The following is a 111,302-nucleotide window of genomic DNA, read 5'->3' on the forward strand; positions in this document are numbered from 1 at the left end:
GATTTGTTCTGCTTCAGAGTTAATATTTAAGTTTGTTTAAACTTTCAGGGCCCCAGGATACAAAAATGTGTCAATATACAATTTTTTTCCCGTCATGTTTTTAGGGTAAAGTTATGTCACTATATAAAGTTCTTCACTTAGGAGCGGCATGGCTCAGTGGGTAGAGTGGTTGCTGGTTTGATCCTGGCCCAGTCGAGCTCATGTTGAGGTGTCCCTGAGTAAGACACCGAACCCCTGATGGGTCGTGGTTGAGCGCTTCCACCATCAGTGTGTGAATGTGAAGTTTGGATAAAAGCGCTATTTAAGTAACTTAGACTTCAGATTATGCTACATTTATGGTACCTCAGAAGTTCGTACTTCCTAAATTTAGCTAGTTGCTAAAAACATTTGATCCATTCATTAGTTGTTATTGTTTACTTTACTGAAGAAATAACGGAGCCGGTGTTTTATGACCAGATGCAGAAATCTCTTGTAATTGATGTTTTCATTTTTCATGTATTTGTAAGATGAAATCTCGATTTACAACTTGTACCTGAATGCATCATTAGTAACGCTGCAGTAGCAATCATTTAAAAAAAAACTATCGGTTAAATATTAGTCATACAAGCAACGTTTTTCCACGTCAGCAGCTAAAACGTAAATAAATGGAGCAGTGGGAATGTCCGGAGTTTATAGGGCCGATATGTGAAGTTTGGAATTATGACGTGAGTTTTCAGGGGTGTTATTAATCGTCCAGCAGCCGTTAGGTCTGGTTTGGTATAGACTGCAAATACCGGAAGTAGACCGGCCACCATTTTTGTGGTGGCACTTGTGTGTCTGTCATTAGAAATTGTGAAGAGAATCGGGCCATTTTCTGCTTGATATTGCTTATTGTTTAACATTTGAAGGAAATCTGGGAGGACATGCGCAGTTCTTGTTTGTTTTAACAGCCGTGGAAAACTTAAGTTGTGGAAAAAGCTGAAGAACACGGACCTTTAACGTCTATTATGACTTTACCATGTGCAGTAAGACATGAAAAATTGCAGCCTGAAAGTTTATTAAATATAAAATATCCAAGTTAAAGAGTCGATTCTACAAGTTAAAGAGCATCGAGCACTACTATCTACACATAGAGGTGGAAACAAAATAAATTTATTTTCTTAATAAACATGCGAAAAAAAGCCAAACGAAAGACAATTCAGACCACAAGCACAGGAGGAGAAGAGTGTGCGGGGTTAGGGCATACAGAAATTATGTCACCTGGTAAGTTTAAAATCTCAGTTCTTCAGATCTTCAGGCAACCACAGAAAATAAAAATGAAATCTGGAAAGACAATAAAATCTATCAGGTGTAGTTTGTTCTCTCACCACCAGATGGAGCATGGAGAAAACGTTTGTCCTCTAACTCATCAGTCTATCCTCGCTCTCTCCTCCTCCTCCTCATGGGCCTCATAAGCAGAAAACTAAGAGGGATAATGAGTCTCAAGGGAGCGACGGAGACGGAGGCTCCGTTGGACTAATTAAGCCTATCAGGGTGCGATTAAATGGCTGTTAAACACACAGTCTGTGGTGGATCAGCGCCAAGTCCTGAATCCAGTCAATGACGGCGGGAAGGCCAGAGACCGAGACACCAACAAAAACACTCATCTGGGCAAGAAACTAAAAATAATCTGCTCATATGCAGAAAGAAAAACTGTTTTTTATTTTTCCAAAGATGAAAATTCATCATCAGAATGATGGACATCTTTACCAAAGATGAAGCCGTTTTTCTTTAGAAAACCAATAAAAAGCATTGAAAAGGATTTAGATAATTAAATACTTTAATAAAAAATATATAAACTCACCATCTACTTTATTCGAATAAGCTGGCATTTCCACACACAACCATCTCTAGGGTTTACAAAGAATGGTCCAAAGAAAGGGAATAAATATCCTGTTGCAGAGGCCAGAGAAGAATGGGCAGACTGGTTGGAGACGATAGAAATCAGCACTGGTTCCAGTCAAGGTCTGCAGAACAGCGTCTGTGAACACACAATACGTCCAGGCTTGAAGCAGATGGGCTACAGCAGCAGAAGACCACACCGGGTGCCTCCTGTCAGCTAAGAACAGGAAACTGAGGCTACAATTCACACACACTCACCAACACTGGACAACACTGAACAACTGTGTTTTTGGTGATGGTGGGGGGAGATTTTCTTGGCCCACTTTGAACCCCTTAGCACCCTTTTGTGAGGTAAGAGGGGTCCTGGTAATTTGGTGGTTTGCATTTCAGATCAGGCTAAAAGCACTTGTTGGTACTGTGGTTGGACCCTCTTGGACTGACCACTTCTTTAATCTCATTCAGTTTCTTTTACTTGTGTACTTGTGTCCTACATTCAGTTCTGGAGGCTTGTCGGCATTTCTTCTGGACACTCTGTTGCTCCAGCTGCCAGCTGAGGTCAAGCTGAATCTTGTACTCAGCAGAAGGCTCAAAAGAACCCAGACCAGTTTTTAAACCATGTAAGCTTGTAAAATAAACACATCTGCAGCTGCAGCTTAAGAAGAGCTGTGGAAGTATGTTCCACCAATCAGAGACGTTCAGCACACTGCCTCAAGAATGTCTGGGAACCTGAAAAGTCCTACCCCTCTACTAAAAGCTTTTTTCAGGGAAAGTTTTGGAGCGAGGGTAAGTTTTTTTTTTTTTTTAATCTGGGTCAGTGTTTCCCCTGCCATTATATTAGAGGGGCTCCCCAACCCCTCAACGGCAACACCCACCCTCCCAAGAAGGTCAAGTTCATTTTATCCTCCCCTCTCTATATTCTATCAGAATCTGGTCTGTTTTTAATGGTTGCCATGGTACTGCTCAACCCACGATTTTTTTCCCATCCGATACCAAGTAAAATTCAAGCCAGTATCTGCGATACTGATCTGATACCGATACTTTTTACAAGAACCTAATGTGTTTGGAAAATCGCTTTAAAGCAGGCTACACTGGGGACAAGAAGTCATAGTTTACATTTTTATATAGTATTTTGTGACTGACTGAAATTACCAGTAAAATACACAGATAAATATACAACATTGTAAATAGTACCTGGATAGTACCTAATAGTACCTAATACTACCTGATAGTACCTGACACTACCTGATAGTACCTAATAGTACTTAACAGTACCTGCCTGCAGCATCAAAGGACTTCAAGAGTGATGTCTGTCTCACCGTACTTCTCCTCTTCTTCTTCCTCATTATAATTTAATTGTATTCTGTGTTCTGATTGAATCTCAGATGTTTAAGGGGATTTGTGGTGTTGCTATGGAAACCCATATGTCGTCCCACAGACAACATACAGCACCGCTGCTGTTCAGCTCCACGACCGCTATGGATTGAGTGATCGGCACTCTGCTGCAACGCTACGCTTTGCCTCATTTTACATGAAACTATGACAGTAGAAGAAAAAGTAGCTACTTCCAACCAACCAGGTATCATTTAGATGAGAGCTCGACATTGTAGTTACTTTCCACTATATTTCAGTTAGTGATAAACTTATATTTTAACATGAAGATTGATGCTAGAACATAAATAACTGGTATTGGAGGTATCAATATTTCAGTATCGCTCCGTACATCACCAGTTTACGGTCTTCTACAAAGTCTTGAACCCTTTGACTTAAAAAAAATCTGACTTTATCCAAGATTCTGTCCATAGACGGATCCGGGCAAACACCGGCAGTCCTTGGATGACCCTCCATCACTGCTGTGGTGGCATTTCTGTGCATGTCAGAGCAAAAAAAAAAAAGATTTGAGGAAATCTGGAAGGACTTGCATTTCTTGGCTGTTTGAAGAGGAGTAGAAAACTTTAACTGAGGGGAAAAAGTTAAATCTGCTTCCTTAGAAAAACTGAAAAGGGTTTCAGTTTGGCTTCCTGAGAGTCATGTGACAAATTAAAGCGCTGTGATTGGTTCCTGTGCTTTTCCCTCCTTTGTAAAGTATTTAGGAAATATATAAAACGGATGTGTTCCCTGAAGGCAACACGATGCATTAGAGGGTTAAACACATCATAGCCTAATTAATCTAAATTTGTTAGTTTTAAAAGCAGCTTTAAATTTTCTCCTCGAAGACAAACCGGATGGATGCACTTGTTTTGTTTACTGTGTTTGCATTCAGAGCTGATCTGATGCTGTATGAGCTGATTTCTGATAAACATCCATGACTTACGTCACAGCTGTTTGTGTCAGGACTGATGGGCTCCGTGGGGCCGCCTCTCCTCCTCTCCGGCCACGCCCACATTCTAGAACACTGGTGGTGGGCCATTGTTAGCGCAGTTGCCTGGCAACACGGCACACCGTTGTCAGGGACAACCAGCCTCTCCGTCTTTCTCCGTCTGATAGCAACACCATTACAGAGATGACAAGCCCACGCACACGCTCAGACACACACAGCTTCCATCTTGTGGCAGGAAAATTTAACACCAACAGGAAAACATATTGTTCATTTTCATGCCGGCTCCCTCCTCCCGTCCTCTCGCATCATTACTCACCGCGCTGCATGATGCAATCACCTGACATCCTCCACCCGCTCGCTGCTCATCTTTGAAATGCTTTATTATAATTCAGCACATGAAGAGGTCACAGAGACAGATTACATGAGGAGGAGGACAGACACACAACACAAACGTCCCCTTCCTCCATCTCCTCCTCATCTCCTCACCCAGCCTGAGAGGAAGAGGATGTTTGGGTTCGGCTCTCACAAAGAAGCAGGAGAACATTTTCCTCATGATACTCAGAAAATAAACCGAAAGTAAAACTGAGAAATATTTCCAACATGTCTGCAGGCGCAGAAACTGAAAATAAAAACAGTATTAGGGATTATTTTAGGAGTAATTATCAACATATTTTCCTCTGAACGCTGGTTAGGTGAAACCAGGGGGATCTTACATGAATACAGATTCTTTGTGATTGACCTAAAATGCCTGTTTTTGCTGCAGCTTTTGTGTGTTTGGTTGTTTCGTCTTGCAAAAGCACCTGAAATGTATTTAAAGTAAATCTTCTATTAAATCTTCTGATATTCCAGCATTATTAACTGTAATAATTCCACTGGGAGATCATTTCACCATTCAGCAGCGTGCTTTTGAAGCTGAAAAAGAGAATAAATTTGGAGCGTTTCCATCAGATCTTGATGTTAAAGACTCATCATGGTTATTTTTCTCGTGTGTTTGCACATTTCTGACATTCTCTGGTGATATTTTGCTCTAAAAAAGTGTTTTTTCTGTTGATAACTTTCATTTGTCTTCCACAACTATGAGCCCATTTACATGCACATGAAATATTTGATCAATATCTGATTTCTGTTATCAGCTTATATAAGTGATCATGTAGACACATTAATCTGATTATGCATTATCAGATAATGGCAATTATATGATTACAAGAAATCGGATTAACACACCAGGATTTCTCCCTAAAGCGCTGATGTGTTCATGCATGTGGACCCGTATATCAGATTTATTATTTTTACATCTGCACGTGTTCAAAAAATCGCGTTTTTCTATCTTTTGAACGACTTTAATTAGAAACACGGAAACAATCCTGTCTCAACGTGAGGGGAACACAGCAGAAAAACATGATGACGTGAAACCACAGCAGGAAGTCGGTGTGTAGATGACGAAATCATTCATGTGCAGTCTGTTTTGTATCTTATTCTATATTAGATACTAACACTAAGTCCATGTTTGAATGGATGTTTGAACATATGGATACTCTGAAATAAATCTAATAATGGACTGGGAAATGTAGATCTGATCATAAGTGATCTGATTACTCCCAGTTACCAGATGTTGACATGTAAACGGGCTCAGCGGTATTCCTCTGCTTTCATGCAGAACTCTGGCAAAGTGTCATGCACAGTCCTTAGATGTGTTTTTGGCAGCAGATGCGACACATTTCTCTCGCTCATGTCTGCATGTTTATAATCAGAAACATGGAAGTGGATGATGTATGTATCCTGGGTAATGTGGAAGAGCACTATGATTTGTCAAAGTTGCATTAAAGTTGCTGTGATTGAACAAAATTGTAAGGATGTACCAAATTAGCGTTGATAGTTACGACATAGCAAACTCCTGAAACAACTGTCGTAAAGAATGTGTGAATAGTTGTCTTTAAAAACATCAAACCTTAGTTAGGTTTTGTACTATTTTTTGCTGGCTATGTGAACAGGGCATGAAATGACCCTTTCCTGACACTAGAGGGAGTAATGCAAAGTTTAATTCACAAAAGAATTAGCAGCTCAGTTACTGCAGAATAAAGTTGCTTTTTTACGTTTCTAGAAACCACAGAAACTGTTGGTCTTCTAGCAAGAATAGCCTCATCATTTCCATTGTGTCATACATACCTTTTTACATGAAAAGTGGTATTTTTTCAGTAAATTAGCAGATTAAACTCTTCCTTTTTGCCAATAGTAACATGTTAATATCAATGTTTTGAAGGCTAAGACGTTATTTTTCACTGAACCGTCAGCCCAAAGAGCAGAACTGACATTGAGCTTCCAGCTGACTCTGCAATCAGTTAAAATTGTTCGGTTTGTTTAGTCTATCTGAGATGCTATGAATGGTAAGCCTGCTTGGTGTTTCTGTTTAGAGAGAAATTGTATTCAGCTGGGTCTTTCCACTGATGCCATGCCAAGTCAGACCACATGAACACCCATAGAGTCATGTGATGATGGAGTTCAGTTTAAACAGCTCCTCTTTGTGCTTGAAGGTTTACCAGTTCACACCATATCATTTTTTTTTTCTTATTTTTCCAAACCCTACTGGGTCATTTTTGTGTTGATGTCTAACAAAACAAGTAAGAACAAAAAGAAATGAGCCTAGAATGAATCAGATGTAAAAATGTTTGAGTTTGGTTCTAAGTTTCAGCCTTTTTTCAGATAACGGTATTATCTTGAGATATTTGTTTCTCATTTATAAAATTCATATTTGCATAAAAACTGAAAAACTTGGGCCAATAAGCACCATGTGGGCACCAAGCATTAACAGGCTAGCGCCAACACAAAGTTTCCATTGCTACAGCCACAGCTACACAGGTATGATGGCTTAGTTACATACCATTATTAACCCCCCCCCCCCCTTATTTATAGAAAAAAATATGCTTGCAACAGAGTAAAAACAATGAATTTACAATTCTGTCTGATGTAGAAGAAGAAACGTCTTGTTCGAGATAAACAGCTTGAAAGTCAAGTCTTTCCACCACCACCCCTCCAACCTCCAAATATATATGTGCTTGTTGATAAAGACAAACATGTTTTTATTCTTAATGTGGGAGCATTTGCTAAAAAAAAAGACAATTAAATTAATATTCTTGGTTTCTAGAAACATAAAAAGGCAATGCTTTACTGCATCTTGTGTCAAAATAAAGCTTAAAGCTAGACTTGTGAAGGACCTTCAAACTGAGGAAAGTTGTGTCATCTGTCAGCAAACTGCTGCTGTCAGTCTTTTTTTCTAGAGACAAAACTTTAATCTCCGGAGTATCTGACCATGTTGACCCACAGACGTGTTGGAAATGACATGGTTGTTGTCAGGAATGTTCTAGTCAGTTCGTTTTTAATGTCAGAGTTTGGCTCAGAAGATCCGAAAGGTTCCTCATGAATTTCCATCTGCATTTAAATTGCAGCTGGACGATCGTGTCCTCACCACATGGTACAATATGCACTGATACAATAACACAAACTGGTTCTGAACTCTCTGCGAGGTCCTGACCAGGGTCTCACGAGTACAGACTACAGAAATCTGAATGTTTGGAACAGAAGGAGTGAACATTTTAGAAGAGAAAGAAGAGGAAGAAGACAGAAGTTACAAACCTCCCGCTGCCATCTTTTGTGCAAATACAAGAAGTCTGCTTATAAAAGCAACTGTAAGTGTGACTGCGCCCTGAGAACTTTCCAACTCCAGATAAATAAAATAAATCTCACCACACTGTTAGGAAACAGAGCCCAGCAGTAAATAAAATAAATAAATAAAAGATGAAACACCAGATTCCTCATGAACTGGATCCGCTATGGACCATAGAGAGTTAAGAAGCAGCTCGTGCTGTTCCAGTATGAACGCCGGCCAGTGAAAGTCAGTCAAGGTGCCTTTAAAGTTCTGAGGAGGAGGTAGACAGAAGAGACAGATAACAGTGACGTGGTAGTTGTAGTCCTACGGCAGGTAAGCTGTAGTCCATAGTAACAGTCTGGGATCACTTCCCGCTGAGGTCGGTTTGAACTCCCTCTTTGAGCTTGTCGGTCGGTTTTGGTCAAACTGAAACCGTCTCTCTGGTTTAGTCCTGAATCTTCCTGGTTTGGCTACAATGGGGTTTGACAAGAGGAAGAAGAGGAAGAGGAGAAAGGCAGTTTCATCACAGAAGAGAGGAGTGTTGATCAGAACTCTTTAATGAGAAGCATCAGTTTGACCTCATCGAGCTTCCAGTCGTAATGACTTGCATATTGACGTGAGCGTCACTTACAGGTCAGAAACAATAAATACTAGAGGTTGTGCCTGGAATGAGCCCAGGAAAGATTTGCTATGGGATAACACATCTGGACAGCTTTCCAATCAAGTATCCAATGCTGGGACAATCGTTGCACCAGTAATCTATAACACTCAGGACAGAGGGTCCCGGTCTGAGAGTATATGATCATTTTAACTGGCATTGCAGGGGTAATGAGTTAGATTAATGAGATATCACATTTTTAGAATCTAAGATACTGAGATATGTCGTAAAGCTTTGCTATGCTTCCTGCTGAACGATGTGGAAATGCAGCTCCAAATAACTTAAAATGTACAATTAAGCCCAATTTCAACCAAGGGATCCAGTTCAGGACAGGAACGGTCAGTACGCATATTTTTGCATTTAGCAGGCAGCACTTGGGAAGGATGCCAGACTATCAGACTTGTCCTACTTTTCTGGAGCGTAACTCAGCTGCCTGGACTTGATGGTCCAGCACAGAGCAAACTATTACATTTACCACATTTACAGATCTGAGTATCTGAGCTCACACTCTGATTTTCCTCCTCCTCTTTCCTGAGATCAAGCTGCTCCTTTTCCTCTCTTCAGCGGGCTTCCCGGTCCAGCTGAGATTGGATTTGTGGGCTATAACTTGTTCTCCACTCAGGATTTAAATCCTGCTGTAAAGCCTCTGGCTCAGTTCCTGAAGCTGTGGTCCGTGATCTGTCTTGGTGGCTTCCTGCTCGGCCTCCAGCTCTGCTGGTGGAGGGAGGGCTAGAAGAACCAACGAAATGCTTCGCCTGTTGGGACGGAGGGCGGCCGCTGAGAAGGAGACAGAAAAAAGTGTTGTTGGTTTTTTACAGCTTATGATGTTAGAATTACAAGTCATCTGGTTAAAAGAAAAACAAACAGCCCAAAAGCATTATGTACCTTACAATGAGCCCTTGGAACAGCTCTATGATCACTCTACCTCTGATAAAACAAAGCAAACTCTGGTCTTACTTCTCTACTGTTTATTCAGGGGAGGAAAATCTGGAAGTTTGCTCAAACTAAAGCACATCTGAGGTGGAGACAAACAGACGTAAGATCACCAATGCATGGAATTATCGTCTTATAGAAAAGAGTCTTTTGGTTTAAATGATTATAAATTGGAAATTTAACCATTAATACATCAGGTCTTTTGATCACTTTAATCTGATCTTTTGTTTTAGAATTGATGATGTTGTACATGGTCCAGTTATTGATAAGGGATCTGGAAATCTGAAGTCAGGCATCAGTGCATTTATAAAACTTATCAAAAGTTGGTAAAAAAAAAAAAAAAAAGCTTCAAACTTGGTGGTTAATTTTCTATTGACCAAATAACATAATGTCATCTGTCATAATGTCATAATGTCTTTAGACTGCAGGACACTGTGTACATGATCCGTTTGTGTTACTGAATTATTTTATTTTCTAGAAACACAAATTTTCCCTTATAAGAGCAAATAATGTTATATTTCACAATATCTCCCAAATCAGTCATGACCTCTCAGGTACACCACAGCCCCTTGTCTCTTAGTCCGTCATCATTAACTAGGGTAACACATGCTGCACGTTGCGACACGTTAGGCTGGACGGCAACACGGAAACGTTGAATTTGTGTCAGACAGACGACTGTTCACTAAAATCTTCTGTGTTGCTTTTGTTGGGTATAAAATTCTGTGTTTCCACCAGCGGACAAAGAACGTCAACCACCACAAGGAGCATCACATTTACTCGTTCTACTCTAAGTTTTCTACTAGTTTCAAGAGCCAAGAACTGTGGAAGTCTTTCCAGATTTCATTGACATTGTTAAGAAATCTTTTATTTTCTGCTGACATGCACAGAAATGCCACTGCAGCAACGATGGAGGGTCTACTTCTGCTACTTTCCTGAATTTATCTATACAACAGGAGTTTGGATAGTTTTTACCACAAAGTGATGCAATAGGTCACTTTAGGGAAACTTTATGCATCTGATCCATGCGGCGCTAACGGGTTAAAGTTTAAAGCAGATGTTAGACTCAGAAATTTTTGGTGGAATATCCCTTAAAGCCAGAGGAATCAGCTCCAAGTGATTCCTGTTTGAAGTTATCAGTCAGTTTGTTCTGGACTCTGTGGGACGAATATCCTGTCAGAACACACGAGAACGAAGAAGTACCCAGACTGCTTTAATGTTGATTACACAAAGTAAACTTTACGCCTTGCTCAGAGTCTGTCAGGTCGACTTCAAAGGCAGCAGAAAAGGGATGAGGCAAGAGTGTGAAACCACCTGCTAGCGCGCGCACACACACACACACACACACACACACACACACACACACACACACACACACACACACTGCTGTCACTTGCCGTTAGCCTCCACAGGTCCAATTAGCGTGTAATTGAAGAAGATTATGGCTGGTAATTCACTGTCTTTCTAACACACACACACTCCGTGTTGTGGTGTGTGTCCACAGAGTACATGTGTGAAGATGAGGGAATAATTAGTGTTAGTTTGTAAAGATTCCCACAGGAAGTGTGTGTGTTAGAGAGACGTATGGAGTCATCAGTGAGGTCGAAAACCGGAGTCGATGAATTATTGATCCTCACTAATTCTTATGGCACTCACACACACATAAACACACACACACACACACACACACACACACAAAAGTAGATAACATAAATATTCTCCTTCCCCTCTCTCCACCGGCTCAATTTATCGCCATGAATCAGCGGAGAGTCGGAGTGTGTGTTTGTGTGTGTGTGTGTGTGTGTGTGTGCTGGCTGGCAGCCAGACCTCGGCAGGCAGCGAGCTCTCGCTTTTCACCACCCACCATCTGCACAGCACTCACACACACACACTCAGCGGGGTGAGCGATGCCTTCCAGCTCACGCCTCACTGCCACTGATCTGGGTTAACTGAGCCAGGACACACACCAACATGCCTGCACACACACCAACACGCCTGCACACACATACACACAGGCCTGCAGGCACACCAACACGCCTGCACACACACCAACACGTCTGCACGCACACCAACACACCTGCACACACATACACACAGGTTTGCACACACACCAACACACCTGCACACACACCTACCTGCCTGCACACACATAGACACATGCCTGCACACACACCAACACGCCCGCACACATCTACCTGCCTGCACACACATAGACACATGCCTGCACACACACCAACACGTCTGCACACACACTAACACGCCTACACACACACCAACATGCCTGCACACACACCAACACGCCTGCACACACACCAACATGCCTGCACACACATGAAAAAGAGAAAGTGAAAACCATTCATAATTAATCTCAGTATTTAACAAGACCAACGTTGTCGTGCACGCTCACCTCCAGCACCCCCCCTCCTCCCCCCGGCTTCTTCTTCAGCTCCTCACACTTCCTGAACTTGCAGATCTGGTGACCCGTCTTCCTGTTGCGGCATGACGAGCACACGCCGCAGTTGATCAGCCGCCTGCACGGCCCGCACACGCCACACCGCTTCCTCTTTCTCTTGGCCACCGTCCCTGACGAGGAGGACGAAGACGAGGACAGGGAAACGCCCCCCGCCGTTACACCCGAAGATGAGGGCGAGGATGAGGAGGGGCAGGGGGAGGAGGTGGCGTGCTGCTGGCAGTCCGTTAGCGCCCGCTGACCGCCAGTCATCTGAAAGGCGCTGCTGGCATCTGAGATCCCGCCCCCTGCCGACCCCATTGCCATGACAATGACCCCAGGGGGTAATCCCAGTCCCCCCAGGAAGCTACCACTCATCACCCCACCCCCGTTGCAGCTGCTGCCCTCTGATAGGCCCATCATGTCCGCGTGGGTGTGTCCCTGCTTGTTCATGACACCACAATCTGCCCCGCTGCTGTAACTAGGGAGGAAGTTCCCGTTGCTAGGCGCCATGGGGTGATGGTGCGCTGTGCCCTGTGAAACAGGAAGTGACGCAGTGTGTCCATGTTTTTCAGCTCCTCCCCCCTCACCACTGCCTCCTCCTGTGCCCCCGCTTCCCTGGTGCATGCTGGTACCGTGGGGGTGCGAGGATGCCATGTGACCCGGCGTTGCTGAGGGGTGGTGGTGGGGGTGATGTGTCGGCGCAGTTGCCACAGGTTTGGGTCGGCCCCAGAACATGGCCGCCGGGTGGTTCATGTTCATGTTCATGTTGTCATGGCAACCCCAGGGCCCCGTCGCCATGGCACCCAGCCTGGCGGCAGTAGGAGGGAAGATTGGAGCGGCGGCCGCCAAACGGGCTGCCAGTTTGGCAGACTGAGGGAAGTTCGTAACGTTCATGTTCATGTTGACGTTGGTCTTGTAGAAGTTGGCTATGGAGGAACGGTAGCGGTCCATCTCTGTGGTGTAATCCAGCATCGGTGCCAAGCCAGAAACCTGCAACACAAACCATCATCACCAGTTCATCCACAACCCCAGTTTCAAAAACGCTGGGAATAAAAACAGAATTCAATGATTTCCAAACCTCATCCAGACATGTTTTATCCCCAGTAAAACATAAACAACATACCAGATGTTGACACTGAGACATTTTACCATCTGGACTGCAGGCAGGCCAGTTCAGCAGCCGGACTCTTCTCCTGTGAAGCCATGCTGCTGTAATGGATGCAGGATGTGGTTCAGCATCGTCTTGCTGAAATCTGCAAGGTCTTCCCTGAAAGAGACGTTGTCTGGATGGGAGCAGATGTTGCTCTAAAACCTCCATGTACTTTTCAGCATTGATGGAGCTTCACAGATGTGGAAGCTGCCCACGCCATAGGCACTAATGCAGCCCCATCCCATCAGAGATGCAGCTTTTCACCTGTCCACTGATAACAAGCTGGATGCTCCCTCTCCTCTTTAGTCTGCAGGACACGCCGTCCATGCTTTCCACAAACTAGTTCACATCTTCATCCAGGTTTCCACTTTACCTCAGACCATTTTAAATGAGCTTTGGTCCAGAGAATATGGAAGAAGCTGGTTCTGGATCCTGTTCACATCTGGCTTCTTCTCTGCATGATGGAGCTTTAACCTGCATTTGTGGATTTCAGGGTGAACTGTGTTCACAGACAGTGGTTTCTGGAAGTCTTCCTGAGGCCATGCAGTGGTTTCCAGTAGAGAATCATTGCTGCTTTTAGGCAGAAGATCACCAGCATCCAGCCATGTCCCATGCACACAGAGATTCCTCCTGATTCTCTGAATCTTCTGATGATATTCTACACTGTAGATGGTGGATCTTCCAAGTCTGAGGAACATTTTTCTGAAATTACTCCACAGTTTTAGAGCCAGTTAGTCTCAGATTGGTGAAGCTCTGTCCATCTTTCCATCTTAGAGACTCTGCCTCTCTGAAATGCTCCTTTTATACCCAGTCATGTTACTGACCTGTTGCCAGGTAACCTGATTAGTTGTCAAATGCTCCTCCAGGTGTTTCTGGTTTTTGTACCAGGTACTTTTCCAGCCTTTGTTGCTCCTGTTCTGACTTTTTTCCACACATGTTGCTGCATCAGATTCACTATCAGCTCATATTTTCTGTCACATGGTAAAATGTCTCAGTTTCATCATCTGATTGACCAACGACAAAATAAATAACTTAAAGCTTTTAATTGTGTATAGAGAGCAGCACATGAATTGTTCTGTATTAAAGGGCCAGTTAATTCTATGACAGCAGAGACTTCTGGAGATTTCCTTTGATGTTCCAGGTGATGGGGGGAGGTGTGAAGAAGGTCGGATGGGTTTTAGCAGCCTAAAGTGACCTTAAGCTGTGAGACTGTAGCTAAACAGTAAAGTTGAAGCCAGATAAGCTGAAACTGAGATGAAGATCCATAAAGCTGAGGCCAGTTTGACCAGGTAAGTCTTCTAACTGGTCTACACCGGTAGTGTGTTTACTTCGGGAAACATTAAAGTCCAGATGAAGGAGCAGCTTTGGATCTGGTTCAGGTTCCTCTGACTGCTGGTTGGAACCAAAAGCTGAACAAAAGTGGAGGTGCGACTCACCTGTCCCTGTCCGCCATAGCCATGGTGATTTGGGTGATGGTGAGAGGGGGCGGAGCTTCTCTGTAGCATCGAGGAGAGGTCACTCTCCACGCACACACTGCTCGTCATGCCCGACATGACCTCACACACACACAAACGTACACACGTGCACGTACGCTCAGCAGGCAGTTAGCTCTGCGAGGTCGCCACGATTTCGTTCTGTCAAAAAGAAAAACAAGAATCAGTCACCTTCAAACTAAAGCATGTTGGTGATCAATAACATAGATCTATGTTTTCCTCCAGGTTAAACCAAGTTCGGCACACCAGAGCCAGCACACCTTTCTGTCCAAACCAGGAAAGCGTATGGAGCTACGATAGTGTCACAAGTTTTCCATCTTGTATCTTCATATTTTAAATGGTAACAAGGGCAATAATCACATGTACGAGTGCGGATCAATTCTACAAGTCAGAAAATACAAGTAAATTTTACATGTCTAAAAAGAATACAAGTCAGTTTTACAAGTAGGTTGGACAAATGTCTAATACTTGTAAAACTGATGTGTATTTTATGACCTCTAAAAACGTACTTTTATTTTCAGACTGACATTTACTTGTATTTTCTGACATTCAGAATTAATCAGAACTTGTAGATTTGATTTGTACCTGTAGGCTTCTTGTTGTTACACTTACAAGTAGAAACAAGTTACAAAACCTAAATTTTAAAACTTATGTCCCTGTCCTAGCTCCAACCCCCCCCCCCAAAAAAAGTACCGTCCTACTACTGTTTCTTTAAACACTCCATGCTGAAGTACCTCAGAGCAACACTTAGTTGGGACCCCAAAATGATCAAGTACCCTGTTGAGATGCAGGAACTGGTCACCGTGACAACCACAGAGCAGACAACACAAGGATGCTCTAAGTTTTCCATCAGCATTGTTAAAAAATTCAGATTGTGTGGCAGCGTCACAGATCAGAAGTTTATCTTTGATTTTTAGTGTTTAAACCGCTGACCTTTGACCTTCCAGCATGCACACACACACACACACACACACACACACACACAGTAAAAGGTTCAGTCAGCCGTGAACCTACACGGTGAGCAAACGGAAACCAGATGTGTGAATCTGTCTGAAATGTGTGTTTTTGTTAAAGGAAAAACAGAGGATGAGAGCACGAGTGTGAAAATGTGTGTGTGTGTGTGTGTGTGTGTGTCTTCTCGCCACCCTCCTCTTCCTATCTCCCCCCCACCACCACACTCCCCCGAGGCGTAACTAATTACCCTGTCTGGTCAACCGGGCCGGCGCGAGCTCCGACAGAAGGTCACGGTGGCCACCGGCCGCGAGGGGAAACGGCTCTCCCACGCGACACATTAACACCTCCCTCCCACCTTATCCCCCTCTCTCAGGAGCAGAAAGGGAAGGAGGAGGGAGGTGTGGAGGGAGGGAGGTGTGGAGGAGAGGGGGGTGGGAGGTCAATCAGAAAAAAAAAAAAAAGAAAAAAAAAAGAGCCGATAAGAACCGATAAATACCGTGAACGCAGCATGCAGTCCGACAGCAAGAGGAGGAGTAAGGGAGAAGATGGACGGCGCGTGCTGCTGCTACTTACCAGCCCCGCGAGGAGGAGGAGGTGGAGGAAGAGGAGAAGAAGAGGAGGAAGGAAGAGAAGAGGAAGAAGACCGTCTGGGAATTAGCCCGCCACGGATCATGGCTGGCGGGGAAGGAGACAGAGAAAGAGAGGAGAGGAGGGGTGGAGGGGAGGAGGTGGGGGGAGAAAGGAGCACCGGGAGGGATTTGTCGGTCTGTTGGTACCAAGGAGAGGAGGAGGAGGGGGAGGGGAGGAGGAGGGGGTAACGGATAACGGGGGGCGGATGGATAATCACCTGGGCTTGGCACAAGCGAGCGCGAGGCGGGGAGAGTGAGGGGGGAGAGGCGTTAAATTAGCCCGGTCGAGAGGAGGAAGCGGCTCTGTGGAGACCCTGCAGGGGCGGGAAAAGACGAGCTCGAAAGAAAGAAAGAAAAAAAAATAATAATGGGTAGAGGGGAGGGGGTGAATAATGGCGGAGGTTATGAACGGATACGTGCGTCGCTCTCGCGGCAAAGTAGGGGAGAAGGGAAGGCGGCAGGGGGTACACGCGACGCTGATGTTCGGTAACAGAGAGGGGAGGGCGCGCATGTGTGTGTGTGTGTGTGTTTAAGTGTTGGCTCGTGCCCTCCGCCGTGTCTCCTGCTGTTGGCGGCGCCCGTGGCGGTGTGCCGTGCCGTGCGCGCGGTGTGAACAGTCTGATTGGCGCTGAGACGAGGTGAAGAGGAAACAGGAGGCGCGAGAGCCGGCAGATGATTGGCTGCCTGCCAACAGAGAGAGAGAGAGAGAGAGAGAGAGAGAGAGACACTAGGAAAGAGAGGGATGAAAGGACGGAATGAAGAAGTCGTTTTTTTGACAGTTTAATTTATTTAAACTTTTTTATCATTTATTTTTCATGTTTAGCATTTTTTAAAAGTTGATTTTTAAATTTATCTCATTGTAATTTTTCGCCTGCAAGAGTATTTTTAGCACCTCATTGTATTTTATTGCTTCTGGTAATTGTTCAGCACTTTGGTCAACTTTTTTTAATGTGCTATTCAGAAAATTTTCTTTCATTCATTCATTCATTCATTCATTCATTCATTCTCTGTACCGCTTTGTCCATTACGAGTAAACTGGAGCCTATCCCAGCGTTTTTAGCAGGTGAGAGGCAGGTACACCTGGACAGGTCACCAGTCCATCACAGGGCCACGAAATCTTATCTCATCTAAATTTCACACAAAGAGTGAGGAAATTTGTATTTGGCCTATTATTTATTTTTGTAAGAAAGCTTCTTGATAATAAATCTTCTACTGTTGGAAAGTCTGTTTATTATCTGAGTAAATGAAGGAACGTTTGGAAGGAAAATGCATTTGTGGGATGAGCAGCAGAGTTATATGGGTTGTTCGTAGAAAATCTGCCACATTTCGGTCATCCTAAAGCAGCTTCTTTTGTCGTTGACTCTTGTTTGGTGTAGTTTATTGGACTGGATGATTAAAGTATGAAGTAACAAGACATTTTGGTAATTTATTTCTTCATTTCACAAAGAGGGGCCTCGATATCACATGGAACAGCCACAACTGCCTGGTACCTCCTCCTCACACTGATCCACAAGTGTTCAGTGGGGTTGAGGTCAGGCCTGCAGGCAGATCGTCCATCATCTGGAGGTGGTCTCTAATAAACCTGCTCTGTGGGGGCCAGCATTGTCATCTTAGAGGATAGAGTTCGGTCCCAGACTGTGGAGATATGAGATTACAGATTCTCATTTCCACATCTCCCTGCATTCAGATTTCATCCAACGATGACAAGCATCTCACAATTATTTATTTATTTATTTTTTTTTTTTTTTTGCAGCCTGGAGCATCATGTGCGTTTCACTTGAAAGCTCCACGTCTCACGCTAGCAACTGGATATCAACACTCTGGCCGTAATGAACATGACCCATGGCTGATTCATCTGAGAAATGCAGTAGGAGAGGAGAAGAAAGAGAGAAAGTGACAGTAAAAGTCATGCAGGTTTCTAGCCTGGAATCATTTGCAACCACTGACCCTGACTTCCAGAATGAAACCAGACAGTTAAATGAGTATTTAAATAAAATAACCAGTAAAAAGCATACAGTAAGATCAGTGTTTACAATCAAATGTAAGATGTCAAGTATAAAGGCGAGGAAAGAAAGTGAAGGATAAAGCAGAACTGAGGTTTGAGGTGTGTGTGTGTGCAGGTCTATGCGTGTGTACAGGTATGTCTACATGCATTTTTTTTAGTGTGATTTAGTTTTATTGCATTCAAGGTCCACAAACCTGTTATCCTACCTCCCAGAAGGAAATCTTTTAACAATCTTTTGACGGTTTGTCATCATCCTGCAGGATATATTGGACCACAGCTTATAATAATCATGACCTTAGTAATTAATTACTAATTATTTAATTAGTGTGTACACAAAGCTATTTGTGTTCCCACCAATGCTGATTGGAGCCAGAGACAATAAATTTCACAACTACTGTAGAGTTATCTGATGAGGGACTAAAACTGATTAAACATGTTCTCTCTGCACTTAAAAACCAGATATTTGCATGTTTTGACCCATGGGAAAGAGTGTTTTTTTTTAACATATTTTTAGCCCAGTCCTGGTACCTGACCATTTTCAGAAGAATTTGCTTCTGCGTTAAGCCATTTAACTCTGACCTAAGAGCCATTCAAGCATAAAACAAAGGCTGAACCAGTGTTGTGTCAACACATAACAGATGATAAAATCTTTTTCACTCTTTTTAACTAGCAACCTGTTGCAAAGACATGTATGTTCCCATTTTCCTATAGACAAAAAACAATCAGCAAAAATCAGATAGTTTGGCAGTCAGAAAATTTTAGCAGAAACAAGGCAAGTTCCAAAGAGAACTTATATCTCAGCATGGTAAGAAGGACAAAAGAAGGATGGAAGAGCAACAGGGAGTAAAGGCTGAAGTATGCCACATGATACAGAACTGGACTGAAAACCAGTAGCAACAGGTCTGATGGAGGGATGGATCCACCCAAGTTTTCTAACTCTTGTTCTGTAACTTGTATCTGTGAGCCCAGCAGGCTGGTCTGCAGCACAAGGGCCCCACAGGGAACAGTTCTGGCTCCCTTCCTCTTCACCCTCTACACTGCAGACTTTACACACCATTCAGCAAACAGCCACCTACAAAAGTTCTCAGATGACCCTGCAGTCATCGGCCTCATCGCAGACGGAGACGACAGAAAGTACAGAGAACTGGTCCAGGGTTTTGTGGGCTGGTACCAGCAGAACCACCTCCAGATCAATGCAGGGAAAACCAAAGAGCTGGTGGTGGATTTCCACAGGCGTGAACACTCTCCTCCGGCACCGGTGAACATCCAGGGAATGGACATCAAGAGGTACCTGGGTGTTCACCTGAACAACCAACTGGACTGGATAGACACCCCTAACACCCTGTACAAGAAAGGACAGAGTAGGCTGTATGTCCTAGGAAGAAGCAGGTCTTTTGGAGTGCAGGGGACACTGCTGAGATCTCGTTTTTGTGGTGGCATCAGCCATCTATTATGTTGTGGTCTTCTGAGGCAGCAGCATCTCGACTGCTGACAGAAAGAGACTGAACAGGCTGGTTAAGGAGGCCAGCTCTGTCCCGGGATGCCCCCTCCATCCGGTGGAGGTGGTGACGGAGAGGAGAAGGATGGCTAAGTTTTCGTTTCTGATGGAGAAAACGTCCCACCCCATGCAGAACTTTTTAACAACACTGAGCAGCTCCTTCAGTGACAGGCTGCTTCACCCGTGGTGTGAAGGAGAGATACCGCAGGTCCTTCCTTCCTGCTGCTGTCAGACCACAATCTGCACTGCTCCCAGTAGCCACACAGCCACAACGGGAACTAATAACACACACAGACGTGGAATATCAACACTTTAATACTGTAAATTCATTCTGTATATATGCATTTTTTATTTATAGATTTCTATATAGATTTTTATATAGTACAGTTTGTCATTCTTATCTCTGTAATGCTGTTTTTTTACACTGGTTTTGCTCTATCACCTTTGCTACTGTAGCACTGAAATTTTCCCACTGTGTGACAAATAAAGGATCATCTATTCTTATCTTATCTTATCTTATCTTATCTTATCTTATCCTCTTATCCTTATCTCCCGACTTGAAAGTGTCACAAGTCTAAAAATACAAGTCAGAAAAAACAAGTACATTTTACAAGCTGACATTTATTTTCAGACGTTTAGAACACAAATCTCTACTTGTAGGGTTGATCTGAAGTAAAAAATGTATGTCCTTGTTATGGCTCCATACCGGACCTGAGCTTTATATAAGCAGTGTGGGGTCATCTTGATGGAAATGTGATGGGAAACACTAAAAGACAGAAGGACTTTTCCATGTCTAGACACCCCTAACCCTTTTATGACAGTGTTTGCCTTCTCAGGCTTTTAGAAAAACGAGACAAAACTCTACACTTTTCCAGGAGAGTCTCCATCACAACATTTTGGAGTATTGTTTCCGTTTAAAAAGTGATGAAAGCTCCTCATCTAGTGGAGGGAAGTGGGATGTGCAGGTGTGATGGTGTGATCCTCATGAAGCTGCTGCAGTGTTTCTCTCATGCTGCCTCTCGGTGCTGCTGACCAGGCTTTATCACCGAGCTGATCCCGCTAACAAGCCTCGGCTGCAGGTACGTCAGCCCCGCGGCTAGCTGTTAGCTTCCTCAGCAGATCCAAATCACGAGCTGCAGCTAACTGCTAACGAAACAGAGGCTAGCCTTCGAGTCAGGAGGACCGCTAACTGGAGCGGAAAGGCTCGAGTCGTTGTCTGGATGTTGTTATAAAAGATTAAGGCAGTTAATTAAAGTCAGGTGGTTAAACACGCAAAATAAAAAGAAGCTAGCTCGTTAATAGCCCAATAACAAGACGCTTTTACGGTATATGTTTTCAGCTAATGTTAGATGTCAGTGGTGGTTATCCTTCATCCATCCATTTAATAAACTAAGTCAACATCACCAAACTAGAACCACCAACCAGGCTTATCTCAAACTAACTCTATATATTCAGCTGCGGTGAGACGGTGGTTTTTAATAAGAAAATGATCCACAGTTACATCCGTTTAAGTATGATCTACATAAAAACACAGTAAAACATGAATCAACCCATGTTTCCCACCACGATGTGTCTGGTCAGGGTCTCATATCTTGTGAGCGTTGGTGGTATAGTGGTTAGCATAGCTGCCTTCCAAGCAGTTGACCCGGGTTCGATTCCCGGCCAACGCAATACGTTTTTGAGTAGGAAAATCGACTTTTAACATCGTTACACATCCCTCCGGGCCATTTCTATTTCTATTTTAATCCTTAAAATGACTAAGATGGCAGTTTTACACGGCCATGGAGGTACAATATACTCCGGCTCTTTAAAAGAGTCAATACTGTAACTGAAGAAATAATTTTATGATTATACAAATTATTTCACTGGAAAAATGACTCATTCAAAGTGCCCCCAACATAGAATAGAATAGAACTTTATTGTCATTGCAACAAAAAGTGCAACAAACTTACAAACTTACTTAAAACAAATCCTTACTTTCAATAGTGTTTTTCATTTTCTCAACACAAAACATTTTGTTATTTTTCTTTTGGCAAATACTTTTGTATTAAACATGACGTCCTTTTCAGTACTTATGACCCTCTTCATCACTTTCAACACCACAGAGATGATCCTCTAGTAAGGCCAGTTCACTAGCAGCCAAAACCTGCGTATCTTTAGTTTATGGTACTACCTCATTGATAAAATAAGTTTAGCCTTTTTTTAGGGAAAGTCATATATATATATATATACTACCGTTCAAAAGTCTGGGGTCACTTCCCTATTGAATCCCATGGCAAAGTGACCCCAAACTTTTGAACGGTAGTGTGTATATATATATATAAGAATTTTTTTAAAAATCATAATAGAAATAATTAGATTACAAATTATTTGAAAAAAATATATTTCTTCAATTAAAAGAGCATATGCTTAAAAATCTGCATTGAATCAGTAATGTAATAAAACACACCATCATTATCCTGATATCTGATTGGCTTCCATATTCATGTGACACAGAAGGAATACACCAGGGATGGGTTTTGCATATAATTTTATTGCCTAAAACTCTCAGAAGTGAAAATAAAATGCATGTTTGGTATTAGCACAGTGGTATTGGTATATTTGTAAAAGGATCTGATATTCTGGCTGGCAAGTATCAAAGTATTGATTCCAGGGTATTGACACCCCCATGTCTACAGTGCACTGTCTTGCATTTTCAATAAGCTCTGAATTACCAGCATTATGCTTCTTTTGCCTTTGCTCCATTTCTCCAGATTTTTTGATATTTGGTTTTGTAACTGCAATTCCCCAAAAAGTTGGGACACTATCTAAAATGTGAATCACCATAGAAGGCATTGATTTACAAATCTCATCAAGCCAATAAACAACATATCTGATGATGAAACAGACATTTTACCATTTGATGAACAATATGAGCTGATTGAGAATCTGATGGCAGCAACACGTCTGTTAAAAGTTGGAACTGCAGCAACAAAAGGCTGGAAAAGTAACTGGTGGAAATCAGAAACACCTGGAGGAGCATTTGACAACTAACCAGGTTACCTGGCAACAGATCAGTAACATGACTGGGTATGAAAGGAGCATTTCAGAGAGGTGGAGTCTCTCAGATGGAAAGATGGACGGAGGTTCACCAATCTGCATGGGGTTGGGAACCATTTAATAATTCATATAGTTTTTCTGTTTTATTAAAAATCAAATCCAGATGATCAAATCTTTGTATTCTGTTTTTATTTACAGGATCTCTAAAGCAGATTCTTTTTCCCACATCACTCATTGGCTGAATTAAACGAAGAGAATGTTTCTTTTTCTTTTTTTCTGTAGCTTCCGAATGAGTCGGCCGTGAGCGTTGTTCATGTTAACAGACATGGGGAGGTATTTCCACAGCGAGATCGACATCAAGAGTCCGTGGCATCAGGTGCTAGCTGCCTTCTGGCAGCGGTATCCAAACCCCTACAGGTATCCAGCTGCTATTTCATTTATTAAATCTACACTTGTAGAAAAACATGTTTTTCATGTAGCAGATGACACAGGTGACACTGAGATAAAGTCACTTGAGTTTACCTGTTACTCAGGTTTTAATGGTTAATAAAGTACATAAAGAAATGTTTGATGGAGCACATCTCTACGAAACGACTGATCCTCTTGTTTTTGTGTGTCAGCGCCCACGTCCTCACCGAGGATGTCTTATACCGCGAGGTCACCCCCAGCAACCGCTTGTTGTCACGGCGATTGCTGACTAAAACAAACCGGCTACCGGGCTGGGCAGAACGCATCTTCCCCACCCACAAGGCCCGGGCGGTCTATGTCCTGGAGGACTCCATCGTGGACCCAAATACAAACACACTCATCACCAAGACGTGGAACCTCAACCACAACACCCTGATGGTGAGGAGCTCCTTTTTTTTTTTTTATTCAGACTCCTGGGGCTTTCAAGATTCTGGTTAGTTTGACAAGTTTAAATAGTCATTTTAACTTGAAGTAAATGGTAAAGTTTTCACTGTCTCTGCCTTTCAGACAGTGGTGGAACGGTGTCTATTTCAGGAGGACCACAGTCGGCCATCTTGGACCAAACTGAGGCGGGAAGCCTGGATATCCTCAACCGTCTACGGCCTCGCCCGGCCCATACAGGTAAAACATGGGCGCAAATATTGGCCTTTTACCAACGACCTGACCTTTTGAGATTCCCGTGTCCTCACTTTTACAGCGGAAGTCCTCTAAACAACAGTAAAACCAGCGTAGATAAACACAGCATGAGGTTCACACTGGAGAGGTTGAAAATGTGGACCATCATGCTGTTCCTACCACCACTTCTTTTCCTGCCCTCAGTACCAGCTAGCTAACAAGACTGCTAACCATTACACACATATATATATTTTGTGTTCATAATGCTTTGTGTGTATATATGCATGTTTGTGCGTGCAACTGTATAAAAGACTTTGAGTGTTTTTTGTTTTTTTTAGTCTCTTTTGATGTGTGCAAAGGCTTGTTTTGTTTTTAATATGCATAAATCCATTTTTACATGTAAAGCACTTTGTGTTGCCCCAGCATGAAAAGTGATTCATAAATAAAGTTTGATTTGATTTGATAATGTGATAAAAATAAATAAATAAATAAAGTTGTATGAAGTTTTTTCTGATGTTGCAGAAGTCTAACCCCATCTGCTCCTCCACCAGGAGTTTGGCCTGGCCAGGTTTAAAAGTAACCAAGCTAAAGCCATGCGGGGTCTGGAGTTCGCTCTGTCCAGGATACAGAGTGAGGCAAACACCTCTGAACTTCACACTGCACCAGACACCATGTTTATCATGATTCCACATTTAGTCCATTTCAGCCCAGTATTAACCTGATTCTTCTCCATTAACCCACACAGGTGAAGCTGCTCACCATCATCCTGGTGACCAAGGAGAACCATCCGAAAAGCACAAGCCCCGCCCATCACAAGGCACGCCCAAGTCCTCACAGAAACCCAATCAGTTCGTCTGATGGAGTGAGGGGGCGGGGCATGAAGTGACCGTCAGCTGTGATTGGTTGCTTCTCTAAGGTGGAGTTTCTCAGCATCGAATCATTCTCAGGAAATGGACTGATTTAGGATTTATTGTCATTTTGCGTTTGTAATTTGAGTAGTTTGGTCATCACTAACTATTGTTAGACAAAATCTGATCTAAGTTTGTCGTTCATATTTTACATTCTATTTATATTTGTTCATTTTAAAAAATATTTCATAGTTTTTTTAAATTATTTCATTTTCTGTAATTATGCAGTTTCTTCCTTGAATTACGATGAGATCCCTTCATTCTGTTGAGATTATATGTAGTAATTTAGAATATTATGGAACATGGTTACTGGAGTTTGAGCAGAGCTGACGCATGTTTCTCTTAAACACCTCTCAGAGGTTTAAGAGCTGTTGTCCTTTGTTGGACACATATTAAACATTAACATTACATCCTAACCCTTTTCAGACTAATAATACCCCTGGTTTCTATGGTAACAGCTTTGTTTACCTCCATTTATCACATGCATGAATACATTAATTCAGTTTGTTTCTGTACACCTGATGATGAATATTCTAAATGTAAGGCTTGAAAACTATCAGAATCTCCATAAATAAAGAGCATATAGTGTTTTTTTTGTAGATTTGGTTCACCACTGTCACAAAGACCCTACATGCCCGGAATTAGCGTTTCTCACAGAGATAAAGCCAAATTTGTATTTTTAAAACAGCATCAGTAAAAACTTCCCATCCCTGTGTGAGATTTTCTGCTTCTACTTTTCTGCTACTATTGTAGATGCATATAGTAGCTGTTGAAGGTTTTTGGCAGTAACCATACTTTCGACCACACTACCCTGCACTACCTCATGTGTGAGTGCTCGTGACTTGTGAAGGCCCTGGTGTAATGTGAACTGAAGCAAGCTCCTCTTTGAATGCTGCCCATACAGCACAATGGCTGCAAATAATGACCCTGCTGACTGCTGTTTTGATTGTGTGGTTGCACCACTAGTTTAACTGCTAGTAGAGCTAAACAGCTAGTAGTGGGTAAACTGCTAGTAATGCTAAACCACTAGTAACGGGTAAACTGCTAGTTGAGCTAAATCGCTGGTAGCAGGTAAAGCGCTAGTAGAGCTAAACCATTTTATACGGTAGTTATACAGAAAGCATAATCACTTCTGTGGTTTTCTTTAAAAGATTAAACAGATTTGTTGTGTTGCTGGTTTTTTTAGGGCACAAATCGCTGACATACCTTGCATATCTGTTTAAATTCTCCATGTCTCCATGTTGGAGATAATCAAACCACTGGCATGTTGTGACCTCATCTTCGGAGTATAACTCTGTCATGTCTGGCATCTATTTTGCTGCCCTCAGTTCCACTTTTGGTCATTCTGCTTGTCTAGCTTCAACTTCTCCAGCATGGAAGTGGAGGTTGAAAAGGTTTACTCTCATTAGCTGTTGTCGCGCATATTTCCACCATGTTTGATCAGCTGATCACGAGATCAACCAGAAATTTATCACGGTCATTAGATCACCCAGCCCTAATCACAAATTAATACCAGAGTCACATTCACAGTTTTTATTTATATTTTAGATTAGTCGAGAACCAACCATGTTCTTCGAAAATTATTCACATGCTTTAGACAGTTGTTCCAGTCATACTTGAGAGAACTTAATCCTTGTGGGTCACTTATATTTTTTTACCCTTTTAGGTCATTGGTCCTCACCCAAAGATTTCTATAAAAAATAACATTATTATTATTATTTTTAATTAATATTGTTTATTGTATTTGTTGTTTACGTTCTTTAACATAACAATGATTTATTAATGCAGTAAGATCCGACTAAAACAAAATATTCATGACTCAAACACAAACTGACATTTTTTCCAATTTTTGGCTCAAAACTTTCTATCGATTTCAGAAATTATTTGTTCAATGACCCAAAACGTTAGTAAATTATAAAAAATAACAATAAATCTTGTTATGTTTTACATGTGTTTTACTTATTTTTACTCTATTTAAGACTGATCTTTAAATAAAATCCCCAGCCACCCCAAATCTATTATAATAAAAATAAAATTATGTGTATTATTTGTCTTCAAAACAATAATACAATGTGATCTAAAAAGGTAAAATAATTTGAATAATTACATATTTGTTCATTCTGATAAGGACTTCAGTTGATTTAACAATTTGATTAAAAATGAGAAAAATGATTAATCGGTAGTTATTTAACAGCAGTTATTTGGCAGAGGCCTGTTTTGTCCACCAATGACCTGAAAGGGTTGTAAATTTGTCCCGCTGACCTTAAAGAAAAATAAAATTGGAATTTCAAAGGTTTTAACTTTACTTAAGAAAAATGTTTCCATATGGTGAAACGCCGGTAGAATGGTGGTCAAAAGTTGAGGGGAAACTACCTGTAAGGACAAAAATGTCCTACAAGGATTAATGAGGAAAATAAAAATAGAGACAAACGTGAATATCTTTATGCCAACAAACAAAACTTCATATTCTGAAGGGAAGAAATGACACTTAACTTTTATGACACATGATCTCAGTGTTAGTTCAACGTAACAATGAATTAGTAATGCAATAAGATCAGACTAAAACAAGATATTCATGCTCAAACTCGACATTTCATAAAACAATTTCATTACAAATAATGAGCACAAAGTCTCAACAGAAAGGACAAAAATTCACCAAAAGTAAACCAGCATTATGATTTTATCTTCAGTTCCTTCAGAAAGTAGTGTAACTCCAGGACTTGATTCATTGAGCTGCGTTATAACGTCGCACAATTTTAAGTTACTCCATTGTTCATTACCACAGAACGAGCAAAAACAACATCGGTCATCCTCCTTCTGTATGTCTGGGCCAAAAGGAACACAACAAACTCTTACATTTTTACAAATTATATTAAAACTTTTACATTTTTCACAGGCCTCATAATTTGGAAAAAAAGGTAGAGGACATTCAGTTGGCTGCACTGTAGAACTTCACCACTAGGTGTCACTATACCCAGCAAACTGTGCCTTTAAATAAACAGCCTTTAGTTCGTTCTCAATAATCCAAAGTGACAGTAAACAAAAAGCCACTGACAGCTTTCATCTGTCTTTAATTATTTTGTAAAACCTGACTGGAGTCCAGCTGGTCCACAAAGTCCAGTAAGTCCAGTAACTCTCAGGTAGCAACAGAGATCAGGATGAAGGCTGATTATTGTCTGAAGTAACGGAGGACATTAATATTACACAAAACCTACTCTTCATTTATCTTTAGTTGGTCTACATAAGAGTTTGAGAAAACATGTATAATAATTAAAAACAGAAAACACTTGGTCACAAAGCTCAGTGTTTTCTGACCTTTGCTTCGGTGATCGGGTCTGTAATACTAAATATGACACTTCTATAGCTCTAACTTGGTAAATACTGAGAGGTTTTCTGTAGTTCAGTTTGTAAAATAAACATTAAGGAGCCAAAATACCAAGAGCCTGGAATAATCACCACTGATTCTGTGATACAATCTTGCCAAATCCATCTGGCTAAACTGTACAGTGGCTTTACAGAGTTGTTGATAATTAGAGAAATTGGGCAACATACCAGTTCACACTAAAAAGTTGTTGTGAATTAGTCTTAACAACGTTAGGGTGCAGTGGGGAACTGTTTTAGGGGGGACCTTTTTCACTGCTGCACCACTAAACCTGCAGCAGAGCAGCTGTGTTATTGGAGATGTTGAGAGGTGAAAATGGACGGAGAAAGTTACCAAGTGAAGCTTGAACATGACATGCTGCACCACCTTAGCTGCTAACATGCTTTGGAGAACAAAGAATGTCTGAAACTAAGATCAGCACCTCCACATCCTCATGTAAAACTAAATACGATGGAATATATTCCTGTAGATTGGTTATAAATAGGCTAACGGTAGCCACAGTGGAAAATGTGGTTAAAACCCAGTCATAGATGGAAAAAGTACTACCAAATACCATTACATTTGTATGATTCTTTAAAAATATCTCAATATATCATTTTGTAAATACTGTCCAGCAACATCAGTAACTATGACCCAGATAATATGTAAATAATAGAATTAACAACTGTAAATAGCAAAAAACAGTTGAAGGAAAAAGTGGAAACATGGAAATAGTTTCTGTTGTGTGTTTGTTTCAATGCCAATATTTTTTCTCCTGAAAGCCAAGACTTGAGAGAACAATGAGATGAGAAAAGGCCTCTGCCTCTGTTGATCTGTGTGTTATTTCTACAAAGTTCTGTTAGTAATAAATTCTGTTTTCTTCTTGTGGTCGGCCTTTATGCTGCTATATCTATTCATACATTCATTTTACATAATTTTAGCCTCATTATCTGACAGCTGAAGCTGTCCTGGAAAAAATACTGTCTGAATGTTGACTGGGATTAAAAGGGTTGAGCTTCTACCTGTATTTTTACAATAAAAAGCCAAACCAACAGGCAGACCAAAAACAGCCATAAATGGTTTGGAATTTTAAGGGTTAAAGTTTGAACATCTGGTCAAACATCTGATTCAAACCCATAAACTGTCCAGACAAGCTTCCATACCTTAGTTGTAGTGCACCCTGTGATCCAGCAGAGGGTGCTCTACTACCAGCTTGACCTGGTGCCTGTCTCAGTAAAACAGGCTTGTGTTATGTTTGCTACTTTCCTATTAAAGTAAAAAATAAACACAAAGCCCAGTTATCTGAAGTTTCGGATTTGTCATCATAAATCATAGTACTGAATAAAGATAAGACTATTTGTCAGCTTACCAATTAAATCCCCTCACCAGCCATGTTTGATCTCATGATTGATTATTGCCACAGCTCCAAAAGTTAGGCCTCGCCACCATCGACTTTTAAAGCATCACATTCCTGTAAATCCTACCCCGCGAGTCCGCATTGGGTGTTTAACATAGACTAACTGCTTCAGCAGTCAGTTATGGCAGGTTCCTCATCAGAGGCTCCTAAAACTCCTGTCACTGACTAGATTTACAAGCTAAGATATGTGTGTTTATCTAAACATAAACTACATTTTTTAGGAAAAGTGACAGCCTTAGAAATTATGTGGACAGGTTGAAGTTTGATGGTTGAGGCTCCTGGTTTGTTCCGACGGCAGCTAAAATTTTAAAAAGGCAAAACTCTTATATTTAATACCCATAATTGGCAAACCACTTGGCTCTGGCAAATACATCGTTGGCAAAGTCATCTGTTGGTGTTTCCATGTCCAGCTTCTCAAGGGCCTCATCAACGTTGGCAATGGTAGCAACGCCGGCTCTAACTTTATCTATGCCTGAGATGTAGGCGATCAGAGCTCCTGGAAAAGACAAGGTGAAGCAAAAAGTGCATTTTACAAAAGCAATAATCTGTGAGCTGATTTGTAAACTCAATAAGTAAAGAGGTAGTTTGCACCTTTGAGATGCTGTACAGGGCTCCAGTTCCTCGACTCCTCTGATTGCTTTAGGGTCTTGATGAGATGGACCAAGTGTTTGGTTCCGTCTTCTATGTGCTCCAGGCTGTACGGACTGCCTGACGTTGCGTAAAAGGCTTTATTGATCTGCACCAACAGGATAAACAGTCAGCTTGAAACCATCCACTGTGGATTAGAGGATGCACAAACAGCCGACAGTCAGCACACGGACCTGCATGAGTCCGTAGCAGTTGTTGTCAAACGTTCCGTAGCCGTTAAGTTGTAGGATAGTTCCAGCTCGAGATTGTTTAGAGATTATGGCGGCGATCAGGGAGGGATAGATGTGATGCCTGCAGCGGAGAACAGTTGGATATAACTGAGCAATTAATGATCTGATAGCATTTTGGTAAGAAGCAAATGCTATGGAAAATGTTTGTGTGATTTGCTTGAAGTGGAAAAATTAGAGTCTTTGAAGTGGACAGTGCTGTTCTCGTGGTTTGGTTACATTCCCATCTAACTGCTTGAGCTTTGAACTGTGTTTGTTTTGGATGCCAATGCTTAGTGTTTCTCTCCATCGTTTTGCTACGCTACATGTTAGGATTGCTGCTTCCTTGTGCCTGCAAACAAATTGTGTGCTGTAGGATATCAGGTAGCCTCCTGTACAGGGGCTCTCATGAAGAAAAGCTTAATTACTGATGTCATGTGGTGATAATGTGCTTCAAGATTTGATGAGTACTACCGATGTGAAAAGAGGCAGAAAATGAGGGAAAGAGGAATGAAACGGTGTGTTACGAAAAGAGCTATAAATTCATGGTGGATAAGGAGCTGTTGACCGTCTCTGGGTGGCATTTAAGTGAAATCATTTAACAGAAATCCTATGAAGACCTTAGCAAACTGACCCAACTTGTGAAAAAAGTGTTTGTGGTAATTTGTGGAACGCACTTTTTTCCCACTTGGATTATTATTCCTTTGTATCTGGACATCGCTTTCAAGTCTTGTTCTGCAAGAATGTTGGATGCTTCAACTCCAGTCACCATTGTACCTGAAGAATAAAGACACAGACAACAAGAATAATAATTACAGAAAAGAACAACAGGCTCTCTCATCTGAACACACACAATAGGCTGATTTCCATTAATGTCTTTGAGTTAATATTGGAAACTTGTGGTAGTAGTAAATTAAAAATCAGACAAACCTTCACTAATACATGCATCTGCTTTTGCTTGGTTTTGAAGAATTTTATGAATTGTGTATGACTTGTCAAAGATTAAAATGACGTGACTCAACAACTGGCTGACAAGCTTATGACTGATTAATGTCTCCCCGGGTATTATATTAAAAAAAGGGCTCCAAACTAACTTTCTGCATGGGTGCATCTAATTTTTTAATTAGGCTGAACCAGCAAAAAATTTAAAGTGACTATAAAACACGCAGAAAGACCAATGATCAGCCTGTTTACCAGCTGTTTTCTTTTAGGTTTTATCATGCATGATTCTTCTCTAAACTTGTTTAAGGAGGGAATAAACACTGAATATGCAAACTGACATTCAGGGAAATATAAGTTTGACATTTAGACCTGAGAAATGTTCAATGCACCATTTCATGCTTATCCCAGATATTCCCAGAAAATTTCAGTAATTCCTGAAGGAGAGTTGTGTTGTTGTTTTTTCTCTTGAAGTAAAATGATCCAGTCTAATCACAGCCTAACGTTTCCATTTAAAAAGCTGTTATTTTTGTTTTAATCAGTTCCCATCACAGCAGAGAGGAAGATGAAGGGTTGTCTTCACCCTCCTCTCAAGATGGCCGACTCCTGTTAACTGACCGTTACGTTGTTGGAGATTGTTTATAACTGCTGATGTTTCAGAAGCTCCACTTGTCGTTATATTATTGAGATCTCCGAGCTCTGAAACACAGAGAGGACACACAGAGGACACACCGTCAAACACAAATGAATAAATGTAAGAAATAAAAAGTGGAATAAGTGAATGTGTTGTTTTCTGCTCTGAGAGCCTGGTTGTGTTTAGGGTCATATAGTTGATAGTTAACTGCTTACCGGTGAAATTCACGTCACCTGCAGAAGACAGAAACCAGCAGTTTAGACAAAATCAGGCCAATAAAACATCAGATTAAAAAAAAGACAGATCACACTGTGCGATTATTTACTGAATGAAAACTAATAAAACTAATAAGAATAAAAGAACGACATGGGCAGTGTGTGTCTGTAGTTCAACACAGGGCACTCTGGCTGGGGTCTTCTTCTGGGTGGATGCGTGGTCGTCCATGCGGGGGGCTGGCTGGGACACATGCTCTGAAGTGGCTGCTGGTCTCCCAGGTCTTGGGGGCCTCCTGGTTTGCCTCTGATCTTTGCAGGAGCCTGGACGTATTTGTTAACTTGCTGACACAGTCCCTGTGTTGTCCTTTGGCTTTAATTATCAATAACTACAGTTAAGTTCATGTTTTTCTTTTTTTTTTTCAGCTTATCTGTCTTTTTATAGGTGCTCCCGATGATTGTCTGCCTTGTTTTTCTTGCAGATGTTGCAGGTGTTTGTCTGGATTTTTTCTGTTTAGATTGAACAACTGACGCTGTTACTTTCCGTCTGGTGTGTCCTTGTTTCCTTTTTGTTCTCTTCACTCTGTTTTTCCTCTCTCCTTTCTTGTAGCTCCACCCCTCTTGTCAGATCCAGTTTTGTTATGTAAATTCAGCAACAGACTAATTTAAAAATAAAGAATACTTAAGTATCAAGAGGGGCCTTATATCTACAAAGCTCTTTCTGGCAAAGCATTATTATTTTGTCAGGCACAACACAGCAGCCAAGAATGAATGAATGGACAATAAGAAGTTTTATGAGAAGATATTGGTAAATGAAGCCCAATGTTCTTTGGACAGACCAGACCAAAGTGGAGATGTTTGAAAAAAAACTAAACTCAGCACATCAGTGCAAGTCGGAGCCGTACCAAGCAGTTGTTCTGTAATAAGAGAAAAACAGAAATGTGTCACTTCTACATCTATACCTGCACCACTGACGACATGTACTGTTCTAACATTTATTTAGAGCTACTTAAATAAAAATTATTTTCATTTTACTTTATTTTTCAGATTTCCAAATGAAAGTGAAGCCACTCACCTCCCTCTTCTCCAGCCCTCCAGGCAGCGATCTTCCTGATGCAGAAATCTACAATTAAACAGATACAGCTCAGTCCAGGCTCAGCTTTAAGTCTTCACATTCAGCTGATGGAAAAATGCAGGAAATCCCCACCTGCCATTACAAATCGCAGCTCCTCAATTATCCATAGCGGAACAAAAACCACAATGATGATGCAAACCAACGCCACGATAACAAACAACAAGGTGTGACACTGAAAACCTGCATCTTCTGAGGGAATAAAGTCATCTGCAAAAACAAACAAGAAGCTGCTGCTCAGGGTGAAGATGAAGAGAAAATATTAAGTTTGTACATTTCTAAGATGGTTAACAGTGGATTTTTGGTCTGAGCTGCTTTATTCTGAACCCACTGAGACAAACTTTCTATCATTTCTTCAGCTTATAACAGCTGGTTCTGAAGATCAAAGCTCAGCAGACTGTTCAGTCAGTAGTTACTCCAGTGGTGCCAACTAAACTAGATCCTGTTAGTCCTCAACATGATCTTCAGAAATAGTTCTCCAGGATCTTGGAAGGACTTTCCAGGAATAGTTCTCCAAGATCCTTGAAGGACTTTCCAAGGTTCTTCTTTGGATGTTTCTGCCATTTGTTCTGTTCTCTGTCCAGATGATCCCACACTGCTTCAGTAATGTTGAGGTCCAGGTTCTGGGGAGACTCCATCCCCTCATCAGACCTGTTTCCACTGATCTTCAGTCCAGTTCTTGTGTCATGTGACCTACCTCAGCCTTTTCTGGGTTCTTGACAGACACGTTTCCATGGAGACCGTTTCTGATGAGGCTTCAGCCAACAGTAGATGGATCAACTGAGGGTCCTGATGCATCGCTCAGGTCTTGGTTCAGTTCTTTGCTGGATTTCAGATCATCTGCTGTAGATGGTTTTTAGTCCTGACTCTTCTTCTTGTCCTCCACGTGTCCAGTTTCTGCCTCCAGGCTGAGATAAACCACGTTTCCAGCTAACAGCTGTTTGGGAATCACCTTGTTGCTGCTAAAATCCTGTTTTCTGTCAGACTGTCGGATCTTTGCTGGTTTTTACACATGAAACTAAAGAAATGGGAACAAATGATGTGTGCTGACACAACACTGGTTCGTCCTTTAAGCTAGAAGACTTTTTAATCCTTAACAGAAAATGATCATGTACAAGTGCTGGGCTGGAAATGAACAAATAAAATCAGAAACAAAGACTTTAGAAGACCTTCAGAAAGTCTAAAGAACTATTGATGAAGTGTGGAAGTAACATATAGAGCATGAGGGCTGTACTGTATTTGTATATATTTTACCAGTGACACAGATGTTTTTCTCTTCCACCAGTTTGGCTTTTGGTATCTCCAGTCTGCAGATGATGGTCCCGTTTCCTTTCAGGTTTCCTGTCAAACACATTATGGGGCAAATTATTAATATTCCCATCATTGTGTTGGAACATGTAATGGTCTATTCTACATGACACGGAAACATAAACATCCTCTTTATTAGAGTAACTGGTTTATTTAAGCACATTCCTGTATCTGTATGTTTTATGATAGACTCACCACCTTTAATAAAAAATCTTGCTTAAAAAGCTGCTGAGGACCTAAAACTTAAGGGCTTGGATATACTTTCTATGTACGCAAACGTGTATGTCAACGTTCTGCAGGGTCGGTGTATATGCTTGCTGCAGCAGGATGCAGCTGAAAAGCCATACTGGAGGTCACCACTAGGGGCAGTAGAGAGTCAGACTGTATTTCTGGTGCATTTAGTAAACAACAGTTTACCCGTCCGTTGCCAACATCGTCTCATTTTCTTATTCAATACAACAAAAACAGGAAGTCCATCTAAACAGAATTCATGAACTACAACAGGCTGAAATAAACCAGAATTATCCTCTTGTGTCAAAAACTCACATGTAAAACTTCTAAAAGCATCTTTTAATTTAGTCTTGTTAAGTGTAAATTCAGGGAAACATTTACATTTTCTTCTTTAAATTCAACTCTACAAAACAAAAACAATGTAAATACTGTTAAATCAATACAGCCTCATACCTTCTGCTGCATCCACCTTCACGCCAACTTTGACCAAGTGAAGGTTCCTCTGTCCGACCGTTCTCTCGGTCCCCACGGCAACGACCTTCCCATCAGCGTCCAGCAGTGAGATGTTGGGCTGCAGATTCCAGACGCTGCTCTCACACATCACAAAAAGCTTATTGGCTGAAGAGCGGTAGACGCTGATGTTGAACTCAAACACCTCCACTGCACGAAGGCACACCAGTCACCAACATGTGGTTCTATAGTTCAAGATCTCAAATACATGTTGAACTGAAGGCATTTAAATTTGCCTGAGCTGGACGCTTTATTAGTTGAGCTAAAAGCTCTTCTTACCAACAATTAGAGAGATTTTTGTTTCCACAGGTGATCCCTCCAGGACACATCTGGATCAGAACAAACCAAAAGAAAGATTCATTTTATTTCCTTTATGGATTCCAACAGGAAGAAAACGTGAAACACTGCAGAGAAGGAGATTTATACAGTTTGAATGACATTTTAAGGCTTATCATATACTTACTTTTCAGCTATAATACTTTTGTACTACACCCGTTACCAGATGATTTCACTGGGGGCTCATGAGCAAGGCTCCTACATTTAGCATCAGAAGGCCAAAATGAAGAGAACTGCACACCCAGTGGTGGTTACTTTTTTGTCACAGAAGGATGAATCTGTTACGAAGCCAGCCACTGATCAAAGTTAAAGGCCCATTTATGCTGGACGCAGAAGACGGATACGCAGACGGAAGGACAGTTTCGTCCGTCTTCCGCTTCGGTTACGCCCGTAATTTGTTCCGTTTTCGAGCAGCTTAGCTATCCGTCGCGTGATGCAGAAGATGGAGCAATACCACCCGAAATCGCAGGGACAGTGCTGAGCAGAATAGCTGATATGCAACCAGTGAAAGAAACAAACCAGAGAAGAAGAAGAGGATCAGGAAGAGAACAACTGTAGACATTGTGCGAGCTTTTGAATAATGACTGTATACAAGTGTTTAAGGTGTGTTGGCCGGTGGGAAATGCATTACTGCTGCCAAACCGTGTCTGAAACTGATGTCAGCTTGCAGGATTGAACTCTAATCTTAGCAATGCCCACTAGTGGAGGAATTGACTTAACAACCATGGCAACAGAAAAAAACGTGTGGAAGTAAGAGGAAGACGACGTATGATAACGTTTGAAACGGACGCAGCTATATATGCAAATAAAGGAGCTTAAATAGGCCTTTAGCCTGCATCCACAGCAGAGTGGTGCAGGCTTAACGCCAGCAACTCCTTGCTAGCAAATAGCAGAGAAGGTATCCAATCTAGTGGGTGACCAGCCAGGAGAAGCTAGTCATTAAACTCTCCAAGGCTAACAGGGTGCAAGCAAGGAGATGCAAACACTAACATCTCCATGCTAATGGATAGCAGGCGGCGTATCCAATCTAGTGGGTCACCAGCTGAGAGAAACTACTTGTTAGCCTCTCCACTGCTAACAAGGTGCTAGCAAGGAGATGCTAAAACCAGCAACTCCTTGCTAATGGATAGCAAAGGCATTATATAATCTAGTGGATCACAAGTCTAAAGAAGCTAGTTTTTATCTTCTCCACCAGCCAACAAAAACCTGTAATTAGCCTTTTCAATATAGCTGCACATCCAGGATAATAGACAATCCAGTAAGTCGCTGCGCTCAAGGGGGAATTAACCACCCAGGTAGAATAAATAGTCGCCCCAGTTACAGGTGCTGCTTTATCATTGATCAGCCCAGTAGCTAGCTTCTGCCTGGATATATATATATATATATATATATATGTATGTATGTATATATCTCCACCCCTGGGTGCACACTTTTACTGAACCATTCTGAGTGAAGGATGTTGGATATCTGGTCACATTTGTCCCAAACAGGTTGTTGACATTAAGCACTCAATCAGAAGCTCTAACGTCTAAGGGAAAGTGACAAACAAATGTGAAATTGAAAGCCAATTAATTTTCTGTCTATTGGTTGAAGCTCACATAAAGCGGCTGGTGTCGTTTGGTTTGATGTTGTACAGCTTCAGAGATCCTTCCTCCATTACAGTAGTCCTCCCCCTGTACTCCATCGCCTTCTCCTTCTCCAGCTCTTTGCCATCTCGCATGACGTGAACCGTCCGTTTGAAAAGAGTGTCCACTCGTAGCCACTCCAACGAGACGACATGTGACAGCTGGATGGGTCTGGTGGACCTGCATGGGAGAACAGCATCTGTGTGGACAGCTGCAAACACCGGCTCTGAGTCGCTTTGTAGAGGCAAATCTGCAGATTCAACACACAAAAAGACAAAGCAGGTGTTTTTATGATTCTTAGATCTTTGTCTAAAACACAAAAAGAAAAATGGCTGATCAGGTTGACATAATATTTAAATATTTCTCATATAAACACCTCAGTCAGACCAGATTGATCAGATTTGGGTCAATAAGATTACATTTTTAATCAGATTTGAGAGCAGTCATATAAACATTTTGACTGTGATCAACAAAAAAAACCTGATTTCACTCTCGATTCAATAAATTCTTTATGCACATGCTTGTATTATCTGCTGCCGCAGCGAAATGTCCTAAAAAAAAAAATCCACCGTTTGATAACAATTCCCCTGTGTTGGAAGGAGAAAGGAAGCAGACGCATTTTTTAAATTCCTTCTCATGTTACATCACATCATCCACCACCATAACAGACAATGTCGGACATAACAGGATGAAAGCCAAAAGACTTTCAAGATTAAAGATATTTATTGTCATTATGCAAGCAAATTTTGAATAGTCTCTCAGATTAAGCACACATAAATAAGAAACTAAAATATAACAGGCACAGATAAATAAGTAAAAAAATTAAAGTAAATTAAAAGTAAATAAGTAAAGATGTAAAGTAAAAGATATAAGTTGTTGGGCTTCTTCACTAGGTGTGAAGTGTTCACAGTCCAGGAGGTCAGAGGATATGTGGATGTCCAGGAACTTAAAGCTGACCACGCGCTCCACTGCCTCTCTGTGGATACAGAAAGGAGCTCAGTCTTCCTGGACCTCCTGGTATCTACAAGGACTTCCCTTGTCTTGTTGAAGTTTAGAACCAGACTGTTCTTGGAACATCATTTTGTGAGACTCTGGACCTCTTTTCTGTAGTGGGTCTCATCATTGTTGGATATGAGACCCACCACGGTGGTATCATTGGCAAACTTGACAACCATGTTGGTGTGGTGCATGGCAGAGCAGACCTGTGTGAGGAGGGTGAAGAGGGCGGGGTTGAGCACACAACCCTGCGGCATTAAGGATCAGGGGTGAAGATGTTGACTTCTCTATCCTCACCACCTGAAGCTTCTTGGTGAGGAAGTCACTGATCCAGGTGCAGAGGGATGCTGACAGACCCAGGTTGTGGAGCTTCAGGGCCACATGTCTGGGAGAATGGTGTTAAAGGCTGAGCTGAAGTCCACCAACAGCATCCCAACACCTGTGTTAGCAGGTGAGTCAGGGCCGTGTGAAGTGCTATGGAGACAGAATCCTCCCCTATGGAAAAGTTCTCCCTTGTAGGCAAACTGCAGGCTGTCCAGGCCGGCAAGGATGGCGTCCTTGATGTGCTTTAGAATTATCCCGCTCGAAATACTTCATCATGATTGGGGTGAGAGAGACATTGCGGTACTCATGGAGGCAGGTAATGGTTTTTTTGGGCACAGGTACAATGATGGAGGACTTCAGGCAGACAGAAACGTGGAAAGCTGCAGGGACAGGTTGAAGATGTCCAGAAAAACTTCTGCCAGTTGGTCTGACAGCTGTTCAAGGTGTCAGGCAAACTGGGGTCGTGGCTGAGCTGCTGGTCTCTGCACTTGTACTCTGTGATGGTCTTGATGCCACATGTGTTGTTGTCATTAAAGTGCTCTTCAGTGCACTGCTTGTACCTGAGTTCTGCTAGCTGGAGGCCCTTTTTCAGTTCCTTGCAGGCCTGCTATAAGCCAGTTTGTCTCCTGCACTGTAGGCTGCATCCCTTCTTTTAGCTTTTTCTTTTAGAACTGTGCTGTCCACCCATGGTTTCTGATTGGGGAAAACTGGGATTGTCTTCGTGGGTAGGACAGCATCAGTGCAGAAGTGAACATAGGACAGCACAGACAACGTGTATTCCTCCAGATCAGCGTCCTCTTTGAACACTCCCCAGTCTGTGTGCTCAAAGCAGTCCTGTAAGGCTGAGGAAGCCTCCTCAGTCCAAACCTGGTTCTGGAGGTGGGTTTGGTCCTGCAGGTCAGAGGTCTGTAGGCAGGGATCAAATCCACAAAAATATGATCTGACTTCCCCAAGTGAGGAGCTGCTGCAGCCTTGTAGGACGGTGTCAACAGTGGCGGAACTAGACTTTTATACATAGGTGGCCAGCGGGTGGGCAAGACTGGAGGTAGACTGGATCCTGATGTGGTAGTAAGGGGATCGGTTCTGGTCTACTGTCTGGTGGTGGCGATAGATTGGATCCTGGTGTGGCTAGCTCCACAGGCGGCCTGCTGATACTGGGTCTGGGGTCTCTCTCCACCTAATCTGTGTCCTTCCTATTTAGTAAAAAGTAAGAAATAGCTCCCGTTCTCTTCATTCTTATATATTCCTTTACAAAATCAGACTGGTTATAGGATATACTTATCTAAAATTTCATGCTGCAACTACTTTAAAACCAACTACCAGCCTTGCTAGCCTCTTGTTTAAATGAAACTGGATCATGTAGCACTAGCTTAGTCAATGCTAAGTAACATGGATACAGAGGTTCTCTTTTAGCATTGTTGTAGCTTATTGTCAGCTCCAATGTACAAATCTTGATGAGCTGAGTTGGTGTAGTCCTTTACACTCACTTAAAACTAAATATGAAATGTTTTCCCCACATTACCTTAAAACTAATCAAGTACTAGCATAAAACAAGGTCAGCTTTGTAGTGTCATGCTAACAGGTTAATAACCTTACATGACATTAGTAGTTGTACCTGCACAGTAAATCTTTTCTTGAAATGTACAGCCATATCTCAGTATGTTTAAAGGATGACTATTTAGGAAACTACTTTTAAATTTACTTAAAACTGGTGTGGTGATACTGCTAATCTGTGTCCCCTCTAGCTTCAGCCCTGCTATCTGATGGGGAATTTTCCAGCCATTGGGGTGCTTCCTCTGTTATAACGGACAACAGTTTGGATGAAAATATCTGCCTAAATTTACTGTGAAGGAGGAAGGTGTGTTTAAGGACAAAAATAAAGCTAAAACATTTAAATCCTGTTAGTCAATAAATCAACATTTTCTCTTCTAACAATAAATATAAATGTTCAATAGTTGACATGTCAGCGACAAGGTTATCACGTCTTCTAAAAAATAACAAATTAAATTTAATCGAGTTTTGGGCCTTAGCATGTTCCGTAGATGCTCTGCTGTATGAACGAAAGACATCGGGAACGAGTTTTCAGCGAACTTCCGTTTTGCCGTCCTACTCTTCACCAAACTCCACTGGCAAACCGAGTAATTTAAAGTTAACTCACTATTCAGAGAAGTGACATTCAAGAATAAAAGATTACTTTAAACCTCATGGGCCTCTTTCTAATTCGGCATTAATAATCTCTTTATTAACTATTAATTTTCAGTGTAACATGAATAATACTTCATCACACCGTAGAAAACGTCTGTTATCTCAGCGGAAGTAACGGTTCTACAAAGTGTAGCGTGCACCTCAGGGACTCGTGCGCACTGCTGATAGACTTGTATCTGTCCTCCACTTTTACACTTTTCCAGTTTTACAAAGATAATTTTTCATTCCTTTTCATTTACAAGTGTTACTTTTTTATATATGTGTGTTGTTTATATAACACACATTTACTTATGTTGTTATTATTGTCAATGTCGTTCTCTCTCATGTATTTTGTATCGTGTCCCATGTATTGTTGGTATAATGCTTTAATAATAAACCGGTGCGCACAACTGCTTGCAGTCCTAAACAGTCTGCTTCTGTTACAAAATGCTAAATCATAGCAGTACCCTGACGTTTCAGCAACAACCCTGCCATAACATATTTAGCTTGATTATTATTGTTGTTATTGTTTAACTAGCTTACCTTCCTCCTGAGGAGTGATGCCGCTGAAAACGGCCCAAAGACAACCACAAAGGAGGAAGACCTCCGCGAGCTTCATCTGCACCGTTAAACAACACGTCCAGTCAGTGCCGTTCAGATAACTTTGCAAGTTTGAGTAGGAAAGGCGTGTTGCATTCACGTGAACTGGAAATTCGGATTCACTCTTCATGCCATGAAAAATTGTCAAACAAAACGCCGCCAGTAGTATTTTGTTCCTCGTCGATAATACATCAGGAACAAAACTATCCTCTTAAAATGGCTTCTTTGTTCTTTAAAGGTTCGATGGTTTTACCTCTCTGTGCATGGGAAAACCAATCTGGTACTCCGCATTTTTTTTCTATCCTGTGCAAGAAGGGAAGGATGTCCGAGCTGCCATGAATGCAACATAAAGCTGACTTGACAAATTCCCCCCATTCCCCCTTTACTTTCACATTTATATTTATGCTCATACTAAACTGACAAGGGAACTTTAATACGCTTAGTTAATAATAATAATAATAATAATAATAATAATAGCAAAGTTACCTATTTAGTTTTTCTCATTGTTTTAGTCCAAAGATTTAAGTAAGATGTTAATATTTAATGAACTCTCCTCTTAGAAAACAAATTATGAACAGTCTGATTTTTTTTTAAATAGACAGTGCAGTTTTAACAATATTTATTTAAGTTACACATTTAAATATTTCATTTTTACTATTTTAATTTTTATTGCATGTATTTTATAGATTGCTTTGCAAAAAAAAAAAAAAAAAAAAAATCACCACCAGCAAAAGGTCACACACTCCAATATTTTGTTGGACCTCCTTTTGCTTTGATTCCAGCAGCATTTGCTATCATTTTTTTAGATACATTTCCGAAATGTAACAAGATTTATTTACATCCAGAGCTGCATTGATTTTTCGCCAGCATCTTATATCGATTATGGGAAAGTCCAACTACTGCAGAAAGCCTTCTCCAGCATATCCCAAAGATTCTCAACGGGGTTCAGGTCTGGATTCTGTGGTGGCTAATCCATGTGTAGAAATTATGTCTCCTGTTTCCTGAACCACTCTTTCACAATCTGAGCCCCATGAATCCTGGTGTTGTTATCTTGGAATATGGCTGTGCCATCAGGGAAGATGGAATAACCTGCTCATTCAATTTATTCAGGTAAAAGCTGACCTCATTCTTTGGACATATATGGTTTCTGAACCTAGACCTGACCCTAGATCTGACCAAATGCAGCACCCCAGATCATAGACTGCCCCCACAGGCTAGTACAGTAGGTCTAGGCATGATGGCTGCATCACTTCATCTGAGTCCGACCGGGCCCCATGGACAAAGGCCCGGCCACCAGGCGCTCGCTTCCATGCTCCACCCCAGGGCCTGGCTCCAGAGGGGGCCCTGGCAACCCACGTCCAGGCAAGGGAAACCTGGATCCACTGTTTTTATTCATCATAGGGGCCTGTTGAGCCGTGCATTGTCTGGTTCCTCCCCCAGAGAGCTGCTTTGCCATGGGTGACCCTACTAGGGAAATAAAGACCCAACAACAAGCTCCCAGGATCTTTGGAACTCACAAACTCTTTTACCACAGTAATGTGGCAGCTCAGGGAGGAGCTATATAGTTCAAAGAGTCACAATTAGACATAAAACGACATGCAAGCAGTTTGATGATGATGATAATTGAATTATTCCAGCACATTTATTATTAGATGCATTAAACAGTATTGTAAGCCAGCTAATTGGCCCAAAAGAAACCCTGAGCAGTTAAAAAATGAGTCCCAAATCAGTAAAACAAATCAAAACTAAGCTCACACCAAAAACAGTTGATAGTCTAAAACAAAACCCCAAATAGACGAAACAAGCATGAAATCTAACACAAAATCCATAAAACCTTATAAAACCCCAGATGATCTCAGTCTGAGGTTGTGCTGATTAATGTTTACAGTCAGCTCTGAAACATTTATTTTTGACTGGACAGTATAGATTTATGTACATATAATAATTCAGTTAATCAGATTTAAACCTGAATTGTAATCAGTGAGGCAAGACTGTTTACTTTTACTAAATTTATTTTCTGGTAGTCACTATTAGCATTTGACCAAGACAAGATACGTTTTGTAGTATTTTATATAGTATTTTATTGATTTTATTATTATTATTTTTTTTTTTATTATTATTATTATTATTATTATTTGCAGTTACGTTTAAAATATAAATTCAACTAGAGGTTTCTGTGCTGAAAACAAAGATTATTTCAGTTTTAATCTGTTTTTGAGTGTCATTGTTTGTTCAGTGAAAATTAAATTTGCTAAATATTTCTGATTCAGACTTTTAGCCTCACAGCAAGAAGGTCGCTGGTTCGAATCTCGGCTGGGGGGAGGTTCGAACCTTGAGGGTGGTGGCCTTTCTGTGTGGAGTTTGCATGTTCTCCCCGTGTATGCGTGGGTTCTCTCCGGGTTCTCCGGCTTCCTCCCACCGTCCAAAGATATGCATGTTAGGTTAACTGGACACTCTAAATTCTCCCTAGGAGTGTGTGTGTGAATGGTTGTTTGTCTCTATCTGTGTTGGCCCTGCGACAGACTGGTGACCTGTCCAGGGTGTACCCTGCCTCTCACCTGTTAAAATGCTGGGATAGGCTCCAGCTCACCCGCGACCCGAAATGGAATAAGCGGTCAAGATAATGGATGGAGAAATACTTTTAGACTACTTCTTGAAGAAAGTTATATGGTAAAACTTAAGATTTCTGAAATTTCGAGCATATTTTTCAGAAATGAGTAAGTTCTCTCTTGTTGCTAGGAGCGGCAGCTTCTCTCAGCGTGCGCTGTGATTGGTCCACAGCCCGCCACCTCTGACCAATCAAAGGCCAGTGCGTCCGTCATGAGAATCCATGATCCTCGTTTTGTCTGCTCGGCCTGAATACTATGATTTATTACCACTACCACAGTACTACTAACGTGTGGACTGAGCGAACATTGTTTGGAGTATTTTTCCTCCCTGAAGGTGTGAGCGTGTTTTTATTGGTGAGATTTAATGACTTCGAAAATAACAACAGGTTTCAGAGCAGCGGCTTCATGTTGCTTTGCTCTCAGACAGACTGATGGTCTGTACTGCAGGCTGCTGCTGGCTGTCATGGCGGAGCTGGAGAGCGCGCACAAACAAACACACGTACATCTTCCGGTTTTGGGTTAGAACATGTAATCTTTACAAAATAAAAGTCGTCAGAGTAAAATATCACATATTGCATTAAACCTATGCAAAACAACTAAATACATCTACTTTAGAGGTTGGATTAAGTTTTTGAAATATTTTATTATTTATGACACACCTATCTTCATTTTGAAAGAGGATGTAATCAAAATTTTTCAAAATGGGACTTTATTGCCAAGTACATTTGCACATACGAGGAATTTGTCTTGCGGTGGTGGTGAAAACCAAGAAAAGTGTACAAATGTGTGACTATGATTGTTTAGAATCATTATTTACTTATATAAAAAAGTCTAACATACTCATATAGGCTATATGACTGTAAGGTTTACATGGTTTCCCGGACAGTTTAACAGATTAAATCAAGGAGGCATCCAGGAGGCATCCTGACCGATGCCCGAGCCACCTCATCTGGCTCCTCTCAGAGAAGAAACGACTCTATTGTGATCCCCTCCCGAATCACAGAGCTTCTTACCCTATCTCTAAGGGAGAGCCTGGCCACCCTGCAGAGAAAACTCATTTCGGCTGCTTGTATTCGCAATCTTGTTCTTTTGGTCACTACCCACTACTCGTGACCACAGAGGTTAGAAACATAGGTCAACCAGTAAATCAAGAGCTTTGCCTTTTGGCTCAGCTCCCTCTTCACCACGACAGACTTATGCAGAGTCTGCATCACGCCACCCTGATCCACCTGTTGATCTCCCGCTCAATTCTTCCCTCACTCGTGAACAAGACCCCGAGATACTTGAACTCTTTCTCTTTGGGGCAGGACCTCATTCAGTCGTGTATTGGAAGATGCAATGCTCCTTCCTGGGCCCCCACCTTACTACGGTGGAAAAGTTTGCGAGTCCTGAAGATCCTAGGAGCTATGATGTAGGGGGCTTTATGCCCCTGGTAGGGTCACCTATGGCAAACAGGTCTCATCTTCATTTATTTAATATAGATATGGGAATTTAATGAGTTGTACAGTAGAAAGTAGAAAATAAAGGCTCATCAAGGGTGAGTCCAGGTGCAGGATCAGGGAGGTGGCCTCGGAGACCATGTGCCGCCCTTAAAATTTGAATAGAATCAACAATAATCTAACAGATATACATATTAAACTGTTCTATTTCTGAGTACACGTGAATGCAGCATGAAACATTACCATTTTCCTACTGTAGCATTCATGCAGCATCATCTCAGTAACTGCCTACACTGATTATAATATTTGTCTTTTCAAACTGTTTCCATCTCATGAAGAGAGAAGTACTATGAGTCCTTAATGTGCTGTAGTTTCAGGTTCTGGTTCTGGATCTCTATATGTGCTATTAACATTCGATGTGCTTTAATTTTGAAAGCCTCGAAGCCGATGAGGCGGAAGTGAAGGGTCTCGTGCGTCGCGGGCTTGACGTGCCGCTGGCGCTGATGGCAGCGGGGCTGGCGGAGGGTCGCACCGATGAGGGAGAGTGAGGAGGCGGGGGACAGAAGAGACAGAGAGAGGAGGCCCCGGCGGTACCGAGCACCGACACCCCGCGAGACCAGCAGTAACTACACCGACACCCGCAGCAGCGAGACCCGCTGACCGACTCCGAGGAGGCGGGACGGACGGCTGGAGCGGTACGGTTGTTTTTGTGTTTTAGCTTGGGGGGATTTCACCATTAACGACATCTGGAGGGTCCGTCTGCGGACTTGCTGGCTGTGAATAGAAACATTGTCATATACGTGCTTAGATCTGGTGCGCGAGCTGCTGTATGTTAAAATAACCCGCGTGGGTTTGCATGTTAACGGACGCGGTGTTGTGTAAACATATTCTGTCTTCATTTATGGCCTCTGTGTATATGCGTGTTGCGTTCACTGACCATCAGCAGTCATGTTTACCAGGCTGCGCTGGCTGTTAACCGTGTGTGTTTGTGTGCGCGCGTATATGTGTGTGCGCGCGCAGCAATGCAGCATGCAGCCTGAACTTGGCCAGATTAGAAACTTTACAAACCACCAACGTCCCTGGTGATCCTGCTGAACTCTGCAGTAGTGTGTGAGTGTGTGTGTTTACCTGTTAATATGCAGTATGAGGACCGGTCAGGGAGTGAGGACAGTTGTGTAAAGTAAGGACATTTTGGTCTCAGTGGGTTTCATCTAGCAGGACATTTAAATGTCTGTCTGAGAGCTGCGTGTTTTAATATTTACATATCCAGAAATCAGTTACTATAACGCCAATAAAAGTTAATCAGGTAAAGACTTAGAAGTGTATTGATCAAATTTCTTCATCATGCCTTTACGCAGGATATCTTACAGTATATAAAAAGCCGCTAATCTAATTAGTGATAATTTCTCAACTGTGGTTTATTTATGGGCATTAAGACTGTTGACGGATTTAAGTTTGTTTTTCATTTTAATTGTTTAAGTGATTGTTAGCATTATTGGCAAAACATACAAAAAGTTAAAGGTAGTTCTTGCTGATATGGAAAATTTATTTTGAATTATTTTTTCCCTTTCTTTAATAAAAAAAAACATCCTATAAATGAGAGAAATGACTCAAGAAAGGTTTGCTGTCATTGTGACCATCCCTTCTCAGAGTTAAATCTAAAGTGAATCTAAACACATGCTTGAAAGGACTAAAATCTGTATAATTACTAGCGACAAATAATGTGTCAATAACCAGGGAGCTAATTTCTCTGTTTTGAGGCGATATGCTTCATATGACACTCTGTGACTTACTTACAAATAATAGATTAATAAAAAAAAGTGAGTCCTCATTGAAAGAAAAAAGTTTCTCTTTTTGAGTATTTTAAGAAAATACTGTAGAAAACTTAAATTTAACTTTGCATGCCATTACAACTGTCGTTGTTTAACAGTGGAACTGGCGTAGTGCAGTCAGAGCTTTTCTTATAATTTGCATGTTTTTACATGTAAATGTGTGGAAAAATTAAAAAAGATTATGTAAATAATACAAAAACGTGTGGAAAATGTGAATGAACCAAGGTTTTTTCTGTGATCGCTTTCGCCTCGGCCCCTTTTGTACGTCTGTTTCAAACGTCAGTGCCCACAGTTCATCCACCAGAAGTCAGAGTTCACTTCTGAGTCCTGGAGTCAGTGTCAGACAATAACAAACATGGCGACGGCGGAGGACGTCATGATAATGATCCAGAAAGAGACGCAAAAAGACGTAGCTTGGTAGGTGGGAGAGAAGTTTGGCGGACAGATGTGGGAGGACTTGGTGAACGTTCTGATAGAAAAAGATCGACATTACTGTGTACTACTGCCTTTAATAGAAACGGCCTTCAAACTCATTTCCAGCATGTTGTTTCTGAGTTTGAACCATGAACTATGGAAGCCCTCTCTGGCCAAGAAAGAGCTGGTGCTGCAAATTAACACTTTAAACAATTCTTACTATTTTTGCTCTGCCCTTATGTAAAAGCTGAAGCAGCATGCAGACATGATGCTTCTCAGCTGTCAGATTGGGAGGTAAAATGATGTAAAATGAATGTATGAATAGATATAGCAGCATAAAGGTCGACCAGAAGAAGAAAACAGAATTTATTACTAACAGAACTTTATAGAAATAACACACAGACCAACAGTGACCAAACCTTTTCTCATCTCATCGTTCTCTCAAGTCTTCCAGGAGAAAAAATATTGTTATTGAAACAAACACACAACAGAAACTATTTCCATGTTTCCACTTTTTCCTCATTTCCAGTTATTCCTGCTACTATTTACCTGCTATCCTCACTAAACCAACTCCAGCTCATCCAACATCTTCTTGGCTTTATTCCAACCACAGAGGACCATTATGGTAGTTGGTGTTACGTTTACATTTTATCTAATAATGATTTGCTATAATCTTGGAACATGTTAAAACTTTCATTTTTTCAGTGGAACCAGATCTGCATCATTTTTTAAAACTCCTCTGGGCGTATAGCCATCTGTAGCCTATCTCAGCTAACGGCATTTCATCTTAATCACATTGTTTGCTGCGTTAACAACGTTATATGCTCACCTAGGGTGCGGGATGTTCAATATTTATAACGCTCCGTTCATTAGGCTAACATTACCTTTTCTGAGCTACAACCATTTTTAGGCAGGTATGTTAGAGCCCAGCGTATCATGTCGAGCTTTGGTTAACTCCAGATGTCGCCGGCCGTCCTCTTTGTACCAAATATCCGCGGGCCAATCAGCTGTCAGTGTGAGTGCATCTACCAGTGAGGCGCGGGTTGATCCAAGTCACCAATAGAGCTAATAAAGATGTTTGTTAAAATATTCAGATTTTCTGCTTAAAACAGCATCAGGGAGGGGCGGGGTGAATGTGTGGCGCCACACATCGGTCCGTGTGTGGGAAACCCTGGTGGTGCTCGGCGGTGTGACTAGAATTATAGATCATTATATTTCAGATTTATAGTTTTATATAAATATAATTATTTTTTAAAGTCTGCCCCTGGCTGTTAACTTAATTTTTTTACAGAGAAGAACGGTAGATTGCCTAAAAAATAGACCTGGGGGGGCCAGCGTCGGTCCTCGAGAGCCACAATCCTGCAGGTTTTCCATGCATCCCTGCACCAGCACACCTGGCTTAAACTAATGAGTCATTGTTCAGATCCTTATAGGTTGCTGGATCCATTTAATTTGAGTCAGGTGTGTTGGTGCAGGGATGCATGGAAAACCTGCAGGATTGTGGCTCTTGAGGACCGATGTTGGCCACCCCTGAAACAGACCTTCCTTTCTCCTCCGAACCGAACAGAACCAGGTCTCTGCCTGTATGGACTGAGATTGTGTTGTTTTTTTTTCCAGTCACCAATCAAGTGACATCTGTCTCTGAGGTCCTCCATCGTCTTCAGTTTTACCTGAGGATGTGGAGGATGCTGATCTGAGTTTCAGACATCTGTTTGCAGATAAGGAAACATTCTGCAGCAGCTTTAGCTCGGCATCATCTCCAGGATCGAGTTGTTTGTCCGTGTTAACATGTTTATTTACTATTTACAGAGCAGACGGGTTTTTGTTAGTTTAAATTGTTTGTTACATTGTGTAATGATGGCATTTAAAGATAGAAATAAATAAAATATAAAGAGCTATAAATTGTGTTCATGTGATTTTACGAGTGTTGTGAAACTAACTGAAGTCAAATAATCGTGATTATTTATACGATGTGACATTCGTAGTACTATCCTCAGTGTGACTGGCATACTCAGTGTAATACATAAAAGGCTGCATAAATAACTGTTATTCTAGTATTGTAAGATAATTATTGAGCTTGAACTTTTATGTTAGTAGAAAATGATGAGATAAAGACAAATTGAAGCACGTCTATTTTATAATCAGTCTAGATGAAGCGTCTTCGTGGCTCGTCGTTGTGTGCGTGTCAGCGATGGATGATGGCATCCTCTTTTAGAGTCTCATCAGACCCTTTTTGTGATTTTCAGAAGAAAAAGGACAAATGAACAACACAAGGCACTTAATGATGAATACGGTAACAAACGGCTGACGCTCATTCACCCTGTCCTCACTCATCCTCCCACTCGCTGCCATCAGGAGGAGGTTTGGACCTGCATTAGCAGAGGAAAGCGTGGGCAGCTTCATTGTGGCTGCAACTTCAACAAGGGAGACGAACAACTTTAAAAGGGATTATTCTGATTGTCGCCTGTTAAATAAAAAAATAAAATATGATGCATATTTTCTTTGAAATTTAGAGATTGGAGGGTGATTTTATTTGAGTGCAGCAGCTTCCGTCGACCTTTTGAAAAGCTGGAAATTTGCCACAGATTGTTGTTGCTGTCGCATCGTCTGTAGAGAAGCTCGTAGTTTCTTCTTCCCAGTTTCTGCGTCGGCGTTTGTGTTGTGCAGCTGCAATGCACAGCGCTAACAGAGAGGCCTGTGTTTGCATAAATACTGAACTGGTCATTACAACTAAAGTAGTCATTTAATGTCATTTTATGAAAAAAAAGTGAAGAAAAACTTTAAAAAATGAAACAGCCAGTAATGTGTTTTATCAGCAGGTGTTTACTTTGGGTGAAGCTGCTGCAGGACTTTTATCTCACTTCAATGATAAAAGCTGATTTTATCCAGATCATCAGTTTTATCAGAGTTTCTTCACTAATGTCGGCTGTTTAACTTCAGTCGTCACATCTGCTGGTTTTATGACAGAAATGATCACCATGGAGACGGTTGGTGAGGTGGAAACGGTTCTGTTCTCTCTTCTGTTAAAAAAACGTACTTTAAAGAATTAAAATTGATCTGAGTCATTCTAAAAGCTTCTTGTTGCTGTAAACTGTCTCAGCGGGTGACTGAAGAACAGCAGAGCAGCATACAGGTGTATATCTAACATGGCAGCTCCGAAAGGGCTGCACACACTTTACATACACCCTGATGACCGACTCCACCGACCACCTCAACACCACGACACTCCACTGGTGCTCCAGTGCCAGGACAGCACCACCACCAATATATCCAATCCAACTTTATTTATAAAGCACTTTAAAAACAGCCACAGAGGATCAAAGTGCTGTGCAGATGACTGAAAGCAAAAAGAATTAAATCAGTCAAACCGATAACATCCAGTAAATAAGACAAGGTAAAATAAATAAACAGAAGCAAAATGTCAAAATCTCAAGAGTGTAAAGAGACAAAGGAAAATAGTGAGTTTAAAGAAGAGACTTAAAATCAGGCAAGAAGGAGGCTGATATGAAGAGGCCGATCGTTCCACGATCCGGGGCCATAAACAGCAAAAGCCCCATATATATTATATATATATATATATCAGCTATTCGTGTGTGTGTGTGTGTGTGTGTGTGTGTGTGTGTGTGTGGTGGGGAAAGAGTGGCAGCATTGTATCTCTTGAGGTTTGAGTCGGAGCAGTGATGAATATCAATCAGGCCTGTAGTAGAGGCTCTGTGTGTGTGTGACTGTCTTGCTGTTTATCAATAAACTATTGTTTGTTTGTTTGTTTTCTGTCTCTCCAGTTCAGGACCTCCTCTTGGCCGTCGTCTCAGTCCATCATCTGCTCCGCTCCTACTGCTGCAGCTCTCAGTATTTAGCTGTAGAAGCAGCTCTGCGTCTCATACAGGGAGTAGTTTGTTGACCTGCAGGAGGCGCTGCCTTCCAGCCTTGTTTGGTGCTAACAGATCTGATGTTTAGTGGCTTGTTTAAAAGAAAGGAAATGTCACTGCCAGGCTAACAGCAGCTTCACTGTGATCTTTACAAACACAGCAGGTGTTTAACCAGAAAATGTAGTTAAGGTTAATGTCTTTTTAACAGTTCAGCTAACAGTTAGCTAAAAAAAAAAAAAAAGAAACTTCACTTTTCTGACCCGAAATTCAACCAGAAGACAAATTACTTTAAAATGTAGTTACTCTGTGATTTGGGATTTAGCATTTAGCAGCTAACAGCTTGTTAGCAGCTCAAGGAGAGCAGGTAGCGGTGGCTCGGGGTTAAGTCTGGGCGTAGCAGGGGTGCGATGGAGTACCACTCAGGTGGCAGCCTGCCCCTGCTGGGGAGACCGCGGTACTGCCCCGGGGCCAGCGCAAATGGAGGATACCTGTGTGAGACGGGACACTGCTGTGGAGAGACCGGCTGCTGCACGTACTACTACGAGCTCTGGTGTAAGTTTTTACTTTAAATAAACTCAACAAACGCTAATTCATTCCTCCCTAGAAAATGTTTTGTGGGCAGATTAGCCAAAACGTAGCTAATGCTGATTCATTCCTCCACAGAAAATGTATAGAGCTCTGATTAGCATATGGAACCTATGGTTTTACAAACACTAAAAGGGTTGGTATGAAGGAATGTTTTTTTTTTTAAACTGGGATTCTGTAACCCAGTGATGTCAAACCCTAGTCCTCGAGGGATTCAGGTTTTGTAGTGTCCCTGCTCCAACAAACCTGACTAAAATCAAATGGCTCCAACAGCTTGTTTTTCTGTACCACGAACCACTAGTTTCATTCAGGTGTGTTGAAACAGCTTAAACCTGCAGGACAATGGACTTTAAGAGCCAGCGTTTGTCCCGTAACTCAACTTTACCAGGCCAGATGACATTTTAATTTCAGTATAAGAATAAAGTTAAAACCCTGTTGTGTGTCTTTAATGGTGTGTTCAGGGTTCTGGCTGCTGTGGACCGTCCTCATCTTGTTCAGCTGCTGTTGTGCGTACCGACACCGCCGAGCCAAACTCAGAGTCCAGCAGCAGCAGAGGCAGAGAGAGATCAGCCTGCTGGCCTACCATGGAGCCAACTCTTTCCCCTCCTCCATGCTAGACCTCAGTAAGTGTCTGCCTTCACTGGAGGGTTGTTGTGTCACATGTTCTGAAATTACTGGACAACAGCTGAGCATCATTTCAGCACAACAGTACTGGAAAATGTTTCCAGGTTTTCCAGGATGAATGGGAACTCATCTCTCAGCTCAAAATGAAGCCGCTCTTCTTTTGTCCTTTTGTTTGCAACTGACGCTCAGCTGTCAAGTGTTGGACTGCTTTTCTAATCTGTTGCCATGACGACAGAGTGGAAATTTTGAGAAGTAAAACTCCTGATATGTCCTGCAGTACCTGATCTCCTCTTCACTCATTTTTGAGGATTTTTGGGGCATTTTTAGGTTTTCGTTTTATTCAGTTTGTTATCATTTGGTTTAAGGATTTCACCAGAATATAACAAAATCCAGTTTCACGGTTCAGTCTGTGAACGAAGACTCTCTGTGAATGATGCCCAGAAATCATCTCAAGTGCTGAGGTTTGATCATTTTGGATCTGGATTTGGATTCCCAAAAGAAAAGGACCATGTAATAGGGCCGAGGAGAGGGACTAGAGGGACGAGCTACCAAATTTTTCACAAAATGAGGTTCCTGCTTTAATGACCAATACAGGTTGTAAAACAATAGATGGATGACTTAATAAATATCAATATTGGTCAACCAGAGTATGGCAGTTAAATCTAGATACAGATTTCTTACGAACCTGTGTGTTGTTTCGACTTCCTGGGAGGAAGTCAAGTACAGTCTCTCTGCAGCAGGCAAGACTCTTGATATCTTCACCTTGGTTAGCAGCAAAGTGCCAGCATGGAGGATGCAAATGATCTGGGTATCAGATCATTTGCATGTCTAATCAATACCCTGAATTCATGCAGAAAGAAGAGTCTAACAGCTGTTTGCACAAACCTTCCTCTCCTCCTGTATGTTTAGGTTTTCTGGCATCGCTGAAGCTGCCGTCCTATGAGGAGGTGGCAGCTCAACCCTCCACCCCTCCTCCTCCTTACAGCTCAGTTTTCACCACTCCGCGTTACCCGCAGCCACCACGTGCAGCTGACCCCCATCTGCTGACGCAACACGGCCCGCTGCTGCACCGGCCGCTTAGCGACGGTCCGTCCTCCCTCAGCTCTGACAACAGGTAACAGGCTGATAATACCAGAGCAAAGCCTCTCAGATGGAAAGACGGCCAGTGGTTTACCAGTCTGAGACAAACTGTTCTAAAAATTGTGGAACAATTTCAGAAAAAACTTCCTCTAAATAAATTTGTGAAGATCCCACTATCTAAAGTGTATTATTTTAATATAAAATATTCAAAGAATCAGGAGGAATCTCTGTACGCATGGGACCTGGATAAATCTCTTCAACTTATATTTTATTTCTGGAAGTCGTCCTGAGCAAATGCAGTGATTTCCTGTAGAGAATCATGTCTGGTTTTAATGCAGAATATCACCAGTATCCATGCACACAGAGATTCCTTCGGTTTATCTGAATCTTTTGCTATACACACTGTAGTTGGTGGATTCTTAAAAGTCTTTACAATTTTACACGAGGGACATTTTCTAAAATTGTTTCATAATTTTTAGAACTAATTTCAGATTAATGAACCTCTGTTCATATGAGAGACTCTCTGAAATGCTCATTGTATCATGTTACTGACCTGTTGACAATTAATCTAATTAGTGCTCAAATGCTCCCACAGATATTTCTGATTTGCATTAGTTTTCCAGTGTTTTGTTGCTCCTGTTCCAACATTTTACAGACGTGCCATCAGATTCACAATGAGCTCATATTTTCCATGAAATGGTGAAATGTCTCAGTTTCATTATGTGATATGTTGTTTATGTTCTATTAGGAATAAAATATGGCTCAACTAAATGAAATATTTTATCTTTCCTGCAGCTCCAGTTGTTCCTGTGACTCCTGCTGCCCGTCCTCTCCATGCAGCTCCTCTCTATCTGCACCCGTCACCTATGAGACTGACACAAGCCACGCCTCTACACCAAGCGAGGCCACGCCCCTTACGCTTGATGTGACCATGGAGACTATTGCTGCTGCTGCAAGCTGTCTGGAGGCACACGAGGCCCAGTGCGTCTCTGAAAGGATGGGTGCTGCAGTGGCTGTTGACATCAAAGATCCAGAAGGTGGCCGGGCTCAAGAACCAGTTGCCAAGGACTCATCGGTTCCCAGCCAGACTGTTACTGTGGCGGTTGTTACCAGGGCGGCCTCCCCTCAGTCTCTGCCTTCACCTGGTCCTCAGCTAAACCTTCCTCTTGGAACTACATCTCCCACAAAGCAGCATCTTGACATAGCACCGTGTTCCCCGTTCATCAGCACCGGCAGCTCAAGCCACCTCCCCAGTCCAAGTGTTGTTGACCCAGTGCTCCCATCTATTAAAATCATGAGCACTGAGAGCACATCGGGACCACCTACCCCAACAGCTTACTCTTTTGACAGCTGTAGGGCTGCCAACGCCCTAGAAACCCTCAGTGTGACCAGAACTTTGGATCCAGCTAGTGTTCCTTGTAGCCCAACCTCAGTATCACCTTCAGATGCTGGAAGAACTTTTACTCTCATAACAACGTCTGCCAGCTTTCCAACCCCAGACCACAATACTAGCCTTATGCTGATTCCAGCACCTACAACCCTCTCCCAGACTCCAGTACCTACAACCCTCACCCAAGATCAAGAACCACTCCTTTCTGATCGTAGTGGATCTCCAAATTCAGTTCATTCAGAGCTTATTCTAATCCCTAACCCGCCTCCTAAAACCCCCGTAGTACCAGATTCAACCATTAACACCATTCTAACTCCAAATCTTACCCGAGGTACCGATGCAGCATCCATTTCATTCTCATTTACTCAAAGCCAGAACTCAGAACTGTCACCTGGATCATGTTTCCAGATTCCTCCCAGCCCAGGGTCAAGCCCTTCCCAACACTCAGGCTCTGTCGTTGCAGCTGTATCTTGCCTTGATTTGTCGACAGCGCCGGTCCGTTCGGAACCTCTTCTGGTCCCGAATGAGTCGTCCGAGTCAGATCTTACTCCAACATTGCCTTCAGATGTCCAGGTTGGTTTTAGATCTGATTCTGGATCAGAATCAAGTCCTCTGTCCGACTCAGCTCTCACCTGTCCAGCATCCTCCTGCCCATCCATCACTGTCGAGTCTGAAATTTCTTTGACTGCTTCTCACGCGGCCCTTACGGTTATCTCTCCATCTTCACCCCGATCCCCTCCCTCCTTCCCGGCTCCGGCTTTACTTTTGGACCCCCTCACTGCTTTGCACCAGTCCGACAAAGGTGGGTCTTCCTCTGGCCACGCCTCCTCCCTCTCCCCCTCACCCCGCGCTACTCAATCCCCTCCAAAACAGACCGTCTTCTCTCCCTGCGTGGACATCTTCGAACCTGGACCTCCCTGCTGGGAGGACGAGCAGGAAGAGAAGGACAACGACGAGGACGAAGATGAGGACATGGGAGCTGACGAGAGCCAGTACAGACACCGGCGGCTTACTGGTGACTCTGGGATTGAAGTGTGTAGGTGTCGAGTGGAGGAGGAGGACGAAGAGGAAGAAGAGGAAGAGGATGGGGAAAGGAAAGAGGATAGGAGAGGAGGCGTTGGGAACACTGATGTCCACGACAGCGTTGACTGTCCTGCGAGAGATCACAAAAGCACAGGGGACGGACTTGCACTGTGCACCCCCACCGCCGCCACCACCCCATCAACGTCTGATGACAGCGGCAAAGTTGTCATCGTCATGGAGACGGTGTCATGAGCAGAAATGGACAAATTAAACCGTCCATCATCTTTCAATAACCACAGAGGTTGATGATTGTCACATTTACAGACCTGACCGGGAAGTTGGGTAGATGATGGCGAATCTGGGTGGAAACAGTTGTCGTGGTAACATCTTCGCAAATTTCACATGAAAGATTAAATTAAACGTGTTGTTCCAAATTTCTGCTCAGATTAGCTAAAGGTTGATGAACCTCTGCACTTCAGGCCTTCATCACTTTACATTGGAGAGTTGTCTATGTCTGAAGGATTTCTAATTATACACACAAATACAGCACAAATCACACATTAACAGCATCAACCGAGCTAGCGTAATCAAATACTAACACAATATGACTGTTTTAAAGCCGTAACAAACCAGTGAGATAAACTATTGCTACCTTCGGTCCCGTGTGACGTAAATGCAGCATGAAACCTGCGAGCATGGTTGGCAGAGATTGCACCAAGCCCCTCACGATAGTGACATTCTCCTTCCTAAAAGAAACTAATAACTTTAAATAGCCGAGCGTTTAGCCAGAGATACCTTGCATGCCGCCTCAGTTGATGACGGAGGTCTGGAAACGTGCCGAGAACAAGTCGCCTGCTTTGGATGGGAAGAGAGGCTGATGTAGGTGGATGATTCATGCTGACTGACAGAGGGAAGACTGATTCATCCAGTAAGGGGACGTTTTGATGGGCAAGTCTGTCAGCAGAGCCGAATTGGGCGGCTGGTTTGCAGCTTTCGCTCCATGACTTTGGTTTGGAAGCTTTCGATGTGGATGAATCCACCGGCTTCCTTGCAGAGAAAAGCTCTTACAATGGCCGCTTTTAGACGGAAACAAAGCACCAAACAGACAGCACACGTCATCTTCCCGTCTTTGTCTCGCTCTGAGTTTGAGGTCAGATAAAACAATACATCGTATACACCACAGTCTCCATCTAAACAAAACACTTTTGCTTTACACGTCATGCATTTCTCCATTCATAGACTTCTCTCCTTTATAAATTCAATCATAATAATTTTTTCAAGGCTGTAAAAGTGGCAGCGATTCCCGTTAAAAGAACTGGTACATATTTTAGGCTGTTATTGATGTTTCGTACGCCATGGGCTTGATGGGCGAGTCAATAATTGATATTTTGTGCCAGAAAGACGTAGGAGTATATTTTGTCAACGAAGCAGAGTTGGTACCTTTTGTTTTGTACAAAATGGTGTGTTTTAGCTCACCTTAGACTCTGAAATTAGAAGTGAAGAGCAATATTTTTCGTCAGCAACAGTCTGTGTGTAAATAACTAGAAAAAATGACGGAAACCAGCTGCAGAAAGAGTTGAAATAAAGCGTTGCTTAGGTTTGGACTGACCTGTGAATATATCTTGGGAGATTTTTGCAGCAGTGTGTTGATTGTACTGTCAAAGCAATGATTCATTTCCAGCAGGTTTGGTGGAAGTATCCCATCATACATTTGTGACACTTAATGAAGCGTAATTTCCACCAACGGGTCCAGGATGGCGTCGGTTTGCAATTCTTTTGTGTTTCCACAGGCAAAAACCAGGAAGGCTGGCTAGATATCTGATCCATCCTACTTTTTTGGGACCTTTGTCGGAGTCCTAATCCTACCGACCGCAAAGGCTGAAGTTTGACACACTGAAATATTATTGATTGGTTGCAGGAATCATCACTTCCTGTAAGACAAAGTTTTTCGAAGCCAAGAAGAAAGAAGACAAACTGCTGGGTGTCCACCATTCTCCTCCTTTGTTTCTGTGTCGCATTTTTCTTTGTTTGATTGAAGGAAGACGATGTGCAGCTAAGACATCACGCTATGACGTAGATTTCCATCTAATACCTCGCCTACCAGGCAAAGGCCCATTTATGCTACATGCTAACGACATATCGAAGCATTTTCATATTTTGCGTCATTTATGTGCGTAATTTGGTCCCTTTTTGGGTCTTTTGTGGATTCGTTCTTTGACGAAGGAAACGGAGTAAAACCACCAGAAACCACAGGGGCGGTGTTGAGCAGTTTAGCCAAATGCGACACGCGAACGGAACAAACATGAAGCTATCCTGATGTATTCAATGGCTTCACAGACCACCGCCGTATACTGTGCTGCCTCCTTTTATGTCTCTTTCTGAGAATGAACACCATCATGATCTCCTCCATCGTCGGCATGTTTATCGTCTGAAACTGACGTCAGAACTCGGAGGCGAACTCTGAACTCTGCACTGCCCTCTAGTGGATGTATTATCTACCAACCATGACAAAATAATGAGGGTATGAGAGCATGACATTTAAAACAGACACACTTATTTACATAATGGGAAAATGAATCAGCCTTAAGGGTACAGTCAATTGTAGAAACACAGCCGAGATTGGGGTTTACCGAATAAACCGCACCAACGGACTCCTTGGTGGAAAAATGGTTTAACTGTGTCAGTCCAGAAACTTCAAATCTAAATTTATTAAAAAATAGATTCGTAGTTCGTCACCCTGTTATTGTGTATTGTCGTGCATCAGTGGGGTTTAAAAGTAAACAAAGAAATCTGTTGGAGCACAAAGAAGAAATGCCTCTTACATGATCTCATGCCTGCTCCTGCAAAGTGCTTGTTTTTACTGCCGTTAATGTCAGTCGAGTTAGAGAGCTTCACAAATGTGCATTTAGTTTGCAGGGTGTTGGAACAGACCAGAACTCAAACATAGTCTCGAACTGGTGGCACCGCCATCATCCTGAGAGAAGGGAAGCTTTCAATAACTCAACCTTCTTAAACAGAAAGGCTCTTGAGTCTGGCTGACGGATCCTTAAACCCTGTGTCCATGCTGCATTACTTCACGTACTTCATGTATGAATTTCTTAACACAGGTGTCCATAGGGATACCCGAATGGGATAAAGCTATGCTTGGACTTAATTAAGACAAAAGCAAAGTCCTGCCAGAAAGAGGATGCGATGGAGGAACGTACATGAGACTGAATTCATGCTTGGCTTGGTATAAATGATCTAGTGTGGCTAAACTTCCCGGACATCGGGCTCTGAGACTTCTGAGAGCTTGTTTGAACTTGTCAAAGTGGACTGATTGTAGAGTTCGTAGAGGCCGAAGAATCCTGAAAGTTCAAGTGTGACACTGAGCTGTTGATGTTGTAGTTGATGTTGTGGTTGGTGGTGTTTGTTTGTTTACCTAAACTAAAAAGGTTATATATCTCTATGGTTTCTGAGTGCCATTTCTACTTGACAACTGTTAAAACTTAGCATTACTTGGAGCTGTTCTCGCTGTGTGAATGTGAGCTTTAGAGCAGAATGACTGGTGAAATGTCTGGTTTCTGTCTGTATCTCAGGTTTCCAGAAGCTGCGCAGAGCTAAGATCAGCTGAGGGAAGACTGGGCAACCTGGGAGTGATGGCTGTGTTGTCATGGTGTTATTTAGGTGCAAATGTCTCCATCAACCTCAGTCTAGGCTGAATAAAACTATTATAATTGGAGAAAGAACTAGTTGATGTAATCTAAATATAAAAATATTAGCTTTCATAATGTCAACTGTCCTGATGCTGCAAGGCATTTTGGGTGTGTGGACAACCAATTGATGGATAAAAGCTTGTTTTTAACTCCTGGTACATCAGCTGACGTTGGGACTTTGTAACTTTGGGAAACCTCGTCTTTATGTCTTTGTTGAGTTCAACTGGACTGTTTTTAAATATCAAATATGAAAATCACTTTTCTGTCTGAAAATATTCACATTGACTGGTTTCACATTTATTGGTCAGAGGCTTGAAACTGATTATCCCCAACTATAGATTACATTCCAATCTTCTTACACAGTATCTTGTGTCTGTAGCTGAAACATGGGAAAGATTTGAGTAGTGGTGGAGTAATTGATCCCTCACTAGATTGTGACACTGTTCTCTTTCAAGGTGGTTTTATTGCCTGGGACAAACAGATAAGGAGGACAGTGACACAAAAAGGCCACCTGAGTAAGGTCTTGAATGTTTCCGGCAATAATTGCAAACAAAACTTCAGAATGCATGTTCAGATTTTCATCAGGTTACATTTAATAGTTGGAAATCCATCACGTCTTTCTGCTTCAGCACCCAGATGGCAAGAAATGTTTGCCCCAAATGTGGCCTTGACTAAATGTGAGTGTGGCTGCCAAAACTCAGCCACATGACCACCACATGTAGCCTGCAAGAAAATTGCCACAGTGTATTTCCAGGCAGGCGTCATGTATTAGGACGACTTCTGACCCACATAATTCTTGTTCTAATCCACGTCCAGGCGAACAACTGACATCTGGACCACATGTGGCCCACAGAAGTCTTACCCCACCAGATGTTAGTTGCCAAGCCAGGCTGGTAACTAACATCTGGCCCACATCTGGCCTCGCCAATGCCGTAACTGAGCCATAAGTGCCAAAAGTAACCTGGATTTGGCCCAAACGTCCTAATTTTTAGTGGTGAGTCTCCTTATCTCGAAAATATCCCAAACAGGTCCAAATTCAGAACAGAGGCCTGAGGAAGAAAAATATTTTCTGATTAAATTAAACATTGATAATCCATCCAGTAAAACCAGCTCTGACCCCTAAATGTGACCACAGCCAAATTTTGGATTTGGATCAAATAACCATTTTAGCTCTTTGTTTAACTTTCACTTGTTCCTTAAGGAGATTGTAGCACCTCCACCTGTGATGTTTAACAGAACATTTCATTTACTAAGATGTCCTTCTATTGTACAAGTCCTTCCCTCTGTCTGCAGGATGTTACTCTTGTTATCTCCTCTCTTCTGCCCTTCCTGTTTGCATGAGGTTTCTGACGACAGAGTGAAAGGAAGAAGGGAAGACATTGGTCGTTAAAATCCCTTCTTGTTACGATGCTAATTATTAGTATTATTAAATTAATAGTTAGTGTGTATGTGTGGATGTATGTGTGTGACCTAACTAAACCAGCCTGTTTTAAAAGTGTGTAAAAATATAACAAATAAAACTGTTGAATCTAAAAACGAAACTCTGAGTTTTTGTAAAAAGCAGAAATATGTTAATATAAACTAAAGAGCTCATTTATAGATTAGAAGGGGGGACTATTTCCTACTTACCCTGGAATTAAAGTTAATAACTTTTATATGATTTGATATTTGATCAACTAATTCATTGAACCACAGCAGATAGATTTGACATGTGTTGTAACTTAGCTATGAGCTAGTTTAGCTACAAGCCAGCTTAGCATTTGTAGCTAAGCTGTGCTTAGAAATATTTTTTTCCACAAAAAACAGTAAAAAAAAATTTTAAGTTTCAGCAGTGAGCTTGTTTACATGACCATCAAATCCAAAAACTGCAAATATTTACATAATTGTAATAATCTGGTCTGATGCTACATGCTACTTTTAAAATATGATATATTAAAAGTCCCTGTCTACATTTCGTAGTGATAATTGTTGTATATAGCGCCACCCATGGTCTTAGCATTAGCTGCCAATTTGGGAGCTAATATGGTGCAAAATAGTCTAAATGTGGGGATGGCGTCATATCCATCTTTTTATTTGAAGACATTAAAAAGACGTGTATCACCAAACAAGAGTTAGCATTGTTTGCAAATTTTTAGAACTTGGAAAGATGGGACAAATTAAGCCAAACTAACTGAGATTAAAGTTTATTGTACCTTTAATGAAACAAATTAATAAAAAAAGACATGAAAATGTCCTTGTTCATAAATCTGTATGCATGTTAGCTTTTGTAATTGTTGTAATGGTTACTTTTAACTTTAAATGTTTACCTAAGCAACAAAACTTTATTTCTGTCTAAAATCTTAGCTTGACTAGTAGCTCCTCCTCCTTTCATTTAGCCCTGCCCTCCCATCCAGGCCGAGGTGTGACTACGACCTTATAAGGCAACGGCTGCAAGACCACACCTAGTCGCCCCTGCAAGTTAGGAGGGGAAGCCCCAGTCGGCAACCTGAAGCTCATTCGCTGGAGCAGAGAGGACAAGAACAGGAAGAGCTCCAGTCTGGCCAATGATTCGCCAACGCAGACTCGAGGTCCGGCCCCAAAAGGCAGGAAACATGAGGGTGTAACACGTTGACCCAGGTTGTCAAGGAAACGATCTGGAATGGTAGGAAAAACAGGAATAAGAGAAACTTTCGCTTATGTTATTTATTTATTTTAAAAATGGTTGTTAATCTTTATGTATGTTACCTGGGTTGAACAAGTCTGGTTTGTCCCAGTGTTGGGGGTCGTGATGAATGGACCACATGTTGATCAAAACACGAGTCCCTTGACTGACAGCGTGACCTCCAATACTACAGGAGATAGAGATTGTAATCCATTAAATATCATTCCAGCCACAGAGGACCAATAACTTTGTTAAACACACAGAACTTTCTGCTCCCTGGTTGATCTTTGGCTGCTCATGATTGGACATTGCTGTCAATCTAAGCTCTCTGATTGGTGGAAAGCTTGACAAGATGTGGCTTTATCATCGTTTCCAGATTAGTAAAGTAGTCCTAGAAAATTAGTCATATAGGAGGAATGAGTAAAGCTGTGGTAGTCTTTTAGCTCAGTTTCTCCACGTCATTTTGGTACACTACATGTTGGGCTTGGTTTGTAGTGTGTACAAGGATCTTCTGTACTGTATGGATCTTATGCTACCCTCTGTACAGGGGACTCTCGTAATGAAGAGGTTAAAATCCATCAATTTAAACCTCCAAAGATGCTCAGTTTCCTCTCAGATTATCAGCCCGGTGATCATTTAAGCTCTGAGTGTAGGTATCTACCTGCTGTTGGTCATTGCGGTATGAGGGATCAGAACTGGGCTGACAGGTCGGATCCTCATGCCCTCATTGATAACACAGTCCAGGTACGGCAGGTGACCACGATCCGACACGCTCACGGCTCGCTCGCTGCCCACATTCTCATCCAGCTCCTTCTGAACACCCTCCTGGACCTGGAACAAGTGGAGCAATGTGACCAACCATCAAGGTGCAAGCCTCAGTGGTCGCAATGACGTGAGTACGACTGCTGTTATTACCTCAGGGTGGTGCAGCAGGTAGGCCAAGATCCACAGCAGCGTGGTGGATGTCGTCTCCACTCCAGCTCCAAAAGCCTCAGCCGCCGTCATCAGTACGTGGTCGTCTGTTATCCCCTCCTCCTGTGGCCCAGGTGGCTTTTGACCCTTCTTTCTACCTGTTTGTCCCTTTAGCAAGGCATCAAGTAGGTCACGAGGATCACCATCACTTAACGTTGCCTGTTACTCACCAAAGAGAGAAGATAAAAATTTAATTAGATCCAAATTAGGAATGATAAATGACTACTCTCTAGAACGTCTCTTATCTTCTGTAAACTTATTGATGACTGATTAAATATAAAACTTCTAAATTCTTCTACACAAAGATATACAACATATCTCCGCCCTGACATTCAGGGTCCGCAGAGGTCAAATCCTGGGGTGTTTGGAGGCCGTCACATTTCTCCTGTAGTGACCTCTGCAGCCTGTAGGGGGAGCTGCTGCCTTCTGCTGGTGCGCCAGGTTTCCAGTCACCTTGTGCTCTTCCAGTTTACGGCTCAGCAGTCGATCCCTGACAGCGATGCACTCCTTCAATTTACTGAGAGACGTGTTAGGAAACACCTGAGAGACAGAGACAGGCTTATAGACATGGGCATTTTTTTTCTTCCTAAATTACAACCGTTTGGAAAAAGAAAAATGTTATTATGTGACTGAAAGGATGGACCTTACCAAGAAGAACTGAACTACACCAATAAATGCAGAAGAAATTAATAAAGTGGTATTTAGCTGTTTTTGACCAATTTATTGAAGTAAACAACACAGCAGAAAACTATCAGTAATGAGTTTAATTTTTGTAAGTTTAGGTGAGATGTTATATTATTTCATCTTCTCTGTCCCGTCTCCCTGTTGAATCCAGGACAGAATTTAAAAATAACTAAGCAGTATAAAGCTCTTAGTGACCAAGAGCTATCGGATCCTAAAGATCTCAGACTAAAACGTTTTTCCATCAGACCACTTCCCTCTCAGACTGCAGGTTTACTGGTGGTTCCTGGAGGGTCTAAAAGTAGAATGAGAGGCAGAACCTTTAGTTATCGGACGCCTCTCTGTGGAACCTGCTCCCTCTCTAACTTTAGAGAATCTTCAAACTTTCTTTCCTGATAAATCTTAGAGCAGGTCTGGCTTGGTGACCCTGACCCTTTAGTCCTGCTGTTATAGGCCGAGGCTGCTGGGGGACATCCCATGATGCACTGGGCTCCTCTCTGCTCTCTTTACTCTCTGTGTAGAAATATCCGTCATTCATCTGTGTTTCTCTTCTTTCTCAGCAGAAATCCCTGGATTAAAGTTATGCTGCTTGTTGACCCCTCTTTCCTGTCCTCTTCAACCCAAACCAAGAAGATGTCCGTCCTTTCTGGTTCTGGTTCGGACAGAGGTTTTCTTTCCTGTTTCTGGTTCTGATGGAGATTTTCCTTCCTGGTTCTGGTTCTGATGGAGGTTTTCCTTCCTGATTCTGTATCTGATGGAGATGTTCCTCCCTGGTTCTGGTTCCAATGGAGGTTTTCCTTCCTTTTTCTGGTTCTGATGGAGATGTTCCTTCCTGGTTCTGGTTCTGATGGAGGTTTTCCTTCCTGTTTCTGGATCTGATGGAGATGTTCCTCCCTGGTTCTGGTTCTGATGGAGGTTTTCCTTCCTTTTTCTGGTTCTGATGGAGATGTTCCTTCCTGGTTCTGGTTCCAATGGAGGTTTTCCTTCCTTTTTCTGGTTCTGATGGAGATGTTCCTCCCTGGTTCTGGTTCCAATGGAGGTTTTCCTTCCTGGTTCTGGTTCTGATGGAGGTTTTCCTCCCTGGTTTTGATGGACATTTTCCTTCCTGGTTCTGGTTCTGATGGAGGTTTTCCTCCCTGGTTTTGATGGACATTTTCCTTCCTGGTTCTGGTTCTGATGGAGGTTTTCCTTCCTGTCTCTGGTTCTGATGGAGATGTTCCTCCCTGGTTCTGGTTCCAATGGAGGTTTTCCTTCCTGGTTCTGGTTCTGATGGAGGTTTTCCTTCCTGGTTTTGATGAACATTTTCCTTCCTGGTTCTGGTTCTGATGGAGGTTTTCCTTCCTGGTTCCAGTTCTGATGGACATTTTCCATTCCACTGTCTCCTCTTGTAGCTCACGATGGAGGACTGAATCAAAGAGAAGATCTGATTCTTTGGTTTAGCTAGGTCATTATTTTTATGAACTGGTTTATATAAACTGGACAAATGTGGATCATATGATGGATTTGTCTTAATTGGATTATAATTGGACAACAATGAACTGGATTGAATTGGACTGTCTGTAAAAGGTCTTGGGATGAATGTGTTGTGAATTGAGATACAAATTAAGGTAAGATTAAGCCAGTTGAATTATAATGAAGTTAAATTTAGTTTAAAATCTTGAAACTAATTAAATGTGTTTTTGTTCGTTTTAATCATACTGTGGACAGATGTGTTATTTAGTTATGATTAACTGAAACAGACGGAGATGTGCTTTTAGATTCCTGAAGTCAAAATTCAGTGTGTATACAGACAAAAAACAGGTTTGGAGCTGGTGGGAATACGTTATGGCGTCTGAACAACAATACATGACGTCAGCTTTACATCTTCTATGAAACTACTTAGTTTTTATTTGGTATTTAAAGTACTTTGTAATGTTGAGTTTAAAAAGCACTTCATAAGGGGAGAAAGATCACGTTAACGCAACACATCCTGCAGCCATCTCCACCGTACCTTCAACCAGGGGTAGATGTCCACCAGACCTCCCCTGGCAATCGTCTCCACGATGCCGTTGTTGTATCGGATCACTTCCTGCAGTTCACAATCACCGTGGCGATAAGTGCTGCTGAAGACCAGCGTGCACACGACGTTGGTAACCGCTCTGGTCACCGCAGGACACGGGTCAAAGCCACGAGTCCCGTTGGACAACAACTCAATGCACAGACTGTCCACTGCTGACAAAACTACAGAGAAGACGAGTGGGATTAAAATAATCCTCATTAATGTTCAAATTTATAATCCCAAATATAATGCAGAGCAGCCACAGCAGACAAGGAAGCACTCTAATATAAAATGTGTGGGTTTATGAGATGGATTTTGATAGTTTTGGCCCTTTTAATGTGTTATTTAGTTTAAAATCTTCTTAAATACAATTAAAATACCTTAATGAATTGTGTTTATTTTACTGAGGATGACTTAAAGGTGCAGTGTGTAACAAAATCAAATCAAATTTAATATATCATTAAAAGCTGGAAAAGTTTTGGCCGGCGTTCATTCACAACTGTGCTTGGCATTTGAAGTAGTTTCTGTGTCCATCTTCACCACTAGATGTCAGTAATTCTTACACACTGCACCTCTAAACAGTGGTTGACTCACTTCTGCACAATGGGCTCAATAAACCAACTTTCTGGCTGAATATACTTAAAAACTCAAATCTTACAGTCCCATCTTGTTTTCTTTCTCTTTAATGTCGGATTTTCCTCTAGGGCTATTTTGATTGTGTCAGCACCTTCTTCTTCTCCTGCAGTTGTCTAAGTGCATCATCTGTTGCTCTGGCCCCACCTGCTGTTCAGAGTAGGGACCTGAAGTCCAGTTCTTTTCAAAGATTCGGCTCTTTTGGCTCCCAAATGGCTTCTCAAAGGTTCTATTTCAGCCTAATTTAGTAATTACGAGTGCTTTGTATGTTGGTAAGCTTCTTATTTTCATCTGTTTTCATAAAAATATCATTCATTAAAATAATGAAGTTACTATTTAACATTTTAATCAATGACAGTTTTATATGAACAGCTGAACACAGAACCACAACAAACAAATCAAACAGTAAAGTTTTATTGAAAATGTTTATCCCAGACGGAAATTGTAATGTAATGTTGGTGCAGGTTTTTTTTTAAAACATTATTTGACTTTAGATTAAATAATTTCTTTTTTTTTTCCTGGCAGACTTCTTTTTTATTGACTGTTTGGTTTTCCTCAGATAAAACTAACTTCACTAATTTGAATATTTCACTTCTCACTTATTTGTTCTGTTAAAACCAAAATGTTGAACATTTATTGGACGTCCTTAAACATGCTGACGTGTTAATGCTCCATTCTCTTAATAATATGCTTAACTGTGTTTTGTGCATTATAATGTGCAATTTAGTAAATTCAAGAGTTGAAATTAATGTTTGTTTGCACAATTCTGCCTTGCCTCATAGTTCTCCCAGCTTTCTCTTCTGAGTTTCTTCACAGAACAGAGTTTCCACTATTGAAGGTTTAAAATGACATTATTTTAGCCATGGACTCTGTAGATTATATGATCCTAGTTTTAATAGATTTAATGGTTGCTTTGACATAACAGATCTCTACATGTTGAATTTAGAGCATTATGTAAGTTTTCAAGGAACTGTCCTTGAATGAATCGGGTCCTGTCAGAACATCTTGTGTGAGCCTTGATCATTTTAAATCTTGTTCTTCTGTCATGGGGGGTCTCTCAGGGCTCAATTATAGGGCCTCTGCTTTTTAAATTATATCTGCTTCTGTTGTACTTAATTTTTAGAAAGCATAAGTGTGCTTTTCATTTCTTTGCTGGTGACATCCAGGTTTATGCTTATTTTACATAGCTGTTAAAGTTTTTACAGTGTTATTGTTTTTACGTGTTTCTGACTGTTAACTGATAGGCACTCTGTTTAGTACATGCTGTTTTTAAAGTGTTATTTAAATGAACTTGAGTCTTGAGTCTGAGAGATTTGGTGGCCATTGTTAGATAATATATCCTTCTGTTTGTATTACATTTTCTTTGTTGGGAAAAATCTGGGGATTGAAACATGCCGTTTTGTTCAGAGATCCTCGATCAACCAGAAATAGATGCTAAATGGAGAGACATACCGATGTCTTGCAGTCGAGTGGTTCCTTCTCCAAACAGAGTGAAGGAGTTGTGGACGAGGCGGCGGTGAGACTTCCAGAGAGGAGAGTAGTCTGAAAACGCAATGTCTTTGCCTCCTCTGGTCAGCAGGTTGGTGGTGACCTGAACAGAAAAAAACAGGGATTTAAAGTTGGCTTGGTTTTAGGACCTGAAGTCATGTGACTCTGTGACCGAGTGCTGGGGTGTCATGCCGCTCATGGCTGCAGTGTCAGAACCTTCATTTTTATACAACAGCCACTTCATGAAAGTATGAAAGTTAAAAGTGATTTAAAAAGTTCACTGTATGTGTTTTTAGAGGATGACAATCATCTTAATCAGTGTTCTCAATGTGGGGTGCCTGGACCCAAGGGGGGGTCTTTTCTCTCTCTCTACATGTAACAACATGGTCGCAGAACTTGGAAGTATCTAGTCAATTCTGAAAATTATCTAATAAATTTTCAGTTTTTGCAAAATTATTTAATTAATTTAGAAAAATCATTTTAGTTCATTTATTTATAAATTTAGGACCAAAATTAAATGTCTACATTTATTGTTGTGTAAAATGGTATTATAAATTCAGAGAAACATATGTTTTTATTTGAAGAGAATTCGATGTGCTTCCGTAGTTCTGAGAGCTGCTCATGTAGGAATCTGGTCTGAGCTTTGACCTCCCGGACACCAGGGGCGCTCCAGAGGATGAACAGAAATAAAATAAAATAAATAAAAATAACAAAAAGCTTTAATCAATCATTCTTCTCCCTATGAGTACACCAACTGATTACTGTATTCATCAATTAACATGTTTAGTGTTTTGAAATGACAAAAAAAATCTGAGTTTGTGTCCAGCCAACAGTCTGAGGCAAAACATATTCAACCAGATATCATGGAATAAATAAAATAAAATGTTTGCCTGAAATCTAATTTTAGATGTGACTTTCCAGCTCCGCAACTGTGGACATTGAATGTCTCACCATGCTTGGCCGTCCAGCAAAGTCCCTCCCTCTCTGCAGCAGCACCTCCCTGGCATGTTGGTGGTCGTTCACCACCACCGTGTAGTGGGGGCCGAGGTAGAGAGCAAACAGAGGACCATACCTGCAACTCACACGGTGCAAAAGCTGAATCATGAACTATGATTTCAGAAAAAATTAATAACATACAAATTTCTACTGATGTTAATATGCCTGTCAATGTGTATACTGGACCTTTAACTCACGTCAACCAGCCTGTCAACGCGTAGACTGGACCTTTAACTCACGTCAACCAGCCTGTCAACAAGTAAACTGGACCTTTAACTCACGTCAACCAGCCAGTCAACACGTAAACTGGACCTTTAACTCACATCAACCAGCCTGTCAAACGCGTAAACTTGACCTTTAACTTGTGTCAACCAGCCTGTCAACGCGTAAACTGGACCTTTAACTCACGTCAACCAGCCTGTCAACACGTAAACTGGACCTTTAACTCACCTCAACCAGCCTGTCAACGTGTAAACTGGACCTTTAACTCACCTCAACCAGCCTGTCAACACGTAAACCCGACCTTTAACTCACATCAACCAGCCTTTCAAACGCGTAAACTTGACCTTTAACTTGTGTCAACCAGCCTGTCAATGCGTAAACTGGACCTTTAACTCACGTCAACCAGCCTGTCAACGCGTATACTGGACCTTTAACTCACATCAACCAACCTGTCAACACGTAAACTGGACCTTTAACTCACATCAATCAGCCTGTCAACGTGTAAACTGGACCTTTAACTCACATCAACCAACCTGTCAACACGTATACTGGACCTTTAACTCACATCAACCAACCTGTCAATATGTAAACTGGACCTTTAACTCACGTCAACCAGCCTGTCAACGCGTAAACTGGACCTTTAACTCACATCAACCAACCTGTCAACACGTAAACCGGACCTTTAACTCACGTCAACCAGCCTGTCAACGTGTAAACTGGACCTTTAACTCACCTCAACCAGCCTGTCAACACGTAAACCCGACCTTTAACTCACATCAACCAGCCTTTCAAACGCGTAAACTTGACCTTTAACTTGTGTCAACCAGCCTGTCAGCGCGTAGACTTGACCTTTAACTCACGTCAACCAGCCTGTCAACGCGTAAACTGGACGTTTAACTCACATCAACCAACCTGTCAACACGTAAACTGGACCTTTAACTCAGGTCAACCAGCCTGTCAACACGTAAACCCGACCTTTAACTCACATCAACCAGCCTTTCAAACGCGTAAACTTGACCTTTAACTTGTGTCAACCAGCCTGTCAACGCGTAGACTTGACCTTTAACTCACGTCAACCAGCCTGTCAACGCGTAAACTGGACGTTTAACTCACGTCAACCAGCCTGTCAACACGTAAACTGGACCTTTAACTTGTGTCAACCAGCCTGTCAACGCGTAAACTGGACCTTTAACTCAGGTCAACCAGCCTGTCAACGCGTAAACTTGACCTTTAACTCACGTCAACCAGCCTGTCAACGTGTAAACTGGACCTTTAACTCACGTCAACCAGCCTGTCAACGTGTAAACTGGACCTTTAACTCACCTCAACCAGCCTGTCAACACGTAAACCCGACCTTTAACTCACATCAACCAGCCTTTCAAACGCGTAAACTTGACCTTTAACTTGTGTCAACCAGCCTGTCAGCGCGTAGACTTGACCTTTAACTCACGTCAACCAGCCTGTCAACGCGTAAACTGGACGTTTAACTCACATCAACCAACCTGTCAACACGTAAACTGGACCTTTAACTCAGGTCAACCAGCCTGTCAACACGTAAACCCGACCTTTAACTCACATCAACCAGCCTTTCAAACGCGTAAACTTGACCTTTAACTTGTGTCAACCAGCCTGTCAACGCGTAGACTTGACCTTTAACTCACGTCAACCAGCCTGTCAACGCGTAAACTGGACGTTTAACTCACGTCAACCAGCCTGTCAACACGTAAACTGGACCTTTAACTTGTGTCAACCAGCCTGTCAACGCGTAAACTGGACCTTTAACTCAGGTCAACCAGCCTGTCAACGTGTAAACTTGACCTTTAACTCACGTCAACCAGCCTGTCAACGTGTAAACTGGACCTTTAACTCACGTCAAACAGCCTGTCAACACGTAAACTGGACCTTTAACTCAGGTCCACCAGCCTGTCAACGCGTAAACTGGACCTTTAACTCAGGTCAACCAGCCTGTCAACGCGTAAACTGGACCTTTAACTCACGTCAACCAGCCTGTCAAACGTGTAAACTTGACCTTTAACTCACGTCAACCAGCCTGTCAATATGTAATCGGGAGCATACTTTCCAATAATGTTCCTCTAAACCTTAACTAGTCCTTCCTAAACAATAACCAGTCTTTTTAAACATCTAAACATCTAATTATTTAATTAACTCGTCCTTGTTTTCCAGATATAAACTAGTGCTTCTCACCTTCACCAGTTCTTCAAATCATAAATGAGACTGATTTTCATTATTCCTGTAACAATGATAATAAAAATCTCTATCGCTCCCTATCTCTCTCTACCTCTACCTCTATCTCTACCTCTACCTCTATCTCTACCTCCACCTCTATCTCTATCTCTACCTCTACTTCTAACTCTGTCTCTATCACTACCTCTACCTCTATCTCTACCGCTATCCCTATCCTCTATCTCTATTTCTATCCCTATCCCTATCTCTATCTCTATCCCTATCTCTATCTATCTTGGAAGCTGGATTAGCTCTACTAGTTTTAAACCAGTAATAACAAATGTCTACTAAAATATGAAAATCAACCCTCCAAACAATAGATTATAAGAACCAGTCCTTCCAATTATGTTATTCCATCAAAAACTTAACCAGACTTTCACTTCTCTAACTAGTCCTTAATCAGTTCTGTTTTTTTCTTTTTTTACTTTAACTTTTTCTTCTTGCACATTAACCAGTCTCTATAAATACCAGCTAGTGCTACGGTCCAGTTTAAGGAGGCTTTGTGAACTCACCTGCGGGCCAGCTGGCTGAAGAGGAGGTGGGGGGGGAGGCTCCCTCCCAGCCATGGGAGGCTGCCCAGGACAGGGACCCGTGGCAGGCAGGGGATGGACCCGTGAGCCCGCTTGGGAGACAGCAGAGGTTTGCTTAATAAGACGATCACCACAAAGAAGATGAAGACAAGGAGGACGGATAGAGAGAAGGAGGAGAGAAGGTAGGTCAACATGTCTGCGAGGAGACGGAGGAGTGTGAGGAGACGATGAGGAGTTCTGACTTTAATCTGTGTTACACATGAGGAGACCTTGGAGAGGTCAAAGGCTGTGAATGTGTGTGTGTTGTCATTGACCGTGACTGTGTGTGTGTGTTTATCTTGGTCAGACGACCTCGATGTTATCAGGTTGGCTGTCATTGGTTGCCATTGCGACCTTAAAGCAGAAAGAGATGGCAGCGGTTTTCTGGTCGTTATCAGTTTGTTGTTTTTAAACTCTGATGATCAACTTTATCTTTCTATTAGAAGTAAAACTGTTCTGTAGAGACTTCACTGCTTCTTGTAACGTCACTGTAATTCCACATTTATCATTTATAAAGTTGTTTATTGAATCAAGTTTTTAGCCCCTGTCTTAGACCAGAGTTTGGGTTTTTCAGCATTTGGTCCAGGGCTTGTTTTTAACAGTTTGTGTCTTGATGTTGAACCCATCGTAGACTGGGTTCTAACTTTGTTCTGAATTGGTTTTTGCGTGGACACTGGACTTGTTGCAGACCTGGTTTCTAACACTTCCTGACTTGCTTTGGGTTTAAAGTTGGACAGCTTTAGTTATGGGCTTGCTTCTGGTTTTAAACTTGGTTTTGAATTGATTTTAATTTGGACTCTAAACTGGTCTTATATCTGGTTTTGGACTAGATTTGAGCCAGTTTATTTTAGGTTTATGTGTCACTTCGGAACTTGGTTTTAGGCTGGTTCAGTCTGCAGAGCAGTTTGTTTTGTGGCTAACAACATGCATGTCTCTGACTGGATGTCCAGACTGGTTCTCCGACAGAAGGAGTCTGGGACCAATCCGCTGCCTGCTGATGGTGATGAGAAAGAGCCATCTGTAGATTTAAACCGTTTCATTAACTGCATTAAGTGAGTCAGTGGCTGCAGACGACAGAAACCGAAGGTCCAAGAGTTTCTGACGCCATGAAGCACATTACTGTATCTATTACAGTGTCATTTGTAGCAGGTGGAGGGAGCAGGAGGTGGCACAGCGCCATGGCAACAGTCTCTTTTACTTCACCCACCCACACACACATACACACACACACACATACATTCTTCCATCATCTATCTAGATATAGCTGGGCTTCTTTCTTCTCTGCGTCGTCTAGTGAAAGCTCACATGGCGACTTTGTCACCCGTTTGGTCTCATGCTGAGATCAGTCGCTGATGGATGGATGGATGGATGGATGGATGGATGGATGGATGGATGGATGGATGGATAGATAGATAGATAGATAGATAGATAGATAGATAGATAGATAGATAGATAGATAGATAGATAGATAGATAGAATTTATTTTAAATATCAGTCTTGAATAAACTATAAATTAGTAACAAAATTGTTTTCAAAGCATTTTTTGTTTGTTTGTTTTTTAATGTTTATTTATAATGTACTATCCTTAAGTGGACAAAAAAGAATACTCACAAAAACAGCTATAAAAACATTACAAGTTCATATTTTTTACTTTATTTTGCTCAAATCACTAAATCCGCTTTGGTCCCAGTAATAAATATCATGTAAATGTATGCAAATCATTCTAACTCATTTAAAAATCAGTCCTAGTTGGTTCCCCAAAAAATCACCTTGCTCCAAAATTTATTATATAGAAAATACTTTATTGTGTGTTTTTCTTTCCATATAACAGTGATGTCATCAGACTGGCATTTAAAGGATTAAAATAAATTTTGTAATTGCAGGTGCTTCTGATGAACCTGGTTCAGTCTGTTTCCAAACCAAAGGGTCACCAGCACTGACTGACTGACTTCATTTGTTTGTCCAGCTATTTGTCCAGCATTTACTCTGCAATGCTCGATTATGTGCACGTCAATAGAAAAGAGGATAGAAAAGAACATGTGAAAAGTGTGTAAGGAACAGACAGAAAATAATCATTTACTCAAAGAATTTATTTTAGTGAATCATGTGAACGTTAAACTAAATTCATGCTTTAATCGTTAACTACTCGTTCAGCACTGATTTCTCCAACAGGAGTTACTTTTTTATTAAATCAAAGTATAAAATTATGTATAGAATCATTATGGAAGTATTCATGAATGAAGCAGTAACAGGTTCATCTGTTCTTGTTTTCACACCTGAGTTTCCAGTCTTAAAACAGAAATTAAATTAAGTTTTACACCTCCATCTGTACATCTATCCATCCATCTATCCATCCGTCCATCCACCCATCCATCCATCCGTCCATCCACCCATCCATCCATCTGTACATCCATCTGTACGTCTGTCCATCTGTCCATCCATCCATCCATCCATCCATCCATCCATCCATTCATCTGTACATCCATCTGTACATCCATCTGTACGTCTGTCCATCTGTCCATCCATCCATCCATCCATCCATCCATCCATCCATCCATCCATTCATCTGTACATCCATCTGTACATCCATCTGTACGTCTGTCCATCCATCCATCCATTCATCCTTCCATCCATCTGTACGTCCGTCCATCTGTCCATCCATCCATCCATCCATCCATCCATCCATCCATTCATCTGTACATCCATCTGTACATCCATCTGTACGTCTGTCCATCCATCCATCCATCCATCCATCCATCCATCCATCCATCCATCCACCCATCCATTCATCCGTCCATCCATCCATCCATCCATCCATCCATTCATCCGTCCATCCATCCATTCATCCGTCCATCCATCCATTCATCCGTCCATCCATCCATTCATCCGTCCATCCATCCATCCATCCATCCATCCATCCATCCATCCATCCATCCATCCATCCATCCATTCATCCGTCCATGCATTCATCCATCCATCCATTCATCCGTCCATCCATTCATCCATTCATCCGTCCATCCATCCATCCATTCATCCATCCATCCATCCATCCATCCGTCCGTCCGTCCGTCCGTCCGTCCATCCATCCGTCCATCCATCCATCCGTCCCTCCATCCATCCATCCATCCATCCATCCAGCCAGCCAGCCAGTGTCTACTTGTTTATTCCAGTTTTGGGTCCTGGGAGAATGGAGCCTGTCCCTGCAGGGAACACCTGGACTGGCCAAGCTTCCAACTTACAGATTGAAACTATCAGTTTCCTACATTATTAAATATTCTCCATCAGTCTCAAGCGCTTCAGTTTCTGTTTATTAAGAGCTTATTCACAGATGCATGTGTATTAAATGAGGCAAAGCTTTACTTTTACAGTTTTTGGTTATAGGGGTCATCTTAATGAAAAGTGAAGCCTCTAAATTAAGAAGGATTTTTGAGTTTAATAAACACCTGGTACAGTTAACTTTTAACAGTGATAATCTGTACTGATACACACTCTGTCAGTCAGAAGACCAGTCCATTTTTCTCCAGTCAGCTCCTGGTGCATGCTGCTGCTCTGATGTGGTTCATGCACAGCTGCAGGAGTGTAAACTTGAAGTCTGTGATGGAATAAAAAGCATGAAGCCCCACAAACTGCTTTCACAGCTGCAGACAGGTGAGTCACAGATAATTAATGTAATTCAATAACACAAATAATAAGTTAACTTGGCTGCTTTTACACAGCCCCTGTCCTGAATCCCTTCCCGTCTCCATGGTGACAACATCCCAGCAGCTGCATGTTGCTGTGCAGGAATGTCACATATGGGGCAGTAATATAATAATCTCTGTTCCTCTGAATGTTTCCCGCTCCCTCTGCAGCACCGTGGAGCTGAAACCGGAATCAGAAACAAGAGAAAAACCTCCAGTCTGGTTATAAATAACATCTCCATCTCACACGCCTCCCGTCACAGTATTCTGATGAGTCCATGCCAAGAACCAGCAGGTTTTTCTGAGACATTTTCATCCTTCTGTCGTTTTATTTCTGTCAGCTTCTTTGTCTAAAAATAATTCATTTCGTGTTCAAATTCTGCATGAAAATGACAATTTTCTCATAGAACACATGAAATGTTTCCCAAACTATCTGTGAGTTAAGAACATAAACGCACATTATATGAAGATGTTTCCTGAAAATGATAAGATTCCTTTGAGTTTTCCCACCATCTTTCATCCTCTGCTGCATCCCTCCATCCCTCCCTGCTTGTGTAACCCCCTCTCCGCCTCTCTGTTGCCGCAGTGAAGGAAATCCCTCTCTCCTCTCGTCTACGTCGCTCTGCCGCCTGTCCTTTTTAGGTATGGGGGATACCCGCCGTCACAGCCGGAAGCTGCCCATGTTTGGGCTGCTACGATGGGCTCGGTGGGGGGAATCCCTCGCACCGGTGTAGACCAATAAGGCCAGGACAGGAGTTACCTTGGAGATGGAGAGTATAAAAGGATCAGTGAGCAGAGAGAGCTCAGCATCCTCAGCATCACCGAGCGGATAAACAGGACGCACCGACAGCTCCGGTAACGGATTAAAACAATTTTTGGGGAATCCCCTACAGAAAAAGAGCAACTTAAATCACTTTCTGACAACATCTGCTGAAGCTCAGCAGCGGCTTTCTGCACAGTCACCACCACCTGCATCGGTACGCAATGCTTCTGGAGCGCGACGACAGCTTCATGTCGGAGTTTGAGGACGCTTGCAGCGCCTGGGTGGACAGTGTCGGCTCGAACCCCAGCGATGGAGCGGACTCTGACGTGGGCTCACCTTTCTGCCAAGGTGAGTGTTTTAATTTGTGATATTCATGATAAACAAGGCAGAAAGTGTGTTGAGTGCATCACTTGTGGAGCCGCAAAATGAGCCGCAGTACAGTGGACAGTTGGTGCGCGCTGCAGATGCATCCTTGCACATTTATTATTTATTATTTATTTACTGAATGTGTGTGTAGGCTGATGAGCTCCCACTGAGCAGGTATTATGCAATGACAATAACACCCCCTCCCTCCCTCTCTCCTCAGTCTTCTCTCCGGGAACTGACGCCTCTGACTCAGATTTCTTCTCCGACTTCAGCGACTGCTCCTCGGACACGCTGTCCCCCTCCCTCGGCTACACAGGCAGCTTCTTCGCCGAACCAGAGCCGGTACCGGCGGCAGTAGGACTGAGCAGCACCGCGGACGCGATCCTTAACATGATCACTGAGATCGTGGGCATCTGCACAGAGATGGAGCAACAGCAGCAAGGCGACGCCGGCTCAGTCCGCGAAGCCACCCCCTCCTCCGAGACGCCCTCCCCGGCTGCAGTTTCCACCTCCTCTCCCCCTCTTTTTGCTCCCGGTTCTGACATCAGCATCCCTCCCCAGGTCGCAGCTCAGCAGCTGCCCCCCGCCTCCGCTTCGCTGCCTGTGGTGGTTAAAAGCGAGTTTGTGAGTTCCAGCTGCAGCAGCGGATGCTCACAGTCTTCTGTGAACGGGAGTGACGCTCTGTTCCCGGCAAGCATGGACTCTCTCCTCCCGCTGTCGGCTCTGGAGCAACAGGTGGATGTGGCTGATTTCATCGACTCCCTGCTGTGCAGCGACGCCGGGCAGAGTGAGCTGAAGCCCGTCTGTGAGGTGAAACAGGAGCCGCTGGGGCTGGAGGACTGGCTGAAGAGTTTGGCCGCTCCAGTTGCTGAAGGAGATTCCGGCAACTACGTCATCAACCGGCCGGTGATCAAGACAGAGCTCGTGCAAGGCGGTAGCGACATCATCTGCACCCCCTCCTCCCTCCCCTCCACCCTGGACGCGCACCTGCTCTCCTCAATCCTGCAGGGCGCGTTCCCAATGGTTAACATCAACAGTGTGCACGCGGCGGGAGCCCCCAAACAGTCACGCGGAGGCCGTAGAGCGAGCGCGAAGAGCGGCCTGAAGGTGAAGCCGTTCCCGTGCTCCGTGCAAGGCTGCGAGCGCCGCTTCTCGCGCTCCGACGAGCTCAACAGGCACGTGCGCATCCACACGGGCCAGAAGCCCTTCCAGTGCACCATCTGCGCGCGCAGCTTCAGCCGCAGCGACCACCTGACCACGCACACGCGCACGCACACCGGAGAGAAGCCCTTCTCCTGCGATGTGTGCGGAAAGCGGTTCGCGCGCAGCGACGAGAGAAAGAGGCACGGGCGCGTGCACGTCAAGCAGCAGCTGCGCGCGCAGATGATGGCCGCATACTCCCTGGCCCTGAACGCGCCTGGCGTCTAAAGAGTGGCGCGCGCGCTGAGGAATTTAAAGGTGCTGGATTTGAACCAAGCAACCGGAGAGCGTCAGAGAGGCGTTTCCATGTGACGTCACACCGGAAAGGGTCGTTTACAGGTGTGCAGAGGACTTTGAAGTCCATAATTTGGCTCCTGTCGGGGCGCATGCATGTTCCAGTCCCCTGCAGGAGGAATAAGGGGACTCTTGGATGGGGTTTGGGTCTGAACCTGGACCAGGTGGTTCACCTGCTGAACTTCAGCGAGGCTGCTGTGACGTGTTTGGACTTTAAAGGAGCAGTCAGTCTACCCAAAGGAAGGTTTTTACCTGTAAAATATTCCTTTTAAGAGTTTTTTGCATGAGGACGTGAACCGTGAGAAACTCTGTGAATGTCCCTGTCAGAAAGTGGTGATTCTGTTCTTGATATTTTTATGTAAACAGCTTTATATTTCACATCACCGAGGAGTTCTATGTTTGTAAGATATCTCTATTTTTCTAGATGGCTCGTCTACCTCTTTGTGTCACTGTTTTCCAATCAGAGTGTATATATTTTAGAAAGAAAGCCAGATTTCTATGGCGGATCAACGTGAAATGATGTCACTTTTCTATGAAATGATTGTAAACACTCTGCGGACACTGAATGAACTTTATTATATAATTTTCATTCTGACATGTGGGTGCAGGTTTAAGCTGCACTAATGCATTGTGGGATATGTGTCCTGGTGTCTGTAGTGTTGAAAACAAAAACACACCAGCTCAATGTGAGCTGAACTCTGAGTAGCACACATGGCTGTGCAGGTTTATTGTTCCCTCGTTCTGCATGGAGGCTGCTGTTGCTGTCAATAAACAACAAACAAACGGACAAAGAGAGAGTAAGACTTTTTCTTCTGAGGCTTCATCATCATCATCAAAATAATTTCCTCCGTTGTCATCACCATCATCACCGCCTGGTTAAAAAAAACAAAATAAACAAAGTACATTTTTTATATTTTGAAGTTTAATTAATCAGGACATTATAAAAACATTGTCTGGTTTTTACAAGCTGTTAAAACGAGAGAAATGAAACTTTAGATGAACAACACTGTGTTAAGGCAAGTCTATTTGTAGCACAATTCAACGACAAGATGATTCAAAGTGCTTCACAGAATACAATAATCATAATTTAACATTAATAACCAAATAAGGAACAAGAAAGAACATTGAATAAAAAGTATTAAAACATGATCAAGTTTAAAGATTCCAGTTTAACAGAACCAGATGCAGATCTGGACTCTAAATAAAAACTAGTTCCATGCAGCAGAGAACAGGTGGGTCTTTAACCTGGATCTAAATAAACTGAGTGTTTCAGCTGATCTGAGGCTTTCTGGGAGTTTGTTCCAGACATGTGGAGCATAGAAGCTGAATGCAGCTTCTCCATGTCTGGTTCTGACTCTGGGAACTGATAAGAAACTGGATTCAGATGACCTGAGGGTTCTGGTAAGTTCATGCTGGGTCAAGAGATCACTGATGTATGTTGGTCCTAAACCATTCAGAGCTTTATAGACCAGCAGCAGAACTTTAAAGTCTATCCTCTGACGAACAGGCAGCAAGTGTTAAGACCTCAGAGCTGGACTGATGTGGTCCAACTTCTTGGTCTTAGTGAGGACTCGAGCAGCAGAGTTCTGATACAGCTGCAGGTGTCTGACTGATGTTTTAGGTAGAACTCGTAAAAACACTGTTATAATAATCAAGCCGACTAAAGGTCCATTTATGCTCGACACAGAAGACTAATATGAAGACTGAAGGACAGTTTTGTCATACATCGTCACCCTCATACTTCCGTGCATCTTTTATGTTTCCATGGGTAATAAGTCAGTTCATCCACAAGTGGGCAGTGCAGAGTTCGTAGTTCACTTCCGTGTTTTGCCTTAGCAGCAGTAATGCGTTGTTATAAAGTTGTTTCCAACTGCCCAACACAACCTAAACACTCACATATAGTCTTTTCTCAAAAGCCTGCGCAATTCCTACAAATGTTCCTCAGTGTTTGTTCTTTCCCTGGTCACATGTCAGCTATTCTGCTCAGTACTGCCCCTGCGATTTCTGGTGGTATTGCTCTGTCCTGTGCATCAAGTGACGGATAGCTAAGTTCCCTGAAACGGACCAAATTATGCATGAGATCAACGCAGAAGACGGACAAAACTGTCCATCAGTCTTCGTATCTGTCTTCTGCATTGAGCATAAATGGGTCTTAAGAATGAAAGCATGGACTAGTTTTTCCAGGTCCTGCTGAGACATCAGATCTTTTACCCTTGATATATTTTTAAGGTGATAGTAGGCTGACTTTGTAATTGCCTTGATGTGTTGTCAAAGTTAAGATCTGAGTCCATCAATACACCCAGATTTCTGGCCTGGTTGGTGGTTTTTAGTTGTATAGATGAAGCTCTGTGGTGACACTTAATCGTTTCTCTTTGGCTCCAAAAACCATCACCTCAGTTTTGTTTTTGTTTAACTGAAGAAAGTTCAGACACATCCAGTCATTAATCTCCTCAATGCATTTACGGACAGAGCCTGTACGGGGCCTCGATCTCCTGGTGACATTGCAATATATATCTGTGTGTCATCTGCGTAGTTATGGTAACTAATGTTGTTTTTCTTTATGACCTGTGCCAGTGGGAGCATGTAGATGTTAAACAGAAGAGGCCCCAGGATGGAACCTTGGGGAACTCCACATGTAATTCTTGTCTGCTCAGATGTAAAATTACCTATTGACACAAAGTACTTTCTGTTCTCTAAATAAGATTTAAACCAGTGTAGCGCAGTACCAGAGAGTTGTTTCATCAATAAATTGTGGTCGACTATATCAAATGCAGCACTGAGGTCCAGTAAGACTAAGACTGACATTTTTCCATCGTCTGTGTTCAAACATATGTCATTAATGACTTTGGTCAGAGCATCTCAGTGCTGTGGTGCTGTCTAAAACCTGACTGGAGGACATCATAGCAGTTTAGCTGATGAAAAAAATTTATTTTTCAATTATCTTACTTAGAAAAGGAAGATTCGAGATCGGCCTGTAGTTGCTCATTTGTGTCTTGTCTAGATTGTCCCTTTTAAGCAGAGGCTTGATTACAGCTGTTTTTAAAAGTTCTGGGAAGACGCCAGAAATTAAGGATAAGTTCACAATCTGTAACAGATCTGGCTCCAGAGTCTTGAGACCTTTTTGAAGAAACCTGTGGGCAGGATGTCCAAGCAGCAAGAGAAGGAGTTCAGCTGACATAAGATGTCGCCCAGATCTTTGCTGTTAATGGGATTAAACTGTGTCATGGTGCTTAAACTGGTTTTCAATGGACACAGTTTGTCTGTTGAACCTGCTGTTGATGAACAAACTGCTTGTTTGATATTCTGGATATTTTCTGTGAAAAATTTGGCAAACTCATTGCAGCCTTGGTGGTATAAAGTTCAGGTGCTACTGACACAGGAGGGTTTGTTAATCTGTCAACAATAGCGAATAAGACCCGAGCATTATGACAGTTTTTGCTAATAATGTCAGAGAAATAGGACTTTCTTGCATTCCTCAGTTGTAAATGATAAGAGTGAAGTTTCTTTATACATGTCACTATGATGTGTTTTTCTCCATCTGCGCTCGGCTTTCCAACACACTTTTTCCATTTTTCACCAGTGTGGAATTTCTTCACGGAGTCTTTTCCTCCCAGAGACAACTTTTACCTTAATAGGAGCAATAGCATCCATAATATTCAACATTTTAGCATTAAAGCTAGTGACAAGCTCATTGGCTGAACCCCCTGATAGGGCAGGTGTTAAAGAAAATAAACAAAAACAAAGCCAAAAGTCAGAAACAGTGTGTGAAAAACTACATCCAGAGTTATACTAAAAAACACAAACAAACAAACAAACAAAAAACAGCTGTTAAATGAACAAACAGATCATGGGAAGTGTTGCTGTGGTGGGACCTTCAGAGGGCTAATCATCATCATGACGACCATCACAATCTCAAGATGAGAAACGTGATCATCATTCTGCTTTTTTATTCTAGTGTGTTATTCTTACATGATGTCACTAAATTCATGCCTCATTCACATGGAGGAGTCCTACCCCATTTAGAATAATATTACTTTAATCTATCTACTCGTATGCTGCATATCGGTTCAAAGGATATAGTAAAAAGAAACTTTACTGTCAACTATTATCTGAATGCAGTTATGAACAGAAGCCTTGTATTTTCAGACAGTACCACAGGGCGTGGGTTTATGTACCTACTGCCAGCAACCTGTGTCATTTGTAAGCCTACAATGATCTGCTTCACATGCAACTTTCAGTCAATCTCTGGTAACTAATGTAGTGTTTTTAGTAAGCTCCATTTCTACCAAGGGGTCCATCACATTTAGCTTTTTCACAGGCAAAGAAACTGAATAGGTACCAGAATTGGCTAAATTTTCTTAAATTTGAAATTATCAGGGAGGGAGTCTCGCCATTCTGGGGTGCTAAAACAGTTTTAATGGTGCAAATATTGCCAACATTCATGCAGCTAAAAGGGAGCTTGTTGGACTTGTTGGAAGATGTGGGCTTTAGTCCTGTGTGCAAGTCATTAAACACATTAATACCACTTTGAGCCCAACGGTCCAGTAAAATTTACGATGCATAAGTGAGGGTTAAACCATATGCTGGAGGTTGTGTTCAGGAAAGGATCAAAGTTAAGAGTCTTCCAGACTTCCTTAACATGGGGTGAGACTGAGACACTGGAGGACGAGAGGCAGAGAGAAAGGAAGGCAAAAGGAATATTTCTATAAAAGTAGATTAGGTACCCCCAGACCACCTTGTTTTGGAGTTAACTGAGGTGCCTGGCTGGTTGAGGGGCTACGTTGATCTTTAAAACATTAGCGGTTGCCCACAGAGAGCGATGAAGGGGTGTGTGATCAAAACTGCTCTCATCTTCATCTTCACCACATCATGACTGAGTTTAGTTTCCATCATGACTGTATATCAGTCCTCAGCATCTTCATCTTGAGAATCTACATCTTCCTCCTCTTCTACCTCCTACAGATACCTTTGTACTTTCTGCTTCGTCCTTCAACAGGTTGACGTTGCCTAGCAACAAACAGTCCCATTGTTTGTGTCAATTTAACAGTTGGTAGAGAGTAATGAATTGTGAAGTTGGTGTTGCCATGGTAGCGGCAGTTTCAACCTGCAGCCCTGTTGTGGGTGTTAAATTTGTAGTTATGTCTTCCTGTCATCGAGTCACATGATCAAACAAATCAGCATCGTTCAGCGACTGCTTTCAAAATGCCCGAAAGCAGAGGATTCAGCAGAGATCTTCATCCCTGCTGTTGCTGTGATGATGATGATTGCGATCTGTTAACTGGAGTCTGCGGTGTTTATGAACTGCTGATGTTGAATTGTATGTTGTCTGCAGGTGTCTGGCGCCCTCTGGTGGTCAGTAGATGGTACTACATTTAGAAAGAAGAACAGTTTTCTTTCTGATCAATGAATTCGCTTCTATTTTTATCACCAAATATTGTGATGAAGGTCAGAGATCACAACAGCATTTTAGATGATTGATAAACTTATGGCTTTTTTACTGCCATGACGGCAATAATGATAAGAATAACTATTATAAGAGCTAACTTTATTTTAGCTGGGGATCAAACCTTATTTTTTAAACCTTTATTTAATGTTTATATTTAACTATAAAGTTTTCAAAGACAAATAATATTTATAGTTGCAGCCTAGAAAAGTCTTTAGAAAACTGGGTGAGGACTAAAAGAAAAATCTAAGTTAAAAGGGAGAAACATACATTTAAAAACATCCAAGTATTGTAATCAGCTCATTAATGAAAAACAGAACAATCAGTAGAACTGATTCTTGTTAGATATATGTCTTTATTGTGACCCTCATTAGAGATCTTGATAGAGACAAAAGACTTCACCACATAGTTTAAATGTCCCACACACCACCATCCAGAGATCTGACTGCACTACAAAAATCAGCTTTACGTCTGATAGTTAAAATGATTTTATTAATCTCTTTCTTTCTTTATTCATTTCATTTTCTAAAACCTTTTCTCAGTTGTCCTGGAAACGTTTTCAGCATCTCGTCAGAAAAGGCTGAACCAGATGACTCAGGATGATGGACAGACTTTAAGCTGTTCAGTAAATTTCAACATATTGATCCTTTTCCAGTTTACAGGGAAACACGGGTGGGACCAGGCCGCTCTAAAAGTCTGACGAGCATGAGTGAAGATGGTATATTTACAAATTAGCCACTTCAGTGGACATTAGTCATCCAAGACACTGGTGTCCACTGAGGAGTAAATAAATATATCATTTTAACATATTGTATAATCTACATATATTGCAATAAGTTTGCTTGATAATGATAACAGCTCTGTTTTCATAGATTAGATATAGAAATATAACATAATATCATTCATAAATATTTCTATAGAATAGTTAAAATTAAATAAATAAAAAGCTAAATAAAATGTGGAACTTTTTTAAAAATAATTCATACATCAGAGGGACTCATCATGTTGCCTCTATGTCGATAAATGATCAGTATAAAGTGACCTACCGTGTTCCACCTTTCAAACTTCACATTTAATGAAGAGGACATAAAAGTCATAAAAGCACCAGATGTGACAGCTGTGCAAAGAAACTGCAGAAACAACTCATTTGTTTTTGTCATTATCACTGAAGTATAAGCGTTTGTGCAGCAGAGCATCAAATACAGGATCATCCTCAGTAAAACTGCTAGGCAAGTTTTTCTGTGAAGCTCATTAAATGTTTAAGATCATTTAAAGTGTTTTATATAAAACAATAATGTTAATAACTTCACAGCAGGTGCAGAAGAAGCATTAAAAAGTACATTACAAAGAAACAAAGATACTGGCAGGAGACATGGAACGCCATAACCAAGTAGCCGCATAGTGTCACAAAGGGAAACACCTCCTAAGGTGGTGGAGAATGAGAGGCCTAAGGTCCTGTGGAACTTCCAGATACAGACCAACAACATGCTGGTGGCCAACCAACCGGACATTGTGATCATGGATAAGCAGCAAAGGAAAGTAGTGATGGATGTAGTGGATTGATGGAAATGTCGGGATAAAGGAAAACAAGGAACTGGAGAAATACCAAGGACTTAAGGAAGAACTAAGGTCATGCCAGGTCATGTTTACCAATGAGAACTGGTTCTCAAACATGAGAACTGGTTCTCAAACATTTTTACCTGGTTAAATAAAGGTTAAAAAAAAAAAAGAACTGGAGATAGCCTGGAAGGTGATGGCAACAGTAGTACCTGCGGTCATCGGAGCCCTGGGGGCCGGAGAAGTGGCTCCAACAGATACCTGGAGAACCATCAGACACCTCCATCCAGAAGAGCTAGGAGTTTTTTGTTTGTTTGTTTTATTTTGTTTTTTGTTTTAAAGATAAAGCATATATAAGACGTCACTTAGTCTATAACTTTTGGCTTATTTGACCATGAAATTCAACTTATACATTTGTTTACAGATTTAAAAAGTTAGAAAATAAATAAATTAGCTATTAACAGCTGGAACAATCACAAAATCTCCTCAAATGAACAATTCATGACTTATCAGCTCTGACAGGTCACGCGGTTCTTACGTCAGCAGCAGCAGCAGCACGCGGCGGCTGCACGCCGACACTCCGCGCGGGGCGGTGGCGAAGGAGCGCCTCCATCCAGCCTGCGGTGTTTCCCGCCACTACCGATTCAGTACCAGGACCTGGTTCTCATGGTACCGGACTGAGTAGCCTGGCCGACCGAGCCGCAGAGAGCGCGAGCTGCTGAGCGGGAAGCCATGGCAACGGGATACTGGGAGTGATGCAGACCGAGTGACGCAGCGACGGATCCGGGTGGATTCAGGCTGGACCAGGACTCTTCAACCGCGGATCAATAAGTCCAGGTAGGCCTACTGATTATCTGATCAGCGTTTGATGATGTGTAACAACATGATCCTGATTTTCAAAGATTTATTATTTAAAGAAAATAAAAACTCTTACTTAATCACAAATCAATCAATAAGTTATATTTGATTAGCTCTCCACTCAGAAGATTTAATAGTAATTTTCTGAAATGTTCCTTCTCTTTGGTGCTGTTATCAATCAATAATCGATCAATGTAATAAATAAAAGTTACTCAGTAAGCTGTAGGATTAATAATAACAACAAGGCTGCAGCTGCATCATTTTTACATTTAACACCAAACATTTAATCCAGAAACCCAACAAATGACCTCCAGAGCTGCATGTGCATCATGAGTTTTACCTGTTTAAAATGAAGGACTGGGTTCATGGTTCTGGATCAGCAGGCAGGATTTATTAACCTCTCAGCTTCTCTCCATCATCTGCTCATAACAAGGCAGAGCTGAAACACTGACAGGTCCGACCACATCCTCACCAGAATGTGTCGGTCCTCAGACTAAAACACCATCATTACTGGTGGCCTCGTGTTAGCTGTGTGTGGGAAGCGATAGCGAAACTGTGGCAACAAGATAACTGACAGGCTCCTTTATGTCTACAACACATGTAACATGGATCATTTTGATTTAATTGTTTTAATAACACTGTTCTGCATTTCCTGTTTTATTTTGGTGAGTTTATTTCCTCGTGTTTCCTGTTCAGGTTACTTCCTGCTGCCTGCTGGTTCTTCATCATCACTCCTGCCCCTCCAGGATTTTCTTGGGAGTTCATTGTGTTGTCAGCTGTGTCTTTAGTCACGCTGTCAGTCGGTCATGTTTAAATCTGAACATCCCTGCGTTTGCCATGTTCTTTGTTTTATTAAACTTCCTTATTCCAACGTCCACCTGTGTCGCCGCAAGTCCAGCATTTGGGTCTTACCTCCTCGTCTCTGGCTTCCACAACCCCGACAGTGCTGGCAACATATTTATGCTGGGTGGTTCATACAACCACCAGCAGTAAACGCAGCAGGTACATCCAGGTGTCAGTGGTAACTGTGGTGCTGCAGTTTGGGACTTTCACCCGGCAGATTGAGGTTTGTGTCCCATTAGTGTGTTGGTGTTATTTTTACCGCTTCGTTGTTCAGAATTGAGCTGCTCAGATAAAATTCTTACAAAATTTGTATAAAGAAGCTCGAGCTTGCAAATCTCCACCTATGAAATAGACCCAAAATATTGCAGGTATCTCATTAACTTGAACTTCCTCTGAGACATTTGGATTTAGATATCATAATTCTGACTTTTTTGATGCCTTCTTCCAACAATTTCAGTGGTTATTTAAAAGTTTCTTCCAATTAATTGATTATTCTGATTGTGTGATTATGATTACTTAGGTCATGTCATTGTATGCAAATGTTCATATTTGTAGATAGTCAGTTACCTTTAGCTAGATATATTTATTTTTTAAGTAAAAAGTTTTACATATCTGATCGTTGTTCAGCCTTTAGGCTTTCATTTTTATCTTGGCTCAAAGTAAAAATACTTTTTTATACTTTATTATGTACTTTTTACTGGCTGAAATGAGTTTCCACTCATTAAGACGGTTAATACAGTTAATACAGCACAAACCAAAGCAGGGACGAGGGCAGAAACCACAATGAAGTAATCCAAGATAAATTCTTGTTTTTTCTGTTGATTCTCATTAAATGTCTAGAAAAAAAACCAACTCATTCCTGAATCATGGCTCAGGAGTCAAAAGTCTGTTTGTTGACTTCAGGTGTGAAATCAGAGTGAAGATGAGGAGGAGAGAGGAAGGTAAACAGAGTGACAGATGGCTGTAGAGCCCACGCCCCGGTCGTTTCTTTCTTCCTGCTCATCCATGCGGTAAAATTCCTCAGCACGGGCTGAGCGGTGGCGTGGAAGATGACGCTTCGCTGAGCGATTATCTTCGCAGTCTCACACACGAGGCTCCGGCTTCAGATCCGGCAGCTCGCTGCAGCGCCCGGACCTGGACGTGATGCTCCACCGTGGATCTACACCTCCACCTCCTCTGGAAGTGTGAGACTGGATCAATAATGTAGACGCTCAGACACTCTGACCCAGTTTTCACTCGGGTTCACTCGTTCTTGGGGGCCGTGTGCAGACTGTTTCCATCCCTCCACGCTATCCTTCTTCCTCTGCTGCAGTCTCGCTGCTGTTTTGTCTTCCAGGCCTGGCGCTGCTCCCCGGTGAATCATGTCTTCCTCCTCGTCCTCCTCCTCAGAGTTGCCCTACTTTTGTCCTCGCTGTGGCGATGCTCTTCGCTTCTCGTCTGTACCAGAGCTCCGGGCTCACCTGGTGAGCCGACACACCTACGAGACCCTGCTGGTGCTGTCACAGGTAACTCAGAAAACTGTTTTCTTCTATTTCATGATTAGCGCTTTAATGTGATGCTTAACCCCTAGAAAGTACCAGGACTTTAGAAACTGCCTTTCTATCAGGTCCGATGGAGAGGGTCCATGTTTACCTGGTACTTTATCAGTGTTAATCACAAACCATGTCTCCATCTCCACCTGCATCTGACCAGACTCTAACCTCATGTCATGTTTCAGGCCCGGGTCAGAAGCTCCAGACCTGGTACTCTCCTCCCACTCCCTGGCCCAGCTGTATCCCACAGTCAGAGCTCCTCCCTAGATATGGAACCCTGCAGCCTCCCCCCGCCACTGGCCTGCCTGGACCTGGCTTCTTCATCTGCCTCCGTGCAGCTGCTCAGGGATATGTTCAGCCCAGTGGACAGCACTCTTCCCACCCCCACAGGCCACACAGAAGACCCCTCCACAGCTCTGGTCCTTCCTGGGCATCTGGACTCCTTTCCCGGTGAGGTGGGGGTCCAGCTGGGGCTGGAATTTGGACTGTCGGTGGGGATCGGGCTGGAGGAGCGACTGGGACTAGGGCTGGATCATAAAATCGCCCGGACGTTTGCAGAGGTGGAGGACAGGGTGAACCGGCGCATGGGTCGGCTGAGGGCGGAGCTACAGAGGAGGGAGGCGGAGCTTGAGCTGGAGAGACGTGATGGGGAACGGTTGAAGAGCGAGAAGTGGGAGGTGGAGAAAAGGGCAGCGTACCTGTCCAGACAGGTGGGTTTGAACTGTTAACTGACAACAAAACACATGCATGACTTTCTGAAGCGTTTCAGGAGCATTTTATGTTCATCCTGCAGGTGTCTGCTGCCATGGAGATGATGGAGCGATTAAAGAAAGATCTGACGGGAAAAGAGGAAGAGCTGAACGAACGGCAACAGTCAGTATCCTGAAGGTTTAATTTCTTTTGCCTGTCTCAGTAGTTACAGAATATTAGTCTACAAACCAAAATAGCAATGATGCAGGTAGGCTGTGCTGGTTAAACCATCCTACGTTGCTACTAAGGGGCCCAACGTGGAGAAAGAATATATCCCCCCCACCATTCTGAACCTAGCATCTGAATGTGGAGCTGAAATAGAGACTTATCAGACCAGCAACGTTTCTCCATCTTCTATTGTCCAGTGTTGGTGAGTGTGTGTGAATCGTAGCCTCAGTTTCCTGTTCTTAGCTGACAGGAGGAACCTGGTGTGGTCTTTTGCTGCTGTAGCCCATCTGCTTCAAGGTTGGACGTGTTGTGTGTTCAGAGATGCTGTTCTGCAGACCTTGGTTGGAACCAGTGCTTATTTGATTTCCTGTTGTCTTTCTATCATCTCCAACCAGTCTGCCCATTCTCCTCTGACCTCTGACATCAACAAGACGTCCTGGTCCAGACAACGGCTGAATTTTTTCTTCTTCAGACCATTCTCTTTAAACCCTAGAGATGTTATGGGAGAAAATTCCAGTAAAAACCAACAACCATGCCAAGGGCTCATTTACTGGTGCTGTTCATTCCACTTTAAACAAAGCTTTAATAGTCCCCCACCATGGTGCACAAATGCATAGAAAACTTCCTTTTCTCACAATACTCTAGTGCACGTGGACAGAAAACCAACAACAGAGTCTTGAGTTACATTTGGGACTGCTCCTTTAACTTTTGTTTTTGAAATATACGTAATGGAGTTTAAAAATAAAAGTAATGCTACAGCCTGAGGTCTGACACATGGTTTCCATCCTGTGGCAGGCCACATTGTGTGTACATGTGAATCTGGACAGATTATTTGCAGCCAGTTAAATGTACAGCAGATAATGAGAAGAGGGAGTGGTAGACGAGCTGGAGAACGGGAACAAAAGGTTTTCATGCGGGGAGTTCTGTTGCAGCTTTGTTTGCTTTCAGCATGTGAATTAATGACCAGTAAAGGAATTTGTTTTAATGTGGACTGTGTACTGGTCATGCAGTTAATGTGCTGATCAGAGAGATATGATGCTCAGACAGAGGACACATCATATTTGGTCTGTCTCACACAGTAAAACACAGTCTGTATTCGCTGTGATGATAAATCTGGGCTGACAGTGAGGCTCAGCAGCCCCGAGGGTGTCTGGGTTTGTGAGGTCGGTCACACTGTTGGCGTGGCCTCATATCTTCATCTATGCTCCTGTTTATGAAACATTTGTTATTTACATGCAGATGCATCAGCTCAGTAAATCTGTACTCTACACTGAGTTTGTTATTTCATGCCCCTTCCATGTGCTTTTGATGGAACTTTTTCAACACGTGTCTTACAGAGAGATGGCGGATATCGAGCTTTTTCTGAGAGAGACAGCAGAGAAGGAGGCTGAGGCCAAATCCAGGCTGCAGGTGAAGCAGATCATGTTTCAGTTCATCAATCCTAGCTAGGATGCTTGATATCTGTTAAATACAGTTACAGCCTCTACTCTAACAATAAAGATCATCAAAAGAAGGTAAACTAAACAAAGTCTGGGGGCAAAACTGTTACAGGTGCTCATTCCCTAAAATTGTTGTTTCGGGACAAAGCCATAAAAAATGTTGATGGCTCATCTTGTAATATGGGTCGTGCACTGATTTAGAGTCCAGTTTTTTCAAATCTTTATGTCCTCTCCATGAATCGCCACCTTAACAAGGTAGAGGGGTTTAAGTGCTTCTGTTAACCTGAGGGTAGTGTTGTAGGGGGCATCCTAGCGGGAGGACTGAACTAAACGAAAAAGACTGATCACTTCCTAATTTGCCTATTTGTTTAGGTGGAGGGGCTTTTCAGAAAGTTGGACATATCGATAACTTCCTTTTTTGGGGGGGTGAAATACATATATATGCAGAATCAGAATTTCACTCTGGTAATTTTCTTCAAACTTAAAGATAAATGTTCAGTTTCATGGCCACACCAACTAGCAGATAGCTAACAGATTGATGGCTTTAGCTAGTTTTAGCTGAGCTAAAACAGATAGTTAAGTGTGTTTCTTGAGCTAACTACTAGATTGGTTAGCAAATCTTAGCTAACAGCTGAGCTAAAACAGTCTTGTTTAATAGTTAACATTAGATGTCTTGAGCTTACTGTAGTTGATTGGTTAGCAAATGTTAGCTAACATTAGCTGAGCTAAAAGTAAGTAAGTAAGTAAATGTTTATTTATATAGCACCTTTCAAGATAAAATCACAAAGTGCTTAACAACAAGATAAAACACTGAATAACAGTAATACAGAGATAATAAAAACAAATAAAACTAAGTAAAAAAAATAAAACTAAGTAAAAGCAAGTTTAAAAAGATGTGTTTTTAGCTGCTTTTTAAAAGAGGTCATGGAGTCCACAGATCTCAGGCCTAGAGGAAGGAGTTCCAGAGGACAGGAGCCACTGCTGCAAAGGCTCTGTCACCCTTAGTTCTCAGCCGTGTTGGTTTAACAACCAGCAGATGTTGGTGACTCGATCTCAGGGACCTGCTGGGCATGTAGAGCTTTAGGAGATCCCTGATGTATTCAGGTGCCTGGTCATGTAGGGCTTGATAGGTAAACACCAGAATTTTAAAATGCATCCTGTAATAGATGGGCAGCCAGTGCAGCTGGATTAGTAGAGGAGTGATATGGGTGAATTTGGGGGATTTAGTTATCAGCCTTGCAGCAGCGTTCTGAACCAACTGGAGACGGTCAAGCGATTTTTTGTTTAAATATGTGAAGAGGGAATTACAGTAATCCAGCCTGGATGAGATGAAGGCATGAACGATCATCTCCATCTCAGATGGTGAAACAACTGGGCGCAGCTTAGCAATGTTTTTGAGGTGATAGAAACAAGAGCGAGCAAGTAATTTTACATGAGCATCTAAGGACATTGCAGGGTCAAGGGTTACCCCAAGGTTCCTGACCGAGGGCTTAATGCATGAGGCAAGTGGGCAGAGACTCTCAGCTATCTCAGATAAAAATCTGTCAGGGGCACAAACAAGGACCTCGGTTTTTTCATCATTAAGTTGGAGAAAGTTATCATTCATCCAGCTCCTGACAGCATCCAAACAACCAAGCAATGTCTGAATCTTAAAAACATCCTGAGGTTTAAAAGAAATAAAAAGCTGAATATCATCAGCATAACAATGATAAGAAATATCTTTAAAAGAGCCGATAATGTGCTGCAGAGGCAGCAAATATAAAACAAACAATAAAGGACCCAGTCTATTTCTAGACTTAAGGTGCAGAATTATTTTGTTTATGTAATCTAAATATAGCTGAGAGGCTAACAGGTTAAGCAGTGGTCAGATTATGTTTAAATGTCTAAACATTTTGGGTCATGCTAGCAGTTATAGCCAGGTATGCTAACTGGTTACATGTTTTTTAAGTCACTATTTCACTATTTCTGTATTTCTGAACCCAACATCATATTACAATGTTTTTAATGTGATGGAAATCTGTTAGGGATGTAAAATTATAATTATAAACTAATTTTGTCCAAATCTGGCCTGGATAAAACATTTTCAAGTTCATTTTCCATCTTAGACAGAAGTTATTCAGGTTTTGGTTGTAACATTTGACTTTTTATTCTTTCTGTCGAGACGTTTTCATCTTGATTTTGATAATTAACTAGTTATTGTATCACATACACTCTTGGTGTGCTGTAGTAAAGAAAGTTTTTATTGTTTCGATTGTAGGTGTTTATTGAGACGCTGTTGGAGCGTGCCGACCGTGCAGAGAGACAGTTATTGCTGCTCAGCCACAATCACTTCACACACAGTGACAATTATGCGTGTGCTGACCCGTACACCCTCTCTGAGGTGTATTCACCTGGACTTGGACGATGTGGACGCAGTCTGGATGGCAGCGCTGATGATATAATTGCCAACAGGACCATCGGCAACAGGGTGGAAAATAACTTAATTTAATTTGTTTAACTTTTGAAAGTGATTCTTGTTTAATTAAACACAATCATTAGATATCAGCATCAGTTATGGAAAGTTTAAATTGATATTTACTCAAAAGTGTTTCTTTTTAATACCTCTTTGTCCAGAGGAGTTACAGCATCTCTGGCTCCTACAGACTGGGAGAGAAGCTGTATGGCCAACAGCCCTACAGGTACCTGAACACATCACGTTTTTACCAACAGAATCAGAGCTTCTCTCTCTCTGATAGCTCCTCTCGATATGTCTCGTCCAGCTGTCTTACTGGAAGGATGCGGACCATGTCTCTGGGCTCAGGAGGGTGGGACTGTGAGGGTGGTTCAGCCCTCATCCATCCATCTCACTACGCTCAACCATGGACTCGACGACAGAGAGGAGACGGGCAGCGGGAAAGGGTCTGGTAAGTGATGCATGGTCTGTTCATAATGACGCTGTACTTCAGTTCATAACTGCGACACGACTCGTCCATAGGTATGCTTTGTGTCAATCAGGGGGTGGAATCTTTTCATTGTGAACATGTTAGTATGACACTGCTATAATTTAGCTTGAGATGAAAAGCTAACTATAAAATATGAAAGACAGCTTCTGGTTCAAAAAATGTAGAGTGCAGTGTTTTAGCTGCATTCTTTGTAATGGCCAGTAGGGGGCAACAGTTATCAGAAAAAATAACTCACCCTACTTCTCACTTGATTTGTGACCCTCAGTTAACATTTTTCCTACCAAGTTTAAATTTTAAGGTATAGTTTCAAATCTTCTTCAATGCATAATGATGTTTGGTTTGTATATTTCAAGGTTTGGAGTTGAATAGACAATAAAGCAGGTTATAACCATCCATCTCATTACGCTCAACCATGGACTCGACGAGAGAGAGGAGAGAAGCAGGTTATAACTTGCTTTATCTCATTTAGAGCAGGACCACCACAAGATGGACAAGCTGCTATTCTCTGGGAGCGTTTAGTTTATGAAGTTTCAAGTCAGATTCTCTGCTTGCATGTCATTTTCCAAAGACCAAGATTTCAATGCTGAAATTGCAAATTTGAAAGATTTTATATGAAAGTCTACAAACCAATGGATGGAAGATAAAACTGCAAGTGTTACACTACATGTCACATGCATTCATAAAGCATTTCAGTTGGTTTATGCTGGGTGCTTTTAGCTATCACACGGCATTCACACCGCAATGGACACAGCAGGAGGCGACGTACGATTCAGTGTCTTGCCCAAGGATACTTCAGCACATAGTATAGGGAAGCCAAGAATCCATCCACTGACCTTCCAGAAACAAAAGAAGAGTACAAATAAGTACTCACAGGTTACAAGAGTACCTTTAAGAATACCACCCCAGAGAAAATCCTTTGTGTCCCTAAAAGCGCAGTTAGGTACTCTATTTTCTGAGAGTGCAGACATGCTGATGCTGTGTCATTTCAGATGATTTCTTTTCTTTGTGTTTGGCTGAATTTATTCACGTTTACATTTTCCAACCAAGTTTTTGTTTCTAAGGGGGAAATTCTCCATAAAAGTTCTACAAAGGATTTTCACTTTTCCACCTCCGTTGTCAGGGTCGGGGAGGAAGGCTGGGGGACAACATGGAGCAAACGAAACCTTCGTCACCACAGCACAGAGGAAGAGGAGGAAGAAGAGGAGGAAGAGGAGGGTTTGTGGAGCAGTGCTGAGATGAGGAGGCTAATATTTGCCAGGACTCACACACCTGGATCAGGTTTCTGTTTTTCTGGTTGTTACAGACTGCACTGATTACACTTCCTGTCTGCTTCACAATAAAAACTTTCTCCTCTTCCTCACCCCACCTAGATGTCCCCTCCTCCATCCACTCCACCCCCTCCCATCACTATGGCGACAGGCAGCTTGGGGCAAACACCTTGAAACTAAGGGCGGGGCTTTTTTGTGTCTTCCCATATTTGGACGTACGCTCGTTACTGCGGGCGGCTGAGGTGTGCTCTGATTGGCGGCTTGTTGCCAGGCATCCTGCCGTCTGGACACGCCTTCGGCTGGATAACGCCAGGGTTTCAGCAGAGGTAGAGGACCTTCCATCATCTTCATCACTGTAATAGTCATCATTAAACCACCAATTGTGTAATTAGTTTGACAAATTAACAAGTAGGTGTATGAAAATGTCCACATTGATCAAGAAAATATTTGAAAGATTTTCAGAAAGCCGGAGAACTAATCTAGAAGAAAACACAAAGAAATATGGCTGGATCAGAACTTTGGCTTTACTTTTTGGATGATCTGAAGACTTAAAATGTTTTCTCTAAGTTATAATTTATCATGTAAAATAGATAGCCTGCAGGAATCAGCTGCTGCTGTCTCTTTCCTAGTAATATGTAGATCAATAATCAATGGTTACAAGAGGAATTGTGTGTTTAACTGTCTTCTTGTAACTTTTGCTGTCTGTTGTGGGTATCATGCTGTCATTTTTCTGATGAGTCATGCAGATGAGAGATCTGTATGAGAGCTTAGAACCTGCAGCAACACAAATACACAATACAGAACCTGTGATCTGCTCTTTCAGCTCAGAAATTATTAGATTTTTCCTCAAACAGATCTTAGGAAGTCAGATAGAGGAAATTAATTTGATCTGACTTTTTGAGTTTTGACTTTTCTGTGATACGTGTGTTTTCAACATGTATTTGCTCTAAATCTAACATTGTGTGATTTTATGTTCTCTGAGTTCAGTTCCTGACCACTCTGTCTCAGTGGTGCACCCAAACTCAGTCTGTTGTTCTAAACAACCTGAAGCCTCGAAGCCGACGACCTGACGAGACGCGAGAGGATTACCATAAAAACACACGGTAACACACACACACACACACATACAGACACACAGCAGTCGTTAGGACACATTTATAACACATTTTAACACCGAGCTGCCAAACACATCTCTGAAGCAACGAGGACTGTCCTCACAAAGATTATTTTAAATTATAAAATGTCCCCATAAGGACGTCAAGTCCCCACAGCGTGACCAAACACATCTTTGTCCTCACAGCATCAGTAACATAGAGTACATGAACACATATGCACACTGTGCAGCTTGCTTCAAGAAAATGTAGAGCCATCCTTTTTATCTTTAATTGGGAAAAACAAAAAACAAAAAAACTGTGTGTTGCCATGGAAACAGAATCTAATTCTAGCAAGAGTCCAGCTGTCATCAGATTGTTCAGAACAGATTGCTGAAATCAAACAAAACAAGTTAGAGAGACATGATAAGAGCAGACAGCTGCCTTCTCGGTGCATTGTGGGTGTTGTAGTTGACCTCTGTGTGTGTCTCAGAGGCATCGTAGAGCCCGGGATGGAGGCGCTGCTGCGGTCAGCAGGGGGCAGTCTCCTCCACCTGTCCATCTCTCAGTGTCCTCACGTCCTCACCGACAGGACGCTGTGGCTGGCCAGCTGCTACTGCAGGAACCTGCAGACACTCACGTACAGGTGGGACTGCTCAGCTGTTGGTTTACCTGTCTGAATACTCACCTGTTGGTTTACCTGTCTGAATACTCACCTGTTGGTTTACCTGTCTGAATTCTCAGCTGTTGGTTTACTTGTCGTACTGTCCGATCACCTGCAGGAGTTCTTCAGATCCTCCAGGTCAAGAGGTTCTCTGGGCCCTGGGTGCTGGCTGCAGGAGCATCAGCAGCCTGCAGGTGGCGCCAGCTTTCCCGTGGTCAGTAAACATTTCCATAATTCAGATCCACGTTATGCTTTCTTTAACTTCCAGGAGCTTTTCTAGAGGACCGGGAGCCTTTTCAATGATTCAGGAGCACTGTGTCTGCATCAAAAGAACCCATGGACTAAATTTAGTTCCTATATGATGGTTCCTGTTGTTTTCAGCCAGGAACTGTTACTGTAACTCAAGTAAAGATTACTTTCAAATTCCATGATAAAAACACATCCTTTAAGCATAGCCCCATTTTTACTTCACCGTTCCAGCCAACAGCCAACCCGGTTTAGTAACCGCTGCTTGCAAACGATTGGTCGATGCTGGCCACACCTCCGGTTGCTTGGTGTGGGCGGAGCTGGCTGCAGTACTCAGGGATTGGTCACTGTTGGTGAGTGAAAAATTGACATTTATTGATAATTTGTGCATTTTATTCTTGACAAACTGACATTAGGTTTTAGAGATGTGATGAAGGGATTACATTTTTTCAGTTTTCTAACTATGTTTACCATGATGATGTCATCATATAGATCTCTAGGATAGTTTCAGGCTGTTTGCTTCTCTCCCACTTTCTCTGTTTATATACTGTTTAAAGTTAAATTACTTTCATCCAAGTTTTTTAACACTTCTGATAAGAAAAGAGACAGTTTTAGTAGAAATGGAGATGATGAGCAGAAGCCTTCCTGTGTGTTTTGTGTTCAGTTCGCAGCTGCGCTCACCTGCAGGTTCTGGAGTTGGAGCGTATTACCGACCTCGGCCTGCAGGCGGCGATGGAGCTGTGTAAACCAGGACTGAAGAGTCTGCACACCCTGATCCTGATGCACACGCCGGTCAGCGGTCAGGCCATCCTGCACTTCCACAGTGAGACTCACTAACTTTGATGTGAAAACAGACTGAAGTCACCCACATCCCTAAAATATGACGATTCCTTCTTCTTGTACCTGTGCAGGTGTGTGCAGTAACATCAGATCTATCATGGTAGAGGTGTCTGTGTCAGATTATTTTGAAGAACCAGATACTCAGGAAGCTCAACACCTGTTTGGAGAGATTCTCAGCACACTGAAGGTGAGGCATACTGTGTTCTACACCTGGTTTATGCTGCTGTATGATTGGCTGTTTAATGCTACAAACACTGCGGAGAATCCAGCAGAAGTACTGCTCATTTTTTTAGACTAAATCTAACTAAAAAAAGTCCCTCCAACATCCATCCATCTGTTTTCTATACTCACTTGATCCAGAAGAGGGCTGGAGCCTATCCCCACTGCTATCAGGTGAGAGGTGGGGTATGTCCTGGACAGGTCACCAGTCCATCCAACACAGAGCAGATGAACAGAACAAACAACCTCTCACACTCCTGGGGTGAAATTAAAATCACCAATTAACCCAAAGGTGTGTTTTTAGACTGTAGTGGAAACCAGGGAGCCGGAGAAAACCCACACATAACTTATTTAACATCAGAAAGTAGCACCTGTATATAAAAACAACATTGGCTTCATAAAACAAATGTTTAGCATTACGAAGGAAATTAAATTTGTATTGTCACATAAAAGTTAGCAAAAGAAATTAACACAATCATCAGAAAATTATCACTGATGTTAGCAAAATGCATTAATTAACATTAGCAATAGGCAACAAAACAAAACACTACCACAGTAAATTAAATAGTGAAAAGCAGTCAAAATTAAGCCAAATCCAAAATTATCATAAAAAATAAAGCTAGTAAAATATTAGCCAATTTAGCATGACCAAAAAGTTATTTACATAAAACATGTAACAGGAGTTAGCATGAGAAATAATGTTAATACAGTAAAAACATTAAAACATATGAAGTGATACACAGACAAACTTTACAGCATCCTGCTTGTGTTTTTACTTACTTGTGAAAGAATTTAAACATGAAACTTTTATATTAGCTTGTAATGCTAATGATAGCTAACTTGGCTAATGAGTTTATCCTGTTCGTGTGAAAAGTATTTTACACTTAATGTAACAAACTAATAAATTTACCCATATTTATATTTTAAAATCTGAGACAATAATGTGTTGTTTCTTTGTTGTGAAACGTCTTCAGGTTCTTCAGACTCGTCCGGGACTCAGCGACGTCCTGCAGGTTAAAGCCGAAGGATTCTCCTGACCTCAACACATATTTATACTTCCACACGTGTGAGGATCATCACTCACATGACAGTTTTTACATTTAAATGAAAGTCTGAGTCTGGTTGATGCTAAAGCCAAGGGTCTGTCCCAGTTCTGAGACGGTCCGTCCCAGTTCTGAGACGGTCCGTCCCAGCACTGAGACGGTGTCCCAGCACTGAGGTGGGCAGCCATTTCAAAGATGGACCTCACTAATCAAGAAAATCATTTTTCAGGTATCTGATTGAAATAAATCAGTTGTGTGTGGATGAATTAGCGGAGTTAGCTTGGATGGAAACCTCTGATCCAGTTTCAAAGTTTTAATTTCTGGCAGCTAATTTCTGTGTTTACATACAAACAAACAAACAGTTAAAGTGTTTAATTTAACAATAACACTCAGGCTGAATCCAGCGTGTCTTAAACGTCTGTGTTGATTTAATGGACATGAAACCTGATGAGAGTCAAACAGGACTCTCCACCCTCACAAATCCGGATTTACTCTGTTCTCAAACTGGTCCTCATATCCTCAGACTCAACATTTCCAAAGCACAGCTGAGATGTTTCAGATGCTGGATGGAAGAAAGGAAATCTTGCTGATAACTTTAAATTTGTAAAAATGTCTTGAAACGAATTTTACTAATTACTCTGTGACTCTCTGAACTAAAACCTTGATCCTTAAACCAGTGTTAACCACTTAATGTGTCACATTTTCCTTTTTTCCCCCCACACTGAAGTCCTTTAGCATATAGAAATCTTTTATCGTTCTGTAAAACCCTTGTTTTCTTACTGCGTAATCCCAAAAACCCTGAATTTTAATCAAAAGGGCTCCAATTCTCCTCTAACAATCCTTTTTACAGCTTTATTTCTTACCTCTACCTACTGAGGAGCCAAAAGAAAACTGCCTAAAAAGCCAAAGTTTGTCCCAAAGTGTTAGAAAACCTTTAGTCTTACCTAAAGTTTTAATCCAATCATTAGTTTTACCTTAAAAATAAGCACAAGTACACTCAAATGCACAAATACTTTTTGCACAAGTAAGGTGTGTGTTGAATTCTGCACCAGAATAACGTTAATTCTGCAGATGTGTTGATGGAAAATGTGTTTTTGGACATCATAATGAATCTACAGATGCTAAATTGTCTCATTTTGCCATCAATAAATGACTTTCTGGTCAGCTTTTGTGTGGACTGGTTTCTAACCTGTGGCAGCTCTGGACAGTAGAGGGCACTGCTGCTCCAGAAACAGTTTACCTGAAACAGAGTTACCTGGTAACGACATCATCTGCTTTTGATAGCTGGGATTTACAAGACAACTCAAACGTACCATAACGTTGTACTGCGGAGCAAGTATGCGTGAATCTCCCTTCTCATATATTCTCGGATGGGTTATCCCACTAGCTATTCTTCAAGTTTTGTTTAGAGACAGTGTCAGGTTTAAGACTCAACGACTGAAGGTTGTAAAACTCGATGGCTCATCGTGATGTCTGAGTAGTTCAGGTGTTAAAGGCCTGAGTTTGTCTGCAGGGGGTTAAAACCTCCTGATGGAAAGACTTTTCAGCTTTGGATGGAAAAAGAGAGACTAAGAACTGGTCCAGAGGCTGCAGAGCTGCATGAGAGGACAGCTCAGGGTGATGGAGAACTGGCTGAAGTTCAACAAGCTGCAGGTTCAATTCCCTGGAAACAGGCATCGGTTTCAGCTCAGAGATCAATGAGTCTGAAATGTGAAGATAAAAGATTTTCCAATGTGAAGGGTTGCTGATTTTAAAGAAGCAAACTGCAAGTAAAGAGCATATAGTCATTAATGTTATATCTGACTGTATTTAAAAGTTTTCAGGAGTTTCATGAAGGTATAGATGGACAACCGTCTGGTTTTCTCAGGTGTAGTGGGTTCAGACCTCCTCATTACCCCCGTATGTTACGCCCATGCTTGTACTTCTCTCACTTGATACAACAACACTGACAAAATATCAATAACATTGACCAACAGGAGCTTGGATGTCATGTTTCTAATGCAGGTCTTCCTCCTAGAACCGGAACAAACCTCCTCCAGGACCTCCAGTGGTCTCTGATCAGAAACTAGTCTCCACAGATGGAAACGGCTTCATGCGCTCTGATCTGAGCAGGTTTCAGCTGGTCTTCACAAATCAAAGCCGCACATTCCACTGAGGATGATGACGGTGTGTTTACATGAGATAAAACAGGCTGAGAGGACGAAGGTCAAGTTCCAAGGTTGTGCTGAGGTGTAGGTGTGTGTTTGTATGTGAACAGTGTGATGAGGTGACGGCTTGTAAACAATGTGTGTGTTTTAACTTACAGGCGACTTGAAGGGAAGCTGTTTGTTTTTGAATGTTGTTGTTGCCATGGTTTTCCCTCGACAGACGCTGCTGCTTCGTTACCTGCTGCTGTCGACCACGCTGTCTCTGCTCCTCTTCATCAGCTCCTTCTGGCTACGTGAGTTTCCTCCGTCATTCACACTGGTCGGCCATGTTGGCTCCACCTTCATGAAGTCAAACTGTTTACGATGACGGAGCGTTTAAAGACCATCTGATATTTGTTCTATAAAAAGGCTTCCTCGCTTTAAGCCCGCCTCCTAAAAGAAACGCTATGTTCTGATTGGCTGATTTGTGGAAGCTTCTGGTTGGATCGGGAGGAAACTTTTACATCATTATTTATGACTGAAACTGGATGAAGAAAATTTATCTGATTCAGTGTTTTATGGTTTCTGCCAATCTAATTTATTGATTTATTTATTTAGTGCCAGTTTACCCAGTTCAGCTACAAAGTGCCTCCAGTTATTCCCTTTTACAGTGTAAGGTACAGTGTCAGGAAATTATTTAAAACTGCTAAATAAAAGGGATTATTTACCAGTTTTACTTCTGCTCCTCAGCTCAGGGTGGAGGACGAGACTGTGGCTCTTCCTGGCAGCCATGTTTGACTTTTTACAGCCAAACGGTACGTCTTACACACATATGTTCCTGAACAAAGTGCACGTAGAAACCAGTTTGACTGTTACGTTCACAGTGGTGGTGGTCCAGTGGGTGGGGGCTAAGGCCACCACTTGGTTCCGCCCCTGCTACTTGAACTTTGTAGTGTGAATTTGCACAGCAATGTCTGAGAGGAATGAAAGTGTGTGTGTGTGTGTGTGTGTGTGTGTGTGTGTGTGTGTGTGTGTGTGTGTGTGTGTGTGTGTGTGTGTGTGGAGAGGGTTAAATGTAAATTACTAAATGATCAAAAGAGAAGCAACAGATGTAAATACTGGGATCAGTCCATATATCCCAGCATGCACTGCTCTACTTGCTGCAAGCATTGAGTTACAGTAATGTCTTATGGAATCTGAGACCATGCTCCTCAACCGGAAAAAGGGTGAAGTGTCCTCTCCGGTTTGGCAATGAGGTCCTGCCCTAAGTGGAGGAGTTTGTGTGTCTCAGGGTCTTGTTTAGGAGTGTGTGGGGGGTGGAGCGGGAGATCTACAGGTGGCAGCAGTCGTGATGAAGGAGGAGCTGTCCTCAAAGTTCGTGATTTACCGGTTGATCTAAAGCCCTGTTTGCACCAAGAAGTCACGGTTTGGTTCGGTAAACCCTGATATCTGATGCATTCGCACAGTCAGCCGTAGCCTTGCCTAGTGGGTGGAGTATAAACCAGATGTGTCAGCTACATTTTAAAGAGACATCATAGCAACACTGTGAATTACAATAAAGAAGAAGGTGACCTAGAAAGGAGGAGAGAGGTGGCCATCCAGCAGTTTGTCTACTTTCATCTAGTCATGTGGCTTTAAAGAACAAAACATCCACCGTCTATTTAAATATGAAGATGTTCCTGCTTTGTTCTTATTGAGTCAAGCAGCAAGGAATGATCCTTTCAACCAATCAGTGGATAGCAGTGTGTCAAGCTCCACCATTTTGGGTTTGATTGGTAAGACTGGAACCCCAATGAAAGGGTTTCAAAAAGGTAGCATGGCCTGGATATTCAGATATTCTGGCATTCTTTCCAGTTTTTGCCTGTGGAAACACAAAAACTGCCCAGTACCTTACTGAGCCAGACCCTCTGGTGGAAATGGGGGTTATGTTCCCACCTTCAGCTGTGGTCACCAGCTGTGAGTAGTGAAGGAATGAGATCATAGATACACGTGGCTGAAATGAGTTTTCTCTGCTGGACTCTCCCTTAGAGATGGGGTGAGAAGCTCAGTCTAACAAACTGGATTTGATTGCTGTGACTGAGACCTGGGTGAATTCTGGCGAGTCTGGCTTCTTCTCTGAACTCGTCTTGTCCGGTACTGTGTGCAGTCATATATCGGCCTCCTAAATATCATAAGGAGTTTTTAAATGAGTTTGCTGAACTTTTGACTGACATCATGCCTAAACATGATCGAGTCCTTATCATTGGGGATTTTAATATACATGTATGCTGCCCTGATAAACCGTTGGTTAAGGACTTTTTAAGCCTGATTGACTCCTTTAACTTGACACAGTGTGTGTCTGGACCCACACATGACCAGGGTCACACACTGGACTTGGTTTTAACTTCTGGTGTCTAATCTGAGGATCTGTGACACGGTTTTCTCTGATCATTTACCGGTGATACTCAGCATCGCTCTGCCCGGCGATGTTTTTAAACCTCCGGCCCCAGTTTGTAATGTCCGTATGCTTAACCCTTCCACTGCCGATCGTTTTCATCACTATTCCTCACAGATCATGTGTTTCCTGAGAGTCATGACATGGATAAACTCAGCTCTTGGTTTTGTTCCACCTGTAAGATTTTAGATGTTGTGGCTCCTCTAAAATCCAGGTTCCCTAAAACCAAAGCTGAGCTGTGGTTGGATGAAACAAGTCATGCTGTCAGACACCGATGCTGAAAACCTGAACGAAAATGGAAGAAGGATAAACTCCAGGTGTCGTTCCAGATTTTAAAGGACTGCTGACATCAATATAAAAAACTGTGAGAGATGTAAGAAGAAAATATCTGTCTGATATTATTATGTCAAATCGCCATAAGCCTCAGGTTTTATCAAAACAATAGATTTTGCTCTCAATGTTCCTCAAAGTGTTGGTATTGATCCCTCAATTGAGGCCTGTGAAACTTTTTTCATTTCTTTGTAGATAAGGTGACTTCTGTTAGGGCTCAGATTCCATCTTCTGTTCTTGACCCATCAGTTTCTGTTCCCTGTTCTGCTGTTTTTCACCAGTTTGAACCAGTTTCTTTGTCTTTTCTTTGTGAGATTGCTGGTCATCTGAAGCCCTCAGGTTCCCATACAGATGCTCTCCCACCACGACTATTCAAAGAGCTTATTTCCACTGTAGGACCATCGGTTCTTGCTGTTATTAACAACAATCTGTCCTAAAGATTATAAGATACTATGTCCAACCACTGCTCATCAAACCAGCCTGGACCCCACCATTCTGTGTAATTTCTGACCAATTTCCAAACTTCCTTTCATTTCTAAAATCCTAGATTTATACACAGATAGAAGAGTTTTTAGAAGTAAATAATGTTTTGAGGTCTTTCAGGCTGGTTTTAAACCTCTTCATAGCACTGAGTCGGCTCTACTTTTTTTCTTTGTCTCTCAGCCTGGTCCTCTACCAGCCCCTAAGGAGTGGGCAGGGCTGGATGTAGCCCCGCCCCTCATTAAAGAGTGTCCCGGACAGTCATTTCAGGCCCGGCATCTGCTTCGTCACCTCAAGTCCAGCCTGGCTGACAATGAGGACGACATCCTGCTGGAGTCCTACCTGCAGAGCTGGGATCAACTTCTCAAGTACTCATACAACTTTTCATGGTTTTTTGTGGGCCCTGAGCCAATGTTAGCTTTAAAAACCAATTTTTTAGCCCTCTAGTAGCAATTTCTGAAGTGTGAGTCTTGTTACCAGGAAAAAATTAAGTTATTTCAACACGTTATCTTACAAAGACACTGTATTAAGTTTGAAACCCAAGTTTAAATCTACATGACCAAGAAAAAATAAGTTAAAGTTCAGTAAAACCTGTTTTTGCTCCTTAGTTTCATGGAGTCTCTCGGGACGATTGTCAGTTTCTTCTCTCAGAAAGTGAAAGAAAAGATTTCGCTGATTCGAGAGCTGTCACTGAAACACAGTTTAGAGGCGAGTAGGAAACCAGCCGACTCCGCTGGACCACAAATCCCAGCAGCGTTTGGTCTACAAACCGGGGTGAGACATCAGTTCATCAGATGCCAGGACCAGACTAAAGTCATTTCCAGCTAATTTATTCTAACATTTCTCCTCCTGAGGCATATCGATCTGTCCAATCCATGGTGGAGGCGGAGCTAAAAGCGGGCGTGGTCAACTTCCTCCATCGTACAGATTCTGGATGCAGAACGCTGCTGCGGCTGCATCGGTCGCTGCTATGGCTGAAGCTGATGCTGGAGGGTTTATCTGAGGGACCAGATGCTGACGGACGCTACAAAACGCCCGGAGAGCTCAGCAGGTAACACCCGTTCTGTTTTTAGCTGTTAAAGGAAATCAGAAAAGACTTTTAGTTTGTCTTCCATTATCTTCGTTCAGGGACGCCTACCAGGTGGCGTTGGCCCCCCACCACCCCTGGTTTCTCCGTCAGGCCGCAGAGTTCGTCTTCCTCGCCCTCCCTGACAGGAAGTACTTCCTGCAGTTGGTGTGTGTCCAGAAGCAGCAGGAGGCCACGCCAGTCCTACGCATCATCATCCACGCCCTGATGCTGGTGCACGAACGAACGCAACGAATCCTGGCCGAGCACGACATGCTGGAGCTGCCATGAGCGGCAGACGTCCTCACCCCAACGACACAAACGCAAAATCCAAAGAAACGAGAGCAAATCAAACATATAACCAAGAACTTTGTGTTTGTGGATGTTTTACTCGCAATGTTTGAGTCCTTTCACTTCTTCATTATGAAACACAGAAGATCTGCTGAAGATGTTTGCAAACACCAGGAAGCAGCAATGCTAACATGTAGCGTAGCAACATGATGAGAAACTCAGCTAAAAGACTCTACCAGCATCGGCATTCAAACCAAATACAGTTCAAACCCCAAGCAGTTTTCTGGGAATGTAGAAACCAGGAGAACATCTCTGTCCACTTTAGAGCTTCTGCTAATTTCTCCACACAAACAAGGAGTCACATGACAGCAGAGACTCTGCTGGTTACAAAGACGTTTGTCTCATCACGGTGGGACAGAAACTCTGGAGCTAGCAGCCAGAACCAGAAACCAGGTCTTACTGTTGCTGTTTGTGGTGAAAAGTTTGATTCCAGCTCTAAAACTCTGCTAATGTTTCTCCTTTGAATCTGCCTTAGTTTGACATGAACCATGAAGTTCCTGCTGGTTTCCATGGAGATGAAGGAGGTTTTATAGTGAAGGAGTCACTCTTCCTATCATAGACTATCTTGGGCTTCACTTCCTTCTGGGTCCTCATGGTGTTTCTAAGGTGAATGTGGGGGCTATCCCTGGATCCTCCTGACTCTGACCATTAATAGAGGTGTCCATCATCATCATCATCATCATCATCAGCAGATGGCTTCTTCAGATATTTACCTGCGTAACCCCTCTATAAGACCACCTGCTCAGGTTGACTTTTTACCTGCTACTGTAGCACAGTTCCTCATCAGATATTACTTTACTTGCTCCTCGGTTTACTCATTCCTAGGATTACTTTACAAATTCCTATGACTACAAAATCTTTTTCAGGATTACTTTACAAACTTTTTAAGCGCTACTTTACCAAAACAAATCGGTTGCTATCTCATTTACATGTTCTTTTTATTACAGGTGAATTTACTCTGACACTGATTTTGAAACTTCTGTAATGATCTCACATGTTCTGCTTTCCGCAGAGACCAGGATTTTACATCCAGCCTCAGGTCATTTCAGACAGGAGGCAGAAAAAATCAGCCTCATGATAAAAAAGTAAACACAGTTGTTTCATTTGGAGGCACCAGCTGTCAGACAGGTTTACATTTCTCTGTAAAATAAATCGATCAGAGACCAGATCTTTATCTTGGTGTAAAAAGAAAAAAAAACAGAAAATTATAACAAATTTTCCATGTTTGATTTTCTTTCTGTCTTTTGGTGGGACTTTATTAGCAGTTACCACAGGTATCCCAGCAGTAAACGAGAAGAGTCGACTCCTGTCAGAAAAAGCTGAATCTTCATGATAACCTTCATCTCTGGTCACTTCCTCTAAATAAATAAATAAAACTAGGAATCATGCCCATAAATTCTGTTTTACCTCATGACCGCTAGAATTCATCTGCAGAATAATAAAATGAGTAAAAAGAGAAAAAAATAAAATCACCCCACAACAAAACCACTTACTCAGTGCCACCTAAACCAGTTTGTTCTGGTCACATGGACACAGCAAACGGAGGGCGACGCCAGCAGCAGGATGACCTGCTAACCAGGTAATAAGCCCAGATGTAAAATAAAACAGTCAGTACGTAGCAGAGTTATATCACTATAAATGAGGGAGGAAAGAAAAACAGACGCATCAGCTGAACTGCAACTGGAACTGCAAACTTAACTTTATTAGCAAAATGCTGTTTTACATTAACAAAATGACACGTCCCTTTGTCTGAATTCAACTCACAACTGTGAGAAAAATATTAATGTCTATATTAATACAATAATAATAAATAATAATAGTAAAAAGTTTCTAATTAAGTTAAAAACATACAGAAAAAAGAAGGAAATAAAAACAAGCCTGCCAGGCAATAACCTAGACCAAGCAGTCATGGGAACAGCCGGCAAGACCTTTGGCAGGGTAAAGACAGGGTGTCAGCAGCACAGCGGAGGCTGGAGCGATGTCCATCCATGTCCTCTGTGTCTAAATTAAAGTATGGAGTATGGAGCAACATAAAAATGGAAAGCTGTAGAAGAAAAAAAAAATAAAGCAAAGGGAGACATCAGCTAAAATGGACAAAGTCTGTAGGTCAGAATTAATGTCAACATCAGCAGAAGGGAAAGGTCAGAAGAGTCTGACCTGGAAAACCAGGTTTACAGCTGAATCAATGGAGAGCATCTTGATAAGTGTACTAAAGTTTGCAGTTAGGGTAATGGCTGACTCATGGATAAATGAGTGTGTGTGGGGTAAGGAGGAGTTTTATGACACAGCTTGTGGAAACACTGCAGGGGCATTTAAGACAGGAAATGCAGTGTTCATTGTCCTTTTGATATTCTGTACGGGTTACGGTTTGTAACTCAGCAGAAAGTCTGCAGGTTATTGTCAGTGAATACAGTACGCTTGTGACTCAAAAAGTACATAGTAAATATTAAACAGCCATCATTGACGAAGAAACTGATAAAACTGATGATCTGGATAAGTACACATTTTTCTTTGTATAATTAAAATGTGAGTGTTTGTGCGGCAGTGATAAAGCCCCACAGGGCCCTGGGCCCTTCGCTTGGGCTGCCCTGGGTGGCCGGTCCCTGGCGGGGCTGGCGGCTGCCGATCTTGGCCCACTGGGACCTGTGCCCCAAGACCGTGGGGGGCTCTTGCTGGGGCTCTCCTCTGCCGCCCTTCGGCTGGAGTTGTCTTCGTGGTGGGGTAGCTTGGGTTGGTGCTCCAGGGCTGCTGCTGAGGGCCCGGGTCTCTGGGCTGCCCTTGTCTGCCTCTGACCTCCGTAGAGGCGAGATCACATTTGCACAATCTCACTCATCACTGTTCATCACTGATCACTCCTCTTCCTCATGCTCTGCATGCTGACACAGTCACTGAGTTGTCCAGTGGGTTTTTATACTAAGAGATAATTCTTCTTTTTTTTTCCTGTGAGTTAGTATCTGCTTGTTGTTGTGCTACTTTCATGATATGTCTTTTTAATTTGGTTATTATTTAAACTCTTAATGACTAGCAGCTCTTTTTTTTTTAAAAAGTTGTAGGAGATTTTCTGGTGTGTTCATGTACAGGTGTAACAGTTTGTTGTCTGGTGATGGTGTGGATTGAAGGGTCGTTTCCTTCTGTCTGTGATCTTTTTGTCTCCTTTCTTCTTTCCTTTTTGCTATTTTCCATCTTTTTCTGTCCCCTCCGGTCAGGTCCAGCAAGATTACATAGATTCCGTGATTCAAAGTAAATAAATAAATTAATTATCCGATTATCAAGAGGAGCCTTACCCATAGGCCTCCCCTTGGCAGAGCAAATTCGTACAGCACGATACAACAACCAGATTATCATTTTGCTGCTATGATGCTGGACAGGACCCTACAGCAGCATCACCCAAAGTAAACACCTGTTGATAAAATTAGATAATTGGCTTCTTGTTTTACTAGTTTTTCTTCACCTTTTTTTAACATCAGATGATCACTTTAGTTGTAATAATCAGTTCAACATTTCATATAATCTAGACCTGAGGAATGGTCTCATTTGAGCCCCCCTTTTCCTGGTCTGTGCCAACAACTGGGCTGTTATCCACGTTTGTACAGTAGCCGAATCAACAAGCAGTCCCTCTGTGGGAAAATGAATCGCTTAGTTATCATAATTTGTACAAGGATATTATTACACTTCACATTATAATGTTTAAATATTGCATAACACGTCAAGACTGTACAAGACCTACTGCACACCAGGCCTCTCAAGAAAACTAACTGCTACTGTATCTCATAAATATGACTGAGTCTCATAAAATTACTTTTTATTTCATAGACTTTATTTAATAAAATCTTATAAGTGTTACTTTAAATCTCATAATGACTTTTTAGCTCATAATTGGGACTTTTTGATATTATGATTTCAGACTTTTTATCATACAACTATGATTTTAAATTTCATAATAATGAACTTTTATATCATGACTTTCTTACAATAAACAATAAATCTTAAAATAATATACTATATAATTTTGACTCTATATCTCATAATTGTGACTTTAAATCTGATAACAATAACCTTTTATCTCAAAATTATTACATTGGATACCAATTACATTTTAGCTCAAAATTATGACTTTTAATCTCATAATAATGACATTTTATCTCATACTTTTTTATCTTATAATTTTTACCTTTTTTTTTTTATTTCATAACTGACCAAATCTCATAATTGTACTTTAAATCTGAAAATAATGACATTTTAGCTCATAATAACTTTTTAGGTCATAATTGTGACTAAATCTCAAAATAATGACTGATAATTAGGACTTTTTATCTCATAATAATGACTTTTTATCCAATAATTATGTCTTGGAATTAAATCCCAATAATTATCCATCCATCCATCCATCCATCCATTTTCTTCCACTTATCCGGAGTCGGGTCGCGGGGGCAGCTGCCTAAGCAGGGAAACCCAGACTTCCCTCTCCCGGCTACATTCACCAGCTCATCCGAAGGGATCCCGAGGCGTTCCCAGGCCAGTCCGTCCAGCGTGTCCTGGGTCTTGCTAGGGGCCTCCTTCCGGTGGGACGTGCCCGGAACACCTCACCAGGGAGGAGTCCAGGAGGCATCCTAACCAGATGCCCGAGCCACCTCATCTGGCTCCTCTCGATGTGGAGGAGAAGCGGCTCTACTCTGAGCCCCTCCCGGATCACCGAGCTTCTCACCCTATCTCTAAGGGAGAGCCCGGCCACCCTGCGGAGGAAACTCATTTCGGCCGCTTGTATTCAAGATCTCGTTCTTTCGGTCATTACCCACAGCTTATGACCATAGGTGAGGGTAGGAACGTAGATTGACCGGTAAATCGAGAGCTTTGCCTTTTGGTTCAGCTCTCTCTTCACCATGACAGACCGATGCAGAGTCCGCATCACTGCGGACGCTGCAACGATCCGCCGATCTCAATAATTACTAAATCTTAAATAACCTTTCATTATGTTACCAGGGG

At 42.1% G+C, this 111,302-nt stretch overlaps 8 protein-coding genes and 1 non-coding gene across 16 annotated transcripts; 6 read left to right on the forward strand and 3 right to left on the reverse strand.

Moving 5' to 3' along the window:
- Positions 1 to 7,127: 7,127 nt before the first annotated feature.
- Positions 7,128 to 16,928, reverse strand: LOC121640458 (CXXC-type zinc finger protein 5-like). 2 transcript variants are annotated; one of them, XM_041986228.1, is made up of 4 exons: positions 16,031 to 16,928; positions 14,447 to 14,644; positions 11,816 to 12,850; positions 7,128 to 9,255 (listed from the first exon to the last, which is right to left on the reverse strand). In XM_041986228.1, exons 2-4 carry the CDS (start codon positions 14,561 to 14,563, stop codon positions 9,208 to 9,210), a joined length of 1,200 nt encoding a protein of 399 aa, XP_041842162.1. In that variant the 5' UTR covers positions 14,564 to 14,644; positions 16,031 to 16,928; the 3' UTR covers positions 7,128 to 9,207. The 2 variants fall into 2 exon arrangements, with proteins under 2 accessions (XP_041842162.1, XP_041842163.1); XM_041986229.1 differs by lacking the exon at positions 16,031 to 16,928 and adding an exon at positions 15,705 to 15,852.
- A 3,578-nt stretch (positions 16,929 to 20,506) lies between these two features.
- Positions 20,507 to 33,843, forward strand: LOC121640508 (PRELI domain-containing protein 1, mitochondrial-like). 3 transcript variants are annotated; one of them, XM_041986319.1, is made up of 8 exons: positions 20,507 to 20,668; positions 22,911 to 23,045; positions 23,249 to 23,474; positions 23,604 to 23,717; positions 24,234 to 24,341; positions 24,457 to 24,697; positions 33,190 to 33,201; positions 33,840 to 33,843. In XM_041986319.1, the coding sequence occupies exons 2-6, from the start codon at positions 22,942 to 22,944 to the stop codon at positions 24,595 to 24,597; spliced, it is 693 nt and encodes a 230-aa protein (XP_041842253.1). In that variant the 5' UTR covers positions 20,507 to 20,668; positions 22,911 to 22,941; the 3' UTR covers positions 24,598 to 24,697; positions 33,190 to 33,201; positions 33,840 to 33,843. The 3 variants fall into 3 exon arrangements, with proteins under 3 accessions (XP_041842253.1, XP_041842255.1, XP_041842254.1); XM_041986321.1 differs by having other exon boundaries at positions 20,509 to 20,668; positions 24,263 to 24,341; XM_041986320.1 differs by lacking the exon at positions 20,507 to 20,668 and adding an exon at positions 20,742 to 20,914.
- On the forward strand, positions 21,188 to 21,259 carry trnag-ucc. The gene has a single exon. It is a non-coding gene; the product is annotated as a tRNA-Gly (tRNA).
- Positions 28,814 to 41,333, reverse strand: LOC121640449. 2 transcript variants are annotated; one of them, XM_041986210.1, is made up of 14 exons: positions 41,226 to 41,333; positions 37,152 to 37,428; positions 35,497 to 35,546; positions 35,161 to 35,294; positions 34,423 to 34,509; positions 33,244 to 33,378; positions 33,112 to 33,159; positions 32,942 to 32,953; positions 32,040 to 32,057; positions 31,809 to 31,889; positions 30,929 to 31,028; positions 30,219 to 30,336; positions 29,989 to 30,133; positions 28,814 to 29,893 (listed from the first exon to the last, which is right to left on the reverse strand). In XM_041986210.1, the coding sequence occupies exons 2-14, from the start codon at positions 37,362 to 37,364 to the stop codon at positions 29,727 to 29,729; spliced, it is 1,308 nt and encodes a 435-aa protein (XP_041842144.1). In that variant the 5' UTR covers positions 37,365 to 37,428; positions 41,226 to 41,333; the 3' UTR covers positions 28,814 to 29,726. The 2 variants fall into 2 exon arrangements, with proteins under 2 accessions (XP_041842144.1, XP_041842143.1); XM_041986209.1 differs by having other exon boundaries at positions 35,161 to 35,367; positions 41,226 to 41,327.
- A 4,481-nt stretch (positions 41,334 to 45,814) lies between these two features.
- LOC121640428 (proline-rich protein 36-like) lies at positions 45,815 to 61,516 on the forward strand. Its single transcript, XM_041986170.1, has 5 exons — positions 45,815 to 46,025; positions 51,359 to 51,997; positions 52,492 to 52,653; positions 53,564 to 53,768; positions 54,530 to 61,516. Exons 2-5 carry the CDS (start codon positions 51,853 to 51,855, stop codon positions 56,397 to 56,399), a joined length of 2,382 nt encoding a protein of 793 aa, XP_041842104.1. The 5' UTR covers positions 45,815 to 46,025; positions 51,359 to 51,852; the 3' UTR covers positions 56,400 to 61,516.
- A 469-nt stretch (positions 61,517 to 61,985) lies between these two features.
- LOC121640447 (steroid 17-alpha-hydroxylase/17,20 lyase) lies at positions 61,986 to 72,814 on the reverse strand. Of its 2 annotated transcripts, none has more exons than XM_041986205.1 (9): positions 72,276 to 72,814; positions 69,247 to 69,373; positions 68,260 to 68,398; positions 66,127 to 66,356; positions 63,909 to 63,995; positions 63,399 to 63,614; positions 63,145 to 63,314; positions 62,567 to 62,670; positions 61,986 to 62,475 (listed from the first exon to the last, which is right to left on the reverse strand). In XM_041986205.1, the coding sequence occupies exons 1-9, from the start codon at positions 72,662 to 72,664 to the stop codon at positions 62,210 to 62,212; spliced, it is 1,728 nt and encodes a 575-aa protein (XP_041842139.1). In that variant the 5' UTR covers positions 72,665 to 72,814; the 3' UTR covers positions 61,986 to 62,209. The 2 variants fall into 2 exon arrangements, with proteins under 2 accessions (XP_041842139.1, XP_041842138.1); XM_041986204.1 differs by having other exon boundaries at positions 69,247 to 69,367; positions 72,270 to 72,813.
- Positions 72,815 to 75,810: 2,996 nt separating this feature from the next.
- On the forward strand, positions 75,811 to 79,511 carry LOC121640454 (early growth response protein 4-like). Of its 3 annotated transcripts, none has more exons than XM_041986222.1 (3): positions 75,811 to 76,301; positions 76,593 to 77,117; positions 77,356 to 79,511. In XM_041986222.1, the coding sequence occupies exons 2-3, from the start codon at positions 76,991 to 76,993 to the stop codon at positions 78,561 to 78,563; spliced, it is 1,335 nt and encodes a 444-aa protein (XP_041842156.1). In that variant the 5' UTR covers positions 75,811 to 76,301; positions 76,593 to 76,990; the 3' UTR covers positions 78,564 to 79,511. The 3 variants fall into 3 exon arrangements, with proteins under 3 accessions (XP_041842156.1, XP_041842157.1, XP_041842154.1); XM_041986223.1 differs by having other exon boundaries at positions 75,811 to 75,974; positions 76,178 to 77,117; XM_041986220.1 differs by having other exon boundaries at positions 75,811 to 77,117.
- A 6,688-nt stretch (positions 79,512 to 86,199) lies between these two features.
- LOC121640426 (F-box only protein 41-like) lies at positions 86,200 to 99,802 on the forward strand. The gene is made up of 17 exons (XM_041986169.1): positions 86,200 to 86,466; positions 88,667 to 88,835; positions 89,048 to 89,572; positions 89,656 to 89,735; positions 91,118 to 91,190; positions 93,477 to 93,686; positions 93,833 to 93,897; positions 93,979 to 94,122; positions 95,282 to 95,439; positions 95,532 to 95,755; positions 96,417 to 96,532; positions 97,014 to 97,166; positions 97,303 to 97,398; positions 97,665 to 97,783; positions 98,095 to 98,253; positions 98,342 to 98,457; positions 99,464 to 99,802. Exons 2-17 carry the CDS (start codon positions 88,692 to 88,694, stop codon positions 99,524 to 99,526), a joined length of 2,445 nt encoding a protein of 814 aa, XP_041842103.1. The 5' UTR covers positions 86,200 to 86,466; positions 88,667 to 88,691; the 3' UTR covers positions 99,527 to 99,802.
- Positions 99,803 to 101,412: 1,610 nt separating this feature from the next.
- gltpd2a (glycolipid transfer protein domain containing 2a) lies at positions 101,413 to 106,486 on the forward strand. The gene is made up of 6 exons (XM_041986263.1): positions 101,413 to 101,972; positions 102,409 to 102,473; positions 105,086 to 105,270; positions 105,511 to 105,676; positions 105,757 to 105,953; positions 106,031 to 106,486. Exons 1-6 carry the CDS (start codon positions 101,882 to 101,884, stop codon positions 106,257 to 106,259), a joined length of 933 nt encoding a protein of 310 aa, XP_041842197.1. The 5' UTR covers positions 101,413 to 101,881; the 3' UTR covers positions 106,260 to 106,486.
- The last annotated feature ends 4,816 nt before the right edge of the window (positions 106,487 to 111,302 follow it).

Source organism: Melanotaenia boesemani, chromosome 5 (assembly GCF_017639745.1).
Source record: "Melanotaenia boesemani isolate fMelBoe1 chromosome 5, fMelBoe1.pri, whole genome shotgun sequence".
Taxonomy (NCBI): Eukaryota; Metazoa; Chordata; class Actinopteri; order Atheriniformes; family Melanotaeniidae; genus Melanotaenia; species Melanotaenia boesemani.

Coding starts and splice junctions, on each gene's coding strand:
- LOC121640449 (XM_041986209.1), bottom strand. CDS start 41,301: ATGAAGCTCGCGGAGGTCTTCCTCCTTTGTGGTTGTCTTTGGGCCGTT. Junction 37,429..41,225: donor CATCACTCCTCAGGAGGAAG/GTAAGCTAGTTA, acceptor TTGAATCTGCAG/ATTTGCCTCTACAAAGCGAC. Junction 33,160..33,243: donor GCTGCGATTTGTAATGGCAG/GTGGGGATTTCC, acceptor GTTTAATTGTAG/ATTTCTGCATCAGGAAGATC.
- LOC121640454 (XM_041986220.1), top strand. CDS start 76,991: ATGCTTCTGGAGCGCGACGACAGCTTCATGTCGGAGTTTGAGGACGCT. Junction 77,118..77,355: donor GGGCTCACCTTTCTGCCAAG/GTGAGTGTTTTA, acceptor CTCTCTCCTCAG/TCTTCTCTCCGGGAACTGAC.
- LOC121640447 (XM_041986205.1), bottom strand. CDS start 72,664: ATGACAGCCAACCTGATAACATCGAGGTCGTCTGACCAAGATAAACAC. Junction 69,374..72,275: donor CTCCTCTTCAGCCAGCTGGC/CCGCAGGTGAGT, acceptor GCACCGTGTGAG/TTGCAGGTATGGTCCTCTGT. Junction 68,399..69,246: donor TTGCTGGACGGCCAAGCATG/GTGAGACATTCA, acceptor TTTTCTGTTCAG/GTCACCACCAACCTGCTGAC.
- LOC121640458 (XM_041986228.1), bottom strand. CDS start 14,563: ATGTCGGGCATGACGAGCAGTGTGTGCGTGGAGAGTGACCTCTCCTCG. Junction 12,851..14,446: donor GCTATGGCGGACAGGGACAG/GTGAGTCGCACC, acceptor TTTGTGTTGCAG/GTTTCTGGCTTGGCACCGAT. Junction 9,256..11,815: donor GAGGAGGGGGGGTGCTGGAG/GTGAGCGTGCAC, acceptor TCTCCTTCTCAG/CGGCCGCCCTCCGTCCCAAC.
- gltpd2a (XM_041986263.1), top strand. CDS start 101,882: ATGGTTTTCCCTCGACAGACGCTGCTGCTTCGTTACCTGCTGCTGTCG. Junction 101,973..102,408: donor CATCAGCTCCTTCTGGCTAC/GTGAGTTTCCTC, acceptor TCTGCTCCTCAG/CTCAGGGTGGAGGACGAGAC. Junction 105,954..106,030: donor ACGCCCGGAGAGCTCAGCAG/GTAACACCCGTT, acceptor ATCTTCGTTCAG/GGACGCCTACCAGGTGGCGT.
- LOC121640426 (XM_041986169.1), top strand. CDS start 88,692: ATGTCTTCCTCCTCGTCCTCCTCCTCAGAGTTGCCCTACTTTTGTCCT. Junction 95,440..95,531: donor GACTCACACACCTGGATCAG/GTTTCTGTTTTT, acceptor CACCCCACCTAG/ATGTCCCCTCCTCCATCCAC. Junction 97,167..97,302: donor CTGCAGACACTCACGTACAG/GTGGGACTGCTC, acceptor GATCACCTGCAG/GAGTTCTTCAGATCCTCCAG.
- LOC121640508 (XM_041986319.1), top strand. CDS start 22,942: ATGTTAACAGACATGGGGAGGTATTTCCACAGCGAGATCGACATCAAG. Junction 23,046..23,248: donor CGGTATCCAAACCCCTACAG/GTATCCAGCTGC, acceptor TTTGTGTGTCAG/CGCCCACGTCCTCACCGAGG. Junction 23,475..23,603: donor TCAACCACAACACCCTGATG/GTGAGGAGCTCC, acceptor TCTGCCTTTCAG/ACAGTGGTGGAACGGTGTCT.
- LOC121640428 (XM_041986170.1), top strand. CDS start 51,853: ATGGAGTACCACTCAGGTGGCAGCCTGCCCCTGCTGGGGAGACCGCGG. Junction 51,998..52,491: donor GTACTACTACGAGCTCTGGT/GTAAGTTTTTAC, acceptor TGGTGTGTTCAG/GGTTCTGGCTGCTGTGGACC. Junction 52,654..53,563: donor CTCCTCCATGCTAGACCTCA/GTAAGTGTCTGC, acceptor CTGTATGTTTAG/GTTTTCTGGCATCGCTGAAG.